At 39.8% G+C, this 144,179-nt stretch overlaps 5 protein-coding genes, 4 long non-coding RNA genes and 1 pseudogene across 9 annotated transcripts in view; 3 read left to right on the forward strand and 7 right to left on the reverse strand.

Annotated features, from left to right (window-relative positions):
* The window catches only part of LOC131252584 (probable LRR receptor-like serine/threonine-protein kinase At3g47570), a 3,204-nt gene extending 2,432 nt beyond the window's left edge, over positions 1-772 (reverse strand). The window contains exon 1 of the mRNA XM_058253200.1: positions 1-772. This exon is cut by the window's left edge and continues 901 nt beyond it. Within this exon, the coding sequence (XP_058109183.1) occupies positions 1-555 (555 nt within the window). The 5' untranslated portion in view covers positions 556-772.
* Positions 773-777: 5 nt separating this feature from the next.
* On the reverse strand, positions 778-1,784 carry LOC131253777 (LRR receptor-like serine/threonine-protein kinase EFR). Its single transcript, XM_058254917.1, has 2 exons — positions 876-1,784; positions 778-816 (listed from the first exon to the last, which is right to left on the reverse strand). The coding sequence occupies exons 1-2, from the start codon at positions 1,782-1,784 to the stop codon at positions 778-780; spliced, it is 948 nt and encodes a 315-aa protein (XP_058110900.1).
* Positions 1,785-30,501: 28,717 nt separating this feature from the next.
* LOC131252585 (uncharacterized) lies at positions 30,502-32,285 on the reverse strand. Its single transcript, XR_009174560.1, has 3 exons — positions 31,715-32,285; positions 31,545-31,617; positions 30,502-30,648 (listed from the first exon to the last, which is right to left on the reverse strand). It is a non-coding gene; the product is annotated as an uncharacterized LOC131252585 (long non-coding RNA).
* Positions 32,286-32,521: 236 nt separating this feature from the next.
* On the forward strand, positions 32,522-34,348 carry LOC131253779 (transcription factor MYB20-like; annotated as a pseudogene).
* An 18,401-nt stretch (positions 34,349-52,749) lies between these two features.
* On the reverse strand, positions 52,750-53,997 carry LOC131252586 (uncharacterized). The gene is made up of 2 exons (XR_009174561.1): positions 53,434-53,997; positions 52,750-52,940 (listed from the first exon to the last, which is right to left on the reverse strand). It is a non-coding gene; the product is annotated as an uncharacterized LOC131252586 (long non-coding RNA).
* A 7,609-nt stretch (positions 53,998-61,606) lies between these two features.
* Positions 61,607-83,547, reverse strand: LOC131253780 (probable LRR receptor-like serine/threonine-protein kinase At3g47570). Its single transcript, XM_058254918.1, has 5 exons — positions 81,109-83,547; positions 73,945-74,355; positions 62,728-63,055; positions 62,603-62,674; positions 61,607-61,667 (listed from the first exon to the last, which is right to left on the reverse strand). Exons 1-5 carry the CDS (start codon positions 82,442-82,444, stop codon positions 61,607-61,609), a joined length of 2,208 nt encoding a protein of 735 aa, XP_058110901.1. The 5' UTR covers positions 82,445-83,547.
* On the reverse strand, positions 82,575-83,790 carry LOC131253781 (LRR receptor-like serine/threonine-protein kinase EFR). The gene is made up of 2 exons (XM_058254919.1): positions 82,689-83,790; positions 82,575-82,579 (listed from the first exon to the last, which is right to left on the reverse strand). The coding sequence occupies exons 1-2, from the start codon at positions 83,788-83,790 to the stop codon at positions 82,575-82,577; spliced, it is 1,107 nt and encodes a 368-aa protein (XP_058110902.1).
* A 7,705-nt stretch (positions 83,791-91,495) lies between these two features.
* Positions 91,496-94,418, forward strand: LOC131252587 (probable LRR receptor-like serine/threonine-protein kinase At3g47570). Its single transcript, XM_058253202.1, has 2 exons — positions 91,496-93,167; positions 93,951-94,418. The coding sequence occupies exons 1-2, from the start codon at positions 91,565-91,567 to the stop codon at positions 94,385-94,387; spliced, it is 2,040 nt and encodes a 679-aa protein (XP_058109185.1). The 5' UTR covers positions 91,496-91,564; the 3' UTR covers positions 94,388-94,418.
* A 760-nt stretch (positions 94,419-95,178) lies between these two features.
* LOC131253831 (uncharacterized) lies at positions 95,179-96,118 on the reverse strand. The gene is made up of 2 exons (XR_009175296.1): positions 96,010-96,118; positions 95,179-95,860 (listed from the first exon to the last, which is right to left on the reverse strand). It is a non-coding gene; the product is annotated as an uncharacterized LOC131253831 (long non-coding RNA).
* A 24,250-nt stretch (positions 96,119-120,368) lies between these two features.
* Positions 120,369-122,500, forward strand: LOC131253832 (uncharacterized). Its single transcript, XR_009175297.1, has 2 exons — positions 120,369-120,633; positions 122,200-122,500. It is a non-coding gene; the product is annotated as an uncharacterized LOC131253832 (long non-coding RNA).
* Positions 122,501-144,179: the final 21,679 nt, after the last annotated feature.

Here is a 144,179-nt window from a genome sequence, read left to right on the forward strand (position 1 = left end):
AAGGTTCTCCAGGTATTGTGGAATCTTTCCAGACAAGTCGTTGCGTGAAAGATCCAGGGATCGAAGGCCTCTTAGAGTACTAAATGCAGAAGGAATTGACCCTTGAAAGAAGTTCCCTTCCAACCCAAGATACTCTAGGCTTAGACAGCTACCTAACCAGCTGGGAATTTCGCCTGACAATTTGTTACTAGAAACATTCAACATCTGGAGAGCTTTCAGGTATCCGGCTTCCAATGGCAGATCGCCACTAAACAAGTTGCCTCCAACATAGATTTCAATTAAAGAGGGAAAGCTGAAAAGTTGTTTTGGTAAGCTACCACTAAGATTATTATCAGCGAGGTTCAAATACTGCATATATGTACAATTTCCAAGACTTGAAGGTACGCTTCCTGTTAGACTATTTAGGTATAAAGAAAGTATATACAACCGGGACATGTTTTGCAAGGAAGATGGAATATTTCCAGATAATTCATTTCTACCGAAGGTAAGTACCTCCATTTTGTTAAGCTTCCCAACACCAATGGGAATGGCACCCGATAAAAAGTTATATTGCATAGCCAACCTTGTTAAGCTGAAAAGGTTTTGAATCCCAGATGGGATGCTTCCGAATATCCTGTTATCTTGAAGTAATAGCCATGTCAGTTGGGTAGAAAGATTAGCTATGGAGTCAGGCAATGCACCGCTGAGACGGTTACCGTCCACGGCCAGTATTTGTAAGCTAGTACAATTGGTCACTGAAACGAGAAAACTCAAGTCATGAGATTTCCCAGTTCCAAGTCATTTCCGCCGAAAGATACCTTGGTGAGACTCTTGGGGCTTCCAAGATTCATAGGCATGTATCCACTAAAACTATTGTCCCCAAATGAAAGAAGTACAAGTCGTGAAGCGTTGGGTAATGAAACTGGTATGGGTCCTGTGAATTGGTTTCCTCCAACATAGAGTCCTTGGAGATTAGGGAGAGCGAGGCCTAAGTTGGGTGGAAGATTTCCATTCAATCTGTTTTCTCCCACGTCCAATATGGCAATGGATGAAAGATTGTATAGAGAGGGAGGAATCTTACCTGACAGGTTATTAAAAGCAATTGCAAGCACATCTAACCTTACCAGCTGGCTAAGCTCACTTGGGATGCTGCCTTCGAGACCGTTATACGAAAGATAAAGGTAAGTGAGAGACGAAAGGTTTCCAAATGAAGGTGGGATCCTTCCAGTAAGACTGTTGCGACCAAGGGTCAGTTTGGTGAGCTTTGACAGAGAGCCAAGATCAGTTGGAATCCTCCCTGACAGCTGATTCCCGTAAAGATCGAGGAATTTGAGTTCTGAACAGTGGGTCAGATTTACTGGAATTTCTCCGGTGAATCCGTTGTTGTACAGATCGAGATACTGCAAGCGGAACAAATGGCCAATCTCTTCAGGAACTGCGCCGCAGAATCTGTTGTCTGTGAAATTGATGATCCTGAGGAAGGTGAGGTTTGCTATGCAAGGAGATATGGGGCCCATCAAGTTTTGGCCACCAAGTTCCAAGGCCGTGACCCTTTGAGGATGTCGGTGACCACCGCAAGTCACTCCTTGCCAGTGGCAGAAGTGGAGAGTATGGTTCCAGGAGCTCAAGGAATGGAGAGGATCGTCAGTTATCAGATGTTTGAAGTGGACCAAAGCAAGATGATCTGTTTCGTTAGAGAAGTTAGCAGCAGATCCCAACAACCATGGAACGTACATGGAAGAGAACATGATGGCATGGAGGAGAAATGACCAAATTACCCTTAGGCTCATTGGCGGGAGCTCCATTATTGGGTTACTGAATGCAGGAAAGCCAAGGTGTGGAGACAAATAGGGAGTGGATTCCCCTCTATATCTACGGAGAAGGGCTACTAAATAACAAATAGTTGGTTGATTTCATGGATTTTTTTCGTGGAAACAGTGAGTAGCAGATTCCACCTTTACTATTAGAACACAATGAAATGTGGGGGAATCGTTTTGTTTTAGGCTGCATTTGGACATCCCAAAAGTCAGATGGAAGATTGCATTTCGAAATCGGATGGACTCGGTAGGCTCTTATCATATTGAGTAAACTCAGTTGGGCCACCTTGTATGGATGTGGTCTACCGACGCCGTCCATCCATTTTTCCATCTAATTTAAGGGTTTGAGCCCAAAATTGAAGTATATCCAAATATCAAGTGGATCATACCACAGTAAACAGTGGGGATAATGATTTCCACCGTTGAAACCTTTCTACGCCCCACAGTGATGTTTATTTGTCATCAAATCTGTTCATAAGATCATACAGACATCATGGATGAAGGGAAAAATAAATATAAGCTCGATCCCAAAACTTTTGTAGCCCCCAAGAAATTTTCAACGGTAACATTCAATTCAACTGTTTCCTATGGTGTGTTCCATTTGAACATTTTATATGCTTCATTTTTTTTTATCAAGCTCTAGAATTATCTGATAAAATTGATGGACACAGCGGATAAAATACATAAATGACCCGACAGAGTTTACTCAGTACGCCGAGCGTAGTGAGACTACACAGTCCGCTTCCTCCCATGTGGGGATTCAGCGCACAGGCTGAGTAACGCGACTCTATGACGTTACCTAGTTATGTGGGTCCCACCATAATGAATGTTTTGTATCCACACCGTACATGCATTTGGAGAGATCATTTTAGGGCATGAGCCAAAGAATGAATCAGATCCAAAACTCGAGTGGACCCCATCACGTAAAAAAGTGAAGAGAGTCACGCCTCCCATTAAAAACTTTTAAGGGTCACAAAAGCTTTCGATCAAGCTGATATTTGTGTTTTCCCTTCTTCATTGACTGTGTTAACTTATGAACAAGTTGGTTCTCAAATAATAACCACAGTGGACCTTAGGAAGGCTTTAATGGTGGACCCTAAAATGATCTCTCCAAATGGATGGACGGTGTGGATACAACACATACATCATGGTGGGCCCCACATAACTTGGTAACGTCACTTCAGTAGCGAGTCGATCAATTTGTGTTTTCCCTTCTTTAATATCTGTGTTAACTTACGAGCAAGTTGGATCTCAAATAAAAACCACAGTGGACCGTAGGAAGGCTTCAACAATAGACCCAATATACAAAATCTACATGATTAGTAAGGAATATTAACTGCTACCTACGAGGAGTGATGTCCGTAGGATCCTCATCGTGGGCCCACCTTGATCTATCCGTTGTATATCTACCCAATCCATCCGTTTTCTCATATTATTTTAGAGAATTGTACAAAAAAATAAAGCAAATACAACTCTCAGGTGGATCACACCACAGGAAACAGTGGTCATTGAATGCCGACCATTGAAAACTTCATTATCCACTGTAATGTTTATTTGCCATCCAATATGTTGTTGATAAGGTCACACAGCCTAGACGAAGGAAAAACACAAATATAAGCTTGATCCAAAACCATTTGTGCCCCACAAAAAGGTTTTAATAATCAATGACTATGGTTTCTTATAGTGTGGTCAACTTGAGAATTGGATATGCTTTACTTTTTGACCTACTCTATAAAATGAGCTCGCAAAATGGATATATGGCATAGATATTCAATGTATACAATTAGATGGGTCCCACTCACATTGGGGTAATGAACGAAGATGAATAAACAAAGCTAGCTATCAAAATGTAGGAAAGCTTGAAGGGTGATCCTCACCTTAGAGTTGAATTATCTCTCAATGTTGTTAGAGTTGGATGTTCACACTTTAAGATCGACATCTCTCCTTCTTCATTTTTCTTCCTTCTTCTTCCAGATTAAAATGCTTTAGCTTAAACAATTCAACAACAACGCTATAAATTCGGCGCCAAAATGGATGATTGAGTTGACTTGGTAGACTAGAAATCCCTTTCATCTTCTCTCCTCTCTTCTTCTCAGTTTTCTTTTCTTTTCTTCTTCTTCCAAACTCCTTGGGCCACATTAGAAGAAGTAATGGTGATAATGACACTCATCTTAGGGTTTCAAATCATTATCACCACTACTTTTTCTAGTGTGGCCCATTTGAGCTTCATAACTACCTAATTTTGGGTTAAAACCCTAAAATGATTTGAAAATATTGAATGGGCGACATGGATAAAACCTATGCATTATGGTGGTCCCAACATATATAACACCTGCCCAGAGGGAATATAGTATATGTGGGGGCAAGATATAATCTTCTTCCTCACAGAGTTTACTTAGCATATTATACTAGTTAGCAATACAACGTCCATGATTTGGAGCCCTAACCTCTATTTATGTGAGGGCAACCTTTAATGTAGACCCTACATTATATATGACACAATTCAACATGAGCCTTAAATCATGTGGGGCCACTGATAATATAGATTGACCATCCATTGCCAATAATTTTTTCTTATTCATTAAACAAAGTGATAGGGTTCATTGGACAAAGTGACGGGATTATTAGATGAAGTGACAGAGTTATACTAAATAAAGTGACGAGGTTGCCCGATAAAGCAACAAGATTCTACTAAACAAAATAATAAGGTTAAATGAGACAAAGCAAATAGGGTTCCATTAGACAAAGTTACAGATTGTTGGAAAAAGTGATGGATTGTTGGACAAAGTGACCCGGTTTCACTAAACAAAGTGACAAGGCTGGAAGAAAAAGTGACTGGGTTCCACTAGACAAAGTAATGCAGTTGCTAGACAAAATGACAAGGCTATTGGACGAAGTGATGAGGTTCATTAGACAAAGTGCTTGGGTTGCTGGACAAGGTGATGTGATGGGGTTCTACTAAACAAAGAGACTATGTAGTAGGACAAAGTGACAAAGTTCTACTATATCAAGTGATGGGGTTTTACTAAACAGAGAGTGACGAGGTTACTAGACAAAGTGACGGGATTTCACTAGATAAAGTGAAATGGGTGCTAGACAAAGTGACAAGGTTCTACTAGATAAAGTCACGTGATTATTAGAAAAAGTAACGGGGTTCCATTAGACAAAGTGACAATGTTCCACTAGATAAAGTGATGGGGTTGCCAGACAGATTAATAGGGTTTCGCTTGATAAAATGACCAGTTTTCGAATAAAGTAACTTAGTTCCACTAGACAAATTGACGATGTTATTCTGTAGAGTGACAGGATTTCACTAGATAAAATGGTGGCTTGTCAAATAAAATGATAGGGTTTCAATAGACAAAGTAATGAGTTCATTTGACAAAGTGATAAAGTTCCATTAGACAAAATAATGGGGTTTCATTAGATAAACTAATGTGTTCATTTTATATAATCATCATGGTGGGTCGTATAAGTTTCAAGGGTGGATGTCTCTCTTTCAAATATTTTCTTTGGTGTGGCTCACATGAATATCATGTTAACCTTTTTTTTTTTGGATTTGGGCCTAAATGATTACACATCTAATTGTCAGAGTGGATTTTGCATACACATCATGGTGGGCCTATATATATATATATATATATATATATATATATATATATATATATATATATATATATATATATTGTATGGGGTGTGACTCTTGATTTTTGTGGGTCCCACTGTGATGTTTATGTAATATCCACTATAACCATTGGATATTAAATCTCATATTGAGCCTAGAGATATGCACTAAAGGAAATAGTTGGGAAAGAGATGTCCACTCTTTATTTTAAAGGGTCAAACATTATACTTACATCAAAATCCACTTCAACAACTAGATTATTAAGAAAAAAAACATTTTCCCCAAAATCATACTGATACATGAATCACTTGGGCCAAACTAATGGAAATAATTTGGAAGGTGAGGATTGTCTATGCACTGTTTACAAACACGCGGTCAACCTAAGTTATAAATATAACCGGTTTTTTTGGCCTGTGACCTAAAATGGGGTGACGCACCTTGTGGTCTAGGTTGATTTTCCAGAAAACATCATAGTATGGCCCACCTGAGCCACTGACTATTTGCTCATACAATTATCTTTGCAAAGGGGACACTAGTAACATATACCACCAATTACAGTACTGTGTTATTGTAAAAGCACTATTGGCTCCACCATGATGTATGTATTTTATCCATGTCGTCCATCCATTTTTACAAATCATTGTAGTTCATGAGCACAAAATCAAGGAAGATCCAAATCTCAGGTGGACCACATCACAAGAAACATGGATGATTATAAGATTAAAAACTTATCGGGGGCTATAAAAGTTTTGGATTAAGCTGATATTTGTATTTCTCTTCATCCATGTCTTTGTGACGTTATCAATTGGTTAGATGGAAAATAAACATTACATTGGGCTCTATGAAGTTTATAGTGGTATGTGTTCAATAACCGCTTTTTCTGTGGTGTGGTCCACTTGAGATATCGATCTATTAGGGCTTAAGAACAAAATTGAAGCATATAAAATGTTCAAATGGACCACACCATAGGAAACAGTTGAATTGAATGTTTACCATTGAAAATTTCTTGGGGGCTACAAAAGTTTTGGATCAAGCTTATAGTTTTGTTTTCCCTTCATCTAGGTCTATGTGACATAATCTACAGGTTGGATAGAAAATAAACATTACTATAGGCCCTAGGGAGGTTTCAATCGTGGGCATCATTGTCTCCGCTGCTTTCTATGGTGTGGTCCACCTGAGATTTGGATCAATCTCATTTTTGGGCTCATGGCCTCAAAATGATCTGAAGAAACGGATGGACGGCCTGGATATAAACACATATATAATGGCGGGGGCCATAGATCACCGATCGGTAGCCACATGGCTACTAGAAAGCAATCTACATCCAAAACAACTCTCTTTTTAAGACTTTTTCTGAAATGTAATTGATTTTAATATATTAAAAAAACTGGTGATGTGGCACTTACAGTGATGTGGACCCATAGTAAAGGTGAAATCAACTACTCACTGTTTCCACTAAATAGAGGATTAGCACTCCTTTTTATTTTCTTCTCTTCTTCTTTTTCTTTTTTAATTTTCCTTTCCATACTGGCCTCTTCGTATGGTCAAATTCTTTAAAGGGATTCGACCGTTCAAATATTTCGAAGGTGGCCTTTTAACAAGCTTTGGAAAATTTTCAAATCAAAATGCCCTTGTCCTTGCATCATTAGTTGTACCGTTTAGAGTACGGAAGAAGTTACGTGTTATTTCAATCGCAGAAAGTGATGTGGACGGAAGCCTTTTAAAGCGTGGGAAAGGCCTAACTTGTGGGGCCCATATTAATGTATGTGTATAATCCATGCCGCCCATCCTTTTGTTGTGTCATCTTAGGGCAAGGGCCCAAATCTCAGCTTGATCCAGAGCTCATGTGGGCCACATAATAAAAAATAATGGTAACAATGACACCCACTGTTGAAACTTTCCAAGTTCACTGTGATGTTTGTTAGAAGTGGACACTGTCCAAGTCAGAACTTTTTGGACCCACGGCGAGTTGGCCGACAAGGTGGATGGAACAGATCACCCCATTGTAGGCCCTAGGCTATGGTACCAATAGTTATCCTTTCATTTGGTAGTAGAGGAAGTGAACATGTGACAACCACGACCCATATGACATGACAACTACGACCCATGATAACCACGACCCATATGGGCCCACATTGATGCATGTTTACAATCCATGTTGCCCATCCTTTTTGCTGTGTCATTTTAGGGCTAGAGTCCAAATATCATCCTGATCCAAAACTCGTATGGGCCATATAATAGAAAATAATGGTGATAGTGCACCCACTGTTGAAACTTTCTGGGCTCATTGTGATGTTTGTTAGAAGTGGACATTGCCCAAATTAGGACTTTTTGGACCCACGGCAAGCTGGTTGATAAGGTGGAGGGAACAGATCACCCCATTGTGAACCTTATGCTATGGTACCAATGGCTAGCCTTTCATTTGGTAGTAAAGGAAGTGATATGTGACAACCATGACCCAAATAACATAACAACCACGACCCATATAACATAACAACTACAACCCATGACAACCAAGACCCCATGTAGACCCACATTGATGCATGTGTATAATCCATGATGCCTATCTTTTTTTCCGTGTCATTTTAGGGCTAGAGCCCAAATATCAGCTTGATCCAGAGCTCGTGTGGGCTGCATAATAGAAAATAATGGTGACAGTGGCACTTACTGTTGAAACTTTCCACGCTCACTGTGATGTTTGTTAGAAGTGGACACTGCCCGAGTTAGAACTTTTTTGGCCCACAATGAGTTGGCCGACAAGGTGGATGAAACAAATCACCCTATTGTGAGCCTCAAGCTATGGTACAAATGGCTAGCCTTTCATTTAGTAATACAAGAAGTGAACTATGAGTGGTGTGTATCATGAGATGGTTTATGAGACAAACATGAGCTGCTATCAATTCAGTGAGCAACATTCTAAGGGCCTGTTTGTTAACACTAAATTTATGCACTTTACGCAGAATTGGGAAAATGTTCCGCGTTTAGTGGTGTTTGTTATTGCATCATTAACGCGGAAGAAGAAAGCGCTAAGTGGTTTTTCACTTAATTCTTTCCGTGATAGCAGTCTGACTTCATGGTGAATGCGGGATGCGCCCTATGAATTTTTCATTAAGCAAAAAGTTTTGCTTCCGAAATTACCCATTTTCAAGTTACTACAACAATATTTTTTCTTTAAATGGTTTGCGCAATACAAAATCAACTTTTAACCTGTGAAACTTCTTTATGCTCCACCATGATGTATGTGTTTCATCCATTCCATTCATCCATTTTTAAAGATCATTTTAGGGCTTGATACCAAAAATGAGAGGAATATAAATCTCAGGTGGACCATACCACAGGAAAACAATAGTGATTGGATATCCACCATTAAAATTCTCCTAAGGCCCAATGTATTATTTATTTGACATCCAATTTGTTGATTAGATCATATAGACCTAGATGAATGGAAAAAACAAAGATCAGCTTGATCCAAAACTTTTATGGCCCCCGAAAAGTTTTTAATGGTTGACGTTCATTCAACACTGTTTTCCTATAATGTGGTCCACTTGAGATTGGAAATACTTCATTTTTGGTCTCATACCATAAAATGATCTAAAAACATAGATGGACGGCGTGGATGAAACATATACATCATGGTGGGGGCCACATAGCACCAACCATCAGCCATTAGCTGGTGGCAGGGGAGTAGCCAGTCTGTTTTTGCGGACGTGGATTGGATACTGACAGGTTGAGTAGCGAGACTCACTACTGAAGTTACGTCACCAAGTTATGTGGGCCTATCATGATTTATGTTTTGTATCCATGTCGTCCATCCATTTGGAAATATAATTTTAGGTAGAGATCCAAAGAATGAGTCAAATCCAAAGCTCCAGTGGACCTCACCACAGAAAATAGTGGGGAGAGTGACGCCCACCATTAAAAACTTAAATAGGCCACAAAAGTTTTTGATCAAGCTGATATTTGTTTTTTCCCTTCTTTCATGTCTGTGTTAACTTGTGAACAAGTTGGATTTCAAATAAAAATCACGGTGAGCCTTAGGAAGGTTTCAACGGTGGGCATCAATCTTGCCACTGCTTTTTGCGGTGGGGTCAACTACATATTTGGATCCCTCATTCTTTAACTCATGCTCTAAAATTAAATCTCCACACAGATGGACGGTGTAGATAAAGCACATACATCATAGTGGGCTATGGAGCTTGATGACGTCACTTCGGTAGCAAAGTTTCTTTATAAGTGGGTGTATATGGGAAGCGGATTGGCTGGTGTACTACACACCAGTTATATAAGCGGTGTACTGACATTAGCAAGTTCTGTGGGTCCCATCATGAGGTATGTGTTATATCCAAACCATCCATCCATTTTGTGAGCTTGTATTAAACTTGAGACGAAAAATAAGCTGCAAAAAGCAATGGGGGATTGAACATCTACCATTGAAACCCTTTTTGGGGTCACAGAAGTTTTAGATCAATATGAATTATTTTTTTCCTCTTCATACGGTTATTTGTGATCTTATGAACACATGGATAGAAAATAAACTTAAATAGGCCACGGAAGTTTTGGATCAATATATTTTCACTTCATCCAATTGGGAATGACCTTAGAAACTGTTTGGATAGCATATAAATATAAGGTGGGCCTTATTTGAAGATTTGGTTACTACTGGTGTTCAATCCTATACAACACAGTGACAATCTTCCCGCTAAGAGGAATTGAGGGCCTTATGATGATATTTTAGTTTTTCTTATTAAATATTTTAGTTTATTTGAATTAAATATAATGAATTTATTTTCATTTAATAAAAAATAATTTCTTTATAATATAAAACATTTTCAAACGAGAGATAGGGGCAAATGTGTTAAATTAACATATTTCACACATTTAAGATGTTTGTTAACAAACAATTTGTTTCAGATTTAGTACTTAATTTTTAGACTTCAGCCAAACAATTTTTTTTTTTACTTCAGATTTCAGATTCAGGCTTTAGATTTCAGATTCGGTCTTTAGACTTCAGATTTAACAAACGGGGCTAGGTCATGGGGAGAAAAACAATCCCATCTACCAAGAATCAGGGCCAATGTGGAAAATTCTATGACAATGGGTGGTCTGTATCATGTTCACGTTCCAAGGGAAATTCAGTTTGTCCAAATGGTTGACCCAGTTGTCAATGAGTCACCACCATTTTTCCGAAGGTTGTTGCGTAACGCTAGGTTTTTGAGTTTGATGTTACATGTAGTCCTTGTCCATAGTGGACACAGCTTATATCAGTGGATCCCTGATGTTACTCACACTGATGAATGTTTCTTATATCCATGCCGTCCATTCATGTAAAGAGATCATTTTAGGTTATAAGTATAAAAACGCAGCCGATTCAAATCTCAAGTCGACCACGCCACAGAAAGCAGTGGTGATTGACCATTAAAAACTTCCTATAAGATCCAAAAAAGTTTTGGACCAAGCTGATATTTGTGTGGTCCTTTCATCCACGTCTTTATGACCTTACCAACCGGTTAGATGGAAAATAAATATTCCAGCGGACCCAATAAGCTTTTAATGGTGGGCGTTCAATCATCAATGTTTCCTGTTGCGTGGTCCACTTGAGATTTGGATTTACAGTAATTTTGAGCTCCTATCATAAAATGATATAAAGAAACAGTTGGATGACGTCGATATAAGAGGTGGACCAATATTAATCCACGTAAGTCATGTCTGACAGTAATGGACTTTAGATGAGCACGCGGTTAGCATGTGACCACCGACCTCCGAGTCCACCGTTATATGGGCAGACCGTATGAATGTTTCAATGGTGGTCAATGAATACCTACTGTTTTCTCTCGTATAGTACACTCAGTTTTGGATCCGCCTCATTTTTGTTCTTATGAATTTTTCACAAACATCACAGTGGGCCTCACCTACTAGCATCCCAGCACAGGAATTTCCTGCATTTTTAAAACTGACATGTGGAGCCTATGTTCGGGTAATCTAGACCATTAATCTGTTGGTCCCCACTATGGAGCTACTATAACCCCAAAAAGCTCCTCTATAAGACAGTAATAACCTTTCGATTTGTGGACTGAATACGGACGGGTATAAGAAAGGAAATACATTTATTGTCCACATCCAACTTAAAATTTCACGAAATTGTCACCAAGATCATTCGGTCTGGGTTTTTTTGGGGGGAATGGTGCATCCATGTTCCGAAAGGAACAGAATTCTCTACAACCCCTCTTAGGAAGTTCTTTCAACGCCCAAGCTTTGTGAAATATACTTCATTCATCTGTTGCGATCCAAAAGAAAAAATAAAATCAGGTTGGGGGGAAAGTTGGAATTAATGGGGATCACCACCGAGTCTTTCTGGGTCCACCCGCATTGTTTCTATGCCATCAAACCAATTCATCGTGTTAGCCCTTCCAGATTGAGGAGATATCCCTAAAATCACCCTAACCCAAAACTCAGGTGGTCTACACAAAGTGAATTTAGATGTTTTAATTATGATTTACACTGTTCTCTTTGTGTGGCCCACCTAAATACTAAATGGAGCGAAAGGTGTAAAATCCTTTGTATTAAGTGGATGGCAGTTAATCAGATTACATGGGTAAACATATTACAGGCTATGGTTCTATATATTGAAATTTTTTGTTGAAATTTTTTAATGCATAGAGAATTCTAAATTCGGCATTCCAACCCTCTCCATAGAGTAAGTTATACTCTATTGAAATATACTTGTCACCACTTTCACAACAAATGTCAAATGCTAATCCTACACTTTCTCTTTTCTACTCTACTTTCACTTATACTTATAAACAACCTATTTATTATAATAAGTAAAATATTAATTATGAGTATATATTTTTCTATAATTTTTTTATATCCTCATGTATATAAAGTTACCTTTTCATATTCCTAAGCCTTTTAAATACATGAGTGGATGTAATTATTTTATTTAAAATTAATTTTCAACATATCTAAACATGGTAAACATATGCAATTTCTAGGTCATTGATTAAGTTCTGCCTACCTTGACCAATCCCTACCTTAAGAATTCCGCAACTTGCAGTTCATTTTTCTCATACTCATCTGCATGGGGCAAGTTCACTCCTTGGACCTATGGTTTTAATATTCTTCTGAGTCAGGTGTAACCCAATGAATCGACTTGAAACTGACAGCACCCGGTGATGCACGGCATAGAATTCTGTAACCTTGCTCCCTAGTGTTCACTCCCCAAGTATAGGGTTGTGATGTAGTAATAAACTCGGTAAGACCGAGGTCGAATCCATAGGGACTGAAACTTGTACGTGATCTGAAACTAGGTAGAAATAGAACTAGCAAAAGATAAAATCGAAATCAAGTAGGATTTAAAGAATAATTGTGAAATAAATTATCTAGAACTTAAGGAATTCAGAAGAAGGAAACTAGGGATTCAGAGGATCCACTTGTAGAGACCAGGGAGATCTTATGCCTGCATCAAAAATCATGAAAATTGAACTGAAGTTCCTCTGATATAATTTTAAGGAGATGAAAAGTATATGAATTAGAATGGATTTCATCACCAAACCATGCCCAGGAGACAAAGTCAACAACAGAATTAAACTAATTACCAACTAATCAGATGATTATGAAGGTTAGGAAGGATACCGCCATCCGACCATGCCCAGGAGACGATGGCGAACAATAGGGCTTCCTGATGTTATAATCAAAATAAAGAAAGAGAAATACTCAAAGCCATTGCAAACCCATTGTAATTTCAGTCACAACAAGCTATTAAAAACTACAAATATTCCCATGGTAAAATCAAATCAAAAATCCCTTCAAACTAAACAAAAGGCACACACATACAATCTCCCATCACTCTACAAGCTTCACCTCTTAGCCCTGGCTAAGAGGTTTAGCTTGACATGATCAAGCAAAAATCTCTAAAAAAATAAACTAAGCATAGATTAAAGAAAAGGAAGAAACACCATAACTGGCTGCCCTTCTCTCTCTCTCGTCTCTATCTTCACGTGTGTCAGATCCTGAATTACCTCCACGGCTGCTCGTTTCCACGTCCAACTCCCGCTCTCTCTCTCCTCCACGTCCAAGCCCTCTTTATAGCAACAGGAAAACGGTGGAGAAGGTAGGGAATTTTCGCACGCACGACAAGCGGTCCGAGATGAAATCGATGAATGGGATCTTTACGCACAAGAGTCGGTCGTGCAGCAACAGCGGAAGATCTTCGCAACTACTTTCGCAGCCGTGTGCGAAAAAAAACAAGAACGACCCTTCTTGGAATGATGGTATCTCAGCAAAACGAAGCTTGCTGCCTGATCAGATCCATTCAGTCAGCTTGGCATCGGTCGATTGTACCTTGGGAGGTGTTTGGACCGCCTAAATGAAGGGATCGATCATCCCCATGATCACCGAACGGCCGTAAAGACCGTAAGTGCTTAAACAGGGCCTGCGGACTGAGCTGCGATGTTGGTGGGGCCCAGTTCTTGGTGTTTCTTGCAAAATCCACCCCGTCCAACGTGTTATTCTCGAAAAACCAGTCAAGGATGGCTAGTTTTGGATTAGATTCTGTGTGGTCCACTGGATTTTTTATTGCACCGCTCGTCCTACTTTTGAAAGGCAGGGAACCCATTCTCGCTGTCCTTTGCAATTCTGTCCTCTAGGCTATGATAAGAAGAAGCGTGGTCTTCTGATGGACGGTCTAGATCAGACCTTTGGAGCATGTTGGTGGCCCACAAGATGTCAGCCGCAACTCTCTGTTCGCGTTCGCAGCGGCAGAAAAACCGAAATTTGATTCCTGTGTTGCCATGCACGTTTAGTGCAAAAAGTGTACTATGTACACTGTATGATGATTATGAGAAATCCACACCATCCATCTTGTTCCCCATTTCATTTGAGCCGTGGGGGCCGAAGTTAAAGCGTATCTGGACAGCGGGTGGGCCCCAAATCAGGGTTTTATGGGCTGATCTATTAGTTCAGCCACTTTCACGAGGATCCAATGGCTGAAATTTGACGTGTACGGTTAGTTTTTGGTCCTCGAGCCATGTATAAAGTTTCGAGCCAAACAGATGATGGAAACCCAGTGATCTTGCATTCTGGCTGACTTTCAGGCCGCTTGAGCTTCAGTTTCTCAATTTTCGCGGATCCCTGGCATGTAATTCCGTTGATCTTGGTCCCCTGGAGTCCGTCCCTTGCCTTGGTGCATTCTGAACGTTAAATCCATACTTTTAGCATCCCGATCCAGTCTCAGCTCGCAATTCCACCTTGCAACACAAACATAATTAAAATGGGCTATTCAACGGTACCATGTTTATAAATCCAAGCAATAACTGGGTCTGATATGCAATATTCGACCCTCAACACAACCCCCAACCAGCATCTTGCTAGTCCCGAGCAAGGTATGCAAAAAATAAATTGAGAATTACAGGACAATTTCTACAAACTCAAGAGATTTATGAAAACAATTCAGATACTCGATTTCTAAGATTCATGAATGTTGGCATTACTTTCTCCTAAAATCAAACTCACGGTAAACTTCATAATCAAGCTCAAGTATTAATTCATTAATTAGAACGATTCTAAATATTGAATTCCGTGGGTGTATCGTCTAATCTCGACTTGTCAACATTAAGATTCACCTCTCTATTTAAGGATATCATTGGTAACTAATAAAAGAATTCACGATAACTCAAACTTGCCTCACACATTATCTTTTTATTCTTTTTAATTTTAATTTTTCCATTAAAAGTAATGCCAAGAAGGGGAATCAAATCCTCACCTAAAGGGAGCAAACCTATGATGAAGACTGTATACAAAATTTTTTTTCACATATCATTCATAGGGAATTAAATCTACACCTAAAGGGAGCAAACCTATGGTGAAGATTATTTGCCCAACCCTTTCCAAAGGCATCCGGTTTTTTCTTCTCCTTTTTTTTTTCCTTATTCTTTGTATTGAACAAGATGGACAATTCCCCAGGTTGGTTCCTTCTATGCTTAATGATCACCAAGTTATAATTCAATATCGAACTGAAACCTTAATGTGCAAGCGAGATGTGACCTGTGAATCCATGACTCAATCAATGTTTACAACTTTTAATAATGGATTAACAATTCAAACTTAGTTGTGAAATTCAATAGATAACTGAATCCAAGAGTCATAAAGTACCAACATCACGCATCTTGAAATTCTAAGTGCCCTAGATGGCCGTCAAAATCACTTCGAATTCATCAGAAATCCTGAAAAATTAAAAAATTTTCACAACTTTTGCTCAAGACCAAGAAAACACTGATTAGGAAACCTAATCTCCCACCCCCAACTAAAAATCTACATTGTCCTCAATGTAAAAGAAATAAACATGCAATACACATGAGACAACGGAAATATAGGAGGAGTGATGGAAAGATAGTACCTGGACGAAAAGAATCAAGAGGCTTTCCAAAGATATCTACGTAAGAGCGGGTCAGCACAAAAGAAAAACCAACAGAAGTAAAATAAAATAATAAAAATAAAATCCTACCTATACCACTTTCGTAGGTGCTCTCGATTACATTTAGCGTATGCAACAAGCCTTTAAACTCCTAGGTTGCCCCTAGTGGACGAGTTGTAGTCTCGTGAGGGTTTGCAGTAATGTTACCCACAAACATTGAACTAACTAATGATAAAAACGAAATGAAATGAAGAGCTGGGTTGCCTCCCAGGAGCGCTAAGTTTACCGTCTTAAAACAGCATAAAGGAAACTACCCTAGTCCTAAGAAAGCAAGGAAAAACTACTGAGTCAAGCCGCAAGGTTCCTCTTTCGGCCAGTATCTTGATAAGTTTCTCAGTAAGTTCCTCAACAGGATCATCCAAAAGCCCTTTTTGCAATAGGCTTGGACGCCTTGGAGCATGACCTTCCATAGAAACTTATGTACCTCATAAGAAATTTTCCGTTGAAGTGCTTGAGGTATCCATAGTATATACGATTCACCCATGACAGAAGAAGTTTCAACGTTAGTATCCCATAGTGAATCAGAAACTCCAGGTAGATAAAGTTTAGAAAACTTCACAAGAAGTAATGTAGTCTCAACACATTCCGAAGTGTCAGACTTCGGTTCAATTTTCAGCTCCTCCTCCCTTAATGGTAAACATTTAGGATCTGTGGAAGAAGGGGCTTCAAAGTAAGGGTTCTCTCGGTTAGTGATGACTACCGAGATGTTGTCTTGCAAGGCATTCACTATGTCTCTTATCATGAGATCATTTGAATCTGTAAGGTGTGCCAAACAATCATCAAAAGAGTTGGGACATTCAGCTGAGGGTGACTCATTTTCCATATTAAAACTTGTGATGATCTGCCTAAGGAATCCATTGTCTTTAAAGGTAAACGGAGGTGTGCTCTCTTGCTCCAGCCCTGTACAGATAGATTGAAAATCAATAGGGGAAGCATCGATGTGATCACTTTGTTCATTGAAACTACTCAATCGAGGTGTTGAATTGTCAAACGTGTACAGCTCAGATGGTGGCCTCAACTTAGTGGTTTCAATTTCCAAGGTCGTAGCGAGCAACTCGTCCTTCTCCCGAATCACATCATCATTTAATTCAGAGGAGTGGTCCAAACATGTTTCACAAGAGTTAGAAGGGTCGATTGTAAGGGGCTCATCCTCCACCTTAAAATCAGACATGTCAGGTGAGGGGAGTGGCTCATTATGACCGACCACTTCATGTACATCTTGATCATTGACCTGGACCAAACTTGAGATTGATTCTAGGGGACTTTGGGCTGTATATTCATGATCATCATCCCAATAAGCATCATTGTCTAATTCCGTGTAGTACACACTTGGGATGGGGTCGCTCTCCTCACATTCTACACCTAAGTTCGGTTGAGGTTTGAAAAAACTAACCTCTACGTCATCATTGAGATCCTGTGTGTCATGTGAGGAAAGTGTGTCATCATCACTGTATTTGAAAGATACCCACGCATCTTGACCATTCCTTTGAACAGTCATCGAGATCAACTCATCGGGAAATTGAACCATATGCTCATTGATAGAATCCAACTCCTCATTTGTAATTCCAGAGTTCTTCCAAAGCGAGTTAGGATCACTTTTCTCGCATTGTATTTCTGGAATGAATTGTGGTTGAGATAACCGAGCCTCCTCTATCTTATCAAGGCGCGAATTAAGCGCTTCCAACGATTTTCTCATTTCCGTGAGATAGGCCAGGCTACGCTGAGCTGAATCCTCTTGGATTGTTTCTGGTTGGATATCAATGGTAGGGTATCCAAGAGGATAATCATTATAACATATAGTTGGTTCATCTCCCAAATTTTGATATTTCCCCTAGTAATAGATCATACATGGGAGGATATGATGGTTGATAATAATCCTCATTTCCATAATTACGATCGTATACGACCCTATTAACCGATGGAACATAACGTTCTAGTCGGTTCTCAATGTCTGTTCTCGATGGAGAAAAATCTTGAGGTATACGTTGAATTCCACAACCCTCAGGCATTCCCCAATATCTCTTATCCATCTCGGCATATGCACGTACCCACGCTTCCATGGTAGAACCCTAACTCTGAGTCTAATTCTAAGAAAAATAGAAGAAAAGGTCCTACAGAAGTATGGAAAGTAAGAGGAGGAGAAGTTAGAAAGAAGGTACCAAATGAGAAGTTCCTATGTTAAGATCCTGTAAAAGAAAACAATAGAAAGTTAGTTTCTAAAAAGGAAAGTTCCCTAAACCTAGAAGCTAAGTTAGTTTCTAAAATTAGAAAGAATTTCTAAAAAGGGAAATAATTAACCTAGTTTCTAAAAACAAAAGATGAAAGTTTAAAAATAAACTAGTTCCTAAAAATAGAAAAATACTAGAAAATAGAAAATTTTCAAAACTCAAATCCTAATTCTAAAAATAGAAAAAGTAGAGGAATTAGAAAGGGATTACCAGTTTAGAAGTTATTTCAGGATCCTACAAAACAGGAAAACAGGTTAGTTTCTAAAAATAAAATAAAATAAAAACCTTTAACCTAAAGTTAGTAAAATCCTAATCCTAACCTAATTCTAAAACTAATTAATTTCAGAAAAACGTAACCGTCAGTCCCCGGCAACGGCGCCAAAAACTTGTTCACTCCCCAAGTATAGGGTTGTGATGTAGTAATAAACTCGGTAAGACCGAGGTCGAATCCACAGGGACTGAAACTTGTACGTGATCTGAAACTAGGTAGAAATAGAACAGGCAAAAGATAAAATCTAAATCAAGTAGGATTTAAAGAATAATTGTGAAATAAATTATCTAGAACTTAAGGAATTCAGAAGAAGGAAACTAGGGATTCAGAGGATCCACTTGTAGAGATCAGGGGGATCTTATGCCTGCTTCAGAAATCATGGAAACTAAACTGAACTTCCTCTGATATAATTTTAAAGAGATGAAAAGTATATGAATTAGAATGGATTCCATCACCAAACCATGCCCAGGAGACAAAGTCAACAACAGAATTAAACTAATTACCAACTAATCAGATGATTATGAAGGTTAGGAAGGATACCGCCATCCGACTATGCCCAGGAGACGATGGCGAACAACAGGGCTTCCTGACGTTATAATCAAAATAAAGAAAGAGAAATACTCAAAGCCATTGCAAACCCATTGTAATTTCAGTCACAACAGGCCATTAAAAACTACAAATATTCCCATGGTAAAATCAAATCAAAAATCCCTTCAAACTAAACAAAAGGCACACACATACAATCTCCCATCACTCTACAAGCTTCACCTCTTAGCCCTGGCTAAGAGGTTTAGCTTGACATGATCAAGCAAAAATCTCTAAAAAAATAAACTAAGCATAGATTAAAGAAAAGGAAGAAACACCATAACTGGCTGCCCTTCTCTCTCTCTCGTCTCTATCTTCACGTGTGTTAGATCCTGAATTACCTCCACGGCTGCTCGTTTCCACGTCCAACTCCCTCTCTCTCTGCTCCACGTTCAAGCCCTCCTCCATCTCTCTCTTCTATCTCCTCTTTATAGCAACAGGAAAACGGTGGAGAAGGTAGGGAATTTTCGCACACACGACAAGCGGTCCGAGATGAAATCGATGAATGGGATCTTTACGCACAAGAGTCGGTCGTGCAGCAACAGCGGAAGATCTCCGCAACTACTTTCGCAGCCGTGTGCGAAAAAAAACAAGAACGACCCTTCTTGGAATGATGGTATCTCAGCAAAACGAAGCTTGCTGCCTGATCAGATCCATTTAGTCAGCTTGGCATCGGTCGATTGTACCTTGGGAGGTGTTTGGACCGCCCAAATGAAGGGATCGATCATCCCCATGATCACCGAACGGCCGTAAAGACCGTGAGTGGGTAAACAGGGCCTGCGGACTGAGCTGCGATGTTGGTGGGGCCCAGTTCTTGGTGTTTCTTGCAAAATCCACCCCGTCCAACGTGTTATTCTCGAAAAACCAGTCAGGGATGGCTGGTTTTGGATTAGATTCTGTGTGGTCCACTGGATTTCTTATTGCACCGCTCGTCCTACTTTTGAAAGGCAGGGAACCCATTCTCGCTGTCTTTTGCAATTCTGTCCTCTAGGCTATGATAAGAGGAAGCGTGGTCTTCTGATGGACGGTCTAGATCAGACCTTTGGAGTATGTTGGTGGCCCACAAGATCCCACCCGCAAGCTCTCTGTTCGCGTTCGCAGCGGCAGAAAAACCGAAATTTGATTCCTGTGTTGCCATGCATGTTTAGTGCAAAAAGTGTACTATGTATACTGTATGATGATTATGAGAAATCCACACCATCCATCTTGTTCCCCATTTCATTTGAGCTGTGGGGGCCGAAGTTAAAGCGTATCTGGACAACGGGTGGGCCCCAAATCAGGGTTTTATGGGCTGATCTATTAGTTCAGCCACTTTCACGAGGATCCAATGGCTAAATTTTGACATGTACGGTTAGTTTTTGGTCCTCGAGCCATGTATAAAGTTTCGAGCCAAACAGATGATGGAAACCCAGTGATCTTGCATTCTGGCTGACTTTCAGGCCGCTTGAGCTTCAGTTTCTCAATTTTCGCGGATCCCTGGCATGTAATTCCATTGATCCGGGCCTTTTTTGATCCATCTTAGTCATGCAACTGTCCTCGACCCGCTCTACATCACTCATCTACACAGGCAAGTTCACTCCTTGGACCTATGGTTTTAATATTCTTCTGAGGCAGGTGCAACCCAATGAATCGACTTGAAACTGATAGCACCCGGTGATGCACGGCATAGAATTCTGTAACCATGCTCCGTAGCAGACACGTTAATGTTGGGAATGGGCCCGTTTAAGAGATAAACATGAGCTGCCATCAATTAAGTGAGCAAGGATTCTAAGTCATGGGGAGAAAAACAATCCCATATATCAAGAATCAGGGCCAATGTGGAAAATTCATTCCCCAGTCCGTCCAATTGGTTGACCCAATTGTCAATGAGTCACCACCATTTTACCAAAGGTGTTTGCGTAACACATGGTTTTTAAATCTAATGGTGCATGTAGTCCTTGTCAACAATGGAGATGGCTTATATAGGTGGATCCCTGAATATGACTCACTGTGATGTATGTTTCTTATATCCACATCGTCCATTCATATAGAGAGATCATTTTAGGGTATTAACTTAAAAACACATCAGATTCAAATATCAGGTGGACCACGCCACAAGACGAGCCAAACAGATCCGGTGAACTTGTCCCGGGATATGAGCAATCCCATGGATCTTAAGACAATCCACTGACATCACCATCATTACCTTAAAATTGATCCTATCCCTTGGTTGGATGGATTGGAAGGTAAAATCCCGAGATATGCAGGGCGTGCCAAACAGACCCAGTGAACTTGTCCGGGATATAAGCAATCCCATGGATCTTAAGACAATCCACTGACACCACCATCATTACCTTAAAATTGATCCCATCCCTCCTAATACCATGGGATCTGCCCGGCCAAACAGGCCCTAAAAGTCAAACTGATGAAGTAATCTCAGGTGGACCACGCCACAAGAAACAGTGGTTATTGACCATTAAAAACTTCCTAGGGCCCACAAAAGTTTTGGATCAAGCTGATATTTGTGTGGTCCTTTCATCCGCGTCTTTGTGACTTTATCAACTGGTTAGATAGAAAATAAATATTCCATTGGACCCAAGAAGGTTTTAATGGTGGGCATTCAATCATCATTGTTTCCTGTGGTGTGGTCCACTTGAGATTCGGATTTATTGTATTTTTGGGCTCCTAGTATAAAATGATCTAAAGAAACAAATTGGACAACGTTGATATAAGAGATGGACCCATAATATGGGATCCACGAAAGCCATGTCTGACAGTAATGGACTTTATGGTGACGCAGGGATCAACGTGATGAGGTTGATCACTGTCTTCCTTAAGGATAAGTACTTTGGATCCATGGAGCATATGTGGGCTCCTTACATGATTTCTCGAATCCACGAGGAAAAAAAGAAGCAAAATAGAAATAAATTCTATAAAATATTTAATTTGATTGATGACTGAAATAACTGAGTTTACAACCCTTTAAATAGAGATACTAAGTCATAAGAGAAGTTTCATAATCAAATTAAAACTAAAATTCTTAGAAATCGTGACTTACTATAAATAGTAAACTTACTATTTATAGACGGTCGTGATGTCTATCAATTGCGCATGATTTTTGGCCAAAAACAGTAAGTGTCCTATTTGGTCGAAACATGACATTCTCCTAAGTTTTAAGCATTTTTCATGTTGGGCGCAACTCATACAACCCAACGGATGAGGAGTTATACTCAAACTAAAACTTACTATAAATAGTAAAAACAAAAATAAAATGGGATTTCGACCGTTGATCTGGTGGTATTTCGTAAATTGGGCAACCCGGCATTGTGGGGTTGGGTGGCTAAAGTAGCTCGTCCTACCTTAAAATCATATATGGTACACCCGATAGCTCATTCTGGTTTGCGAGATACGTCTGTTTTAAGTCCTAACAGTCCGGATCACTTCCGCTTCTGATCGGGCCATTTCTGATCCATCTTGGCCATGAAACTGTCCGTGACCCTCTACATCAAATGGGCATGCGGTTAGCCTGGGACCACCAACCTCCGTGTTGGCCAGATACTCGAGTCCACCGTGGTGGATGTGTTTTATCCACACTCTCTATCCTTTTGCCAAACCCTTCTAAGGGTCCACAGCAATGTTTATGACTCATCCAACTTGTTCATAAAGTGACGCTGACCTGAATTGAAAACACAAATACCAGCTTACCCAAACCTTCGGTGGCTTCGCATAAGCCTGCCACCATGAAGGTCGGTGGTGTTGGGTGACCACACAATTGGTGTCCATGAAAAACTTGAAAACAATGAAGGCATGTAGATTAACGGTCACAGATGGAGTCACCACATATGAGGTGGGATCTGATAGAGACACTACATGAAAGTGGGGGCATTTTGGTCATAAAAAAAATATTTAGATAATCTTTGAAAGAGTTAGGATTCCTTTGTGGCCGATCTTGATGTATGTGTCTTATATCAACGTCACGTATCCATTTCTCCTAATAATTTAGTATTAGCCCAGGAACACAAAAGATAAAAATCTTAGGTGTACCACACTGAAGCCGTTGTGATTAAGCAACTACTATTAAAATTTTCTTGGGAGCCATAAATTTTTTCTTTATCAAGCTGATATTTGTGTGGTCCCTTCAATAAGTTCGATGGTAAATAAACATTCTTGTAGCCCTTAAGAAGTTTTTAACGGTGGACGTTCAATCATCACTATTTCCTGTGTTGTGTTTTGCCTGACATTTGAATCTGCTAAATTTTTGGCCGGTTCATTTTATTAATGATTTGGAAAAACAGATGGACAGTGTGGGTTTAATACAAATACACCAACATGGCCCCACAGTCTGGGATATGCCGTCGTAGGTGGCGGATCCAGATATCCACCGAAGCCTTATAATATCATGCAGAGTACATGAGACAATTGTATACACTATAATTGGTTTGATTTATACACATGAAATCTAAGTATGTCAAGTGGATCGTGTACTACCCCTCCCGTCTCTAACCAGGAACGGACAGATCTGTGTGGGGCCTACCGTAATGTATTTGTTTATCCACGCTATCCACCCCTTTTCTCATATATATATATATATATATATATACAGGTTTGGGCCCAAAAATAAGTAGATCCAATGCCCAAGTAAACCACACCAAATAGTAATCTTGGGTTGCATTAAATGCAAATCATATTTGGTTCCATTAAATGCAAGAGTCATATGTGGTTCACTTGGGTGTTTGATCTATCTATTTTTGTGCTCATAATTTAAAATGATCTTAAAAAAGGGATGAACAACATGGATAAACAAATACATCACAGTAGGCCCCACACAAATCTCAGCGTTCTTGGCTAGAGACGGGTGGATGGGAAGCGATCCACTTCCTATCAATCCAACAAAAAAAAAAAAAAAACCAATGAAATGACCAGTCCAAGAACAATTGAGTCATATATGTAAAATAGACATGACCTTAAAGGTGGTCCGCACTTGCTGAATGTACACTTCAGCTTTTAAAGGGTTTAAATTTTTTGAATGCATAGTAAAATCTCAATACAAGGGATTTAACCCCATGGTTGAACGGGATGCTGCACAAAAGTATGTAGGCTCAGCTAAGCGTAATTTGAATATTGTGGACTCATCGGGTATCACTTTTGCAAATGATGCAGGGAGGACATGATGAAGTCGATCACTGTCTTCCTCAATCGATAAATATCTTCGATCCACAAAGCACTCTTAAATTCATAAAAAGTTTCTAATATTTATAAGAGAAAATATAAATTTTCTAAGAAGTTTATTGATTGAATAATTGATTGTCTTAAAAAAAAATGAGTTTATGACATAGGGATGAATGTGATGAGGATAACATGCTTAAATATTCATAAACAAACTCTAAAACATAATGTTTATTTAAAATTTTAAAAAAAAAAAAAACATAACCAAATAAGAAAACAAATTTTAAAAAACATGTAAATTTCTGTCAAATGTCGACAAGTTGTTGACCGGTCAAGTAGATCGGTCGAACAGGCTCAACAATGTCTAAAGACTTAAATTTTATTTATTTATTTATTTTTATTTTTTTTTTTGTGAATTTCGACATGTCAACATGATCTTTCGACCTGTTGAAACTAGCGGAAATTATCCAACAACCAATCAGGAATTTCTGGTGGAATTTCAACATGTTGATTAGATCTATCGATCAATTGAACTATGCTAATTTTTGTCCATTTCTCTTTAAGCTTCTTTCGGTCCATGTGTGTTATGAATGTGACTGATCCACGTCCTACATTAACAAAGAATTTGAGTGCTTTGGAAAACATATTATGACCTTTGTCAGTTCACGACTTATAATATAAAGGGTTAATGACAGGTTGCTCTCCAACCCTTATCATACAACTCGTGCTGGAAGCAGTTCGCGTATTGAATAAACTCTGTGAGGTTCACCATGATTTATCGTATTTTATCTCTTCCATTCGTCTATTTTACCAGATAATTTTAGTACTTGGATCTAAAATGAAGCATATCCAAAGCTTAAATGGACCACACCACATGAAGCAATGTGAATTGAGCATCTACAGTAGAAAAATTCTTGGGGGCCATGGAAGTTTTAGATCAAGTTTACATTTGTGTTTTCCCTTCGTTCATATCTTTATAATCTTATAAACAAATTGGATGACAAATAAACATCACTTTGGGGCCACAATGGTTTCAACTGTGGAAATCATTATTCCCACTGTTTTCTATGGTATGATCCACTTTAGCTTTGGATATGACTAAAGTATACCACAACAAATAATAAGCCTGGTTGCGGCCAAATGCACAAGTTGCATTAAATGCAAGAGTCATCTATGGTGTGGTCTACCTGAGCGTTGAATCTGCCTCATTTTTGTCCTCATAAGTTAAAATGAACTGAGAAGAGAGATGGATGACATGGATAAACAGATACATCAAGGTGAGCCTGCCCGCAGAATTGCCCGTTCGTGGCTATACACAGGGTAGGACGCAAAAGACTCGCATCCAAAAGTCACTCACATCTCCATTCATGCACATGGCACACATGAATGGATCCACAATTTTCTTCAACCGAGGGCCTCGTTGGAGAAGAATTTTCTCATTGGATGTTGACTAAATGGCTAGACTTCTGTTTCTTAGTTGCTCCCCTTTTTCATCCAATGTGAAAACCATGCCTTATCTCCTCCGGCCACTGAAAAATTAAGTCCAGAGAGAAATTCTGGATCCACCTATTGTTTCGGATGTTTCCGGGATGGGGATCGTAACTCTCCGACTGCGGACATACAAAAAATTGGTGTGGGCTACTCTTACCGAGAAAATAAAATGACAAAAGTCTATCCACAGCTATTTTATTCTGGTTTGAAATTTCTCACTGACTAATAATAGTGTAAGACTGTTCAAACAGTATAGATGATAATGGGAGGGGCAGAAAGCCTTTCACAGTAAGTTCATGTGTTGGGAAGCTAGGTGGGCCTACCATGATGTTTTTGATAAATTCACCCGGTCCATCCATTTTTCCATCTCATTTTAAGAGATCATACAAAAAAATAAGGTGAACCCATGACTCAAAGTGGCCCACGAGAAGGAAAAGTGGGAATCAAATGCCTATTGTTGAAACCATTATGAGGTCCACATTATAAGGTCATTCTCGCTGGGATGAACTGAAAACCAAAAAACTTAGCCTGACACAAAATCACTGTGGATATTTGATTGGGTCAATGGTAGTCGTTCAATCCTCACTACTTCCTCTTATAATGTGGCCCAATTGAGTTTTGGATCCACCTAATTTTTTGTCACATGTTCAAAAATGAGCCGTTAAAATGGATGTATGGGGTAGATTTCTCACAAATACTGGAGAGGGCCATAACTAGCTTTCCATAACAGAAACTTCATGCGAAAAACTTTTGCCGGAAATCCGAGCATACTGTGGATATCCTCAGTCAAGTCACGGATCTCATAAGTCTTATTTTCAAGTCCTATCACCAACGCGCTTTTGACCAAATATGTCACCTCCCTTTGATTTGTCGCTCAGAGCTTTTCTCTGAGAGACCACAATCAAAAGGGCAAGATGGTAATTTAATGTCTGCAATACTATCTAAAGAGATTTCCTGAACCAACAAGCCAACCAAAACCCAAAAGAAAGTGTGGGACCTTCATGTGGAGTCCACATTCTCATTTTCCAACCATAGCTTGCCATGTAAGCTCTTCGAGATCGAATTTGTGTTGTTTGAAGAACGTAGATTCTCCCTGTCTCCTTGCCCAACCATATTAGAAAGTTCATGGAAGTAAGAATTAATAATGGTGGACAAGAAGTGACCAAAATGCTATTAGGCTTGTAGGTGGGAGTTCCATTAGAAATATTGAGTGGATCCTCTATATTTACAAACAAGGGTCCATTTCTCAACCTATGATGAGTTGGGAAAGGCTACTAATAACAGAAACATAATCTTGTGGCTCCTTTAGATTGTGTCTGAACCCGGTGTTGAATCTGCTTCATTTTTGGGCTTGTTTCTTAAAATGATTAGAGAAAATGGATGCATAGGGTGGATGATGTAGGACGTGGCAACGATATATTTCTTTCCATGAAACTTCGCGATCCAACCACTACCATTAACGATCCACCCATTAATATACTATTAAAAGTGTGATTCTTATTATTATATGGAAAACGCATGTCAGGGTGATGAATTAAATGGATCCATATATTCTGGCAGCAGAATCGGTTGGCTCAGATTTTAAATATAAAATTCATAAGACAATCCTATCTATTATTTTATTTTTTCTGTAGAGTGTATCTACTAATTAATAACATAAACATAATTTTGTTGCTCCTTTATTTAGATAATCAAATAAGCAATTTTTATTTTTTTTCTTTTTGAGTTCATGATACATCCAAACTATAAATCTGATATTTAGATAATCAAATAAGCCATTTTATTTTTATTTTTTATGTTTTTTTTTTTTTTTGTTCATGATACATCCAAACTCTAATACCCAATTTGGGTAATTAATTTGTATTACTTATAAGTTAACCATCAAATATCTAAGTAATTTACAAGTCCCAGCGAGTCATCCTTCACACTCTGCCAGGAATGAAAGTTTTTATCTTTATTTTCTAACTCATGGAAGTGACCGGTGCTATTTGTGTGGATGACATTGGCCACCTAACGTACATCTTAAATAATTGACGTAGCCAATCTGGTGGGCCCATGAAAACCCCTTTTTACAAAAAGCGTCCCACCCGGATGATGCTAACCTTATCGTCAATGGATTTCAATGGAAGCCCATTGGATGAAAGATGCTCAAGTTTTTTATTCCATGAAACGGACAGTTTATTGTCAAGATGCGTTTCTGATCCATTGTCATTGGCCTCCTTACACGCAGCTTTCTGAACTAATTGATGCAGTTAATATGGTCGGCCTATCCATGAAAGCCCATAAAGAGAGTAACCATACCGTCTATTCATTTCAGAGAGATCATTTTAGGGCATGAGCCAAAGAATGAGGCGGATCCAAAGTTTGAGTTGACCCATCACAGAAAACAGTGAAAATTGAATGTCTACCATTAAAAAATTCTATGGGACACATGAAGCTGATATTTCTGTTTTTCCCTTGTTCTTGTCTGTGTTAACTTATGAACTAGTTGGATCTCAAATAAACATCATGGTGGATCCCAGAAAGTTTCAACGGTGGGCGTCGCTCTCTCCACTGTTTTCCGTGGTGGGGTCCACTTAGCTTCCTCATTCTTTGATTCATGTCTTAAAATGATCTCTTAAAATGGAAGGATTGAATGGATACATGCAACACATACATAATGGCGGGACCCGCATAACTTAGTGCGTCACTTCAGTAGCGAGTCTCGCTGGCCATCCTATCAGTAGCTAATCCGCGTCGTTAAAGAGAGGACACGGATTAGCCTTGTGGTCAATGGACTTTATGGAAGTCCAGATTGTTGGATAGCTACAATTCCACGTCTAGTATATGTTTTCCAAGTCCCGTTGAATGAGTGGCTACAATTCCCCAGCTATGATCTGTCCATAACGATCCACCCATTAATATACTATTAAAAGTGTGATTCTTATTATTATATGGAAGACGCATGTCACGGTGATGAATTAAATGGGAATCAGACCCAAAACTCAAAGAAGTCACGCGAGAAGGAAAAATGGGAATCAAATGCCTATTTGTGAAACCTTTAGGCGTTCCAGGTTAATGTTATATGCCATCCAAACCGTTTTTGAGGTCATTCTCACTGGGATGAGCTGAAAACCTAAAAACTTAGCCTGGTACAAAACCACTGTGGCCATATGAATGGGTCAATGGCAGTTATCAATCCTCACTGTTTCCTCTTGTGTGGCCCAATTGAGTTTTGGATCTACTGAATTTTTTGTCACATGTTAAAAAATGAGCCGTTAAAATGGATGCACGGAGTAGATTTCTCACAAACACTGGAGAGGGGCCTAACTAGCTTCCCAGCACAGAAACTTCTTCCGAAAGACTTTTGCACGAAATCTTATCGTCAGTCAGTCAAGGATCTCATAATTCCTATTTTAAAGTCCTATCACCAACGCGCCTTTGAACAAAGATGTCACCTCCCTTTGATTTGTCGCGTAGATTTTTTTTCTCCCATAGAGAACACGATCAAAACGGCAATATGGTAATTTAATGTCTGCAGTACTGTCTAAGGAAATTTTCTGAACCAACTAGCCAACCAAAACCCAAAAGAAATGGGAGGAATTGAAGCGGTTGGCGTGTGGGACCTTCATGTGGAGTCCGCATTCTCATTTTCCAACCATAGCTTTCTATATAAGCTCTTCAAGATGGAATTCGTGTTGTTTGAAGAACGTAGCTAGATTCTCCCTGTCTCCTCACCCAACCATATTAGAAAGTTCATGGAAGAGAGAATAATGGTGGACAAGAAGTGACCAAAATGTTATTAGGCTTGTAGGTGGGAGTTCCATTAGAAATATTGAGTGGATCCTCTATATTTACAAACAAGGGTCCATTTCTCAACCTAACCCATCTCACTACGCCAAAATCATTGATTTGCGACGGACCAAATCCGTCGTAAAACCGAATAAACGACGGACTTCGTCCGTCGCTTGGTCCGTCGCTGTTTACTGGGTCGTTTTTTATTTTCGACGGATAAAATCCGTCGTTTAATCAGCGACGGATAAGGTCCGTCGCATCATCGCGATGGATAGAATCCGTCGTAAAAAATAAAAAAATCCGTCGGTAAAATTCGAAAAATTAGTCGTCACTTAAAACATTAGCGACAGATAAGGTCCGTCGCTAATATGACTTAAAGCGACGGACCTCAAATACATCGTTGATTGTCAACGGTCAAAAATCCGTCGCTAATATGAGAATTCGTTTTCAATGTTCAAAAATTAGCGACAGATTTGGTCCGTCGCTAAAATATCTGTGAATAAAAAAAATATTGATAAATTATTATTATTATTTTTTTTAATCTTGCACCTAATAGTCATTCAAAAAATAATTCACACTATTATTTGATAAGAATCCTATTCACAAAATTGGTAACAGCTCACATGGTTAGAATCATTGAACCAAAGCGCTACTTCGGAATCATAAACAGTACAAAGTGAGATCTATATAATAGATGTTTCAAGTGATGACTGGACCTATTTTGTTTTACAAAATATTGACGGTCCATTTTCCGCACTATTGATCAGATGTTTACGATCATCTTGGTGTGACTTTTGAACTATGGCTTGCCCCAAGTTTTGTGAATGAAAAGACAGTTCAAATCAATGATAGGCATCCCACATAGGATAAAGAAGGTTTATGATTCCAAAACTTTTTAATCCTATGCCTTCAATTTTTTGGTAGAGTCTTGGAGGTTCTGATCTTCTAGTCATGTATCCTAGTTCAATTCTTTCAAGTAGTGCTACATCATTGGATGATGCCTTGCAGACCAGGCTGGGCTCAAGCCTGGATCCTTGGCTCTTGAGTTGGGCACGTCTCTTTTCCAACCAACAACGAAAGCTACAATTCATCTTTGCATATAATAATAACAGAAACAAGGATGCAAACTATAAACAGGCAGTCAAAAACTTACTTAAGCATGGAATTCCATCTAGCCTTGTAAACTGCAGCCAATGATGTAATCATTTGCTCTTTCTCTTGCCACTGAGGACCACTAACAGCAAACTCCAACTTCACAATGCCTAGAGAGAAGTTCTCAAATGAAATTTATCATAGGGAATCTACTAACAGAGAAGAATCATAAGTTTTGCAGCAGGAAGGAAAATGAAAGTTGTAACATAGCAACTTGATCAACAAAGAACAACAAAAATTGCAGAGGAGATTGGCAAAAACTCAAACGATAAAATTAAGGATAAACAAGCTCCAAATAAAAGCAATACAAAGTATAGTTGGGAAAACAATACGGACAAAAGGAAACAGGTTTTATGGAGTTTGGCTCCAATCTCCAAGGGAACAAACAAGTACCAATGGATCTTTCTTTTTCTGACTTGAACAAGAGGAGGAGAAAACCAGTTTGAAATGGATCTCAATGTTCTCTGTCACGAGAAAAGCTTCCTTTCCAGCAGATTGAAATGGAAACATACTATTTTGGTACTAAAGAGGGACGCATCTTTGATTTTTGATAGTGTGAAGGGAATCCAGAGTAAGGTTTGCAAACATGAAGGTGTATGGTTGCTGTGACAGCTCTGGGAGCAGTAGGATGTTTTTAGATAAATCACAGCTTCAATTAGCATACAAGTATTCCCTTCACATTACCCAATACAGTGGTAAAATCAAGTCCATTTTCCCAATTCCAAAGCATATCTTAAGCTAATAATTAAAATTTGAACCAGACAACCATAATAAACAATTTAAAAAATAAAAAATAAAAAAAAGATTCGGAGGATCAATACAGCTTGAATAAAATCTTAAATGAGTGATTCAGAGAACGGTATGACAGAAGGTCAATGAATGCAAAAGTTGCCAGCTTTTCAAAAAAATAAATCCAATAGTTGCCGATACATGTCCAGCTGTGGTGTGGAATGGACACCAAATGAGAAAGTAACAAAGCGAACAATAAATTTGGAGGTGCACCGACCTGAAGTACCATGTTCATTGACTCTCACTACATCAGTTGGTCGTAGACGAAGTTTAACCAGAGCAGTTTCAACCTGAAACACCATATTTGACACCACGAAATAATAAGCTCCAACTATATAAGATAAAGAAGACTAAAAAATCTCAACCGCATATAATCATGAAACCTACGCTATCACTTTGCTGACACTCAATATGAATGAGATTATCAGTTGCCCATTCTAAATTAGCAGATCCGCTGCTTTCACATTCATTCAAATCCTCAAGCTTGATGTGATCGGTAAAGAAAGTTAATTGAGACCGAGTTAATAGACTATCCCCATATGAAAGATAATCAGGGAAAATAACAACCTCCTGCCAAAAATATTAAAGAACAGCAGTGAATGCCAATATGGCTACAGGAAGCAGAACATCAAAATGAAAGAAACAATCGATCGTATTCAAATATCCGAAGTGCAAAAAGTGAACAACATTAACATGGCAACTGATAAAGTGAAGAGTTTTTTGTTTGTGATGTTAAAATAAAATGAGACTGAGATTTATGCGTGGCAATGGGTCAAATCTGTTAGTGGTTGAGCTGGTCCAACCCACTTCTTAGAAAAGTTTGAGCCACACTTAATGGACCGTTGGTCAGGTTCGGCCATAAAATGAGTTCTGTTAAGTAGATAGGTAGGAGTTTGCTCTGTCCCCAATTGGGCCCACTTTTAAGAAGCTTATAAATAGTAATAGATAGCTTTAATCCCAAACCTAGATAGGTCAAGTTGAGTCGGACTTGAGCCTAATAATTTGTTTCAAGTTGGGCCTCAGGCTTAAATTCTAGACTATATAGTAAGTCTGCTTGGGTTGCAGTTCAAGGGTTCTAGGCTCTAGTTTGAATCTCAGCCTATTTAGTAAATGGGCTGTGCATGGGTTTGACTTGTTGCTACTTTGAACCACCCGAATTTATGGTTCTACGCCTTTATTGTTGATTAATTTGTAATGCAAATTTATACTTACAATGCAGAGATTTTGTACTTTGCTTTATTCGGTAGCATGCATATAATATAATGCTATACATGCTGCGTTTATAATAATAGCATTAATGATTTCACATATAAACTGCAAAAGATGTTTTGGACATCCAAAGAAAAACGGTCAATCATACAAGGAAACTTGATGGTAGAATGATGATGCACAAAAAACTAGTCACGAGGAATGTTTATGTTTAAAAGCCTTGTAAGGTTTCGAGAACTTACATCCACCTCACTCTTATTGCCAAGTAGTCCTGATGAAAATGCATCCACACTACGAGAAGGGGGGAAAAAAAAAATTTGTGGCTGCACCGATACGGTCTAGTATGAACGACTGCCTACGTACCCAATGTTGGAAGATTGGGATCAAGCCACTACGTAGTTCTTAATATTTAAATCAGAACATTTTACGCATAAGCAAAGAAAAAATCAAAACAAATCATAATAGAAATATGTGTACCTTCTGTCACGCATAAGAAGATGAAAAGCTGAAACAAATCACTAGATTAGTCAAGCAAAACTACTAAATAATTCAAGATAAAGATTTAGTCAAATAAGAAGATGAAAAGCTAGCTTAGGTGTTTTGCATTTTTTTTGCATTCCTTTTATTTTATTTTACTTATTTATTTAGTTTTTGAATTTTTGCTTGTGGGTGTTGTTGCAGGATTGCTAAGGTGTGGGAAAAGCTGCAGATTAAGGTGGACCAACTACCTCAGGCCTGATTTGAAGAGAGGCCTCTTATCAGAATCTGAAGAGAAGATGGTCATTGATCTCCATGCCAGTCTTGGCAATAGGTACTCTTCCCATCATCTCAACCCTTTTTCTTTTTTTTTTTTATCTTTTTTTTTTTTTTTTTTTTTTTTTTTTTTTTTTTTTTTTTCAACACATTTGGGCCCCATCTTAGATTCCCATTTTATTTTTTTTCAATTTGGACCACATTTTTTTAGCACATTAGTATATATATTCTACCTATATTCATTGTGTCTCATCTCCTGTATTTGTTTTTTTCTTGCAGGTGGTCTAAAATAGCTGCGCATTTTCCTGGCAGAACTGACAATGAAATAAAGAACCATTGGAACACCCACATTAAAAAGAAGTTAAAGAAGATGGGCATTGACCCCATCACACATAAACCATTCTCTCCTTCAATTGAAGAACCACAACAACAACAACCATCACAAAAACAATAGCCACAGCAACAACCACAACAAGAGCAATACAATACTCTACTTTCAAAAGAAGAAAATGGCGTTACAAGTGCATTGAATTCTATAGAAGCTGATGCTTTCCTCAGCAATTCCCATCTTTTGTACTGATGAGGTCCCTTTGATTCAACCCAATTAAATCCTAGTCTCATCTGCCTCTTCTTCATCTTGTTGTGATTCAAGCTCTTCCACCTTGCCTGGAGAACTTGACTTTTCTAGTTTGGATTGGGCAGACCCTATGTACTTGTGGGGGATGGATGATTTCAATGGATGGGATTTGATTTGTGATGATGGTGACAGGAAACTAGCAGTTGATCCTTTCAATCAGTATGATTCGTGGAAGTTGGAGCTGATGTGATTGAATTTCTCATTTAGGTCTATTTGGAATTAGAAGATTTAGAGAATAATCCGGCAATTGAGAAACCCCATCATGATTTTTGCCATTTTATTCTCTGTAGAGTGGAGTTTTATGGGTCATTTTCTGTAATATCTTTCTCTTTGAAAGTAAGAGAGAGGGAGAGAGAGGTATGAGAATTTGAAATTTCTATAAATTATTATAGCTGCAGTTTGCAGATTGTAAATGTGGAAAAAAGGAGCATTTTAATGCAAATAAAGAAAATCTTAAACGTAACTTGGTTATCTCTTTTAATGTTGACCTTTCAGTTCAGTGCACACTCTTTCTTCACATTTATGCTTTGGTTGTGTGAATTGAGCTTGTCTCTTATCATGCGAACATGTTACTAGATCTTGTTCTTCTTGTTTCCTTCTAAATCTCCCTTGGTTCATAGATAATTTTTGAGATCATGATTCAGTTCAGGAATAGTCTAGTTGACCCTTTTAGTAGCCTGAAAGAATGATGGGCTAAAAAGAGTTGGGTTTTGCAACCAACGATATTTCCAATTACCTTAAACTAAGTACCATCACAGCTATTTAAGGATGAACTATTTCATAATAAACTAGGGGTGAAAAAGTCAAGACATCTAGCTCTTGAGAGACAACCAAGTCCATTTCTATTGTCATAATGGAATATCATATGAGTTTTAAGGTTTCAAATGCAACAGACTGAAACTAGACTGCTGAAGCATTAACAGATACAAAGCCAAGATCAGAAACTTCAATGCAAAGTGAAATAATGAAGACCAACTCAGATAAATGCATAGCCAATGCATGTTGATGTCTAGATGAGTATTCTGAAGTTGGCAGTGGTCAGTGTACAAGGTAACTTTCTTTGTATGAATAAAGCAGAGGATGGCTTAGACTTCAGATGCGATGGTAAAATGTATACGAATCACAAACGAGTAATGGCATATTATCTTTCAAGAAAAGAAATCTTAGCAAGTTTCAGTGATTAATGTTGAAACATTTTTATTTTTATTTTTTGCAAAAATGGTGGCAATTTTAGCCATGCTCTATTCCACAATTTGGGTGGGTCCACGATTGGCACCAATATGCACAATGTCAGCACATAACAAAATGCAAAGAGACTCATTTCCACACACACACAAGCTATGTCATGTCCTCTTCATCTTTCAGTTTCTAACAAGTCAGTTGTTAGAATGTAGAGAAGATATTGCAGATTTGGTTTGATTACGGCACCAGATTAATGTTGAAACATACTCCGAAATAAATAAATAAACAAACATAATCACGCAAGCCTATACTCCGAAAACCAAAACAGTCTCGATCTTCTCAAAATGTATACACCATTGAAAAACCTCTCAACCATCTAATGTTTTCCAACAAAAAATAAAAATAAAAACCCGAGCCAAAAGAAACTCCAGTTAGATGAATATTAGACTATCGCCATACCCATTTCTCCTCTAGGATGAAACTGACATATCCAAAAAAGGAATGAAATAAGCCAAGAACTGAAGAACGCATTACATGAAAGAACCCTTGACTATCAGCAGTTCCAAACAGCCAAGCTTCAAAGGAGAAAACCTAAACCCAAAACCCGATTTGCAAAAATCCAACATCCAGATATTACCAACCACTGCAAAGAGTAATAAGCTAACATACCAAAAACCCAATTACAGAAAAACCCAAATTCCAGGTAAAAGAAACTCACATCTGAAAACTACTGGTTTCACAAAAAAAAAAAAAAAAAAAAAAAAAAAACCAAACAAACAGCGATAACCAAACATCAAACACCTGTTCCCTGGAAAAAAAAGTGTAGAAAAACCCAATTCCAGAAAGCAACATATCCAAAAAGAAAAACCCATTTCAATAAAAATAAAGCAAACAATCAAATATCAGAAATATATATATCCAGCAAACCCAAATCCAGAAATCCGTAAATCCGACACTCCAAAAAACCCAGATATCAGAATCCAATAACAAACGCAATCGTATTTCAAACGAGAATAGAAAGATGGAAGGGAGCTAAAACTAGGTTTTGGGGATCTAAATTAGATAAATGAGTACATACCTAGATTGAAGACCTCAGCTTGAAAAAGGCGAAAGGGAGGCCGTTTCCGACGAAGAACAGAACAGAAATGGAATTCAACAGAGGGGGAAATGGAATTCGAAAGAGGGTTTTAGAAATCCCTCTTCGAAAATGAAATTTGCATTCAAATTCACACAATGTGTGTTTTACATCATTTAAATCATATCATATGTTATCATCCGTACATTTAACGGACCACCTAATGGTTGTTTATAATTTTATTATATGGTAAAATTATCAATATTAACAATCTACAAGTGTAACCACTATTTGGATGGTCTGGATAACCCTAAATCATTGCCACAAGTGATATGAACAAATCACCACCATTTTACATTATATCCACAACTACGAACGACACCATTACGGACGGGTTTGGCCAATGATGCTGGTAGGTGCTCTGTGGGCCCCACTATGATGTATGTGTTATATCCACACCGTACATCCATTTTGAGATATCATGTTAAGTCATGAGCCAAAGAATGAGGCAGATAAAAATCTGTAGTGGACCCCACCACAGAAAACAGCGGGAGAGTAATTCCCACTGTTGAAACCATCCTAAGGCCCATCATAATGTTTATTTGAAATCCAACCTGTTCAAAAGTTAAAAAAGACATGAAATAAGGGAAAACACAAATATCAGCTTGATCTAACACTTTTGTGGCCTTTAAAAGTTTCTAACGGTGGGCTTCCCTGTCCCACTGTTTTCTGTGTTAGGGTCCTCTGGAGCAGTGGATTTAACTCATTCTTTGGATATTGCAAATGGATGGAAGGTGTAGATACAAAACATGCATCATGGTGGGGCCCACGGAACTTGCCAACGTCACTTCAGTAGATAGTCTCGCTGCTCCCCCTGAGACCAGCCCGGGGGCTGATGGTCGGTGCTCCGTGGGCTCCACCATAATATATGTATTTCATCCATTATGTTCATCCACTTTTAAAGATAATTTTAGGGATTTATTCCTAAAATGAGACATATATAAATCTCAGGTGGACCACACCACATGAAAATAATAGTGATTGGATATCCATCATTAAAATCCTCTTAAGACCGACTGTACTGTTTATTTGACATCCAGTATGTTTATTAGGTCATACATGCCTAGATGAAGGGGAAAAATGTTTTTAATGGTTGACGCTCATTCAACACTGTTTCTTGTAATGTGGTCCATTTCAGATTGGGATATACCTCATTTTTGGTCTCATAGCATAAGATGATCTTTAAAAATAGATGGACGGCATGGATGAAACACATACATCATGGTGGGGCCCATAGAGCACCGACCACTAGCCATTAGCCGGTGTCAGGGGGAGTAGCCAATTTGTTCCCTTTATTTGTGGTGTGGTTCATTTAATCTTTGGATATGATTCATTTTTTGGATAATTCTCTAAAATGATCTCGAAAAATGGATGAACGGTGTAGGTTGATCCCAAATTTTCGGTAAATCCAAAACTCAAATGGACAATGCCACACGAAACAGTGTGGAATAATATTTCCACCATTGATACCTTCCTTAAGCCCACAATAATGTTTATTTGCCATCCAACCTGTTCATAATGTCAAAAAGATATGAATGAAGAGAAAACACAAATATCAACTTGATCCAAAACTTCTATGGCCTCCAAGAATTTTTCAATGGTAGGTTCAATCACACAATTTCCTGTGGTGTGGTCCACTTGAGCTTTGGATATGCTTCCTTTTTGTTTTTTAGACCTCAAATTATATGTTAACATGGATGAACAGAGTGGATAAAATAAATAAATAACGGTGGACCCCACAAAGTTTACTTTGGTAAAGGTAATGACTAACTCACCTAAATGAAGAGGGGTTTTCTTAAAACGTTCATAATCATATATTGGGCTTGTCTTAATATGATTCACATATCCAACCCACTCATTATGTGTGTCCCACTTGGATGAGGGGTCAAACCAAGTTTTAGCCGCATCCAAAACTCATGTGGGCCCCACCAAGTGCTTTTATATTTTTTAAGATGTCTTGACATGGTTTTAGATGGTATGGTCCACCTGAGTTTCATTTAAGGATGATTTTTGAGATATCTCAGAACCTAAAGGAGACACATTAAATGCATGGTGTTGATGTTCGACACACATCATGATGGGGCCCACAAAACTTATTAACATCAGTTCGTAGGTTCTTCGGAGGTCAATAAGTTCGGTCACAATTTTGGCAATAATATTTAGCCCATTTTATATGTATAGTCTATTCACTCTATTTTATTGATCAATACCCTCAATATGACTAGTTACTCGCCCCAATCAGGTTAGGTATATGTGAGAAAGGTATTGGGAATACAAAATTGATCAACAGTTCGGGTAAAATTTGATTTAAACATATGAAGTTATTTACTCTTCAATCTGGATTAATTCGATTGTCCAAAAACGGTTAAATGTTCAATTAGTAGATGTGCCAAATAATTTATTAAAAAATATTTTTTTTCATAGATAAATATCAATTTCCATTTAAAAATTACATTTTTTTTTTCAAAATGTATTTTCTTTTACTCTTAATTTTTCTTTGAAGACTTTTAACAAAATATCATTTTTATTATAAAATATTTCAAAAAATAAATTAAAATACAAATTCTGAATTTTTATTTTCAAAATATCTTAAATTTTCACAATTTTTTATTTTTTATCCCAAAAATTCCAAAATGCCGATTTTTTTCTTCAAAAGCATCATGTTGTTTTCAACTTTTCAATTTTTTTAAAAAATTATATATATTTTTTCAAAATCTTAGTGTTTTTATAAATAACTTTTTCTTTTAATTTCGAATTTTGAACATTTTCAATTATTTTTCAAAATCACAAAATTTTTCAACTTATTTATTTTTCGTTTCAAAATGTTTGTTTTTTGATAAAGTATCAATTTTTTAATATTGTTTTATTTTAAAAAAATTCAATTCTTTTTCACTTCTCCATTTTTTTAAAAGCATTTTATTTGAACTTGTCAATTTTTATTGAACTTCACAATATATTTTTTTTTTCAAATTTCATACTCCCATTTTCTTTTTTAAAATATTTTCATTTTTCAACATTGTGAAAATTTTAACATTTTTTAAAATATTTTTAATTTTCTTTTTCAGGATATTATTTTTTCTCAAAATCAAATGCTTTTTTTTTTCAAATTTATTTATTAAATATTCTTTTTTGTTCCCACAAAATAGATTTTTATTAAATCACGATTTTTATTTTTTCAAAATCTAATTTTTTTTTCTCAAACATTGTTAAATTTTTTAAACTTCTCAATATTCTTTTTCATGTGATATTACAAATTATTTCAATATTAGTTTAAAATTAAAAAATAAAAATAAAAATTCCAATCATTTGATATAAAAACAAAATAAATTTTCTTTTTGCATTCAATCAATTGTTGAAAAATAATCTTAGATACAAATATGTAAAATTAAACCACTGAAATTCTATTAAAAACAATTATTAGACTACAAAAAAACTTAATTTTCCACCATATTATAAAAAAAAATGAAAAAAAAATAATGTTAAGGCAAAAGTCCTTTTACAACAGACCATAATCCGTCGCAAAAGCAACTGAAAAGCAGGTCATTCGGTATTTTGGGCGGGAATTTGCAACTTTTCATTTTCTGTCGCCAAATCAAAATTTGCGACGGATTTTGTCTGTCGCCTAGTTACGACGGACAAAAATCCGTCGAAAATCAGATTTTAGCTAGATTCTCCGTCTCCTCACCCAACCATATTAGAAAGTTCATGGAAGAGAAAATAATGGTGGACAAGAAGTGGCCAAAATGCTATTAGGCTCATAGGTGGGAGTTCCATTAGAAATATTGAGTGGATCCCCTATATTTACAGACAAGGGTCCATTTCTCAACCTATGATGAGTTGGGAAAGGCTACTAATAACTTAAACATAATCTCGTGGCTCCTCTAGATTGTGTCTGAACCTGGTGTTGGATCTTCTTCATTTTTGGGCTTGCATCTTAAAATGATTAGAGAAAATGGATGGACAGGGTGGATGATGTAGGACGTGGCACGGATATATTTCTTTCCGTGAAACTTCGCAATCCAACCACTACCATTAACGATCCACCCATTAATATACTATTAAAAGTGTGATTCTTATTATTATATGGAAGACGCATGTCAGGGTGATGAATTAAATGGATCCATCTATTCTGGCAACAGAATCGGATGGCTCAGATTTTAAATATAAAATTCATAAGACAATCCTATCTATTATTTTATTTTTTTTTCTGTAGAGTGCATCCCACTCTATATTTGACCATGCACTATTGTTTCCAGTCTGTATAGAGGCCATAGATCAAACACGTGATTGTCTAACAGACATGATTTCTGTTAAGTTAACAATCCATACTAGGGTAGGTGACACAGGCCTGAACATGATGAGGTCGAAAACCTTCGTCTGCCGGATAACTACTCCAAATCCATAGAGACTTTTCGAAACCGCGAGAAAAAATAAAGAAGATAGAAATAAATTTTAGAAAATTCGTAAATTGATTGATAGATGCAAATAAACGATATTACAACCCTTTAAATAAACGATATTATAATCCGTAGCCATAGGTCTTTAGCTACGGCATTTGGCCCTTTTTCTAGTATTTGATAGTGCCACTGTGGATAAGAAAAAGTTCCACAGTGCCAATACAAGGGTATTTTTGTCTGCAAATAGTGTCCTTGTTCATGCATGCATCGCTCGTGCCATTTACTACAAAATCTGTGATATTATCTGAAGGTAGTTTTAATGCCCATGGCATATATATATATATATATATATATATATATATATATATGGGAAAAGGTACTATGCGCTCGAGCTAGCAAGACCGTCCCATGAGGTCGAGCTATGTGGGCCCCACCGTGATTCTTTTCGAACATCTACCCCATCAGTCAGATGCACCATTCCATCGTGGGCCTAGGTCACAAAAATCAAGTCAATCCGTGACTTGCGTGGGCCACACCACATACAGAAGTGGAGAGGGGCCGTGCACCATTAAAACATTCATAACCATTTTTGGGCCCACCGACACGTGGTTTGCAAATCCAACCCATCCATTATCGTGTCCCACTTGGATGAGGGGTAAGACCAAGTTTCAGATGCATGAAAATTTTAGGCGGGCCCCACCAAGTGCTTTTATATGTTTTAGTAATGCCTTCACATGATTTTAGATGGTATAGCCCACCGGAGTTCCGTATACGGCTGATTTTTGGGATATCCCATAATTTAAAGGGGACCCATCAAATGCACAGTGTTGATGTTTGACACACATCACGGTGGGGCCCACACAACTCAACCTCATGGGATGGTCTTGTGAGGTCGAGCGCATGGTACCTTTTCCATATATATATATATATATATATATATATATATATATATATATATATATATATATATATATATATATATATATATGGAAATGGTATTATGTGGTCGACTTAAAGGGAGTTTCCCCATGAGGTCGAGCTTTGTGGGCCTCACTAAATAAAACATTCCATGGTGGGCCTCATGCTTAAAAATCAAGTCAATTCAAGACTTGGGTGGGACACACCGCATACAAAAGTTGAAAGGGGTTATCCTCCCATTAAAACATTCATAATCATTTATTGGGCCCATTGAGATGTGGTTCACAAATCGAGCCCATCCAATGTGTGTGTCCCACTTGGATGAGGGTTCGGACCAAGTTCCAAGTGCATCCAAAACTCAGTTGGGTCCCACCAAGTGCTTTTATATATTTTGTGCATGTCTTCACATGGTTTTAGATGGTATAACCCACCTGAGTTCCATGTACTATTGATTTTTAGAATATCCCATAACCTAAAGGGGACCCACCGTGTTGATGTTCGACATCATTGTGGGGCCCACACAGCTCGACCTCACTTCCCATGAGGTCAACATCATAGTACCATTTCCTATATATATATATATATATATATATATATATATATATATATATATATATATATATATGGAAAAGGTAGCGCTTGACCTCACAAGACCGTCCCATGAGGTCGAGCTATGTGGGCCCCACCGTGATGTGTTTCAAACATCTACCCCATCAGTCAGATGCACCATTCCATCGTGGGCCTAGGTCTCAAAAGGGCCACACCACATACAGAAGTGGGGAGGGGCCGTGCACCATTAAAACATTCATAATCAGTTTTTTGGGCCCACCGAGATGTGGTTTGCAAATCCAGCCCATCCATTATGTGTGTCACACTTGCATGAGGGTTCAGACCAAGTTTCAACAGCATTCAAAACTCAAGTCGGCCCCACCAAGTGCTTTTATATGTTTTAACGGTGTTTCGCATGATTTTAGATGGTATGGCCCACCTGAGTTCCGTATATGGCTGATTTTTGGGATATCCCATAATTTAGAGGGTACCCATCAAATGCACGGTGTTGATGGTCGACACGCATCACGGTGGGGCCCACACAGCTCGACCTCACGGGAGCTCATCGCGGGGTTGAATACATAGAACCTTTTCCCACACACACACACACACACACATATATATATAAGATTTAGAGAAATAGTAGTGCTTTGCAGCGTACATATTAGGTTGTGTGGCTTATTGGGCACTTTTTGGTACATTGTCCAGGGAAGTGGTTTGGCTACTGACCCAACGCCAACCATCTGGTTGGTGTTAAAGCACTGTGGCCCCACCATGATGTATGTGTTTTTATCATACGCTATTGATTATGCCCGCTCATTTTAGGTCATGAAACCGACATCACTAGCCATGAATGGGCATGCAGCTCTCTGGGTGGGCCCACCACGAGGTATCTGTTTATCCATGCCGTCCATCCCTTCTCCTATATCATTTTAAGGTATGTGCACAAAAATGAGGTAGATCCAACGCTCAAGTAGACCACAGCAAATAATAAGCCTGGGTTGCATCAAATGCACAAGTTGCATTAAATGCAAGAGTCATCTATGGTGTGGTCCACTTGAGTGTTGGATCTGCCTCATTATTGTACTCATACCTTAAAATGATCTGAAAAATGGGATGGACTGCATGGATAAACAGAAACATGGCGGTGATCCGACACACAGATTTATTCGTTCGTGGCTAGAGACGGGGGTAGGACGCAATCGGCATCCAAAAGTCACTCCCATCTCCATCCAACGCAAAAGACTCGCGTCGAAAAGTCAATTCCATCTCCATCCAACGCAAAAGGCGGCATGCGAGTATACTGAGAAAGCTGATGAGCCATACCACCATGCACATGGCACATATGAATGGATCCACAATTTTCTTCAACTGACAGCCCTATTAGAGAAGAATTTTCTCATTGGATGTTGGCTAAATGGCTAGCCTTCTGTTTCTTAGTTTCTCCCCGTTTTCATCCAATGTTAAAACCGATGCCTTGTCTCCTCCTGCCACTGAAAAATTAAGTCCTGAGAGAACTTCTGGATCCACCTATTGTTTCGGATTGCGTGCCACTTGGAAGGCCAATCTGACAGTTCATTACCATCCGTTTTGCCAGATCATTTTATGGCATGATTCAAAAATCAAGCAGATCTTCAAGTGGACCACATCAAAGGAAGCAGTTATGCTTACTGTTGAAACCTTACTAAGGTCCATTGTAATGCTTATTTGATATCCAACCTCCCCATAAGGCCACATATCTGAACGAGGGGAAAACACAATATCAGCTTGATCTAAAACTTTTGTGGACCCTAAGAAGTTGGGAGTTTAATCCCCATTGTTTCACGTGGTTTCATTCCCTGAGCTTTGAATTTGCTTCATTTTTGGGCTCATGCCCTAACATGGGATGGCAAAATAGATGAACAGCATAGAAATAAAACACATAAATCATGATGGACCCCACAGCACCTGCCACTATGGATATTGTCATCAAGTGATCCATTTACCGACAGCAAGAGTCACACCAATACAAAGCGTGCATAAGCTAGGAACCGGCCTTTAACATCACAAGCAGTCTCGATTGGGCAACAACCTGCCATGCATCATAGGGAATATTGCAGAACCAAAATTAAACTTCAGGTCACTTGTCACCGCACCGAGTTTCAATCCAATCAATAGTTTAAATAGCTGACAATGGATCCACAATGAGCAAGCTTGGGGTTGGCTCAGGCCTATACAAAATATTGATTTTGCTTCGGCCAGGTTTGGCCCATTGCCAGCCTTAATCACTTCATAGATTCAACACCAATATTTACATTTTACTAATTAAAATATTCAACTAATTTATTTCAACAAATTGTTGGGCCACAAATTGTACAATTAGATTGATGTAGAGCAGCCCATAGACATTTTAATGTTCAAGATGGATAGAGAAGAGCCGATTGGAGGCGGAAGTCATCAAGATCGTCAAAACCTTAAAACAAGCATATCTCGTAAATTGGAATGAGTTATGAACTTGATGTACCATATATGATTTTGGGGTAGGACGAGCTACTTTAGCCAACCAACCCGGCTAAGCCGGGTTGCCCATGCCGAATTTGTGAGATTCCATCATATCGATGGTCGATTTCCATGTTTATTTCCGTTTTTACTATTTTTAATAAGTTTAAGTTTGATTATAACTCATCATCCATTGGGCTTTAGGAGTTGTGTCTAACATGAAAAGTGTTTAGAAAAATTACGAAAATAATGTGCCTTAACTATAAATAGAAATTTACTATTTATAGTAAGTTACGAATTTTAGAGAGTTTTAGTTATATATAGTTTAATTCCTAAACTTCTTCCATATCTTGGTATTCCTATTTAAAGGGTTGTAGACTTATTTATCAATCACTCAACAAGTTTCTTTTATATATTTTAGAATTATTTCTATTTTTCCTCGTGGATTCGAGAAGTCTCTGTGAGGAGTACAGAAAAACTCCGTGGATTTGTAGTAGTTATCCTTGAGGAATATGGTGATCGACCTCATCACGTTCATCCCTGCATCATGGATGGCCAGATCATTATCTTTACAGTGAGACACAATAGACTGGATCAAAAAGTTGAAACAAGGAAATAGATGGCGTGCTTACAACCACACACTCAAGAGGATGAGCCTCTTCCATCTCAGATTAGTTGGCAAAGTTGGTGGCCAATCATACCTTTATCAATCCAGTTGCACACAGTGGACTACGCCTCAAATCTCTTCTTCCTCTATCTCCACATCAATTTAGTCATTCCATCTTCATCTAATATGGAAAGAAGTCTATAGGAAAAAAAAAAACAGGGGGGTTGGGAGAACATGTCATATCTTAACCCAACAATTCTTCTTCTTCTTTTTTTCTCCACACTACTAAATAATAAGGCAACGCCGATGGATTTTTCCCAATAGCTTTTAGCCGTCAAAATGGCCATCATAAAAGGTGGCAATGGCGTTAACAAGTAATAGTTTAAAGCCGTCGACAATGCCAATAGCCATAACCATGAGGGAAGGGGTTAGGCACCCTCAACCATCCACTCTTGCACATAATCTCTACTTTATAATATCTAGATTTTTTTCCTCAGAATTTTTGAGATTTTAGAAAATCTTATATTAATAGACTAGTCAAATTATTGACAGAGTTACAAATCAGCTAATGAGCTGTAACTCTTTCAAATCACCACCAAGGATATCACATTGTCTCAACTTAAGGTATATTTGGAATGAATAGTAGGTATGAAGAAGGAAAAGAAATGCAAATACAATTGATGTAGAGCGGGTCGCGGATAGTTTCATGGCAAAGATGGACTAGAAGAAGCCCGATTGGAGACGAAGATGGAGATGATCCGGACCATCAGAACTTAAAACGGATGTATTTCGCAAACCGGAATGAGCTATCGGACACAATATTTGATTTTGGGTAGGACGAGCTACTTTATCTACCCAACCCCACTATGCGAGGTTGTACAAGCCGAATTTATGAAATACCATCAGATCAACGGTCATTTCCCTGTTTTATGTTCATTTTTACTATAAATAGTAAGTTTTAGTCTAACTGTAACTCTTCGTGAGTTGGGCTTCATGAGTTGTGTCCAACACGAAAAGTGCTTAGAAAAGTTTGGGGAACTTCATGGGGCGGCCAAATCGGACACTTACTATTTTTGGCTAAAAACCAGTAGACATCACGACCTTTTATAAATAGTAAGTTTACTATTTATAGTAAGTCTCGATTTCTAGGAGTTTTAGTTGTAGTTTGATTCTAAAACTTCTTCCATAGCTTAGCATCCTTATTTAAAGAGGTGTAAACTCGTTTATTTCATCTATCAATCAAATTACGAATTTCTTTAGAATTATTCCTATTTCTCTTGTTTTTCCTCATGGATTCGAGAAGTCTGTGAGGAGTCCAGAGAAGCTTCGTGGATTCGAAGTAGTTATCCTTGAGGAAGACGGTGCTCGACCTTTACACGTCCTCCCCTACGTCAACAATGCATAGATGATGCTATATATATATATATATATATATATATATATATATATATATATATATATATATATATATATATATATATATATATATATTAAGAAAGTGGAAAGATTCCACTGATTTCATTAATCACAACAATTTACGATGATTGTTACTAGGGAGATCACAATGTCTAAGCCTGAGGTGAACTTAAGGAGATGATTATTACTAGCAAGGATAAGCAAATGCGATATGTGGATGATCAAAGGAAAAAAAAGATAGTTCAAGTAAACTTGGCTTCTAATGCACCATGATCTAAAAACTCAACAAGGTGTAGAGCATACAACCAAAGATCATCCAAACTATGAGAGAGGGGTATGAGTGAAGTAATATACAAAATATAAAAAATAAATAAAAATAAAAAAATAAAAATTAGAGGGGATAACTAGATTGCCACCGATGCACATAGAGATGTGAGAAAAAGGAAAAGAGAGATAAAGCACTCCTCCTAGAAGAGATGACCATTGATCTTAGCTCTTGAACTTACTCCACTAGCCTTAGATGGTTGAGATGGCTTGGATGTAAGTTTGGCTTTAGATCGATGGATGGGATGGTAGTGGACCTCTCTAAGCTACACTCTTACTAATGTAGGGCTAAACGTGATAAGGTCGATCACCGTCTTCCTCAAGGATAACTACTCCGAATCCATGGAGCTTCTCTAGACTCCTCACAGAGACCTCTCGAATCCACGAGGAAAAATAGAAATAATTCTAAGATATATGAAAGAAACTTGTTGAATAATTGATTGATAGCTGAAATAAACGAGTTTACAACCCTTTAAATAGGGATACCAAGACTAAGAAGAAATTTAAGAATTAAACTATAACTAAAACTCCCTAAGATTCGTAACATACTATAAATAGTAAATTTTTTATTTATAGTAAGTTTCCTATGTGGCTTAACCAGGTTATTCTCCTAATTTTTCTAAACGCTTTTCATGTACCGCAACTCCTAAAGCCCAATAGATAAAGAGTTATACTTAAACTAAAACTTATTATTTATAGTAAAAATGGAATTAAACATGGAATTTGACCGTCAATAGGATGGATTCTCGCAAATTCGGCATGGGTAACCCGGCAAAGTTGGGTTGGTTGGCTAAAGTAGCTCGTCCTACCCCAAAATCATATATAGTGTGTCGAGTAACTCATTCCGGTTTGCGAGATATGCCTGTTTTAAGGCTCTGACGGTCTTGACGACTTCTACCTCTGATCGGGCTTTCTCTAATCCATCTTGGACATAAAAATGTCTATGACCTACTCTACATCAGTCCCCTCTACTTCAAAAGAACTCATCCTCGAGTTCTCGTGCTGCTTCGATTCTTGATACTCGATCTAGTGTGCTGTTACGATACCCGAATTAAAAGTTATGATCAATTTATAGTCCACCTTCTTTTGGTCCAACCATGCTAGGAATGTATCTATGACACGTTCTACATCACTTACTCAAACAATTGCTTTAATCACTCTCTACACTCATTAATCACTCTCTACTTCTAAAGCATAGCAAGTTCAAGTATACCCTATATGCTCTCAAGTGTTCCTAGTTATCTCAAATGAAAGGGGTGGGCCTCTATTTACAGAGGTTGGCCTTGATAATTCAGTAAATTGTACTAACTTGGAGGGCAAACATTGCCGCATGGTGTTATATGAATGATTGGAGGCCATGTCACATCATAGATTCACTTTGATAAAAGGTAAAACATATAATTTCATCCAGTGAAAGTTTCAAATAGTCATTTTGCCTTGGGGTTGGCAACTTCAATTACATCGTTGCCCATTCATAGGTTTTACACTTTTGGTCATAATGACTTTTAGGGCCCTGTTAATTGAATGTTTTTTGCTGAAATGGGCCCGGTTGATGGCCCTATTGGCACCCACACCTGTTGTAAATCCCCGATGGGCGATTATCTATTGTAGATGGCCTAGGGGTGACATAGGCCGTCCTAGTCAATGGTTTATACTGCTTACTTATAAATCCTATAGGCCCAGTAGAGCCCATGGGCCTTATTATAATTTCGATTAGTTTAGCTGTATTCCTGAGAGGTTCCTAAGCTCACAAATCATCTCACATAATTTAATATAAGGCACACCATTGTTGGGGTGGGGTATTCACAGTATTGTATATTCACGTGTCCATCAGTTCTTCTAGCTGAGTATAGGGAATGGTCTCAAAAATGAAGCGGAATCCAATCTAAGTAGGCCACACCATAGAAAACAATAGTCATTAAACACACACCATTAAAACTTTTTAACTCTCATTGTAATGCTTATTTGACATCTAAACTTTTGACAAAGTCAAACAGATTTAGATGAAGGGAAAATATAAATAACAACTTGATCCATAACTTTTGCAGCCCACAAGAAGTTTTTAATGGTCAATTATCACTATTTCATATGATGTGATTCACCTAGGATCTGGATGTACTTCATTTTTGGGACCATGTACTAAAACGAGTTCTTAAAATGAATAGACGGTGTGGATATACAACATATACAAAAAGTTGGGACCCACAGTCATGACTTGACGTCATTAAGGTCAAGGATGCAGATTGGGTGCTACCCCCACTAGCACCTAGCTAAAGTAGGGCAGTCTTGGTAAAGGCTAGAGCTGGGCACAAACCGACCCAATCCAAACTGAATCGAAGGCTTGGATCAGTGCGAATTGAGTAGGATCAGTCAGATCCGAACGTTCATCGGATCGAGTTCGGATCGTGGTCAATCCGGACCGATTCAAACCGAAATCTGAACCGAATAGATCCGATCTGATCCGGATCTATCATTGTTTAAATATTTTTTAAATATTTTTACTCTAAGTATATATAGTTTTTAACTTTTTATTTTTACCCTACCCAGCATTGAGTGCCTGTGTATTAAGGTACATACTCTGCCAGAGCATCAAATAACTCCTTGTTCTCTTGTTTAAACTTTTAAATATTTTCATATATCGCCATAAGCGCGAAATACTTGAAAAGCGAAACCGCCTCAAATGCAGATTTCCTTCGCAAGAAGTTCATGCACTGGGAACCTAGGTGGGGCCACAGTGATGCTTGTGAGAAATCTTTCACGTCTATTCTTTTTATAAGTTCATTTTAGGTTATGAGGCCAAAAATTAACCATATCCAATGCTCAAGTGGGCTGAAAACGTTGTAATTGAACATCCACAGTTGAAATATTCGTGGGGCCATAAAAGTTTTGAATTATGCTAATATTTGTTTTTTCAATTCATCCTAATCCTAATGATGTTATTAACGGTATGGATGGCATGTAAACATCACTGTCGAACCTAGGGAGGTTTCCATGGTTAAAATTTCCCTAAACACCTATTCCTTTAGCACGGCCCACTTGAGTCTTGGATCCTGCTCACTTTCAGTATCATCTCCTAAAATTAGCTCAAAAAATGGATGGACGTAGTGGATTCCTGAAAAACATCGCAGTGGGCCCCACCTAAGTTTTAAGCGCAAGAACTTCCTGTGAAAGCCGCATCCCTTTCACTCCCCACGTCTCTTACTCCTTAGCCATAAATCTAATCCCTCTCTTTCTCCACCTGAATGAGTAGCGCTGTATGGACCCACCCATCTCGATCCGGCCACAAGCAGCCCCGCACCCATTGGCCATCATCACCGTTCATCTCGATCAGGTAGGTACCGTAGTCCGTAGGTTTCATTAAAAAAAAAAAAAACAGAAGGACCTATCCGAACCATACCCAATCCGATCCGACTCGATTTCCCTGATCGAGTCGGATTCGGTTCGGATCAGGCTAGCCGTGCACCAGATCGGATCGAGTCAGATAACCTGAACTCGGTCCCAGATGGGATCGAGTTCGGGTGAGTCCATGGAAATTTCAGACCGAGTTGAGTTGGACCAATCCGGTCCGACTCGGCTCGATGCCCAGCTCTAGCAAGGCTTTGTGGAGCCCACCTTGACATATATATTTTATCCATGCCATTTATCTATTTTAATAAATCATTTTAGGGCATGAACTAAAAAGGAGGCAGATCTAAGGCTTAAGTGGACCAGGACAAAGGAAATAGACGGTCGGGTTGCTGCCCATGTACGTGGAGAAAAGAATAGCTAAGACACTCCTCATAAAAGGAGATGATCAAAGATACCAATTTCTAACCCTACTTCATCGATCCCAAACTGTAAAGATGGCTTGGACGCTAGAATGGACTAGGTTGGAGGGTTTGGATGGATGTTGCTCACTTTCACTCTTTTCTTTGCTATACTCTTACTCTACCCTCACTTTAACTCTAACTCTCTTATGTCTTGTTGTGATTCTTCTCATGTTGTTGTTGTTGTATCTCTTTCTGAGAAAGGTGAGACTCTATTTATAGAAGTTTGCTTGATTTTCTGATAATTAGTCGTAATTTGGAGAGCAAATACGCCATGTGAAATGATATGCTGGGGGACACATGTCATCATGATTTTGCTTTCATAAGTGGTAAAACAATTAATTTCACCTTTTAAGGAGGTAAATAGTCGTTTTACCCTTGGATAACAATATTATTACACCACTGACTTCTCTTTCCAACCATACTGGGAGATCTTGGGAGAGATCCTGGGATCTTCTCATATTTGCAAATATTTGGGTGGTAATATTATTGTTTCCTTAACACAATTTTTACATTTTTGAGCTCAATAACTCTTAAGTGACCCGGTGTACACTTAGGCTTGTTGAAATGGCTTCGGGCGGCAATATCATTGCCACCAATATGTACTTTTGCCTATGTAGCGACTTACATCAATCTCGTGATCATATGTAGTGTCCTCAAGTTGTCAAATAGCCATGGGTGGCAATATCTTTATACCACCAGGTGGGATTTACCTCCTAATTTTTTTACATGGAATTCAGTGGCTTTGTGGGACCTGGGCCTTATTACATATTTGGGTTTTATGTTGATTGGATAGGCCTTTTAAGGGTTCTAAGCTCTCGAGTCTTATATTCAACTTTAAGATAGGCGCATGTACAGTTTACTGGGGTGAGATGTCTATAGAACAACACCATGGTAAGCAGTAGTAATAATGATGCACACCATTGAAACCTTCTTAGGGCCCATCGTGATGCTTATCTGCCATCCAGCATGTTCAAGGGATCACATAAGCATGATGAAGGGAAAAAACAAAATCAACTCTATCAAAACTTCTGTGACTCCCAAAAAGTATTTAATGTTCTCACTGTGTGATCTACTTAAACCTTGGATATGCCTCATTTTTAGGCTCATACTCTAAATTGATTTGAAAAAACAAATGGATAGACAACATGGAAAAAAAAAAAAAAAAAACCCTTATATTACAGTGATCTGTGTGATTCCGTAGGTCAAAATCCCAACATGCATGCAATCCAATCAAGTCATCGAGTGACATACTTTGGTCAATAATATGGTGAATGAATGTAATCAAGTCCTTCTGCTCCCCTTTTTCCTCTCCAATTTTGCAATTCACTTCCCATGGCCACATAGACATGAGTAATGTTAGGACATCGATTGCATGGTGTACCCTAACACCACCCAACAACGTGATGGTAGTACTCTGTGGGGCGCACCATGATCTCTATCTTTATACACATTGTCTATCCATTTTGCTAGCTCATTTTATGGTATGAGCCTAATAATATTTAAGTCCATTCAAAGATCAAGTGGACTATACCACCGGAAAAAGTAAGGATTGAATGCCCATGGTTCAAAACTTCTAAGAACCACGAAAGTTTTGAATTAAGCTGATATTTATGTTTTCACCAAAGTCTTTGTGACCTGCCTAATAATATTTAAGTCCATTAAGATCTAGTGGACTGTACCACCGGAAAAAGTAGGGATTGAATGCCCATGGTTCTAAACTTCTAAGAACCACGAAAGTTTTGAATTAAGCTGATATTTATGTTTTCACCAAAGTCTTTGTGACCTGCCTAATAATATTTAAGTCTGTCCAAGCGCCGGTAAAATCACTGTTCATAAACACTTTTTCACAAAAAAGCGCTGATAAAAGTCTACCCAAGTGTTGGTAAAAATCTTTGTATAGATTTGAAAGGCCCCAGTAGGCCAATAATATTTTTTTATTATATATAATTCAATTGAAAAACCTCCATTTTTTTTTTAATATTTGAAACATAAAAATGATGCAATACAATTAAAACTGAATATTAAATAAATTTTATATTACTTCATAATAAAAAAATATAATATTTATTACAATAAATTAAAAATGGTCTTCAATAAATAAATAAAAACAAATCCTCTATATGGTCTACTCGTAGCACGAGTGGCGTAAAAAAGCTGAAGTGCTTGTAGGCCTAAATTCAGGCACAATTGATTAAAATCCTGCACACAAGAAAAAAAAAAAGAGTCAAAAAGTAGCATTAAACAAATTGATGCATGGAAAATAATCAATCATTTGATCCTATCCTTAAAAAGTCAAAAACTATCAAGGCAACAAATGTTGTAACTTGAATTCCATTACATCTATTGGCCCTACATTGATGCATGTGTTTTATCCACGCCCGTCCATCCATATGCACCCTTCACATGTGACATTCAAGTATACACATGACCAATATCAGTGGTGAATCTGGTTCATTAGTTACAATTCTATGATCTGCTTTAGGTGACATGGATGAAACTGGATGGTATCTAAGATGTGTTGAGAATCTAAGCAAGAATCTTCTACATAATGATCACAATAATAGTAGTAAAGGAACAGATTTAGAAAGTTGAGAATCTATTAGCATCTACAACAACTCTCAATTTAATTACACTCTAATATTAAAAAAAGAAAAAAATCAAAGAAAACCATTCCAAAATATCAAAGCATTACCTCATATATTGTTGGGATAAATGAAAACCCACGCCTTATTTCTCTGCATAGATAAAGAAACAAGGTTCAAAAACTGAATCTCCAGACAAACCAATGAAAAAGTGAAAAATTGAGTTGATAAAAACTTGCCTATAATCAAAGGAAGACATGGCCCTAAGCTCATGTTCCAACTGCTGCATGGCAGCAAGGTTCTGCCTGATCCTTGCATCAAGTCTACAAATCTGCAGGAATTTCAGTTTACTACAACTAAATATCAGAAAAATGAAATGAAGAATGTAGAGAAAGTTTCTTCTTCTTCTTCTTCTTCTTTTCTTTTGCATTGAAGGAATTTTAGTTTAAGCCATGCTTGAATCCAAGGTTACTTCAAACATGAGGAATTTGAATTCACAAAAATATTGTTTAATTTTCTGTATACCTTTTTAAACTCTAGAAATTCAGTTAGTTTTACTTATTTTTAGCTGGTGAATCTCTGATTTCAATTTTTCCAAAAACCCATTTTAGGATTCTTTTCCTTATGCTTGGGTGATCAACTGGATTCCATGTTTTAATCCAATCAAAATTGCATGGCACACAACTGGAGTTTGAAGGTTACCAATCAGATAAAACAGGGCATGATTTTAGAAATCTACAAAATCTGCATTTAAAAAAGGAGGAGCCAAGCTAGCATTGTAAGGCCCAGCACATTTTCACATTTTTTTTTTACTGAAATTTCTATCCAAGCTATCCCTAAATCATGTGGTTGGAAAAACTTTTAGGAAACAAATCATCCATGGGCCTTAGAATAGGAACAATTCATAAAGAACTCACATTCAACAAAAAAAGCTAAAAAAGAAAAGCCTATAAAAGAGTGGCATGGCTCTGGATCATTTGGTTTTTATGATTTCGAACATATGGATCATTTGGTTTTTATGATTTCGAACATGAATTCTCAATAGATGACTCAAAAGAGAAGAAACTCATGAGCATAATACAAATCCTAAAAATGAGTATCAACCTAACAGAAATATCAACCATAGTAAACGTTGTTACTAATTCTCAAACAACTAAAAAACAATAAATAAGAAAACTTACTTTAAAGATACCTGCTTTATTTCAGGTCCACTTTGAATGGCCAATTCTACTAAGCTATAAACTGTAAATTAATCAAATTTGCATGAATGCATAAGAGACAAAAACAGATAAAACTCCTTGAGATTGTGAGTATCCACCATTGCTGCTGACTTTACATCACGGTCCAGGAAAGCTTTGACGGCTTCAGCTGGTTGTGGAAGTACCCCTTGCATTTTGAATTTGCAAACAACAGTTAAGGTAGATCCCAAATTAGAAAAGGTGACAGCAAAAGTGAGATACAGGCATTTGAATGAAAGATATAGAATACAAGCTACCATATTATGATATGCTACATTTTGAAAGGTACTGTTTGCAGGCAAGTACAATCCAATACAAAATACACATTAATATACTCATAATCCACAACTCAGGTGGGCCACACCATAGGAAAGAATGGAGATGGGATGTCAACCAAGGGTTTTGCTTCTTGGGCCACCATGATTTACATAGATTGTGGATTATTTTTCACTTAAAAATTTGTCATTACCAAAGGCCACAAATGGAAGGTCAACATTGTCCCACAGTAGATTTTTGCTAGTTACGCTGTTTGTCGAAGATCCTGAAATTTGATATGGGTTACAGGAATTTGACTGAGCTGGATATACAGGAGAATGGGGTTGATGATCTTGGGGGCAGCTGGCTAAATTGCTTCTAAATAGATTCGATGTCTAAAGGCATGTGGCTCTTGCGGCCAGGGTTTGTTACTGTCTAAATGGATTCGATGCATGGGCAATTTGGTCTGCGATAGATTGTGAGGCTATCTCTGGTTATTCTTTGAGTGGCTTCTTGATTTTCTAATGAGATATGGAGTCTGTTTGTCTGATGTCTTGATGGCCAACATGATGCTGTCTTGCCCTTGGTATCTAACAGGACTTTTCCAACAAATCATTTAATTTTCTTCTTTCCACTTGCAATCATGGCACTTCTCAAATATATTGATTATGGAGTTCTGATTCATTGCCTACAGCCCTGGCTTCCATCTGGATGGCATTGAAAGAAAAGATCCTCACTTGTACTCAATTTGTCAAACATGATATTTCACTTATTGTGACACTTCCTATCCTTTCATCATCATCAGCATCATCTAAGCCTCTCGATTAATTGGTGTTGGCTACATGAATCATGTTCCGCCATTCCACTCTATCAGGGGCCATAGCTTCATCTAAGCCCTTGATACAATTTTTATGTTGTGACATTTACAAAAAAAAAAACTCTGATTTCTAGAGTCTGCAACATGCAAAGCTGTCTTGTATTCTAAGTCAAAACAAGAATTAAATTTTAACCCAACCTTGACCTTGTTCTAAGATTGCACATGCTAGTCTGGTTGATTCTAGACGACAGTTAGTTCCTCTATACATGTGAAATGTTCTCCATCTCTTTCTTTCTAAGGAATCTTGGAAAAGCTATTATGCAGGTAAGCTTGCATTAGTAATTTGTTTATAACTGGTATTATGTTCTACTTAATGTACATACCTTGGAGAAAAAAAACTATTCTGCAGAAAGCTTGGAATTGGTAATTTGTTTGCAACTTGCAAGAAATTGGAAACGTGCATATGTTGCAGCGCAATATCTTGTGGAATATCTTAATTCTGAGGAAACCTCAGCTACCTGCAGCAAGGTTGTGGAAATTTGTAAGTAAAAGATTGTGCAAAGGAATGCATAATCTACCATATAACTGTCTGTTTGAGCAGATTATCAATTTTGACTCATCACCATCTTCATAATAGCCTTGTCCGAGCTATTATGAGGTTTGGGTATCTATTTTGGCTAAAGAGTAATTGTGAATATATGGGTAGAAGGAATGGGTACCTTTTTCTATTTGGGCAGTTGGGGATCTATTTTGAACCCATCACCGTAGCCTTGTCCCAACTATTTTGGGTTGGCTTGGATATCTATTTCGACTTAGAGTTTCTATGAACACAGGCAGTAGGAGTGGATCATGTGATTTCAGAACTTGTCGGGGTAGTTGCCAGGGAAAGAGCACTTATTGAAGAATGCAGAGATCTATCGTCCAAGGTGCATATAATGCAGGTATGTCTTCCTTGTGCGTGTCTTCACTTGTACGAGCTGTATGAGTAAAGACGAGAAGAGGTAGGAATCAGCACCACAAATCATTGAGAAAGAATTGTGAACATCAATTTGCAGTGCTCTTGGATTGCAAAATTGCATGTATAACAGGGGATTTTTTATGATTTAGCTGTATGAACATGGGATGTGATTTGGTTTTCATAAGCGTTTTTCATGTCCTTTTTTACTACAAGCTTTCAGTTTGAGTGGTGAAATAATACTGGAGTTGTATTGAGTTAATGCAAATATGCATTAGACTTATATTTCTACCTGGAAGCTTTGGAGACATTTCTTCATTTTTGGTTAATTCTTATAGAGAAAAATACAATTAAGAGGGTAATTATTGTCTTGGTTTTGCATATGTATATGAAACATCCTCAAACTCCACACACAGCCCATGGCTGTGTATAGCAGAGAATATACAGCAGGACCTACACACTTCTTTATAAGAGAACTCAAGAGTCAAGACAGGGGCAAGGCCCCAAATGCAGAAAGCAGGCTCTTGAGAAACAAGAATCAGCCAGATTGGAAGATCCTGAACCTCTGACAAATGGCCTTTGAATGGATTGTGAAGCAGAGAGTACAGCAACAGTCCACATCCAACAGAAAACATTACAACGGTTAAAAGGTTAGGATCTTCCAATCCAGGAGCTTTCTAGGCATCCCCATCCAAGAGTGGGGCCCATCGGATAAATAGCATGGATCACCGAGCTGGATCCACTACTACCGAAAACCATTCAGTTGCAAACGCAGGTTTATTGAAAAATCAGATCAAGGGAAGAGAATTGCAGGAATCTGGAAAGCGAAACCAAAATCCAAAGTAACATCGTCGAATCTCATTAGGAAGTCGGGATATTGGAAGAATTTTGGAGAAATAGGAGTAGAAATCTAGGGTTTTCAAACGAGTGAGTGAGTTGGAAAAGGGCAGTACCTTAAATTGGAGATGGAAGAGCGTGGAATGAGATCCGGATCTGTCTTTTTACTCTCTCAGCTCACGAGAGGAGAAAGTCCTGAAAAATACACAAGAAATCCACAGATGAAAAATGGAAAAAGAAAAAGCATCTTCTCACTTGAATTTTCTGAAATCCAAACCCTAGTTCTAGATCTAGTAAATCCCCACCATAACCAGTAAAAAAAACCTTGCAAAGTGCAGAAAATAGATAAAACCCTAGGAAACAAGAGAGTAGCAGATCTAGATACTACGGTGAGATCCCAAAGCAGGTTGCTGCAACGGGAGAGATCCCAAAGCAGCCGTGAGAGAGAAAGAGGAGAGAGAGAGAAGGAGAGTCGTGGAGTTGCAGAGAGAGAGAGATTCACGGGTAGGAAATAGAAGAGAGTCGTGCTGGCCAGTAGGTTTTTTTTTTTTTTTTTTATGGTAAAATATCCGTCAGATGGTCTTACATAGTGCCAATGAAAGAGTAGCGCAAATGCCATTTATACCTTTTTGTTGTAGTGATATTTAAGTCCATTCAAAGATCAAGTGGCCTATACCACTGGAAAAGGTAGGGATTGAATGCCCATGGTTCAAAACTTCTAAGAACCACGAAAGTTTTGAATTAAGCTGATATTTATGTTTTCACCAAAGTCTTTGTGACCTGCCTAATAATATTTAAGTCCATTCAAAGATCAAGTGGCCTATACCACTGGAAAAGGTAGGGATTGAATGCCCATGGTTCTAAACTTCTAAGAACCACGAAAGTTTTGAATTAAGCTGATATTTATGTTTTCACCAAAGTCTTTGTGACCTCATGAATACGGTAGATTACAAATAAACATAACTGTTTGTTAATTTCTTGTGGTGTCATTCACCTGACCTTTGGATATGCTTCAACTTTGAACTCTGTCCTAAACTGTTCTGGCAAAATGGATGGCAACCCGAATAAAACATATATATCAGGATGGGCCTCACAGAGTCCTGACATCATGTAGCCCCTTGTTGTTGGGATCACCACGCAATCAGCAATGTTATGGTGATTCGGATGGAAAGTTGCTGGTGAGCACATCTGGTGAAATGACGTGGTGAGATTTGACCGTGGGGGCGCTCATTGATCACACATGAACTTTCTTGCACCCCTTTGCATGCAAATTAATTAATACTCTAGCAAAGAACGATGGTTGATGCACGGGCACGTAAAATGAGGTCTAATAGTATGGCAATTCACCCTTAGTAGAGATATATATGCAACAACAAGCTCTGTGAGGCTAATATTGATGTGTGCGCGTGCCATCTGCTGATCTGTCCATCTACCCCGTATCAGGACACTGAGTAAAAGAAAAAAAAACTAGGCTAATACAAAACTCAAGTGGGCCACAACAGAGGAGTAATGGAAATGGGACCCGCAACATTAAAACCTTTGTGTGGCCCATATGATGCTTATATGACATCCAACCGTTCATTAAGGCAAGTACATCTAGGATGTCGGAAAAAAAAAATAATAATAAAATCAAATATCAACTGGTCCAAAACTTTTGCGGGTCCAGGTAAGTTTTAAGTGTGCACCCCATCCCCCGTTTCATGTGGTGTGGCCCACTTGAGTTATGATTATCAGACTCAATTCTTAAGGGGAGCTGCGCAAATAAAAGGCACATGTGTCAGTCAAATTTAGCGTGGCCTGTTGGGCCACATTTTTGTTCAAGTAAAATGTTGGCTTCATTGTTCAGCCCAACATGCCTCTGACTAAGACTAACCATCTAGGCCCATTCTCTAAATCATGCCTGCTGGTCTTCCTAACCATCTAGGCCCATGTCTGTAGGGCTTATGTTCTAACCATACAGGTCCATGCCTGTACCAACTTATTATCCAATATCCAGATCTGGGTCATTTACCTTACTTTGTACATATCAAGGCGTACCCTGGCCCATTCAGATGTTAGGCCTAGATCTTGTGTTCAGGCCTCAGTCACAACCTTAAGGCCAAAACTCAAAAACTCAACTCGATCTTCAATCGACTTGATTCGATATTTTCACAATTAAATTTCTCGTATTTAGTTCATTTAACATGGTTATAACCTAAAATAATTAAAACAGAAATCAAATAATTGTTTGTGATTTCCATAGTTCAAAAAACTCAAAGTCAACTCCAACTATACCTGGGTCGGGTCAACTCAAAGACCCAACTGAGTCTTTAATCAACTTGCTTTGATATTTTCATAATTAAATTTCTAGTATTTAACACAGTTAAAATGGTTAGAACCTAAAGTAAATAAAATAGCAATAAAATAATTGGTTGTGATTTCCTTCGTTCCAAAACCCAAAAAAGTCGACTCCCCGATCAACTCAAAGACTCAACCAAGTCTTTAATCAACTTGATTTGATGTTTTTCATAATTATTTTTCTAGTATTTAGTGCATTAAAATGGTAAGAACCTAAAGCAATTAAAATAGCAATAAAATACTTGGTTGTGCTTTACATAGTTCAAAAACTCAAAAACTCAACTCAATCTCTATCTAGGTTGGGTCAACTCGAAGACTCGACCGAAGATTCAATATTTTTATAATTAAATTTCTAGTATTTTATACATGTAAAGTGGTAAAGCTGACGTAGTTAAAATCACGAAAATAACATGCAACCTTGTGGTGTAGTACACTTGCAGCACCTTCTTGCCTAGATAAGCAAGGTCGCCTGTTTGATTCAAGTCTCCTGCCATTTTACTTTTCGAACGAGTGACTCAGTCGAGTCAAGCCAAGTTGAATCAAGTTAGCTGAGTTTTTTAGCTGACTTGATAGGTCGTGTCAAGTTCCGATTGAGTAATGCCACTCAGTGAGTTTCCATGAGACTCAGTTCGAAATCTGGCCGAGTCGAGTTGGACTTGGTTGAGTTTTGAGTCGAACTACCAAGTTTTTGAACTATCATGATTTGTAGCAAGCCACAAGGTAAGACCAAGGCTCAAACATCAATGTTAATGCATGTTTACTCTTAACCATGTGAAATGCCAATTACAACCCAAATTTAGGATATACACCCTTTTTTCAAAACCTTCTGAATGTGTATAGAGTTTTCTCCTAAGTATGTTTAGCCAAAGAGGAATTATGTGATTAGCAGATTAGCAGTCCATGTCTTCGCATAGTACAAGCACTTTTTCAATTCAGACAATCGGGTTGCATGGTCCAGTAGTCCAGACCATTGGACAGCTAAGTTCCATCATGGATGGACTATGCTCCAAATGTCTCCAATATAGGAAGATCTTAACCTTTTGCAGCCTATAGATAGAGCAGCTAAGAATGAAATCCAACAAAGGTGCAGATTCGGCTCAAAAAAGTCCGAAGATTGGTTGCTTTAATATTTAAATCTAGGAAATTTTTTTTGGTGTGGTCCATCCATGGGGATGGAACAGGCCAATGATCTGGATTACGAGACCATATGCACCACTCAGAATTGAAAAACTACATATAGCATGCATAGATGCAGGTTGTGTATCATATGATTCCTCCTATGGAAATTTATTGAATTCCCAAGAATCTTTTAGAAGTTTGACACAGAGCTTCATCCCCTAGAAAAGTCATCTCGACGAGTTTTCAACCATTTTCTGTCTGTATCGCTTAACAAACAAGTAAATTGGAAAAGATCATAAAGGTCCCTCTAAAAATTTACAGAGCCAAAAGCCAGGAAAATAAGGGCCTTTAGGAAGACAACTGAAAATGAGTTCATCTCATTTTAGTTAATCATAATTATGTATTAAAGACCACGATCTCTAATACATGATTATGATTAAAAAATTGAGGTGAAGACATTTCAGATTTCTAAGGCATGATTATGGTTTAAAAAAATGAGTTGAAGCCATTTTCAGGTGTCTACCGAACAGGGTGTGAGATTTCTTTTCAGAATGTGATCTGCAAAGATAAAATAAGGGCGTGAAACAAACAGGTACAAGAGTGCAAGGTTTTTGAATTTCTTGCAAACTCATGAGATGACCCTGGGTGTCTAGTGACTATAGAATGCTAAAGATACATTTAACACTTTTCCTTTTGACAAAGAGAGCAGATCTATTGAAAGAGAACTAAAATGAAAGCAGAGAGCAGATGGCACAAGGCCTGAAAACATAAGAGAGGTAATATAAACTGCCACAAGAAAGTAAGAGAAAATCAATGAACTTGCACATATCGTATCATCGTAGTAGCCTACTGTAGAGAGGAAAAAAAAAAACCAGAAGAAAAAAAGAAAATCACTAGCATACAATCCCAACTAAAGCAATGACCAATTCAGCAATAAGATATTGACATTTTCAATTTTGATCATGCTATCAGAAGTGCTCTCGTTCTTGTGCAGACAAAAAAGCTAGTTTTAAGGAATATGTCTAGAAGTATATAAACCAATAGGAATTATATGATGTTGAAACACTGATGTAAGCAATATACTCGGGCATTCAGTGTGTACTTTGTAACATTTTGGGGCACATGTTACCATAATCTAAAACTGTGTTGTAAAGTGATCATGTGTGGATGGACCATGACATAAAAATGTCCCAAATTGGTAGATCCAAGGCACCAATCTTGGGCACTTCTTTTTAGTGCTGACTATGGACCATTGTTGTATTTCCCTTTGAAACCATCCATTTGCAGGCCACGAGCTGAAAGATTAGAGATGTCCTATCGAGGAGATAGTCGAAGCATTATCGATGTACAGTGGGGCCGAACAGATGAACAGTCTGAATTTCTGAACCATGGGCCCCACTCCAACAAACCGAAAGCCCTAGCATATCATTCATATCCTTGGGTTGAGGATCATAAAATTCTACATAAACAAGCAGCTTACTGAGTCAATAAGAACCAATACATGTACTTCACGAAAGCACCAATGTGCCATACAATTCCTTGCTTTAAAGTGCCAATTCTTCTATCAGAATATGCCCAAAAATAATTCACTCAAATCAGAATATGCCCTAGGGCAACTAATGGAACACCTCAAGCTAGGCCCTTTAACCATTAGGGATTGTGACACACCACCACACTCCACAACCAACATCAATTGTAGCCCACTCTATGGCGACACTCACCTGGCCTCTGACAAGGTAGCACCCTCCACCTTATGGTGGCTCTCAATCAGGTCCAGGTTAGCCTTGCCCATTCTACGAAACAAACACAGAACATGGTGTTAGCTCTGATACAAGATATTTGTTACCTTACTAGTATACCAACAGCCCTGTGATTGATACAAGATTCCGCAGAACACAACACACTGATTCTCACCATTGAAATTAAGCATTCAAGCATTCTATTTCTTGTATTGATGTGACTTCCACTGCCTTGAGTAACTTTAGATTCTTCTAAGAGAAATGGATCTACAATCTCCATTACCCATTCAGGCAACGCCAACTTAGCAAAATGATGAAGGCTTAGATTGTCTTTAAACAGGTCATCAGTTGGCCCCTTTCCAGTCATCATCTCCAAAAGGATTCCATAGCTGTAAACATCTCCTTGTGTAGATGCTTTATCACCCATCAGATACTCTGTAATTTATACATATCATATTTGTAAGTATGCAACTATTTTCATGGCCACCCAAGGCGACAGCCCTTGAAAGTCTTCATCCTCATCACTGCCCCATAGATATGTAAGCTTGATTATGGGTGATCCACTATATCGAATGAAATGTGTAGACAGACGAGTATGCTTCATGTTGAGCAATCTATGAAGGGACGTGCTTCCTCCTTTCATCAGATCTAGTAAACTGCTTCTTTTGTCGGATGAAGAGAATGAAGAACATGAGGCAGCAGGGCTAGAGAAAGAAGACAAGCAGCAAGAGAAACACAGAGATTTCTAGTAGTTGATTATTTGCCTGATACTCTCGTTCTGAATCTCAGGATCAATTTTGCTAAGTGTTTCATCAACATCTTCTTCAGTTATCTTTGATAGATTCTGAATGACTTTCATCATGTAAAAAATTTCTAATTCATGCAAGATACGGGAATATGTTCATCACAAGCCCAAGAAAAGGATAATAAAAGGAAGAAACAAAAACAGTGACAATGCAAAGGAATCCGGAAAACAACCAGGTCTCCTAATAAAAAAATGATCAACCCGGCAATGAGGAATTTCCTAGACCCATCTGTTGCTTGATGGGAAGTCACTCTCAATGGATGGAAATGCAGGCAAATTAAAAATCCAAGTGACTGTTCTCATGTTTCAAACATAGAATATATGATATCTATTGATTTCCGTAGTTCAAAACTCGAAAATTCGACTCTATCACTACCTGGTCGGTCAACTCAAAGACTCGCCTGATTCTTTAATTCACTTTATTCGATATTTTCATAATTAAATTTCTAGTATTTAGTGCATTCGAAATGGTAATAACCTAAAGTAATTAAAATAACCATCAAATAATTGGTTATGATTTCCATAGTTCAAAAAGAGATTTCTCCTAAATCTGTTCAGCCAAAGAGGAAATACATGATTAGCAGCCCATGTCTTTGCACAGTATTTCCCTTTGTAACTATCTATTTGCAGGCCATAAACTAAATGATTAGAGATGTCCTATTGAGGAGATAGTAGAAGCATTATCGATCCATAGTGGGGACAACGAGGCAAACAGTCTGGATTTCTGAACCATGGGCCCCACTCTAACAAACCAAAGACCCCATACATATCCTTGGGTTGAGGATAATAAAATTCTATATAAATAAGCATCTTACTGATTGAATAAGAACCAATACATGTATTTCAGGAAAGCACCAATGTGCCATACAATTTCTTGCATTAAAGTGCCATTCTTGTCTTCCATCCAGATAATTTGGAAAGGTATTATATAACCATTATTGACATTTAGTAGCCCAAATACAACTTGTTGAAATTGGATGCCTGATGAAAACTGATGGAACACGTCAAGCTAGGCCCTTAAATCATTAGGGATTGTAACAAACCACCACACTCCACAACCGAGTGTCAGTTGTAACCCACTTTGTGGCAGCACTCACCTGGCACCTGACCTCTATCAAGGTTGCACCTTCCGCCTCATGGGTAGCCTATAAATTGTTTAAGTCCTGTAAAGGGAGAGCCAATCTTTGAAAATATAGATGTTGGGCTGTAAATGGAGAGCCTGTAAATGTAATCACAGGTTTTTGCCTATAAATCAAATGGGGCTGAATCCTGTAAATGATTACAGCCTGTAAAAATGATTTACAGGCATTTTTTAGCATCCAAACCCAAACTGTAAATCATTTATAGTTAGCCCCATTTACAGGCATACAAATGACCCCTAATCACAATTTTCTCAATTCATTCTATTGAACTGGTTATTTCAATTCAATTCAGAAGTGCATCCAAATGCAGCCGAAATCAGCCAATGAAAGAACGAGTATAGAATTGCCATAAAGATCAATTGGCTTTTATAAAGCCAAAAAACCCCTTAGCATGGAATCGGGATTTCATAATTTCCTGAGAGAGAGAGAGAGAGAGAGAGAGAGAGCAGAAAAATGATTTCCATCCACTGGAAATGGCATTAAAGCATGAAAGTCCAATTGGCACTATGGAAACCACATAATATCAGCCATTCACCAAACAATTCAAAGAAGTAATAGTCACTCATTTGGAATTTTAGAAGCTAGGGAATGTATCATCACAAGAAGCTGAGTAGTGTAACAAAGAAATCAAAGCCAGTCACTTGTAACTAAGTAAACAGAGACTCATCTGTTTTAAAGTGGGCCCCACAGAGGAAGATCCTCTTCCCTTCTTCTTCCCGTAGTGAGGCCTCGCCTGATCTAAGGGTGTGTTTGGTTGCACCAATTTCGTGATATTTGATTAAACCAAACGCACCCTTTAGAAATAATTATATATATTAAAAAAAAAAAGAAAATTGTATTCCAAGATTACAGAGTGAGGAAACCAACAGTGGTTGACGAAGCAAGCGCACTGACTCTTCTTTTATCAAGGCTGCTCATCCGGTGGGGCCAAAACGAATAGGCCATGCCCTGGAATAAGAAATAAGTCGATTTTCTTCCCATAGAGTGTGGAGTGTTGACCCTACCGTCCAATCGCATGCGACCAGTGGGTAGCATAAAATAAGTAGTCGGCAGAGGAGAATCCCAAAGCATTGCCAATCTAAAGTGGGTTGCAGCGTATGAACGGGCGAGATCGCCGAACTTTGGCTCATACACATCGAGTAGATAGCCTAACCAAATGCAGATGTTTTGTTCCACCAAGCATCCCGGAATAAAAGAAATGAGAAAGATAGAGAGAGGGGTAGGTCAAGGAAGGAGGTATTGTTGGCCAAAAAAGAACGACCCAAAGAAATAGGGTGCTGTGGGTGCACTCAAACATGCAAGGGAGCGGATTAGCTGTTACCTAATAGTTTAGTTACGGTTGTCAATGGGCCGGGCTCGAGCCTACCAAAATCTAAATTTTGAATAGGCTAGCCAACGGCCCAGCCCTTAACAGTTCAAATTCTGAGCCGAGGTAAACCCAATACCACCTAATACGCAACCTCACCCTTTTGGGCAGGAGTTGATTCATGCTGGACGCGGATTGCATGTGACACCCTGAGAGGAAGTTTCTATAGTCAGAAGCTAAAGGGGGCCCACCATCATGTTTGTGAGAATTCCACCCTGTTCATCCATTTCGCTGAATCATGCCGGGACATGAGCTCCACAATGAGGGAAATCCAAAACTCAAGTGGGTCACACGTTAGGAAACAATGGGGATTGAATGTCCACCATTGAAACATTGATGGAGCTACAAAAGCCCAGATTTGAGATACACACACACACACACTCGTACATACTACGAACCTTTTTGAGAACCCATCATACGTGATGTGAATCTAAAATCTGAACCGTTCATGTGAAGTAGCACCTCGTGAAATCCCCCGGGCCCAAGTTTTACTTTGATCTAAAACTTTGATGGGCCATGAAAAATGAAAACAGTTTCCTCCCTTGATTTGCATTTCTCTTTGCTATGGCCCACTAGAATTTTAGATCGGGGTGAAAATTTGTCACATGGGGTTTCATGGGATTTCGCATCACATGGACCGTTCAGATTAGACACCCATGGCACATGTACAAAGGTGCGCACGTGCGTAGGTGCGCAGGGGAGCATGACTCTCTCTCTCTCTCTCTCTCTCTCTCTCTCTCTCTCTCTCTCTCTCTCTCTCTCTCTCTATATATATATATATATATATATATATATATATATATATATATATATATATATATATATATATATATATTTCAGTTCATCTTAGTAGGAATGACCTTATGAACTGATTGGATGGCATATCAACTTCACGATGGACCCCATGGAGGTTTCAATAGTAGGCATTTTCCTACCCACTTTTTTCTCTCTTGTGGCCTACCTGACTTTTGGATCAGTCTCATTTTGGGGCTCATGTCCTAACATGAGTTGGAAAAAATGGATGTACGGGGTGGATTTCTCTCAAACATCACAATGGGCACCACTTAGCTTCTTACCACAGGAACTTCCAATAGCCCATTGATATTTGGCACAGTATGATGGTTCATGCATGGGCATGGAAGGGGATTGCGCCCCCTGTATGGACTTAAATCCAGTTAAGGGTTCTCGGTGGCCTAGTGTATTACATGGGTTTTAACCATGTTGCCTATCCATTTTTTCATGTCATTTTAGGTATGAACTCAGAAATGAGGTGGATTCAAGGCTCAAGTGAATCTATGATGCCATCCCGTAGCTGGGCGCGTGCACTTCCAAAAATGTATCTCACATATTCCGTGACTTGATTTTGGATAGGTATGGTACTGTTGATTCATAATGGTGCATTTAAAAGACTTAAAAGTTGCCAATAGCCTAGAATTTATGGTCCACTAGACCCATAGACTCACCTTAAGTTGGGGAATTACCTAGATACTCTAAACTAAGATGACTCTTAGATAAAATCTATGATCAAGGATTCTAGGTAAGGACCTCGTTGATTGAGAAAGAAGGGGTTAGGCACCATTTTGCCCGTATTTGCATACAATCTCTACTTTACACAATTAAGTTTTTATTTTTTATTTTTAAAAATTTTGAGGTTCCAAAAGGTGTTATATTAACTTACTGGCTAGTTGTTAACAATGTCAAAAATCAACAGTAAGCCAATCCTCACCTAAACTAATATAAAAGGAGATCATGGTATCTAACCGAGTTAGATTCGAGAATATAGTGGCTACAAAAGAGAAGCAAATAAGAACAAATACGATATGTTAATGATCAAATAAAATTAAAATAAGAATATTTAGACAAAGACTTGACTTCTAAGACACCACGACTTGAAAGTTCGACAAAGTATAGAGCCTACAATTGAGAGTTATGCAAACTACTATAAGCAAATAGTGTATGAGAGGGATGATATGCAAATGTAAAGATATGAAATAAAATAAATGGTCGGATTGCCGACCATGTACGTGGAGATGTGAGAGGAGAAAAGAAGAGATACGACACTCCTCATAAAAGGGAGATGATCAGAGATACCAAATTCCGACCCTACTCCGTCAATCCTAAACTATAAAGATGGCTTGGATGCTAGAATAGACTAGGTTGGAGGGTTTGGATGGATGTTGCTCAGTTTCACTCTTTTTTCTATTATACTCTTGCTCTACCCTCACTTTCACTCTAACTCTCTAATATCTTCTTGTAATTCTCCTCGTGTTGTTGTTGTTGTATATCTCTTTCAACAACAGGTGAGCCTCTATTTATAGAGGTTTGCTTGATTTTCTGATAATTAGCAGTAATACAGAGAACAAATATACCATGTGAAATGATCTAATCGGCCAGGAGACATGTCATCATGAATTTGCTTTGATAAGTGGTAAAATAATTAATTTCACCTCTTAAGGGAGGTAGCAACAATATTATTACTACTTCACCACTGATTTCTCTTTACAACCATCTTGGGAGGTCTTGGGAGAGATCCTGGGATTTTCTCAGATTTGCAAAGGTTTGGGTGGCAATATTATTGCCGCGCTTCCACACAGTTTTTATATTTTTGAGCTCAACAACTCTTTAGGTGTCCCTATGTACACTTAGGCTTGTTGAAATGGCCTTGGGCGGAAATATCATTGCCGCTAATGCATACTTTTGCCCACGCAGTGGCTTAACGCCAATCCCGTGATGATTTGTAGTGTCCTCGAGTTGTCAAATAGCCTTTGGTGGCAATATCTTCACCCCCAGGTGGGATTTACCTCCCAAATTTTTACATGGAATTCAGTGGCTAGCTCATTTTATCCAGGTCATCCATCTATTTTGCTAGCTAGCTCATTTTAAGGTATGAGCATAATATTGAAGTGCATCCAAAGCTCAAGTAGCCTATACCACTGGAAAATGTAAGGATTGAATGCCCACCGTTCAAAACTTCTAAGAGCCACGGAAGTTTTTGAATTAAGCTTATGTGTTTTCACCAAGGTCTTTGTGACCTTATGAACACATTGGATTACAAATAAACATAACTGTCCTAAGAAGGTATCAGCAGTAGACCTTATAGCTTATTATCCTCATTGTTTCTTGCGGTGTAGTCCACCTAAGCTTTGGACTCGTATCCTAAACTGAGCTGGCAAAATGGATGGCAACCCCGATAAAACATATATATTTTGATGGGCCTCACGGACTCCTGATACCATGTAGTCCCTTATCGTTGGGGTCACCACGCGATCAGCAATGTCATGATATTCGGATGGAAAGTGGGTGGTGAGCTCATCTGGTGAAATGATGGGGTGAGATTTGACTGTGGGGGCACTCAATGATCACACATTAACTTTCTTGCACCCCTTTGCATGCAAATTAATTAATACTCTGGCAAAGAACGATGGTTGATGCACAGGCACATAAAAATAAGGTGTAATAGTATGGCGATTCGCCCTTAGTAAGGACATGCAACAAGAAGCTCCGTGAGGCCAATATTGATGTGTGCGCATGCCATCTGCTCAGTCCATCTAGCTCATAACAAGACACGAGTAGAAAACCAGGTTCATACAAAATTCAAGTGGGCCACAGCGGAGGAATAATGGAAATGGGGACTCGCACCATTAAAAACTCCGTGTGGCCCATATCATTAAGGTAAGTACATCTAGGATGACCGAAGAAAAAAAAATTCGAATAACGAATATCAACTGGTCCAAAACTTTGGTGGGCGCAGGTAGGTTTTAAGTGTGCACCCCATCCCCCGTTTCATGTGGTGTGGCCCACTTGAGTTATGATTTTCAGACTCACTTCCTAAGGGGAGGTGCGCAAATAAAAGGCACATATGTTTCAGTTACATTTAGAGTAGGGCTGTTGGGCTACGTTTTGTCTTCGTCTCTCAGTCCAAGGTGTCTTTGACTAAATAATGCCTGTTGCGCTTCCTAACCATCTACGGCTATGTCTGTAGGGCTCATGTTCTAACCATTCAGGTCCATGCCTGTACCATGCCCGCTACCCAATATTACCTTGACTTTAAATGTATCAAGGCATACCTAGCCCTTTCAGATGTAGGCCCATTCAGATGTTGGGCCTACATCTTCTGTTCAGGCCTTAGTCACAACCTTAAGGTCAAGCTCGGCCCAAAGATGCATGGGATAGGCCCACCTTAAAATGGACGGATCAGAAAAGGCCAAAGCAGAGGTGATCCAGACTGTCAGAACTTAAAACAGACGTATCTCGCAAACTGAAATGAGCTATCGAAAGTACCATATATAATTTTGGAGTGGGACGAGCTACTTTATCCGCCCAACCCAGTACTGAATATGCGAAATACCATCAGATGGACGGTCGAAATATCATCACATGGGATAGGACCCTACGTGAACATGTATACGGGGCTCCACTGGATTCCAGTTGTTGGTGCTCCACCCAATCATCTCTCAGTTGGAGAGGATTTTTCTCATTGGACACTAGATGTTGGCTGGACTTTTGCATATGAGTCTCCCAGTCTTCATCCAATGTGAAGGGAAGTTAAAAGTCTATTCCCAGCCTCCTTCATGAAATTGGCTGTTTCTGGAGGTTGGAAGATCACTGTTTGACTGGACTTTTGCTTCCTAGAAGACGGTCTTCATCCAACGTTTGAAAAAAGAAAAACAAACAAACAAATAAAAAAGAAGAAAACGTGGGATGTGAGGGACGCGGTTTGGCTGGTCCAGGTGGCTAGTGGTCGGTGTGTGGGCCCATCATGATGTGTGTTTTATCCACACCGTCCATTCATTTTCTCAGATCATTTTAGAGCTTGATCCCAAAAATGAGGGCCCACTGTACTTTTTATATGACATACGACCTGTTGATTAGGTCATAAAGACTTAGATAAAGCGAAAAAAACAAATATAGCTTGATTCAAAACTTTTGTGGCCCTCAAGAAACTTTTAATGGTGGGAGTTCAATCAACACTATTTTCTATAATGCGGTCAACTTGAGATTTGGATTTACCTCAGTTTGGGGCTTATTTCATAAAATGATCTAAAAAAAAATTGTTGGATGACATGGATGAAACACATACATCATGATGGGATCAACAGAGCACTGACCATTAACCATTGGCTAGTGACAAGGTCGGTAGCCAATCCACACCGGATGGAAGTTGCGTGCGAGGATGTTCCTGTTGGCCAAAGGCATGTGAGGCAACCATGATGTTTGTGAGAAATTTATCCTGTCCATATGTTTGGCAGCTATGCTAATAGATAAGCCTGAAAATCAGATAGATCCAAAAGTCAAAGTGTGTTGCATGATGGGAAACAGTGAGGATTGAACACCCACCACATTGAAACATCCGTGGAGCCCAAAATTTTGAATCAGGATAATGTTTTTGTGTTTTCAGTTTATCGCAGGAGTATTGACCTTCTTTTCTTTTCTTTTTTTTCCAAATAGATCATGTCCATTTTTCAAGCACATGCTTTCACAGCTGCATGCTGTAGCACAACAAACGTGGGACCAGCTGATAATATCCAACCTATTAAACGGCATGTGATATCTAACCCTTCAGTTCGTCCCGCCGTGAAGATTATCAAATACAAAAATCACCCGTCTACTTATCAGGTGGGCCAAACTATATAAAAAATCTAGTCATTAATAAATGGAAAAAAGGTGATCATCATATTAAGGCCACCATATTAAACGCACGGATTGAATTTCAAAACAGATGAAAGATTGGAAGTCATTGGCTAAGTGGACCATAATTTATTTATTTTTATTAAAGAAAATGAGGTATATATATATTCAACAGAACATGGGGCGCGAGCAGCATACAACTCAAGATTCGGGGTGGGCCGATAGCAAAAAGAAAAACGGCCCCCCTATCACGGAGGATCTTAGACCTTATGAACCGATTGCATGGCATATAAACATCACGAGGGATCTTAGAAAGGCTTCAACAGTGAGTATTTTCCCCACTCTTTCCTGTTGTGTGGCCCATCTCTTCTTCTAAATTTTTCGTTGTCAACTCAATTTAATCATTTTTAGGGCTAATTTGCTAAACTTTAAGCTGGAGCAGTCATGTGGAAGGGTAATATATCAATTGAGACCATCCAACTAGTTTATCCTACATCAAACATTGCTCCAAAATAAACTTCTATTGGATGGTCCCACTTGCCCAATCAATGTCTGAAATTTAGGATATCGTTTGGTGGGACTGGCTAATATTTATCAACTTCAGAAATAGGCCATCTATGAGTGGGCCCACCAGTTGGATAGCCTTGATGCATACATAATACTAGAGCTAGGCACCGGACAACTCGACTCATCCAACTCGTTCAAACCCGACTCGATCCGAACCGAATGGGTGAGTCAGTCCGAACCAAGTAGGCTTCACTCAATCTGACCTCAAACTGAGTCAAGTTCGAGTTACCCATTAAATCGACCTGACTCGACTCGAAATTAAACTTGAACCGGTTAGACCCGGATCGATCTGAAATTGACTCGACTTGGATTTGGGTAAAAAAAAAAAAACCTTAATTTCTAAGTATTTCTAACCCTATACACCAACCCCGAACCCACCCTGATCTGATCCCAATCTCTCTCCCTCCCTCATCCTCCTCTTCCAAGCATGGCAACCACCCTCCTCCTCCTCCTCCTCCTCTCTCTCTCTCTCTCTCTCTCTCTCTCTCTCTCTCTCTCTCTCTCTCTCTCCCTCATCTCTCGATCCAAATCGGTGCCAACTCGATCCAACTTGGTATTTTTTACCAGGTTGAACTCGGTCTGAAATAGTCCATGCTAGATCCGGACTTAGATCGGTTCAGGCATGCTAGACTCGGTCCCGAGTCGAGTCGAGTTCGAGTCATGCCTATTTCAAAATTGGATTGAGTCGGGTCAACCCTAACTCGGTCCGACTCGACTGGATGCCCTGCTCTACATAATACCTCCACTCATACATATTGGATGTATATTTGCAATATGAAACATGGGGACAACAGCTATTCGATATGGGTCATGTTCAGTAATCCACCCATATGCGTGATGGGCCTTACACCGGATAGGGACACCAATAATGAAACTCTCATGTTGCATTATTTTACTGGTTTGCTCATATAACTCTTTTACTTGGAAGAGAAATGATCTAGCGAGCTATGTGTAAGTAATTCTTCTTCTTCTTCTTCTTCTTCTTTTTTTTTTTCTTTTTTTTTTTTTTTTAATCTTTGCAATTGGAAAACATGTCTAAGTAAATCTTCCCATGCACATAGTTGCATATGGAAGTTTTATCATTCTCATCACCTATCTGGTCCGTCCATTAGGTCTAATCAATTTTCATTCAGTACTATGCAAAAACTACAATAATCAGGTGGTCCTAAACATCTGTAGCTGGACTTGTCTTTATTTAACAATTACATGTCACATAACATAGAGATGAGAAAAATCCTTATTTTACTGATTTGGCAGCCTGAATTAGGACCAGAACAACACGCTTGCGGTTCTCACAACGAAATCTTCACATGAACATCGTTGCATTTGCATTTGCCAGCTTTCGCCTAGTCTATCTGGACATGCATTTAGGTCATTCGGCAGGACATTACAATGTTTGGATGATTCTAACACTTTTGTTGGTGGTATATCAATGGACATTTGCAAAAAGAAATTATTCACATTCATCAGGCAAATGATCTTAATCCATAATGGGACTTTGCTAGATTATAATAGCATTTTCAAAAGGGTTTATAAAATGTTCAGCGATTAGACACCTTAGAAACCCAATAGTTTTCTTATTATAAGTAGATAATATTTGTATCTTATTACATTCATGATACAATCTTCCTTTGCCTAACACGGGACAAAATAAAGGAAAAGAAAAAAACCTTCCCACATATAAAGCATCAGTACAAGCTCAGTCATAAGCCAAGATTATATATATCTAAAGCTTGTTCAACAAACTTGCTGTATTTTGAAATCTTTCTTAACAAACTTGCAATAATATCTCAGTAATGATTGAGGTAAGACTTACCTTCACCCCACAGTGGTGATCTAACTTGCATCCCTGTGAATTCTGACCTCAGATATAAGTCCCTGATTGCATGCATTTCCATGACAACATTTTTCATCTCCATTCGTTCTCTCAAAGATTCTAAAGAACACAACACACCAATTCTAACCATCGAAATCAAGCAATCACGCATTTCATTCCTTGCATTGATATGATTTCCACTGCCTTGAGTAATTTTCGCTTCTTCAAAGAGATATAGATCTACAATCTCCATTACTCGTTCAGGCAACGCCAACTTGGCAAAATGATGAAGGCTTAGATTGTCTTTAAACATGTCATTAGTTGGCCCCTTTCCAGTTATCATCTCCAAGAGAAGGATTTCATAGCTATAAACATCTCCTTGTGTGGAAGCTTTACTGCCCATCGCATACTCTGTAATTTGTACATCTCATATTTAAATGTAAGCAAATATTCCATTTAAACAAGTAATTATCATTTCTATTTATCCTATGTTGGGAATTTCTAACATCAGCATAGAAAGAAAGCACCAAATGTGAAAGTTCGGCCTGATCCAATGGTGGTATATGAAAATTTCTCCTGAGGATATATATTGAGTACGTTCACTGATATTTATGCTAATTGAAATTTTATGAGTTTGCTAAGTATTTAGCTGCCCATGGAAGTTCTTGTGGGCCCAAGTTATGTGGGTCAACATGAGAAATATAATTCATCCTTCCATCAATTTCAAAAGCTCGTAATAGTACAGCAACTTGATCAATATTAAGATCCAAAACTCAAGTAGGCCACACAATACCTAACAATGAGAATGAAAATGCCGAATGTCGAGGCCTTCCTGGAGCCCACCACGATGTTTATATGCCATCCAAACCGTTCATCTGGTCATTCCCACTGGCATGAACTGAGACCATAAATATTAGCGTAATGCGAAACTTGGCCCAATGAAAGTTTCAATGTTGAGCCTTTAACACTCAATGATTCCTACCTGGTGGCCCACTTGAATCTTGGATCTCTGTCCTATTGTGAGCTTCCGCAATTGATGGATAGATTGGATTTCTCAAAGACATCACCTTGCGCCCCATATAGCCTATGCCCACGGAAGCTTTCCTTGTATCACACAGATACACACATATATATATATATATATATATTAAGAGTGCGGATCGTCTGCCTCCCGGAGGCAGGAACTCCCTGCCTCCAGCGTTCTCATTGGTCAACGTCGCTGCAAGTGCCACCTCATCAACTTTCTAAATATAATAGAAAAAGTAAATTTAATAACAACTATAACGGAGACGTTAAACAGAAGCGGTTTGCGCGCTGAGTACCTCAGTACTGTAAACGTAACGAGTAAAGTCTGTGGAGCCCACCGTTATTCTCATTCGTGCACAACTCCATCCAATTTCTTTTATCATCTAATTTTAGTGTTTCACAACAAAAATTAATCATATCCAAGGATCAAGTGGACCACACCACCTTAAACAGTATGAATTGAATTCTACCATTGAAAAGTTTTTAGGGCCCATGGAAGTTTTATATCAAGATGATATTTGTTTTTTCTCATCCATGTCTTTGTGATCTTATGTACAGTTTGGATGAAAAATAAAAATTATTGGGGGCTTAGAAACACTTCAATGGTGAAAATCAATATTTCCACTGTTTCCTTTGGTATGGTCTACTTGAGCTTTTGATATACTTTAGTTTTGGGCTCAACTCCTAAAATGATCTGAAAATACAAATGGACTGCATGGATAAACCACATGAATTCACAATGGGCTCAATAGAGTTTACTCATTACGATAAGACTCGGTACGCAATCCGGATTTCACATTTTAGGCACGGATTTCCTGCCAAAGCCTTTTGCAATAAGATGCTACGCAAGGATTATAGATGGGCCCACTATGACGTTTGTGATAAATCTAACCCGTTCATCCATTTTTAGAAATCATTTTAGGACATTATACCAAAACTAATGAATATACAAAACTCAAATGGGCCACACGAGAGGAAACAATGGGGATTTAGTGTTTATCGTTGAAATATTTATATGGCCACAAAAGTTTCGGTCTAATATTTTAGCGTTTTCACTTCATCCTGGTAAAAATGACCTTATATACAGTTTGGATGGCATATAAACATCAAGAGGCACAGGAAGGTTTCAACGGTAGGAATTTCTTTCTCCACTGTTTCATCTTGTATGGCCCAGTTGAGTTTTTTATCATCCTAATTTTTTGTTACATGTCTTAAAATGAGCTCTAAAAATGGATGAATGGATTGGAATTCTTATAAACATCACGGTGGACCCCACCATACATCCAGCGCTGGAACTTCATACAAAACGCTTTCCTCGGTGAATCCGCATCCACGGTTTCCACTGGAAACGTATTGACTACTCCCCTGCTACTTGGTGCTATGTGGGCCCACCATGATGTATGTGTTTCATCCATGCCGTCCATTTATTTTTCTAGATCATTTTATGGTCTGAGACCAAAAATGAGGTATAACCCAATCTCAAGCGGATCACATTGCATGAAACAGTGTTGAATGAACGTTAACCATTAAAAACTTTTTGAGGACCATAAAAGTTTTGGATCAAGTTGATCTTTGATTTTTCCCTTCACTTGGGTCTTTATGACCAAACCAACATATTGGATGTCAAATAAATAGTACGGTGGGCCTTATGAGGACTTTAATGATGGATATCCAATCACCATTGTTTTCCTGTGGTATGGTCCATATGAGATTTATATTCCTCTCATTTTTGGGATCAACTCCTAAAATTATATGTAAAAATAGATTAACGGAATGGATGAAACACATACATCATGGTGGGGAAGTGATGTCACCCATTTATATGGGTCCCACTATGATGTATGTTTTGTATCCACACCGTCCATCCATTTGGAGATATCATTTTAGGGCATGAGCCAAAGAATGAATCAAATCCAAAACTCGAGTGGACCCCACCATAGAAAACAGTGGAGAGAGTCACGCCCACCATTTATTACAACTGAATCCAATCCAAACCTCGTCACTTTGTCTACTGAACCCCGTCACTTTGAACCGCAACCCCGTCACTTTGTCTATTGAATCCCGTCACTTTGTACTGCAACCTCGTCACTTTGTCTAGTGAACCCCGTCACTTTGTACTGCAACCCCGTCACTTTGTCTGCTGAACTCCGTCACTTTATACTACAACATCATCACTTTGTCTATTGTACCCCGTCACTTTATACTACAACCTCGTCGCTTTGTCTACTGTACCCTGTCATTTTGTGTTGCAATCTCGTCACTTTGTCTAGTGACCCCGTCACTTTGTCTACTGAACCCCATTACTTTGTACTGCAACCTCGTCACTTTGTTTACTGTACCCCGTCACTTTGTACTGCAACCCCGTCACTTTGTTTAGTGAACCCTGTCACTTTGTCTAGTAAACCTTGTCACTTTGTACTGCAACCCGGTCACTGTCTAGTGAAACCCGTCACTTTGTATTACAACCCCATCACTTTATCTACTGAACCTCATCACTTTGTACTGCAATATCGTCACTTTGTCTTCATCGAACCCCGTCACTTTGCGCTGCAATGTAATCTCGTTACTTTGTCTAGTGAACCCCGTCACTTTGTCGCAACATCGTCACTTTGTCTTCTCTGAACCTTGTCACTTTGTACAACAACCTCGTCAATTTGTCTACTATACCCCCGTCACTTTGTCTCTAAACCCCATCACTTTGTCTACCGAACCCCATCACTTTATACCGCAACCTCATCACTTTGTCTAGTGAACCCCGTCACTTTGTCTCGTAATCCCGTCACTTTGTCTAGTGAACTTCGTTACTTTGTACTACAACCTCGTTACTTTATTTACTGTACCTCATCACTTTGTACTGCAACCCCGTCACTTTGTCTACTGAACCCCGTCACTTTGTCTAGTGAACCTTGTCACTTTGTACTGCAACCCCGTCACTGTCTAGTGAACCCCGTTACTTTGTGTTGCAATCTCGTTACTTTGTCTAGTGAATCCTGTCACTTTGTACTGCAACCTCGTCACTTTATCTACTGAACCCCGTCACTTTGTATTGCAACCTCGTCACTGTCTACTGTACTCCGTCACTTTGTACTGCAACCCCGTCACTTTGTCTATTAAACCCCATCACTTTGTACTGCAACCTCATCACTTTGTCTAGTAAACCCCGTCACTTTGTACTGCAATCCCATCACTTTGTCTAGTGAACCTCGTCACTTTGTCTAGTGAACCCTGTCACTTTGTACTGCAACATCGTTACTTTATCTAATGTACCCCGTCACTTTATGCTACAACCTCGTCACTTTGTCTCTTAACTCACTTTGTACTGTCATCTCGTTACTTTGTCTAGTGAACCTGTCACTTTGCTGCAACCTTGTTACTTTATCTATTGAACCCCATCACTTTTTTCGGCAAACCCCGTTACTTTGCAGCAACCTCGTCACTTCGTCTAGTGAACCCCATCACTTTGTGCTGCAACCTCACTTTGTCTATTGTACCCCGTCACTTTATACGCAACATCGTCACTTTGTTCATCGAACCCATTCACTTTGCAACTCGCTAACTTCGTCATTTTGTCTCATCGCACTACCAGTCACTTTGTGTTGTAATCTCGTCACTTTGTCTACTTTACCTCATCACTTTGTGAAGTACTCGTCACTTTATGATGGGGTTTTACTAGACAGTGATGGGGTTAAGTAGGATTATTGGACAAAGTGATGAGGTTAAGTATAGTTATTGGACAAAGTGACGGGGTATAGTAGACAAAGTGACGAGGGCAGAACAAAATGACTCGGGCATGAGACAAAGTGATGATGTTGCAGTATAAAGTGATGGGGTTCAAGATAAAGTGATGGGGTTGCAGTACAAAGTGACGAGGTTCACTAGGCAAAGTGAGGTTGCAGTACAAAGTGACAGGTTCACTAGACAAAGTGACGAAGTTAAACAAAGTGACGGGTATAGTAGACAAAGTAACGAAATTGCAGTAAATAATATAGTTCAAGAGACAAGCATAAAATTGCAATACAAAGTGACGGGTCACTAGACAAAGTGGCGAGATTACAATACAAAAAGTGAGTGAGACAAAGTGACGAGGTTGTAGAATAAAGTGACGGGGTACAATAGTAATGATGTTGTAGTATAAAGTGACAGAGTTAAGCAGACAAAGTGACGGAGTTGCCAAAATGACAAGATTCATTAGACAAAGTGACGAGGTCATGCATAAAGTGATAGGATTCGAAAACAAAGTGACGCGTTCAAGAGACAAATCGGTTTGGCTCGATTGATTCATAATAAATGGTGGGCGTGACTCTCTCACTGCTTTCTATGTTGGGGTCCACTCGAGTTTTGGATTTGATTCATTCTTTGGCTCATGCCTTAAATGATATCTCCAAATGGATGGACGGTGTGGATACAAAACATACATCATAGTGGGACCCATATAAATGGGTGACATCACTTCCCCACCATGATGTATGTGTTTCATCCATTCCGTTAATCTATTTTTACATATAATTTTAGGAGTTGATCCCAAAAATGAGACGAATATAAATCTCATATGGACCATACCACAGGAAAGCAATGGTGATTGGATATCCATCATTAAAGTCCTCATAAGGCCCATCGTACTGTTTATTTGACATCCAATATGTTGGTTTGGTCACAAAGACCCAAGTGAAGGGAAAAATCAAAGAGCAGCTTGATCTAAAACTTTTATGGTCCTCAAAAAGTTTTTAATGGTTAACGTTCATTCAACACTGTTTCATGCAATGTGATCCACTTGAGATTGGGTTATACCTCATTTTTGGTCTCAGACCATAAAATGATCTAGAAAAATAAATGGACGGCATGGATGAAACACATACATCATGGTGGGCCCACATAGCACCAAGTGGCAGGGGAGTAGCCAATACGTTTCCATTGGAAACCGTGGATGCGGATTCACTGGGGAAAGCGTTTTGCATGAAGTTCCAGCGCTGGATGTATGGTGGGTCTACCGTGTGTTTATAAGAATTCCAATCCATTCATCCATTTTTAGAGCTCATTTTAAGACATGTAACAAAAAATTAGGATGATAAAAAACTCAACTGGGCCATACAAGATGAAACAGTGGAGAAAGAAATTCCTACCGTTGAAACCTTCCTGTGCCTCTTGATGTTTATATGCCATCCAAACTGTATATAAGGTCATTTTTACCAGGATGAAGTGAAAACGCTAAAATATTAGACCGAAACTTTTGTGGCCATATAAATATTTCAACGGTGGACACTAAATCCCCATTGTTTCCTCTCGTGTGGCCCATTTGAGTTTTGTATATTCATTAGTTTTGGTATGATGTCCTAAAATGATTTCTAAAAATGGATGAACGGGTTGGATTTATCACAAATGTCCCAATGGGCCCATCTATAATCCTTGCGTAGCATCTTATTACAAAAGGCTTTGGTAGGAGATCCACGTCTAAAATGTGAAATCAGATTACATACCGAGTCTTATCGTAATGAGTAAACTCTATTGAGCCCATTGTGAATTCATGTGGTTTATCCACGCCGTCCATCCGTATTTTCAAATCATTTTAGGAGTTGAGCCCAAAACTGAAGTATATCAAAAGCTCAAGTGGACCATACCAAAGGAAACAGTGGAAATATTGATTTTCACCATTGAAGTGTTTCTAAGCCCCCAATGATTTTTATTTTTCATCCAAACTGTACATAAGATCATAAAGACATGGATGAATGGCAAAAACAAATATCATCTTGATATAAAACTTCTATAGGCCCAAAAACTTTTCAATGGTAGAATTCAATTCACACTGTTTCAGGTGGTGTGGTCCACTTGATCCTGGGATATGATTAATTTTTATTGTAAAACACTAAAATTAGATGATAAAAGAAATGGATGGAGTTGATACATTGCACGAATGAGAATAACGGTGGGCTCCACAGACTCTACTCATTACGCGCAAACCGCTTCCGTTTAACGTCTCCGTTATAGTTTTTATTAAATTTACTTTTTCTATTATATTTAAAATATTGATGAGGTGGCACTTGCAGTGACGTTGACCAATGAAAACGCTGGAGGCAGGGAGTTCCTGCCTCCGGGAGGCAGAGGATCCGCACTCTCAAATTAAAGAAAATATATGAATCTTACCTGGAGCGATGTACCCGATAGTTCCCTTCACCCCAAGCGATATGGTTTGAGCAACCTCAGATAAAAACCTCGCTAACCCGAAATCACCAACATGAGCAATCATGTCATCATCAAGAAGAATGTTACTCGGTTTTAAATCGCGATGCACGATTGGTGTTTGGCAATGGTGATGTAGATAATCCAGTGCAGAAGCCACATCAAGCGCTATATTTAACCTTTGAATAAAGGTTAAATTCCCCCTCTGCTGGTCATACCCATCTTTGCGTAACCACCTGTCTAGACTTCCATTGTTCATGTACTCAAAAACTAAAGCCTTGAACTCGTTGCCTTTATAATCAATGCTTGAGCAACAGGTTAAGATTTTAATAAGATTCCGATGCCTAATGTTTCTCAAAGCTTCACATTCGGCCATGAAGCTCCTCAGAGCTCCTTGCAGTTGAAGGTTGAGGACTTTCACTGCGAAAACAGTTCCATCTCCATCTTGTGTTCCTTTATATACAGAACCAAAGCTTCCGCTGCCAATCAAATTTGCAGAAGAGAAGCCATCTGTCGCTTTAAGGAGGTCTGCATATGATATGATCATGAAAGGATCCTCCAGGGACGGCGGAACAGAAGGTTTCTTTCTCGACTTTCTTACCCAATACAGAGTGGTAACGAAACATGATAATGAAATAAGACACAAGACAACACCAATTATTGAGAATTTTAATTTTGAAGCAAGAGACATCCTCAATTTCTTGGAAGCTTGGCTAGAGCACGCTGGCAATTTCAATTCTTCAATACCCCCACAAAGCTTACCATTTCCAAGTACCCAAACTTCACTGGCATTTCTAAAGACCCCTTGTTTTGGTAATTCGCCCTCGAAATCATTGAAAGATAGGTTTAGGTATTCCAAAGCAGTAAGGTTCTCCAGGTATTTTGGAATCTTTCCAGACAAGTTGTTGCCTGAAAGATCCAGCGATCGAAGGCCTCTTAGAGTACTAAATGTAGAAGGAATTGACCCTTGAAAGAAGTTCCCATACAACCAGAGATACTCTAGGCTTAGACAGTTACCTAGTGAGCTTGGAATTTGGCCTGACAATTTGTTATTAGAAACATTCAATATCTGGAGTGCTTTCAGGTATCCAGCTTCCAATGGCAGATCACCACTAAACGAGTTGCCTCCAACATATATTGCAATTAAAGTGGGAAAGCTGAAAAGTTGTTTGGGTAAGCTACCACTAAGATTATTATCAGCGAGGTTCAAATACTGCATGTATGTACAATTTCCAAGACTTGAAGGTACGCTCCCTGTTAGACTGTTTTGGTATAAAGAAAGCATATACAACCGAGACATGTTTTGCAGGGAAGAAGGAATTTGTCCAGATAATTCATTTTCGCTAAGGAAATTACCTCCATTTTGTTAAGCTTCCCAACACCAATGGGAATGGCACCCGTTAAGAAGTTATATTGCATAGACAACCTTGTTAAGCTGAAAAGGTTTTGAATCCCAGATGGAATGCTTCCGAATATCCTATTGCGTTCAAGTAATAGCCATGTCATTTGGGTCGAAAGATTAGCTATGGAGTCAGGCAACGCACCGCTGAGACGGTTATTGTCCATGTCCAGTATTTGTAAGCTACTACAATTGGTCAAAGAAACAAGAAAACTCAAGTCATGAGCTTTCCCAGTTCCAAGTCGATTGTAGCTGAAAGATACCTTAGTGAGACCCTTGAGGCTTCCAAGATTCATAGGCACGGATCCACTAAAACTATTGTCCGCAAATGAAATAAGTACAAGTCTCGAAGCATTGATTAATGAAACCGGTATAGGTCCTGTGAATTGGTTTACTGAGACGTAAAGATTTTGGAGATTAGGGAGAGCGAGGCCTAAGTTGGGTGGAAGATTTCCAATCAATCTGTTATCTCCCACGTCCAATATGGTAATGGATGAAAGATTGTATAGCGAGGGAGGAATCCTACCTGACAGGTTATTAGAATCAATTGCAAGCACCTCTAACCTTACCAGCTGGCTGAGCTCACTTGGGATGCTGCCCTCGAGATTATTAATCGAAAGAAAAAGGAATGTGAGAGACGAAAGGTTTCCAAGTGAAGGTGGGATGCTTCCTGTAAGACTGTTGCGACCAATGTCCAATATGGTGAGCCTGGATGGAGAACCTAGCTCAGCTGGAATACTCCCTACAAGCTGGTTCCTGCGAAGACGGAGGACTTCGAGTTCTGGACAGTGGGTCAGATTTACTGGAATTTCTCCGGTGAATGTGTTGTTGAACAGACTGAGATACTGCAAGCGGAACAAATGGCCAATCTCTTCAGGAACCACACCGTAGAAGCTGTTGTCTGTGAAATTGATGATCCTGAGGAAGGTGAGGTTTGCTATGTAGGGAGATATGGGGCCCACCAAGTTTTGGCCAACGAGGTTCAAGGCCGTGACCCTTTGAGGATGTCGTTGACCGCAAGTCACTCCTTGCCAGTGGCAGAAGTGGACAGTATGGTTCCAGGAGCTCAAGGAATGGAGAGGATCGTTAGTTATCAGATTTTTGAAGTGGACCAAAGCAAGCTTATCTGTTTCGTTGGAGAAGTTAGCAGCAGATCCCAACAACCATGGAACGTATATTGAAGAGACAATGATGGCATGGAGGAGAAATGACCAAATTTCCCTTAGGCTCATTGGCGTGCGCTCCATTATTGGGTTCGTGAATGCAGGAAAGCCCAGTTGTGGAGACAAATAGGGAGTGGATTCCCCTCTATATCTACGGAGAAGGGCCCACTGTTCGTCCGTTCATGACTTGATGATGTAGAACGGGTCGCAGACACTTTCATGTCCAAAATGGATCAAAGAAGGCCCGATCAGATGCAGAAGTCATTAAGACCGTCAGAACCTTAAAACAAGCATATCTCGCAAACCGGAATGAGTTACTCGACGTACTATATATGATTTTGGGGTAGGACGAGCTACTTTAGCCCACCAACCTGGCTATGCCGTGACCAACTAGATTTTTCAGCCCTCTATTCAAAACTTCTGCCACCAGGATGAAGAGATTAGGGGAGAGAGGGTCGCCTTGGCATATGCCTCTTGAGGATTTCAAAAAACCTACCGCCTCTCCATTAACTAGCACCAAGAACCAGACATTATCCCAACATCTCTCAATCAGGTTCACCCAAGTAGAGTTGAAACCGAATTTCAAAAGCACTAGCTTCAAGAACCTCCAATCTAGCCTATCATAGGCTTTTTCCATATCCAGTTTAAGGAATACGTTTTCCCCTTGCGTTTTTCTGTTAATCTCCCTGACCAACTCCCGAGCTAGCTCAATGTTCTCCTCCATAGACCGGCCTTGGACAAAGGCGCCTTGCTCTAGGGAGATCAAAGAAGGCAGCACTTCACTCAGCCTAGCAGACAGAATTTTGGAGAAGATCTTATACAAGCAATTGCAGAGGCTTATGGGATGAAAATCAAAAAACTTCTTTGGGGTTGCCGATTTCAGAACCAAGCAAATGAGGGAAGTCGAGATGGCCCTAGGCAGATCCCCTCCTTGAAAGAAGAAAGATGCCGCCTTGAGAAGATCTTGGCCAATGATATCCCAACAGGAAGCATAAAAACTAGCAGGAAAGTCGTCCGGTTCGGGAGCATAGATAGGACTGCCTGATGAACTTCTTGAATAGAAGGAGGGGCTAACAGGCGGGCTTTCACCTCATGGGAAACTAAATGAGGGACGACATCCAGCAGGGCAAGGTCCACGTCCATTCTGTCTGCCTGATAACCTGATTGGAAGTAATCTGACATTGTACGCTTGATCTAAGATACTTCCTCCAGCTTTTGCCTAGAGTCGAGCTCTATACTTCGAATGACTAATTTCCTTTGACGCTTCGTCGTTGAGGACTGATCAAAGTCACTTTTGATTGTGGATAGAGAGGGATAACCATGGTTGTTGTAGGAAGAAGTGATTGTCAGAAGGGACTTGGGGTAAAGAGGAATAGTTGTGGTTGTCATGTGGAAGACAATAAATGAGATAAAATTTGGATGTCATAATGTATTTCCTTGGAAGACAATGAACATATATCATTTGTTAAGGGTCAAGGTTATCATGTGTTAAGGGACTGGGTCAGTGTCATGTAATAAGGGTCAAGATTGTCATGTGTTAAGGGTCCGGTCAGACGGTTACACGTTAATCGCCAGGTCAGTTGCGTGTTACGTCCGAAGCCTTGTTTGTCATGTGTTAATGGTCTAGTTGCGTTGTCACGCCTTATGGGTCGTAGAGTTGTCAAATGGTTAAGGGTCTGTGTTGTGGTTGCTGTTTGCCTATGGGTCGCAGGTTGTCACGTGTAATCTTCTTATGGGCTACAAGAATGTTTATTTACCATCGAACTTATTGAAGGGACCACACAAATTTCAGCTTGATTCAAAAAATTTATAGCTCCCATGAAAATTTTAATAGTGGTTGCTTAATACGGTTTCAGTGTGGTACACCTGAGATTTTTATCTTTTGTGTTCTTGGGCTAATACTAAATTATTAGGAAAAACGGATATATATGACGATTGATATGAGACACGTACATCAAGGTCGGCCACAAGGGAATCCTAACTCTTTCCAGGTTATCTAAATATTTTTTTAAGACCAAAATGCCCCCACTTTCATGTACAGGTGTCTCTATTAGATCCCACCTCATATGTGGTGACTCCATTTGTGACATTTAATCTACATGCCTTCATTTTTTCAAGTTTTTCATGGAGACCGATTGCGTGGTCACCCAACACCACCGACCTTCATGGTTGCAAGCTTCTGCGAAGCCACCGAGGTTTCGGGTAAGCTCGTATTTGTGTTTTCAATTCAGCTCAGTGTCACTTTATGAACAAGTTAGATGCTGTGGACCCTTAGAAGGCTTTGGCAAAAGGATAGACAGCGTGGATAAAACACATCCACCACGGTGGACTTGAGTATCCGGTCAACGTGGAGGTCGGTGTTCATAGGCTAACCACGTGCCTATCTGACATAGAGCAGGTCACGGACAGTTTCATGGCCAAGATGGATCAGAAAAGGCTTGATCAGAAGCGGAAGTGATCCAGACCGTCAGGACTTAAAACGGACGTATCTCGCAAATCGGAATCAGCTATCGGGCGTACTATATATGATTTTAGAGTAGGACAAGCTACTTTAGCCACCCAACCCCATTATGCCGAGTTGCCCACGCTGAATTTGCGAAATACCACCAGATTGATGGTCGAAATTCCATATTATTTTCGTTTTTACTATTTATAGTAAGTTTTAGTTTGAGTATAACTCTTCATCCTTTGGGTTTTATGAGCTGCGCCCAACATGAAAAGTGCTTAAAAGTTAGGAGAATGTCATGTTTTGACCAAATAGGATACTTACTATTTTTGGCCAAAAACCATGTGCACCACTGATAGACATCATAGTAGTCCATAAATAGTAAGTTTACTATTTATAGTAAGTCATGACTTTTAAGAAATTTATTTTTAATTTGATTCTGAAACTCCTCCCATGACTTAGTATCTCTATTTAAAGGGTTGTGAACTCGTTTATTTCATTCATCAATTAAATTAAATATTTTATAGAATTTATTTCTATTTTGCTTCTTTTTTTCCTCGTGGATTCGAGAAGTCTATGTGAGGAGTCCAAAGAAGCTCCATGGATTTGGAGTAGTTATCCTTGAGGAAGACAGTGATTAACCTCATCATGTTCATCCCCGAGTCACAATAAAGTCCATTACTGTCATACATGGCTTCCATGGTTCCAATATTATGGGTCCACCTCTTATATCGATGTCGTCCAATTTGTTTCTTCAGATCATTTTATAGTAGGAGCCCAAAAATACAGTACATCCGAATCTCAAGTGGACCACACCACAGGAAACAATGATAATTGAATGCCCATCATTAAAAACTTCTTGTGTCCACCAGAATATTTATTTTCTATCTAACCGGTTGATAAGGTCACAAAGATGTGGATGAAAGGACCACACAAATATCAGATTGATCCAAAACTTTTGTGGGCCCTAGGAAGTTTTTAATGGTCAATAACCACTGTTTCTTGTGGCGTGGTCCACCTGAGATTTGAATCTGATGCGTTTTTAAGTTAATACCCTAAAATGATCTCTCTATATGAATGGATGGTGTGGATATAAGAAACATACATCACAGTGAGTCATATTCAGGGATCTACCTATATAAGCCATCTCCGTTATTGACAAGGACTACATGCACCATCAGATTTTAACCATGTGTTACGCAACCACCTTTGGAAAAATGGTGGTGACTCATTGACAATTGGGTCAACCATTTGGACGGACTGGGGAATGAATTTTCCACATTGGCCCAGATTCTTGGTATATGGGATTGTTTTTCTCCCCATGACTTAGAATCCTCGATCACTGAATTGATGGCAGCTCATGTTTATCTCTTAAACGGGCCTATTCCCAACATTAACGTGTCTGATAGGGAGCAAGGTTACAGAATTCTATGCCGTGCATCACCGGGTGCTGTCAGTTTCAAGTCGATTCATTGGGTTGCACATGCCTCAGAAGAATATTAAAACTATAGGTCCAAGGAGTGAACTTGCCCATGTAAATGAGTTCGAGAAAAATGAACTACAAGTTGCGGAATTCTTAAGGTAGGGATTGGTCAAGGTAGGCAGAACTTAATCCAATGACCTAGAACTTGCGTATGTTTACCACATTTAGATCTGTTGAAAATTAATTTTAAATAAAATAATTATGTCGACTCATGTATTTAAAAAGCTTAGGAATATGAAAAGATAACTTTATACATGAGGATATAAAAAAATTATAGAAAAATGTATACTCATAATTAATATTTTACTTATTATAATAAATAGGTTGTTTATAAGTATAAGAAAAGAGAGTGTAGGATTAGCATTTGACATTTGTTGTGAAAGTGGTGACAAGTATATTTCAATAAAGTATAACTTGAAGACGTCACTTTATGGAGAGGGTTGGAATGCCGTATTCAGAATTCTCTATGCATTAAGAAATTTCAACAAAAAATTTCAATATATAGAACCATAGCCTGTAATATGTTTACCCATGTAATCTGATTAACTGTCATCCACTTAATACAAAGGATTTTACACCTTCCGCTCCATTTAGTATTTAGATGGGCCACACAAAGAGAACAGTGTAAATCATAATTAAAATATCTAAACTCGCTTTGTGTAGACCACCTGAGTTTTGGGTTAGGGTGATTTTAGGGCTATCTCCTCAATCTGTGAGGGCTAACGTGATGAATTGGTTTGATGGCATAGAAACAATGCGGGTGGACCTAGGAAGAGTCGGTGGTGATCCCCGTTCTAACTTTTCCCCAGGTTGTGGCCAACCTGATTTTATTTTTCCTTTTGGATCGCAACATATAACGAAGTATATTTCACAAAGCTTAAGATTATTACTGTCTTACAGAGGAGCTTTTTGGGGGCATAGTCGTTCCATAGTGGGAAGCAACAGATTAATGGTCTGGACTACCGGAACTAGGCTCCAGTTGTCAGATTTAAAAACGCAGCAAACTCCTGCGTTGGGATGCTAGTAGGTGGGGCCCACCGTGATTTTTGTGAAAAATTCATAAGAACAAAAATGGGGCAAATCCAAAACTGAGTGTGATACGATGAGGAAACAGTGGGGATTCAGTGACCACCATTGAAACATTCATACGGTCTGACCTTATAAACAGTTTGGATTGCATATAAACATCAAGTTAGACCCAAGAAGGTTTCAATGGCAGGAACATGTGGAGCCACGGAAGTTTCGGGTAAGCCGGTATTTGTGTTTTCAATTCAGGTCAGTGTCACTTCATCAACAAGTTGGATGAGTCGTAAACATCACTGTGGACCCTTAGAAGGGTTTGGCGAAAGGATAGCATGGATAAAACACATCCACCACGGTGGACTCGAGTCTCCGGCCAACACGGAGGTCGGTGGTCACATGCTCACCGCGTGCGCATCTAAAGTCCATTATGGTCAGACATGGCTTCTGTGGATCCCATATTATGGGTCCACCTCTTATATGGACGTCATCCATCTGTTTCTTCGTCTCATTTTATGACAGGAGCTCAAAAATACCATAAATCCAAATCTCAAGTGGATCACACCACAGGAAACGTTGATGATTGAAGGCCCACCATTAAAAACTTATTGGGTCCACTGGAATATTTATTTTCCATCTAACCGGTTGGTAAGGTCATAAAGACGTGGATGAAAGGACCACACAAATATCAGCTTGGTCCAAAACTTTTGTGGATCTTATAGGAAGTTTTTAATGGTCAATCACCACTGTTTCCTGTGGCGTGGTCCAATTGATATTTGAATCTGCTGTGTTTTTATACCTATATCCTAAAACGATCTCTCTACATGGTTGGACGGCATGGATATAAGAAACACACATCAGAGTGAGTAACATTGAGGGATCCACTGATATAAGCAGTGTCCACTATGGACGAGGACTACATGTAACATCGGACTCAAAAACCTTGCGTTAGGCGACAACCTTTGGAAAAATGGTGGTGACTCATTAAGATCTGGGTCAACAATTTGGACAAATTGAATTTCCCTTGGAACGTGAACATGATACAGACCACTCATTGTCATAGAATTTTCCACATTGGCTCTGATTCTTGGTAGATGGGATTGTTTGTCTCATAAACCACCTCACGATCCACACCACTCATTGTTCACTTCTTTTACTACTAAATGGAAGGCTAGCCATTTGTATCATAGCTTGAGGCCCACAATAGGGTGATCTGTTCCATCTACCTTGTCGGCTAGCTTGCCGTGGGCCAACAAAGTTCTAACTCAGGTAGTATCCACTTCAACAGCGAGTGCCACTGTCAACATTATTTTCTATTATGTGGCCCACACGAGCTCTGGATCAGGCTGATATTTGGGCTCTAGCCCTAAAATGACATGGCAAAAAGGATGGGCAGCATGGATTATACACATGCATCAATGTGGGCCCATATGGGTCGTGGTTGTCATGGGTAGTAGTTGTCATGTTATATGGGTCGTATTTGTCATGTTATATGGGTCGTAGTTGTTACATGTTCACTTCCTTTACTACCAAATGAAAGGCTAGCCATTGGTATCAGCTCACAATGAGGTGATCCGTTCCCTCCACCTTGTCGACCAGCTCGCCGTGAGTCCAAAAAGTCTTGACTTAGGCAATGTCCACTTCTAACAAATATCACAGTGAGCCTGGAATGTTTCAATAGTGGGTGCACTGTCACCATTATTTTCTATTATGTGGCTCACACGAGTTCTGGATGAGGATGATATTTGAACTCTAGCCCTAAAATGCCAGGGCAAAAAGGATGGGCAGCGTGGATTGTACACATGCATCAATGTGGGCCCATATGGTTCGTGGTTGTCAAGGGTCGTAGTTATCATGTCATATGGGTCGTGGTTGTCACATGTTCACTTCTTTTACTACTAAATGAAACTTAACCATTGGTACCAAAGGCCTACAATGGGGTGATCCGTTTCATCCACCTTGTCGGCCAACTCGCCGTGGGTCCAAAAAGTTCTGACTTGGGCAGTGTCCACTTCTAACAAACATCACAGTGAGCTTGGAAAGTTTTAACAGTAGGTGCTATTGTTACCATTATTTTCTATTATGTGGCCCACATGAGCTTTGGATCAGGTTGAGATTTGGGCCCTTGCTTTAAAATGACACGACAAAAAGGATGGGCAGCATGGATTATACACATACATTAATGTGGGCCCCACGAGTTAGGCCTTGCCCACGCTCTAAAAGGCTTCCGTCCACATCACTTGTGGACGTCCTTCGATTGAAATAACACGTGACTTCTTCTGCAAATCTGACCCACTGTTCTGAACTCAAAGTCCTTTTGGTTTTCCGGAACCGGCTTGCAGGGAGGATTCCAACTGATCTTGGCTCTCTGTCAAAGCTCACCATATTGTACCTTGGTCGCAACAGTCTTACAGGAAGCATCCCACCTTCACTTGGAAACCTTTCGTCTCTCACTTCCCTTTATCTTACGTATAACAGTCAGCATCCCAAGTGAGCTCAGCCAGCTGGTAAGCTTAGAGGTGCTTGCAATTGCTTCTAATAATCTGTCAGGTAGGATTCCTCCCTCCCTATACAATCTTTCATCCATTAACATATTGGACGTGGCAAATAACAGATTGAATGGAAATCTTCCTTCCAACTTAGGCCTCGCTCTCCCTAATCTCCAAAATCTTTACGTCTCAGAAAACCAATTTACAGGACCCATACCGGTTTCATTACCCAACGCTTCAGGACTTGGAACTTATTACATTTGTGGTCAATGGTTTTAGTGGATCCGTGCCTATGAATCTTGGAAGCCCCAAGAGTCTCACCAAGGTATCTTTCGGCGGAAATGACTTGGAACTGGGAAATCTCATGACTTGAGTTTTCTCGTTTCAGTGACCAATTGTACTAGCTTACAAATACTAGACATGAGCGTTAACCGTCTCAGCGGTGCGTTGCCTGACTCCATAGCTAATCTTTCGACCCAAATGACACGGCTATTACTTGGTGATAACAGGATATTCGGAAGCATCCCATCTGGGATTCAAAACCTTTTCAGCTTAACAAAGTTGTCTATGCAATATAACTTTTTAACGGGTGCCATTCCCATTGGTGTTGGGAAGCTTAAAAGAATGGAGTTTCTTTCCTTCGGTAGAAATGAATTATCTGGAAATATTCCATCTTCCTTGCAAAACATGTCCCGGTTGTATATACTTTATTTATACAAAAACAGTCTAACAGGGAACGTACCTTCAAGTCTTGGAAATTGTACATACATGCAGTTCTTGCACCTCTTTGATAATAATCTTAGTGGTAGCTTACCCAAACAACTTTTCAGCTTTCCCTCTTTAATTGAAATCTTTCTTGGAAACAACTCGTTTAGCGGTGATCTGCCATTGGAAGCCGGATACCTGAAAGCTCTCCAGAATTTGAATGTTTCTAATAACAAATTGTCAGGCGAAATTCCAAGCACACTAGGTAACTGTCTAAGCCTAGAGTATCTTGGGTTGGATGGGAACTTCTTTCACGGGTCAATTCCTTCTACATTTAGTACTCTAAGAGGCCTTCGATCCCTGGATCTTTCAGGCAACAACTTGTCTGGAAAGATTCCAAAATACCTGGAGAACCTTTCTGCTTTACAATACCTCAATCTATCTTTCAATGATTTCGAGGGTGAATTACCAAAACAAGGGGTCTTTAGAAATGCCAGTGAAGTTTGGGTACTCGGAAATAGTAAGCTTTGTGGAGGTATCGAAGAATTGAAATTGCCTGCATGCTCTAGCCAAGCTTCCAAGAAATTGGGGATGTCTCTTGCTTCAAAAGTAAAATTCTCAATAATTGGTGTTGTCCTATGTCTTATGTTATTATCATGTTTTGTTACCACTCTGTACTGGGTAAGAAAGTCGAGAAAGAAACCTCCTGTTCCGCCGTCCGTGGAGGATCCGTTCATGATCATATCATATGCAGACCTCTTTAAAGCGACAGATGGCTTCTCTTCTGCAAATTTGATTGGCAGTGGAAGCTTTGGTTCTGTATATAAAGGAACACAAGATCGAGATGGAACTGTTTTCGCAGTGAAAGTCCTCAACCTTCAACAGCAAGGAGCTATGACGAGTTTCATGGCCGAATGTGAAGCTTTGAGAAACATTAGGCATCGGAATCTTATTAAAATCTTAACCTGTTGCTCAAGCATTGATTATAAAGGCAACGAGTTCAAGGCTTTAGTTTTTGAGTACATGAACAATGGAAGTCTAGACAGGTGGTTACCCAAAGATGGGTATGACCAGCAGAGGGGGAATTTAACCTTTATTCAAAGGTTAAATATAGCGCTTGATGTGGCTTCTGCACTGGATTATCTACATCATCATTGCCAAACACCAATCGTGCATCGCGATTTAAAACCGAGCAACATTCTTCTTGATGATGACATGATTGCCCATGTGAGTGACTTCGGGTTAACGAGGTTTTTATCTGAGTTTGCTCAAACCATATCGCTTGGGGTGAAGGGATCTATTGGGTACATCGCTCCAGGTAAGATTCATATATTTTCTTTAATTTTATTCTTTTATGTGTATCTGTGCGATACTTGTGCCCTACTCCTAAGGAAAGCTTCCATGGGTGTAGGCTATATGGGCCCAAGGTGATGTCTTTGAGAAATCCAATCCATCCATCAATTTTAGAAGCTCACAATAGGACAGCAACCCAATAATTATTTAGATCCAAGACTCAAATGGGCCACAAGGCAGGAATCATTGAGTGTTAAAGGATCAACATTGAAACTTTCATTGGGCCATAAAAGTTTCGCATTACGCTAATATTTATGGCTTCAGTTCATGCCAGTGGGAATAACCAGATGAACGGTTTGGATGGCATATAAACATCATGGTGGGCTCTAGGAAGGCCTCAACATTCGGCATTTCCATTCTCATTATTAGGTGTTGTATGGCCTACTTGAGTTTTGGATCTTAATATTTATCAAGTTGCTATACTATTACGAGCTTTTGAAATTGATGGACGGTTGCATTGGATTTCTCATGTTGACCCACATAACTTGGGCCCACAAGAACTTCCATGGGCAGCTAAATACTTAGGAAACCATAAAGTTTCAATTAACATAAATATCAATGAAGGTACTCAATACATATCCAAAGGAGATTTTCACATACAACCATTGGATCCGGCGAACTTTCACATTTGGTGCTTTCTTTCTCTGCTGATGTTAGAAATTCCCAACTTTAGGATAAACGGAAATGATAATTAATTGTTTAAATGTAATATTTGCTTATGTTTAAATATGAGATGTACAAATTACAGAGTATGCAATGGGCGGTAAAGCTTCTACACAAGGAGACGTTTACAGCTATGGAATCCTTCTCTTGGAGATGATAACTGGAAAGGGGCCAACTGATGACATGTTTAAAGACAATCTAAGCCTTCATCATTTTGCCAAGTTGGCGTTGCATGAACGAGTAATGGAGATTGTAGATCCATATCTCTTTGAAGAAGCGGAAGTTACTCAAGGCAGTGGAAATCATATCAATGCAAGGAATAAAATGCGTGATTGCTTGATTTCGATGGTCAGAATTGGTGTGCTGTGTTCTTTGGAATCTCCGAGAGAACGAATGGAGATGAAAAATGTTGTCATGGAAATGCATGCAATCAAGGACTTATATCTGAGGTCAGAATTCACAGAGATACAAGTTAGATCACCACTGTGGGGTGAAGGTACATCTTACCTCAGTCAGTACTGAGATATTACTGCAAGTTTGTTAAGAAAGATTTTGAAATACAATAAGTTTGTTGAACAAGCTTTAGATATATATAATCTTGGCTCATGAGTGAGCTTGTACTGATGCTTTATATGTAGGAAGATTTGTTTATTTTCCTTTATTTTGTCCCATCTTAGGCAAAGGAAGATTGTATCATGAATGTAATAGGATACAGATATTATCTACTTATAATAAGAAAATTATTTTGTTTCTAAGGTGTTTAATTGCTGAACATTTTATAAACCCTTTTCAAAATGCCATTATAATCTAGCAAAGTCCCATTATAGATTAAGATCTTTAGCATGATGACTGTGAATAATTTCTTTTTGCAAATGTCCATTGATATACCACCAACAAAAGTGTTAGAACCATCCAAACATTGTAATGTCCTGCCAAACGACCTAAATGCATGTCCGGATAGACTAGGTGAAAGCTGGCAAATGCAAATGCAGATGTTCATGTGAAGATTTCGTTGTGAGAACTGCATGTGTATTGTTCTGGTCCTAATTCAGGCTGCCAGATCAGTAAAATGAGGATTTTTCTCATCTCTATCTTATGTGATATGTAATTGTTAATTATGATTAAGCTTCATGTTTGAAGTTGGTTTATTTCAACTTGTGCTTGTGCTTGGTTTATTTCAACTTGTGCTTGTGCTAGTGTGAAAGCTGGTACAGAATGAGGAAACATGCAACGGCCTTATAAACTGTTAATGTGGGGCTTTTCTCTATTGCATGATCTAACAATGCCTGTTAAATGTGGATAATTACTTGCAATTGTTCATTTTTTTGTTGAATGGCTATAATCATTTCATTGGGCAAATATTAGGAATGACCATTCATCACTTGGACCACATGTGTATATTGAGGTCGCTTGTGTTTTTCTTTCAAAACAGCCATTTTTCTGTACGGGTTCCTCATTTGAGGAGTGGACTAGCATGATTTGTGAGGTTAAAGTTCTACTCTACCTAATCATTGTTTACAGGAAGTAGGCCTACATTGGGCTTGGCCTTTGTTTTGGGACGGAGGCCTGAATACAATATCTAAGTCCAATATCTCAAAGGGCTGGGGTATGCCTTGATATGCATAATGTCAATGTAAACAACCCAAATGTTGATAATGAATAGGGGGCTGGTACAGGGTCATGGACCTAGATGGTTAGAGCATGAGCCCTAAAAGCATGGTCCTAGATGGTTAGTAGCCCAATAGGGAAGCTTTAGACCATCGGCCTAGATGTTCTAAATACTTGGATAGTGGAAATGGCAGGTTTTTTTTTAATTTTTTCAAACAATATAATTTTATTAACAAGGGATCAACTCTGTACAACAGATTCAGGCTGGGACAGAACCCACGCCTATCATATAATCCATGTTACACCAACCCCAAAGATTAGGTAGAGAAGCAAAGAGCCGCACCTAGGGCTCACATTAATGAGCTTTTCTGATACTCCCTAGCCCTACTTTGTCAAGGAAGATGTCCCTCGGATGTGGGGTGGGACTCACAATTAACCCATCATCATTTTGTGTCTTGCATTAGTGTAGATATACCCAACCTGACTTGGGCTCAGATGTTGGGTGGCAATAGTATCACCGGCTCATCCCAGCCCACATTGGTGGGCTAGACATCACGGAGAACTGGGTCTGGTTTTTTCAGTAGTTGTGCTACTTCTCACAAGTACTAAAACATGATTAAGTAGACAATGGAGTCTATAACCAAGTCTAATTGGCTGATGCCAAGAGGTGAAGAGGCCGATCGACCTCCGTCCCATTGTAGCAACCTCTCATGGTTCATTGCCACCCAGCCATCAGCTCCAGTACACATGGTTGTAGGTTAGTGATCCTTGACCTCTCATCCTGTGGGCCCCAAGTATATAAAACCTTGGTAGAAAAGCAAATGGAGAAAAACCTAATCTTAATTAGCTATTGATTTGTGGCTATGGAATTTGGGGTGAAGAAGAAAAAACTTCAACTATGATCTGAATACAAAAAGGAAAATTCTAATAATAGGATGCTGAAAGTTTTCCATCTAAATGACTTTTACTATGTTCCATCAACCATATGGCCCACCAGTTGGAGGGAATGTATTAAGGGCGCAGTTTTGGTGGGATCCACCACGTTTGGTGAATCCCTAACTGTCGGTCACACTGTGATGCATGTGCCTTACATCCACACCGTCCATCCATTTTGAAAGCTCATTTTAGGACATAATCCCAAAAATATTGCAGATCCGTATCTTAGGTTGACCATACCACAAGAAACAGTAGTGACCGAATCCCCACCATTAAAAAATTCATGGAGGCCACAGGAATGTTTATTTGCCATCCAACCTGTGGATAAGGTCCCAAAGACCTGAATGAAGAGACCACGAAAATATCAGCTTGATCTAAAAAAATTGTGACTCACGTGAAGTTTTTACTTATCAATTACCACTATTTTCTGTATTATGGTTTACCTGAGATTTGGATCTACTTCAATATTTTTGGAATCATGCCCCAAGATGAATTTTTGGATCTGCTTGGCCTTAAGGTTGTGACTGAGGCCTGAACACAAGATCTAGGCCTAACATCTGAACGGGCCAGGGTACGTCTTGATGACCCAGATCTGGATATTGGATGATAGGCTGGTACAGGCATGGACCTATATGGTTAGAACATAAGCCCTACAGACATGAGCCTAGATGATTTAGAGAATGGGCCTAGATGGTTACTCTTAGTCAGAGGCATGTTAGGCTGAGCAATGAAGCCCACATTTTACTTGAACAAAAACGTAGCCGAACAGCCCACTCTAAATTTGACTGACACATGTGCCTTTTATTTGCGCAGCTCCCCTTAGGAATTGAGTCTGATAATCATAACTCAAGTGGCCCACACCACATGAAACGGATGATGGGGTGCACACTTAAAACTTAGCTGGACCCACCAAAGTTTTGGACCAGTTTATAGTTGATTTTTTTTATTTTTTATTTATTTACGACATCCTAGATGTACTTACTTTAATGAACGGTTGGATGTCATATAGGCATCATATGGGCCACACGAAGGTTTTAATGGTGCGGGTCCCATTTCCATTATTCCTCTGCTGTGGCCCACTCGAGTTTTGTATTAACCTGGTTTTTTTCTTTTACTCAAGTGTCCTGATATGGGCTAGATGAACTGATCAGCAGATGGCACGCGCACACATCAATATTGGCCTCACAGAGCTTCTTGTTGCATGTCTCTACTAAGGGCGAATTGCCATACTATTACACCGCATTTTTACGTGCCTGTGCATCAACCATCATTCTTTGCTATAGTATTAATTAATTTGCATGCAAAGGGGATGCAAGAAAGTTCATGTGTGATCATTGAGCACACCCACAGTCAAATCTCACCACGTTATTTCACCAGATGTGCTCACCAGCTACTTTCCATCCGAATCACCATAACATTGCTGATTGCGTGGTGACCCCAACAACAAGGGGCTACATATGGTGTCAGGACTCTGTGAGGCCCATCCTGTTATATATGTTTTATCCGGGTTGCCATCCATTTTGCCGGCACTGTTTAAGACAGAGTCCAAAGTTGAGGCATATCCAAAGCTTAGGTGAATCACACCACAGGAAATTAACAAACAGTTATATTTATTTGTAATCCACCGTATTCATGAAGTCACAAAGACTCTGGTGAAAACATAAATATCAGCTTAATTCAAAACTTTTGTGGCTCTTAGAAGTTTTGAACGATGGGCATTCAATCCCCACTTTTTCCGGTGGTATAGTCCACTTGATCTTTGAATAGACTTTAATATTATTAGGCTCATACCATAAAATGAGCTAGCAAAATGGATAGAAAACGTGTATAAAGATAGAGATCATGGTGGGCTCCATAGAGTACATCCATCATGTTACTGGGTGGTGTTGGGGTACACCATGCAATCGATGTCCTAACATTACTCATGTCTATGTGGCCATGGGAAGTGAATTGCAAAAATGGAGAGGAGAAAGTGGAGCAGAAGGACTTGATTGCATTCATTCACCATATTACTGACCAAAGTATGTCACTCGATGACTTGATTGGATTGCATGCATGTTGGGATTTTGACCTACGGAATCACACAGATCTAGATCTAAGATAGCAATCCAATGGTACCAAGCACATACAAGAGAACACAAAGATTTAACGTGAAAAACCCTTGTGAGAAAAAACTATGGCACAAAGCGACAGAAATCCACTATAAAAGCATAAATTACAAAGAGAGAGATGGCTTACCTGGTTCGAACAAGCTCGAATCTCACCTTTGCCATACCCTTTGATAACTCTAAAACCCTTTTAGGAACTCTTGGAAAACTTTTAGAAAGCCTTAAAATACCTTAGAATAGCTCTAGAAACCTCTATTTATAGTTTGGAAAACTCCACTTACACATCTAGTCTAGAAAAGTCCGGAAACTGCCTCAAATTTACGTAGTCCGCGTAGGATCTATGTAACCTCAACTAGTCGAAGGAAGCCCTCGACTGGTCAAGTAACCCGCTCGACCGGTCAAAACTGACCATCGAGTGGTTGAGCATCACGAACACCCAAAAAACGAGCTCGTTGGACTTTGAGTCGAGCGGGCCTCGATCAGTCGAGTGGACCCTCAACTGGTCGAGCAATGGACTGAAGACTTTTGACAATGATCTCCACCAAGTCTTCAATCTTGAACCATGTAGCTCCTAGACCCATTCTCTTATCTCTGCATCACATCATAGCTTCAATCAACACTTCTCGTGCACGATCCATCCTTCTTTTATGCCATCGCCAAGCCCAGAGAAGTTGCACAGAACTTGAACTTCTCTACAGGAACGATCTACATGAACATGCTTGCCGGATCTGAGTGCACGTGCCCAACCACCTTTGTTCCTGTCTTCTCAAAAGGAAAGACGTAGTCGTCTTACCATCCCATTGCTATCCAATATTGCTTGTCGGGGTACTTGCTTACAAAACTAATAGCCTGTGAAATAACCAGTCCAAAACCATGGCATACATTGCCAACCGCATTCGAATAAGGCTCATGAGATATCTTATTTTTCCTTGTTTGTTTTGGGACATGTCCTGAGGAAAACTTAAGGAGAGACGCGTAGGAAACACTCTCCGGCTTTACCTGGCCCATCACATCCTTGATCAATACATACACACAAGGTATTCCTCCTGTAATTACCAAAGCCTACTCCTCTTTTAGTCTCAACGCCGAGAACCATCTTTGCAGCCCCTCGATCCTTCATCCTAAATGTCCTACTTAACAGAGTCTTCAGTACATTGATTTCAGACATGTCATAATTGACGATCTATATGTTATCAATTCTTGACTCACCATGAAGGAATCAAACCACTACCTAGGTGATAAGTCGAACCACGATCTCCTGCAAAGTTTTTTCTCAGCCCCTTTAACTTCGAAATGCTCTGGTTGTTTCATGTAGATTTGCTATTCACTTTTCCTTGTAGAAGTGCAAACTCCACATCCATCCTTCTAGCTCAATATCACATTGGCCAAATGGTGCCAATCACGGATCTAATAGACACTTGTTATACCATCGACGTGAATATCTCTGAGAAGCCAATCCCTTCTTTCTGAGCATAATCCTTCGCTACCAAGCTCGCCCTTTATCTATGTTGTATCCTCTTGAAGATCCACCTGCATCCAACCGCTCTCCGGCCCATTGAAAGCTCCACCCGCTCCCATATGTCGGTCTAGTACAACGATTCCATTACATTGCCTATAATCACCTTTCACTTCTCAGAACCAGGCTCACCTAAAGTCATCCGAATAGAAGATGAATCCCATGCGATATTGGAGTCGTTCATGTACCTCGCCGATATCCTACGATCATGCCGTGTGATTCTTCTCATAGGTGGCTGCTCCACCTGATCTGTATCCCTGTTCGCGCGTCTTAGCCTTCATGCACTACTCGCTCATGTGGCCATGCCTAGCATGTCACACATGTGCAGAGGTAGAATACGCTACAACCACTGCAACTCCACCTTTTGAAGTGCTCTCAATCAACCTGTACATGTTACCAAGTGGTTGCGCTTTCATGATTACCTGTGCCCCCTTAGATACCTTAAGAGCACCATCAATACCTGTGTACTTTCATCCTTTTGCCTCAAGCATACCAATAGAAATCAGATTCTCCTTCAAATCAGGAACGTGCTTGACATCAGTTAAGATACCCTCCACCCCATCAAATATTTTGATACGCACCGTACCAATAGCCACAACATTACAGACACTTTCATTGTGTGAGACCCGTATCCTAGTCCATATCGTTCTGTATGCCTCCGTGGTCCTCCCAGTCAAATTTCGGTGACCTGCTACCTGTAAATTTCATTTGCACTCGACCCTGAGTCACACCCTTTACACCTAAGTCGGTTCGACCCGAGACCTATGCTATTGGGACCATGTCGTCACTATGATTCTGATGCCACGTCTCGTGCGTCAATCCGACGTCTAGATCCCAAGATATGACCCGTGCACGATCATGGCGGTGGACCGCATGTTGCGGGCCATGGTGTACACATTTTTCCATAATCATAATGAGGATGATGTCATCCCTACAACCTAACCCTATTCTACAACCTAACCTACCCCCCTACCTAGCCTACCCTATAAATGCTCTCATTTTTTTTCCAACCTCATTATTACAAGCTCTTACAACCCATCATTATCAAGCTCTTACAATCCATCATAGCTAGCCTATTACTAGCCATAATGACCTATTCTCCTCTCTCTCTCTCTCTCTCTCTCTCTCTCCCTCTCTCTCTCTCTCTCTCTCTCTCTCTCTCTCTCTCTCCCTCTCTTTCTTCCCATTCCAACAAGGAGAACTCCCAAACGTCCATGACAGCCCTCCCATTTCCATCCACATTCACCTTAGATCGCCTTCAATCCAACCATTAGAAGCCCATCTCCACCATTGAAGGAGCCTCATTGGAGCTTTAGAGCACTACGGAGGAAAAAGAAGGAAGGTGGGTGTTTCTCTCTCTCTCTCTCTCTCTCTCTCTCTCTCTCTCTCTCTCTCTCTCCCTTTTTCATTTCTGTGTGATGTGTGGCCCACTCGAATGGACCCCACCTTGATGTATGTCTTAACCAAACCGTCCAAATCATGTGGACCCTATCTTATGGATGATGAGAAAACACAAATATCAAACCCATCAGGTGGGCCACGTTCATGTGGGACCCACCTTGATGAAACATAGGCCACGTACATGTGGGACCCACCATGATGCTGTGTTTATCCATGCCGTTCAGCGTTCCCTGGACGCTCGATGTGAAGCAAGGTATGGCTAACATGGAGTGTGTGTACTAACAAGCTAACAAAAAAATAAAAATAATATATATATAATTAAAAAAAAACGTCAGTTGGTTTTTAGATTTTTGACTGGGCCACTCATACAGGCCCCACCTTGATGTATGGCTTTAATCCATGCCTTCCATCCTATTTCCCAAGTCATTTTAGGGGTTGAGCCGAAAAATGAAGCCAATCAGATCATTTGGCGGGTTTTAGCATAGCAAACAACGTTTTCACCATTGAAATTCACCCTGACGTTTCTGTACCCCAAAATATATCAAATGTTGGCCTTGATGTGTCTGTCTTGGGCCATAAAAACCAATGGCTGGGTCGGATTCCCCTGATATGGGCCCCACCTAGGAAAAACCTCAAGATTTTATTATTTTTCAAAAAAAAAAAACACAACAGTAGCAGGCGCTGTTGTTGCCGACAACCCAAGGACGCAGTAGCGTCCTGCACTGGCTGTGGGCGGACGGGCAGGGACCATGGGTCCCAGTCGTGGGCCCTACCGTGATGTGTGTGGAAAATCCAAACCGTGCATTTGGTGGCTCCTTAGGGCAGTAGGCCCCACCCCAAAAATCAGCTGTATGAAGGGCTCAGGTGGCCCACATCACAAGAAACAGTGGGATTGAATGTCTGCCATTGAAACCCTTTTGGGTATCACAGAAGTTTTGGATCATTATGAAATTTGTTTTTCTCATTCATCCGGGTCTGTGTGACCTTATCAATAGATCGGATGGCAGATAAACGTCATGGTGGGCCCCACGTGGGACCCACTATGGTGTATGTGTTTTACCCTCACTGTCCACCGTCCCTGGACGGTGGGACCCACCCCACGTGTGGGGTTTCCCTTGATGTATGTGAGTGTCCAGGCCGTCCAGGGCCTGGACGTTGCATGTTTATTAAATATAATATTAATATATTATATTATATTAATATAATATATGATAAGTTATATTATATATTATATTATAATATAATATAATATTATATTTTTGATATAGATGTTGTGGTGGGCCCTACGTGGGACCCACCTCTACCCTCTTAAATGCATAAAAGCTGCATAGCAGCAGCTATGTAGCTACCCTGTGACGTGTAGACTTGCTGCTGTACACGGCGGCAAGTTCCGTGGGTTCCACCTCTTCCATCCATGCCGTCTAGCTATGGGACCCACCATAATTCACGTGTTGTATCCAAACCGTCCAACCATTTGAGATATCATTTTATGGCATGAGTACAAGAATGGGTCAGCTCTAAAGTTCAAGTGGACCCCACCATTTGCAATATTAGTGGACAGTGATATCCACCATTCAAACTTCTAAGGGCCACCATAGTTTTCAATGAAGCTGATATTTGTTTTCATATCATCTATTACTATGTTAACTTATGGATAGGTTGGATCTCAAATACATCACGGAGGGCCACTCCGTGATGTCTCCAGCCATCGATCAGGTGGACCACACCGCAAAAAAATAAAATAAAATAGTGGGTTTGAACATCCACCATTAAAACCCTTGGGCTACAGGGTTTGGACCTATATGATATTTGTTTTCCCCTCTTAATCCAGGTCTTTATGACTTTATGATTAGATTGGTTGGAAATAAACTTTATGGTGGTCCCTGTGAATTGTTTTAACACTGAAAATTATTATCTCCACTGTCACTTAGGGTATAGTCCAAATGATCCTACAATATGACTCATTTTTTTAGGAATTTATAAGGCCCGTTGTTGAGGCCCACCTTGATATACATGAGGGCCATTGGTGCGGCCCGATTTGATATACACGAGGCCCATTGGTGTGGCCTGATTTGATATACATGAAGCCCATTGGTACGACCCATCATGATGTATTTTGGCCCATGGGCGGGGCCCGCCCGTTTGTATTGTTAAGCCCATGTAATGAGGCCCACTCGGTATATGAGGCCTAGTATTGAGGCCCGTGCGATGAGGCTCATATAATATATTTGAGGCCCAGGTGCAAAGCCCCATCTATTGTGTATATGAGGTCCATTGGTACGGCTCATTAATGCTGTCCACTTGATGTATTTGAGGCCCACATGATGTGGCCCATTATAATGTATTTGAGGCTTATTGTGATGTATTCCCGACCCATTTGGTAAGGTCCATTGAGATGTATTAATAGCTCATGTATAGGGCCCACTTGTCATGTATTTAAAGCCCGTGCGATAAGGCCCATTGTGGTGCATTTCCGACCCATAAGATGTGGCCCATTGGGATGTATATAGGCCTAGGTATTTAGCCCATCGTAATGTATTTGTGTCCCATTTGGTGAGACCTGATGTGGTGTATATGTGGCCTTTGAGTGAGGCCGATTGCGATGTATATTAGGCCTTTGTGTGAGGCCGTGGGCCGCTATATGTTTAGCTCCATGTAGGTCACTCCTTGGGAGCAATGTTGGTTGAATGTTCACATTGATGGACGGTGATGGTTAAATATCCACATTGTGACCTTCCTTTAGGCCTGGATAGGCCCATTCTCATCGTTCTTTAGTGGGTTAACCCAAACGCTTGGGCCTCATTGATATTGTTTGATCCATCATCGGCCGTTCATCTATGGACTCCGCCTTGCAACCAGGTCAATTACCGATTATGATTTGTCGAGGCCGATTCCGATTTGTCGAGGCCGATTTCGATTGTCGATGCCGAGGGTTGGGGCCGATTCCAATTCCGATTGTTAAGGCCAATGATCGAGGCCAATTCTAATTCCGACTGTCGAGGCCCACTGTGATGGATATGCGACTTGTATTTGAGGCCCATTGTGATGTGCATTCGGCCCGTGTTTGAGGCCCAATGTGGTGTATATGAGGCCTAAGTGATGAGGCCCATTGTGATGCATTTGAGGGCCAGGCGATGGAGCCCATTGTGATGTATGTTAGGCCTATGTGAAAGTCCTATCATGATGTGTATTAAGCTCTTGAGTGAGGCCCATGGTGTTGTATATTTGGCCCTTGTGTGAGGTCATGGGTCCACCATATGTTAGGGTCTATGTGGGCCATTCCTTGAGGACATTGTTGGTTAAATGTCCACATTGTCGAGGCTGATCGTTGATACCGATTATGAGTATGTGACAGCATAGCATCATGATACATGTCCATACGCATCATCTGCATATTTGTTACGAGATGTGGTTAATCATTGCATATGTCATTGAACATGTTGTTATGAGACTCCCTGATAGACGGAGGTTATCTCACATGAGTGCACGGTATGTGCAAGATTGATGCATGACTAGATTGTATGACTTATGCATCTTGCATTATGATTACTGTACGCCCTAGCGACATCAGAGCCGTAGCCTCCACAGGCATATCGTGGATGGGTAGACGGGACACTGAAAATTTGTTCTAGCAACGGGCTGCCATAGATGGCCCTGAGTGAAAATTCCTAAATTCTTTTGGTACCAGAGGACCCCCCAATGTCGAAACCGAGTGGATACATGAGCGCCCAAGTGCCGAATACCAAGAGGTCGCGTCTCCCACTGTGTCATGGTCGGTTGGGAGGGGGTGTGACCTTACCCTCCTGATGGTAAGGGGTAATACTAGGCTGAGTTTGACCAGCTCGTAAATAGGTCCGCTATCGACGTGTCGGGTAGGTATTGGCAGACTACTGGTCAGGCGGATAGTGATGTTTCTTCCACTTGCATGGTCGTACGTTAGTGGGCAGCGATTTGCATGTAGAGTGTACTAGACCCCGGTGATGATCCCAAAGATGAACTGTATTGATATGTGAACTTATTGAGTAGGAGTTGCATACTCATTCATTCACTATCCATTCGGGCTGGTGGTGCGCAACTATTTGTTACGTGTACCTTTGTAATGGCCAGGATTTCGGTTAGGGCGCACGATTAACCTGAGATCAGGAGTTTACCATATTGAGTCTGACTATCCAAATTAGGTATGAGACTAGTTTGGATAGAAGTCCATTGTGATGGACCCCATAGCCTGCGATACTACGTACTACCATCTCGACTTCATACTCTAGCATGGTCATTCCATTCACACTGCATGTTGCATTACATCCGCAGCATATGGTACAGCTGACGCTGTTTGTGTTACTCATCAGGCATCTTCTGCATATGATATTTGACTCTCTATGACTCCTTTGCATAGTTGATTTGTATTGCGTATTCTAATATTGTATGACTCATGCACTTGTCAGTATTTCCGCTTACTCTGTTATCGTGTGATTTATGACTTTGTCAGTACTTCTGTTCACTCTGATAATCCCTGATCTTGTCAGTATTTCTGTTTACTCTGATAATTCATGATCTTGTCAGTATTTCTGCTTATTCCGACATTGTACGATTTATGGATTACTAGTATTTCCGGTATTGTATGATTATGACATTGTATTGAATACTTGACACTTACCTTGTATACACACTTATACCACCATCTAAGCTTTCTATAAGCTTATGCATGATAGATGCATGCAGGTGATGTTAGGTTACAGTAGTGTTAAACGTGGAGCGTACAGTGGTCTTCTGGAGCTTGATTTTCGATTTATGTATTTTCCTTTCAGAATTGTACTCAAATGATTATATTAGTGGATATGTGATGATGATGTTGCCTTTGTGAATTGGATAATCTTGTGGTTATGCTTATTACGAGTTAAATGCATATTGAAAAAGAAATTTTTTTTTCTCCTTGTAGGATCCTAGGATCGGAATCTGGCATATGGATGCTAGGAGCCGAGAATGGGGTACTACGGAGGCTGTCAGCACCGGATTCGGCAATCGGGATTCCTGCAAATCCGATTTCCGGGTTTGGGGCATGACACATTGCCTATAAATACCTGTCCACCATCGCACTCCCTGTAGCTGTTGAACCAACTCCGATGAGGAGTCATGTAAAAAGATGCCCCTGTGTCTAGCATCCACTCGTCCTTACGATCGTCGTATGGTTGTTTGAGTGAAGACACAGATAAAACATTACCATCACATCTACTCGATACATCTGATGTGGCAGCATTGGCCTCCCTGTACGAAACCTCAGAATTTTCTCTCTTTGATTTAGGATTTTCACAATCCTTCTTCACATGTCATTCCTTCCCACAGTTCTAGCACTTTACCTTTCCCTTGCCCTTGCCTTTGGATTTGGATCTAGAACCTGAAAAACCTGTACCTTGTTCAGAATTCCTACCCCTTGTAACCAGTGCATCAGAAGATATCCCCATGTCGACGTTAAGCTTTCTCATAGCCTTCCCTTGAAGGGCTGAGATAACAGTGTCGACACTTAGAGTTTTATTCGTGGAGCACATTGTGTCCTTGAATGACTCATAAGACGCCGGGAGAGAATTCAACAACATACATGATTGTTCTTCATCTTTCATCACTTCCTCCATATCTAGCAATTTGCAAACCAATTTATTAAAGTTGTGGATGTGAGCCTCCAGATCTCCACCCTCTGCCATCTTGAAGGTATACCACTGCTGCTTCAAGTGCAAGCGATTTTCAGAGGATTTTTTCGCATAGACATCCTCTGACTTCGCCCATAACTTATCCGCAGTTTTCTCCTTCATGACATTGTAGAGAACTTTATCTATGAGACATAAACAGATTGATGATAAAACCTTCTTATCAATAGTATTCCATTCACCATCAGTCATGTAGACTTTCGCACCTCAAGAGCACCATCTTCACCTTACTTGATTAAGGAACTGATCATCTAGATCTTCCATAACTCAAAATTATTTTTCCCTGAGTACTTCTCAATATCATACCTAGTGCTTGCCATTATTACTAATCCCTCAGATTCAGATCCATGCCCCAATGATTGCTTTGATACTACTTGTTCAGATTTTGGCCTGCGGATCACACAGATCTAGATCTAGGATAGCAATCCAATGGCACCAAGCACACACAAGAGAACACAAAGATTTAACGTGGAAAACCCTTGCGGGAAAAAACCACGGCACAAAGCGACAGAAATCCACTATGAAAGCATAAATTACAGAGAGAGAGGACTTACCCGATTCGAACAAGCTCGAATCTCACCTTTGCTACACCCTTTGATAATCCTAAAACCTTTTTAGAAACCATTAGAAAACTTTTAGAAAGCCTTAGAATACCTTAGAATAGTCATAGGGACCCTTATTTATAGTTTTGAAAACTCCACTTATGCACATAGTCTAGAAAAGTCTAGAAACCGCCTCAAATTTACGCAGTCCGCGTAGGATCTGCATAACCTCGACTAGTCGAAGGGTGGCCTCGACTAGTCGAGCAACCCGCTTGATCGGTGAAGCCTAACCCTCAACTGGTCGAGCATCATGGACACCCAAAAAACTGAGCTCGCTGGACTTTGAGTCGAGCCGGCATCGACCGGTCGAGTAGACTTGAAGACTTTTTCTGACAACAATGCATTCATTTACGGACTTTACCACGCTCAATTTCTAGTTTGCCCTGCTCAATTTCATGTTTGCCCCGCTCAATTTCACATTTGCCCCGCTCAATTTCATGTTTGCCCCGCTCAATTTTTATTTTGCCCCACTGAATCTCATGTTTACCCCGCTCAATTTCATGTTTGCTCCGCTCAATTTCCAGTTTGATCGTGAATTAATTGAAATTGACCACGAACTGAATGAAAGAGATTTTCGACCATCGACCCAATGAAATCTTGGAAAATGACTAGGTTGGTTGGCTAAATTAGCTTCTCCTACCCCAAAATCATATGTGGTACGTTTAGTAAATCATTCTAGTTTGGAGATATGCTTGTTAAATAAATAGACAAAGAAATGAAGTGGAAGATAGAAAGTTTATTTTTTTTATTTTTTATTTTTACCGTTGCTTTTGTGGGTCGCATCATGAGGTCTTTGTTATATCCAAACCGTCCATCTATTTGGCGAGCTCATATTAATTCTTGAGACGAAAAATAAGATAGATCTAACTATCAAGTGGACCACAGTGTAAAAGGCAGTAGGGAATTGAACGTCTACCATTGAAAACCTTTTAGGGGTTACAGAAGTTTTGGATCATTATGAAATTTGTTTTTCCTCTTCATCCAGGTCTTTGTGACCCTATGAATGAACTTAGATGGGGAGGATTTCTCACAAACATCACAGTGGGCTCCACCTGAGTTTCTAATGGTTGACGCTCATTCAACACTGTTTCCTGTAATGGGTACACTTGAGATTTGGATATACCTCATTTTTGGTCTCAAACCATAAAATGATCTGAAAAAATATACGAACGGCATGGATGAAAAGCATACATCATGGTGAGGCCCACAGAGCATTGACGATCTGCCATTGGCGGATGGCAGGGGGAGTACCCAGTCCGTTTCCATGAGAAGGAGGGGTATTTTCGTCCTGGAATTTGTCGTCCGTACGAGGAGGTCTAAGTGCGTATATTAAATTTGTACTGTTTCAAGAATATCCAATGGATAAAAGGTGGGGTCCGCAGTCGTAAATTTCTCTATATCAAATAGGGTGGTGATTCAATGGAAATGCCCTCATGTGTAGGGGCATAACACGTGTAGAGATCCTTGCTGGGGGTGCACGTGTCATAGATCGAGGCCATTAGGAAGTGTGCATGGTGGAAATGCCAAGAGGAAAAAAAAAAAATATTGATCTGCTGACGAGGAAGGTCAAATTTTTAATATAAAGATGGGCGGTTAGAAAAAACTACAACCTTTCATGTTTAACTTAATAAATGTATGACTCAGATGATAAGTAATACTACCCTGATTTCAGGTGTGTAGCATGTTCACAGTGCAAACTACCTGATGAGTGGTCGAGATCTGTGCCACGTCTGCCATGAGCTCAGATCTCTGACACGTGTTTCCGCCCGGGCCCTCATTGGATCACGAGATCTACGCCCCCAATCTAAGAACGCTGATTGCAACAGAATGCCAAAAGCTCACACGCGCTTGTATAGTCCGCCACACGTGTCAGGTGGGTCATCCGAGTGGGCCTCACTACATACTAGCCTTAGCCAAAAGCAAAAGAAGTGGGATCCAGCAAGTACACTTCTGGATCGACCCAGAAAAATCTCAGTTGGGTCCCACCTTTTGGTAACCTCGGGGTCCCGCCATAGACAATAAGCCTGGTATCTCCTCCATCAGATGATCCTGGTGCCAAAGCTGATGGTTGGAATCATCTGATGGGGAAATTTTCACCTTCTGAACGGTTCTGATCACCAGAAAGTGGACCGGCATAAGCTGACCATGAACCAAATGGAATTCCAAGAGGTGTGGTTTGATACTTTAGCAGAGCACCAGACTTCATACTCAGCCTTTCAGATTTTTTACACGCATTAACTTAAATCAAACCACCTAAGAAATATCAGAAGATGTTCCGAACCTGAGCGACTACGCGTTGAGCATGGACATGGTCCACCATCTCCAGATCCTTAGACGGGTCCGTGGCCATCTCCAGATCCCTAGACGGGTCCATGGACACTGAAGGACCCGAATTACACTTCCTCATTGCGAAAGGATCCACCATTAACGTGACGAGAGCGGACAACATAACCACGAACGTCGTGAACGGAAACTTCCTCTACAGGTTCTCGGGTAAGCATTTGGATGTCAGGTCTTCAAACGAGTCGGGCATCACGTGCATGTACCCGGTCGCCAGGATTATGCCGGACGCGAACGCCGGAGAACAAGCTCCTATCTGGATGAAAGGCTGGGATTGAGCGTGTTAAGAGTGGCAGGGACACACCTATCATGCCAGTGACCAGGATGGCACATATGGCAATGATCTTCAGGTGTAGTGCGGCCGACTTGTCGTGGCACCCAGTGGTAGGCCCCACCTCGCATTCGGAGGGCGATCCAAAGGTTTGCAGTGATGCGGAGGGCGATCCAGAGGTTTGCGGTGCTGATGAGAGGAGAATGAAGGCGATCAGGAGTGTGGGCCATGTGGGACATAGGTGGGCCATGCTCGTGGTTTTTTTTTTTTTATTCGTCTGTTTGCGTCGTAGGAAGGTCTGTGAAGTCTGTTTGCGTCGTAGGAAGTCTATTTCGTATTTATAAGACGCAATCACGCAAACGAAGGGACGTGGATTGCCTGCGAAAGCCTTTCGCGTGAAGTTACTACGCTGGAACCCAGGTGAGGCCCACCGTGATGTTTGTAAAAAATTCTCCCCGTACACTCATTTTGCGATTTCATTTCAGGACATGTTGCCAAAAATTAACCCCATCGAAAGTGCAAGTGAGCCGAAAATGTGATAATCATACGTCCACAGTTGAAATATTGGTGGGCCACATAAATTTTGATTCATACTAATGTTTTTGTTTTCAATTCATCCTAATAGGAATGGCATCTAAACATCACTGTTGAACCCAGGAAGGTTTTAACAGCAGGAATTTCCCTAACCACATTTTCCTTTATTACGGCTCATATGAGCTTTCGGTACGGTTCATTTTTTGCAATATGTTCTAAAATGAACTTAAAAAATAGATAGACAGGAAGGATTTCTTATAAACATCACAGTGGGCCTGGGTTCCAGCGGAGGAACTTCATGCGAAAGGCGTTCGCAGGAAATCCGCGTCCGCAAAGGATTGATGAATAGAGGAAACGGATTGGCTACTCCCCATGCCACCAGCCCCGTGGCTGATGGTCGGTACTGTGTAGGCCCCACTATGATGTATGTGTTTCATCCATTTCGTTTATCCATTTTTACAGATTATTTTAGAATTTTATACCAAAAATGACAGGGATATAAATCTCAAGTGGACCACACCACAGGAAAACAATAGTGATTGGATATCCACCATTAAAATCCTCCTAAGGCCCACTGCACTGTTTATTTGACATCCAATCTGTTGATTAGGTCATAAAGGACCAGATGAAGGTAAAAACCAAAGATTAGCTTGATCCAAAACTTTTATGGCCTCCAAAAAGTTTTTAACGCGCTTATCCAACACTGTTTCCTGTAATGTGGTCCACTTGAGATTGGGATGTATCTCATTTTTGGTCTTATATCATAAAATTATCTCTAAAAATATATAGACGGCATGGATGAAACACGTACATCATGGTGGGGCCCACAGAGCACCGACCATCAGCCATTGGCTGATGGCAGGGGGAGTAGCCAATCCGTTTCCGTGGTTAGAAAGAAGCCAAAGACGGCAAGGTTATCTTCTCATGCAGGAGATGCCACCGTAGGGACCATCAGATGGAAACCGTGGTGAATCATCCTCTCCACATGTAGAATTCACATACGCAATCCACACTATCGATTGTATTTCAAAAATCATCGTGATCAAACAATCCTAACCATCCAATTATGGCAATCAAATGGATGGTGAAAAGAAAATTAGTGAATTGCCAAAAATTTCAATGGTAAAATCAGATGGCTACTCTTAGTCTTCTCAACGTAATTTTCTGAATTATGCTCCTTCCAAAAGTGGGCCGGGGACATGGACCGTCTTGTTTACCAAACAACTATCGCGTGTATACTGTTGAATAGTTACCACGCCACTATTACTAAGAGGGAAGTAATACACAGAAGTTTAACGTACGACCCTTTCTTTCCCGCCAGATGTAGAATATCCCATCCGTTCAAATGGTGGACCACACCACTATGCTCACTCGATCATGAAAATTACACCAATCCACCGAACGGATTGGCAAAACCAGTACAGTGAGTCAGCGGTCGTCTGTTCATTGATTTTGACATTTTTTCCTACTTGATATTGTATAAGGCTGAAGTTCCAAAAGCAAATCATCATCATGATCTGGTCCACCTTATGCACCGATCGGATATATGTACCACTACAAAGCCACAATGTGATGTGTGGGGCCATGCATGCATTACATACAACCCGTCCATCACGTTCGCCTTCTCATGTTCTCCTTGGAGCCATGAAATCAGGCCGTTCGAAACTCAGGTGGGCCACACAACAGGTAACAGTTGGGATGAGGTCTCCTACCACTAAAAACCTTCCGGATGGAGTGTGGAGCCCATATATTTTTAAGAGGCGCTCACCAGGATCCATTGACACTCCAAAAATGTGGCCGCATAAAAACTTAGGTGGTTCATACCATGTGATTTTAGAACTGTTATTCATAAGTTTAAATGGCGTCACTACAAGAAAATAGGCCTTTAGCCACAATTTTTTAGCCTCAGTTGAAAATATGAAGGCTAGATGTGTCTTTTAGCCTCGGTTGCTAAGGAATTGAGGCTAAAAGTTCATCTTTCGCCTCAGTTGTATAGGAGCCGAGGTGAAAAGTCTACCTTTTAGCCTCAGTTGCATAGAAACCGAGGCAAAAAGTCTACCTTTTAGCCTCAGTTGCATAGGAACCAAGGCGAAAAGTCTACCTTTTAGCCTCAGTTGCATAGGAACCGAGGTGAAAAGTTTACCTTTAGGCCTCAGTTGCATAGGAACCGAGGTGAAAAGTCTACCTTTTAACCTCAGTTGCATATGAACCGAGGCGAAAAGTCTACCTTTAGCCTCGATTGCATATGAACCGAGGCGAAAAGTCTATTTTTAGCCTCCATTGCAGAACCGAGGTGAAAGTCTACCTTTTAGCTTCAGTTGCAAAACCGAGGCGAAAAGTCTATTTTTTAGCCTTAGTGGAACCGAGGCGAAAAGTCTACCTTTTAGCCTCAATTGCAGAGGAACCGAGGTGAAAAGTATATTATTTTAGCCTCAGCACATGAACCGAGGCGAAAAGTCGACCTTTTAGCCTCAGTTGTAAAGGAGCCGAGGCGAAAAGTCTACCTTTTTGCCTCAGTTGCATAGGAACCGAGGCGAAAAATCTATTTTTAGCCTCGGTTGCATAGAACCGAGGTGAAAAATCTACCTTTTAGCCTCGATTGCATAGAACCGAGGCGAAAAGTCTACCTTTTAGCCTCGATTGCATAAGGGAATCGAGGCAAAAGTCTACCTTTTAGCCTCTGAATCGAGGCGAAAAGTCTATTTTTAGCCTATAGGAACCGAGGTGAAAAGTCTATTTTTTAGCCTATGTTACGCAGGTACTTAGAAATTGTATAAATGGCATGCCTGCAATTTGAATTAATTGGTGTATGGTGATATTTGATGATTTGACTAGATCGGTGGACATTTATTGGACGGTTAAAATGAAAAATATCCAATGGTACTACTTCAACAATCAAGTGTCCATGAATACAAACGCACTACACATGCTAACATGATACGTGTGAGAGATCTCATATGTTTATAAAATGGCTTGCACTTTTCACGTGTAGCTTCATGAAATCACGAATGCTCACCGACCGTGAAATCCAAGCCAGTGGATTTCTCAATTTGAGTCATGCCAAAAGTCTACTTTTTAGCGTCAATTGCATAGGAACGAGGTAAAAAGTCCACTTTTTAGTCTCAATTGCCTAGGAACCGAGGCCAAAAGTCTACTTTTTAGCCTCAGTTGCATATGAACTAAGGCTAAAAGTCTACATTTAATAATATTGAAAAAAATTGAGAATCTTGAAAGAATTAATAAATTTTAAAATTTTTGACAATTATGAAAAAATTGAGAATTTTGAAAAAAAATTGAGACAATTGTGAAAAAATTGAGAATTTTGAAAAAAAAAATAAAATTGAGAGTTTTGAAGAGATTTGAATTTTGAAATTTCTAAGAACTAAGAATTTTAAAAAAAAATTGAGAACTTTTAAAAAATTAAGAATTTTTTTTTTTGAAAAATTAAGAATTAAAAAAATGATAATTATGAAAAAGTATGAATTTTTAAAAAAAATTGAGAATTTTTAAAATTTTTGAAATTTTTGAAAAAAAAAAAGAATTTTAAATTTGAGAATCTTGAAAAAAATTGGAAAATTTTAAAAAATAGGAAAATTTTAAAAAATTGAGAAATTTCAAATAATTGAAAATTCTGAAAAAAATTAAGAATTTCTAAAACTATTAAGAATTGATTTTTTTTGATAATTTTGAAAAAACTGAGAATTTTAAATTTTTTTGATAAATTTCAACAAATTGATAATCTTGAAAAAATTTAGAATTAAAAAGAAAATTAAGAATCTTGATGTTTTTTCCTTTTTGAGAAAACTGTTTTCTGTGGTGGGGTCCACTAGAGGTTTGGATCTGACTCATTCTTTGGATCATGCTCTAAAATGATCTCTTCAAATGGATGGACGGTGTGGATATAATACGTGCATCACGGTGGGGCCCGCAAAAGTTGGTGACGTCGCTACTCGACCTGTCAGTAGCTAATCCGCGGCTACCCCATCCTATATATCTGAAATCCCCAATTCCATTTGTCAGCTTCGATCGAATTCTACAGCTCTCTCTCTCACTTCGTGAAACTCCATCTCTGCTAGCTTTTCTCACTCGACCTCAATTCATCCCCACCGAATCGTCTCTCTTCCTAATATCTTTACCTTCCGTTCGGAACATCTCTCTCGATCGAGGTAAGTATCGTTAAAATCGGTGATCCGACGCTCCGAATCGAGGATATGGAGAAATCGGAGGCCGAATTGCGGATCTGTGTCGAGAAGCTACGGCAGAACGTTGAGGAGCGGGATGAGATGATCCGGTTCATGTCGAGAAGCTGCGGCAGAACGCTGAGGAGCGGGATGAGATGATCCGGTTCATGTCAAGGAAGGCGGATGATGAGGAGGATGTGAAGGAAACAGAGATCCGTGGGCACGGATCGAAGAGCAGGGCCACGTTTGGTAGGAATGTGGAAGAAGGCGGCGATTTAGGGGAGTATTGCATGGATTTTTCGAGGATTGGGAGAATTAGGGTTTCGCAAGGGTTAGATCCGGTCCTTGAGGCTTGTTTCATGGAGAGGATTATGGAATGGAATGCTGCTGAAGTGGACGGGATGACAGTTCTTTACAAGCAAAGGAATGACTTTGGGAGGGATTTCTTGCCATCAACTTTTATTGCTTGGATGGAACGGTCGAGTGAATGGCAGCAGGTTTGTGCTTCTTCTTCTTTCTCTTTCTCAGTTTCAGGAGCGTGTATAACACACACACACACACACACACACACACACACAGAGAGATTCAAACTGAAATTAGAGAAGGGAAATCCTGTTGTAGAAACAATAGAGAAGAAGAAAACAGATTGTGTGGTCAGTTGAAGTAGCTCAAGATTCCAGATTGTGTATTTGTTGTTACTGGTTCTTAGATCATATGGGGCTTGAAGACAATTAGAATATATGTGTAACAGTAGACTTAAGCCTAACTAGGATTTGACTTAGTAGATTCACTATTTTGAGTTATGGTATTTCATCCAATGATGTTATTATGCAAAATCTATAAAACGTGCGTGCCTTTTCCTATTTCACTGTTGTGACACCAATGGATGTACAAGACAAGGCTGCTGTTACTGCTCTCAACAGCAGAGTTTTCAGATTTTCTTAAAGCAAAAGAAGCCTGGGCCTAACACCTGATTAATGTGATGTAGAGAGAACCCTGAAGCCTGGTCTTAAAGCTTGACTGGTGTGATGTAGAGATAAAAGCCTGATTGGTATGACATAGAGAGAATGGCTTTATAGCCTTATAAAAGTTCATGAAGTCTCCTTAAAAGCAAAGAAGCCCAATCTTAAGGCCTATGCTCTTACTTAGATATATAATTTCCTAAACTCGCTCAACTTGCAATGAAGAAAACATCTGAATTAGGCAAGTAAAGATTTTCTAGCAGTCACCATGTCATGGGAATATTGTAATACTGGTCTGTTATTAAAAATTTAGTTGCTTGCATTTTTTTTACCACTTGGCCATACTTTTTTTTTTTTTTGTTCATATATGTCTCTCCCTTTTCTTTCTCAATATTATAATTCCAAAAGTCCTTTAGCATTGATGTTTGGGTCACAAGAGAATTTGTCCTCCCATAGGAGATTGAATAGATTCAACCTTCCAATATCAGAAGTTGTATTTTGATTTTTGTTGTCTGACATGCACTAAATCAGATGTATTCAGATTTGAAGTCTCACACTTGATTCCACCAATGTGTCCTTTTTTCATGCAATCTTAGTGTCAATATTTCCCATGTCCTGATCAATTAGATTTCTTTTATATAACTGTCTGGTGGTGAATGGCGGTAGACCCACACCCAGCAATAGGTGTGACAAGATTTTGAAATTGTTTGGGATCACTTTTGGGTAGGAATAAGTTCATATTGTGGCTGTTTTCTTCTTCTTATTTACTGCTTAGTACTTTGAAGTGGAGAATGCAAGCCATTACATTACCCCTTTCTCATTCATAGATTACTTTCTTCAGAAGATCAATGCATTTGAATTGACTAATTGATTTGTCCTAGTCTTGCCAACAAGAAGCATCAAAACTGAGCCTGCAAATCGGGATGTAGAGAAGGCATTGTGGTATTAAAGAGGGCAAGTTTAGTTGCTATGGGTTAAATGATTCTTAGGTGTTAATAGCAGGACACGCCTGTCTTTGTTACCTTTATAGCTATGTATTGTTGTTCTACTTGACTGAATGGTCATCCATCTTGTTGCCATTGTCATGATTCTTTGTAGTCATCATTTTACTTACCTATATCTCCCTACATAATGTGGATGCTTCATTTTGACTCTTTTTTTCACATCATGGTTCATTTCTATCTTGTGTTTATTATTATTGATTTTCTGTTCTCAGAAGGCATGCATATGAATGCCTTCCACCACTGGGGAGCTTCTAATAATATGTTTTCGTTTTATTCTCCAAGCATTGCACTTGCACTGTAGTTATTCTTACTTGCATTTCTTCCATGTTCTCTGCTCAGGATATGTCCCAACATCTCCTTTGGCAGGAATTGGTAGCTACAGATTTGCATGGAAATCAATGGCATTTTTGTCACATTTTTTGAGGTTGGTTGTTGTCTTTGCATTGGGAATGTCTTTCACAAGCTCTTGTTATTTAAATGCTAGCCATGATCTAAAACTGAGTGCCCTCTCTGCCGTAAGACATTACACGTGTAGTGTAAAGGGTGCATATGAATGTCTTTGCATCAATTCTCAGAACCCGCTCTGCCGTAAGACATTACGGTGCATGATGGTTCCTAGTAGGTTAAGTTGCAAATTATTATAAAGAGTTGGTTGGATATCTTTTATTTTTTATAAATGTTGTTAATAGTTGGTTGGTGTGTGTGTGTGTGTGTGTGTGTGTGTGCGCGTGCGTGCGTGCGTGTTATCAATGGAGGATACCTTGTAGCTTATGGTATCTACTAGGTCCTATATTTTTTGTATGTGGCTAAATTTTTTATCTCAACTCCTCTACGCAGATTCTGTCCCACTTCCTGTGCTCTCATTGCTGGGCCCAACCTGGATAAAAGAGGGTTGCATTAGGTTGGCAGCCGGTGTTGAACTTATGCCAAAACTATCTGAAGATATTGGGCATACAAGAGAAATGGCCATTCAATTATAGATTTAAGAATAGCCGGCTGACAACCAGTGTGAATATAACTCATACGTTATGGTAGGGCTCATAAAATTCTGATAAAATAATAATAATAATAAATCTGATAAATTAATATATAATTTACATTCCTCAAGTGGGCCCTACCATGATGTTCAAGTGAAATCCACTTGACAACCAAGTGCTGATAGGTTGTCTAATTGATGAGGACTCAATTGAGGAATATGAAAAGGTGGCAAAGGAAAAGAGGAAGGAGAAATTGGAGCAACAGGAAGGAGTGGAGTTAAATTTTCTCAGCAAACTTGGTCATGTCCAAAAGATTGAGATTCTGAATGGCATTGCTGACATGAAGAATGAGCTCAGGTCCTTCATGGTATGGGTTCTATGTTCTGAATTTCCTGTTTTTATATATGATTCTGTCTGTAATTCTGAATTCTTATTTTAAAGGGGCTACTATAGGGGAGGGCCACAAATTTCATTTTCTTTCATCTGAAATTTCTTTTTTATCAGTTTGTGGTTTAGAGTGCATTTGGTTGCATCAAATATCATCAAATTTCATGATTAGGTGCAATCAAATGCACAGCTAGTGAGAAAAGGGAAGTGCCATTTTTAGGTCTTCCATTTAATTAGTATTGACAGTTTGCGGAGTTTTAGATCACAAGGATTTGAAATCAGTGTTAATATTATTTCAGATTACAGGTAATGCACTTACATCTTTTTGAAATTTTTATATCTGGTGTTATTTACCTTGACAAGTGGGAATATGCCACAAGGATACAAATTTACATGCAGGCATATTGATTTTTAGCCTGAAAAGTGACGAAAATGCATCAAGGAAATGCATTTAGCTTCTCTTACATGATTTTTATCTTGAAAAGATGTGACATTTTCATCAAGGATGGGCACTTAGGTTCCCTTACGTAAATTTTTTATCCTGAACAGTGGGTTCAATGCCTCAAGGTTATGACATTATGATGAAATTTAAAAAAATTAAATAAAAATCGAATTTTCTATGGTTTTTCCTTTTTTGGAAGAAATTGTGGTGAATTACTGCAAGAAACTCGATTTTAAGCTCATGATTATAAGCTAAAAATAATAATTTAGTTCCATTTTCTTGTTTTATGGTAGGCATCATTGCAAGTTATGTAAGAAACTCTTTTTTTCTTTTTCTTTTTTTAATCCTTTTTTTTTTTTGAGGAACGAAATGTATCTGTATGACTTTAATTTCCTCTGATTTCTTGATTCTGGAAAGCTCACAGGGAAATTAGATTAGTCGCTTGAGTTTACACTAGATTTCCCAAGGAAGCTGCAGTAATCTTTTACATGAATTAGGGTGGTGATTTTGCATGAAGTCATCTCTATTTTTATTTTCCTGTTATTTGAGATTGTGATGATGACCTTGAAAAAGAAATTTGAACTTGCTTTGGTTTTTCCCATATTGAATCAGATCATGGCAAATAAACACAAGAAACTCGATTTTGTCATCAGTTTCTAAGTTTTAGAGGAATAAGTAGCACTCATACATGTCTTTGGTAAGCTTTTGATTTCCTCTTAATTGAGTTGTGAGGATACAGTTGAAAGGAGTGAATGCTTTAATTGATGCTAAATTTTTTTCTTCTCATCTTTGAAAGCGATCGAGAATATTTTAGGAAGCCCAATTTTGCCTGAAATTCCAGGGTTTGGAGGAATTAGGTGTGACTTTTAGATGAATTCATCTTTAAGTCACTTTCTTTTCCTATACTATGAGAAATTTTTGATAAATTTGCTAGCATAGAAAAATAATAATATTTCATTTTCTATAAAAATTCACAAAAAACCAATTCAAATTTTGTTCAAGACAAGTTGCACTCAGGTATTTCGCTTTTGAAGTTTGGTATTATGGAGAGTTTCCACTATGCATGAACTATTATAATTAATTTTTGTAAATAAATTGTGCAGGATGAGAATGATGTCTGGTATAAAAAATAAACAAAAAGAAATGTCATCCTACATTAATTAGATCCAATTTTTTCATGTGTATGCGTGCATGTTTGGGTCTTGCAAGCCTGTGGAATTCATAGCAGTCCACTGGCTTTTAAATTAATCAAGAATTTTTGCCAAATTTAAGAAAATATTAGATGCATATATCTGGATTGATGAGTATAATCTTTGCTACCATCTCTGTTGCTGCTGCCAAAATTTCTAGATCCTTCTTGAGTTGCTATTTCTTCACATCTTTAGCAACACTTCTTTTTCTTCTTGACTAATCATGTGCACATTGTAAATTTAGAGATTTGGTTCTCAAGAACTCATTGAAGAGGATTTCTTGCTTGGCGCCTGTTACTTACACGCGAGAAGATACTCATTGAAGAGGATTTCCGTGTGGACCGATTCTATCAGAACAAAGATTGTTCTCTTTTCTTGAACAATCCTCTATTTAAGAGTGTAATGTTGGATACAATGTATTGTATTGTCAATTATTTCAGTGCAAATTGGAAAATTCTTTAGCTACATTATCATAGAAACTAAAATTGATTTGATTTAACTCAACCTTTCATGGGTTTTGTTCTATTATACTAAACAGGGTTGTGCTAGGAATCCTACTCATGCATTCATGGGGCTTGTCAGCAAGGGTCTTGAGCTATGGATATATTAGGTATGAAAACTGCACTTTCTAAAAACTGATTCTTTTCTGATATTCTAGCAAAATATTGCAAAAACTGGTGCAGAACTTAAGGTACCTGTCATCCTTGATCCCTACTCTGATTGATTGTCTGTTTGCTGAGTTTGGAGTTCCCAAAGCACCAATTCGCACGGGGAACAATGTAGTAAACAGTTCTATTGAAATTCTTGTTCCATGCATATTCTGTTTTTAGGCTGTTTGCACAGAGGGAAGTGTCACCCATATGCTAGCAATAGTCCACTATGTCAGAAGATCAAAAACCTTCAACTGGAGTATGGCAAACATATTTTCCAGTTCAGGACTGAAAATTAGGCAATGTGTTTCTTGAACAGAAGATCCACCACGTTTGAAGCTCAGGTACATAGCTTACTATGAGCAGTCCTAATAACAGGGTAGCATAGTAAGCATAGCATCCAATGTTTGTATGTGATCGTTCCTCATTAATTAGAGAGAATTTTCTTATGATTAAAAGCAGGAATCGGGTCATGGGTTGGGCTATTGCGTCACCATCATCAACATATGGCTGATTTAATGGCCATGTAGCCACATTTCCAACATGGGATATTTATTGGAAAGTTAAAAAGTGAAAAATCCAATGTTCCTGTTTTAACAAAAAAGATGCCCACTAATTCATATGTTAGGACTGTTCAAACAATATGATGTTTGGAATGTGTCTTAGAAGTGTAGCAGTGTTGCCTATTTTCATCCATCATTTTCGTATGGGCCCACCATCTTGTATGCAAGCATTTTGTAACATATCTGCTATCACATTGTAGCAGCCAGTTTGAATGGTTGCATGGCAACTGTAACCAACCTGAAAAATCCGGTGAACAAATGGTGTTATGGTGTTGCTCCTATTACGGTGGGATATCCATTCCTTTTTAAAATTAGAATCTAAACTGTCATTAGTTATGATTGCTGCAGCCAAATTTTATTCATTGTTTCCTGTTCTGAACTTGGCAGCACAATAAACTTCATGTGATATTGAAATCAGTTTCTTCTTGCACTAGAAAAAGACTCGAGCAGGGTCTTTTTGGTTTTTCGTGTTATCATCAACATATGGCTGATTGAATTAAAGCATCCTATATATGGTTCATAATTTAGAAAACTTGGAATACAAATACAGTCATGGTTGTATTTTCAAGCTTGTGGAAATGGACAGATGAGAGTGGGAGGAATAGTATAATGCCAACTTAGAAATTGTGATGATTTTTTCTATATGCTGTAGGCACAAGTTGATTTGCTCTCATTCAATTAGTCAAGAAAACCTCATAAGTCAAAGCTTCTCAAGGATTTGATTGTTCAGGTAGTTTTTCTATTTGTATTCTGATTTTAAGAAGTTCTGAGCATGATCATTATTGCCATTTTTATATATACTTTAGGTATATCGACATGATGATAATAACATGGAAAACATGAGAATTCATGGATTGTTGGCTCCATTAAAGACTTTTGGGTAAGTAGTTTCAGACCTTTTCTGTGCTGTTTTCTTGCTCATGTTTGAAAAAATGAAATAAATCATCAGGTTTCCTTATTCAGATACATTGTAGAAGCCCTGGAGATGCTATTGATGTCCATGGCAAAAGATGGTACTGAGGCTCTTGGGCTCAATGGGAAATGATGCTCCTTTGGCTGTGATGTCCAACAGAGAGAAACTTACATTTGAGTATTTCAAGCAGATGTTTGCTCAGGTAACAAACCCACCGATTGATCTGATTCGAGAGAAAATAGTCACGTGGAAGGGGACCTTACTGAAACAGTTCATGTGGAAGGCTATGTGGCAGTTTGTTTGTTTTGAAAACTTTCAATAGACCATTAATAGTTTTGTTGGTATTGTGCTGATTGTTGTCTTGATGGATGTTAAATGGGTGAAACATGCACAGGTTCAATGATTGGTTGATTATAATATTGTTAGCTTTTGTTGATAGAAACTAGATTTAGCCTCGATTATTGATAAATGAGGTTAAAAATTGAATTTGACCTCACTTGATGCTAACAAAGGCTAAATCTATCTTTAGTCTCAGTTTTGCCTCAATTACCTAAACTGAGACTACAACTCCCGTGGTTAAAGGCTTTAGCCTCGGTTGTTGAGAACCGAGGTTAAAAATAGATTTAGCTTCAATTGGAGACAACTGAGGTTAAAATTTACATTTAGCCTCATTTTGAGAAAACTAAAGCTAAAAAGATTCTTTTAGCCTCACTTGAAGAACTGAGACTATAAAAGTCATTTTAGCCTCGGTTGCTAAAACTGAGGCCAAAGCCTTTAGCCACGGGGATTTCAACCTCGGTTTGGATAAATAAGGCAAAGTTGAGGCTAAAGGCTTTAGCCTCAGTTCTTAACCTTTTTAGCCACAGTTTTGAACCGAGGCTAATGCCCCCTTTTCTTGTAGTGCATGACCCACCTCAGTTTCTAAAGAGAATTGTGCATGCAATAGACGGATTGGATTTCATGCACGTACCATTGTGGCCCCACAATCAACTTGGAGAATAAGGGAGGCGGATTAGCTACGGAACCCACTCGCTAATGAAGTGACGTCACCACGTTACGTGGGAATCACCGTAACGTATGTGTTGTATCGACGACGTCCATCCATTTGGAAATACCATTTTAATGCATGAGCAAAAGAATAACGTAGATTCAAAGCTCAAGTGGACCCGAGCATACAAAACAGTGCGGACGGTGACGCCACCGTTATTGAAACCTTTTTATGGCCCGCCATCATGGTGGGGCTCACAGAGCACCGACCACCAGCTCCGGGGCTGGGGGCAGGGGGAGTAGCCAATCCGTTTCCCACTCGCTGCAGACACGTGGCACTGATGCTGCCATGTCATGCCACGTGGGTTTAATAGGGTGACTTGTGACGTATGAATTCCAACCAGAAAATGATTACATATATCCAATGCATCGTAATATGGTGCAACTAAATCTCCCCTCTACGCGAATGAACTCATCAGAGATTTAGACCGTCCAAATAGTAGGCCTCAACTAAATCTCCCCCGGCACGAATTGCTTATATAGACAATCCAGACCATCTGATCGATCATCTCACGTATGTGTCCCATTGCTCACCCCTCTTGAATGGATGGTTAAAAAAGCTCCATTCTAGCAACTTTTTGGTGCCGTACGCAGTCCAATCTGGACCACTTAGCCCGATAGATATTGATTGCGTGTGGCCCACATGTCGTCTAAGATGGCCATCCTAAGTTTCAATGTGGTGCGTACGATTAGTAGTGGGCCATTCATCTTTGCATTATTTATTTCTCAGCGATAAAATCTCCTTAAAAGATAAATTAATATTTTAAATTTTCTCTACAGGGGTTATTTGATAAACTTAACTAACGGGAGAGTGCAGGTGCATCCATGAGTCCAACGGTGTATACTCGTGTTTGGCACACGCGTGAAATTACCGGAGTGTGGTTAGTGCGTGCTAGGAACGTACAGGGACTCTCAAGGGGCCATTGTGATGTATGGGTTTTATCCACACCGTCCATCTATTTTTCCATATCATTTTAGCATGTGAGCCCAAAAATGAGGCAGATCTAAGGCTGAAATGAACCACACGGTGGAATTAAACACTTACCGTTGAAAGCTTCAATGGTCCTCATGGTTTTGTAATCATTCTGATTATGTGGATGGACCATGCCCCAAAAGCCTCGTCAATAGAATGATCATAACCTTTCGATTTCTAGGCTACATCTAAACGGTTGAGAACAGATAAACAGCAACCGTCCATGTTCAACTGAAAAGTATCTTAATATCAGCAACTCTCTGCTTCTTGTAAACATCAACACATTGCTTGCAATATCTGGAATAAAATAAAGAATCAAAGAAAACCCAAATCTTCAAATATCTATCCAACGAAAACCCACCAAAAATAAAAGCAGATAAAAAAAACACACACAAACAGTTAGAAAATTCAGCTAAAACCCCACAAAACAGCATCAAACAGGCATGAAAATCGAAGAAAAGAAATACCCAACAGCCGATTCTTTCTACTTTAAACGATTACAAAAAAAATGCAATAAAATCTCACCCTTCTACTTCAAGAAGAAGAGCGAGTTCCTGCGACGGAATGGAATCTGCTTCGCCAGCCGATGCATTGAAAGCGATGATAGATCGAGAGAGTCGTGGATTTCTGCTGGGAGAGATGGGATTCCGAAGAGAGGAAGAAGAGGAGGAGGAGAGTTAAAACTAAGGAAATAGAGTTTGTAGAGGAGGAAGAGAGAGAGAGAGAGAGAGAGAGAGAGAGAGAGAGAGAGAGAGAGAGAGAGTATACACACTTTAATAAGGAGAATGTGGAAGAGAATGACATGGAAGTGAGGGGTATTTTGGTAATTTCTGGAATTGCAGTTCTGGAAATGGGAAGAGTGTGGAGGAGAGAGATAGAGGTGTCTCCATTGTGCTGCTGCTGACAGTTCTGGAAATGGGAAGAGTGTGGAGGAGAGAGAGAAGGTCTCTTGATACGCAGGCACTCAGAAATGTACACGTGGCAGATATTAACTCAAATCAAATCGACCATCTATGGAATCCACTGACTCTAAGTCAGTCCCAGATCAGATTGGTTAAGCAATCCTGACCCATGATTCGTGGACACTGGTTTGTTGAAATAGGACCGTTGGATGTTTTTCAACATATACTGTCCGACAAATGGTGTACCACGGCAAAACCGCGATCGGATTCGGTGAGACCCCGGATCCATCGAGGTGGGTAGGACCCCTGACTGTGGGGCCCACTGTGATGTATGTGACTACATCCGTGCCGTCCATCCGTATTGAAAGCTCATTTTAGGTCGTGATCCAAAAAATGAAGCAGTTCTATATCCCAGATGGACCATGGTATAGGAAACAGTGGTGATTGACCGTTAAAAACTTTTTGTGGACTACAAAAGTTTTGGATCAAGATGATATTTGTGTGGTCTCTTCATCTGGGTTTTTGCGACCTTATCAATAGTTGGATGGCAAGTAAACATTCCGGTTGATTCCTTGAAGTTTTTAATGGTGGGGATTTAATCATACTTTTTCCTGTGGTGTGGTCCACGTAAGAATTGAGTCAGCTTCGTTTTTTGGATCATGCACTAAAACGAGCTTTTTATGGCCCATTTACATAATGAGCACACTTCTTTTTACCTTTCAAAAATAAGTCCCATACGTACGGACGGCTTCCCAAAAGTCGATAATGCCCCTGCTTTTCCTTCCGCGAGAGGATCGGCCGCTGACGCTCCTCGAACTCCAAGTTGTACGAACGGTTTAAAAGATATCAAAGTTACATTGCCCACAGTTATGTATTTATTATATCCACAACGTTCATCCATATTTCGAGATCATTTCGGAGCATTATTAAAAAATAAGACAATCATACCCAAAGATCAATTGGACCACACCACAAAGAGCAGCGTGAAAATTGATTTTCACCGTTAAAAATTTTGTAGGGCCACCATAACATTTATTTTCCATTCAATCTATTCATAAGGTCACAGAGACCTGGATGGAGAGAAAAAACAAAAATTTCATAATGATCCAAAACTTCTGTGACCCTTAAAAGGGTTTTAACGGTGACGTTCAATCCTCCAAAGCCTCTTACAGTGTGGTCCACTTGATAGCTAGATCCATTTTTTTGGTCTCAAGCCTTAATACGAGTTTGCCAAAACTGATGGATATAACACATACCTTGTGATAGGACCCACAAAATGGTGGGGATCACAATGAAAAAAAATAAAATAAAATAAAATAATAATTAAAAAAGGAACTTATGGCTACGGAGTTTTCTATAGCTACCGATTATAACCGTAACCATATCCGCACCATTTCAATATGCCCTTTTATATGTATTGAAGGTCTTTCTATTAATCGAAAAAGGTCAGGAGCTGTCAGTTTGCCTCAAAATCCTAGAATTATCGAGGTGATTTCACCATTGCTACTGATTATAACCATAGCCATAGGTGCCGTATGTACTAGTCTATGAATTTTTATTTTTATTTTTTTACATGGAGAAATTTGTTCTACCTACAATTTTCTCTAATACATATATATATAAATATGTATATATAAGCATATAAAAATAAATTTCTCTCTTTTTTTTTTTCATTTCTTTCTTTATTCATTTACCAAGAATATCTTCTAAACCAAAATTAGTTACTTGACGTATCCTATATGATTTTGGGGTAGGAGAAGCTAATTTAGCCAACCAACCTAGTTATTTTTCAAGATTCCATCGAGTCAATGGTCGAAAATCCATTTTATTCACTTCGCAGTCAATTTTAATTAGTTCGCGGTCAATTTCAATTAGTTCATTTACTTGCGATCAATTCTATGCATTTCACAATAATCCCGGTGATTCCGTTTTGATTCACGGTCATTTCGATGCATTTCAGATCGATTCCCTTCACTTCACTCGGTCATTTCCATGCATTTCATGGTCAATTCGCTTCATTTCAAGGTCATTTTCATGCATTTCACTGTTAATCCGGAAAATTCGTTTTGATTCACGGTCATTTCGATGGGTCATTTCCATGCATTTCACAATCAATTCACATCACTTTACGATCATTTCCATGCATTTCATGGTCGGTCGCTTCACTTCACGGTCATTTTCATGCATTTCACGGTCGATCTCGGCGATTCTGTTTTGATTCACGACCATTTCCATGCATTTCACGGTCAATTCCTTCACTTCACCGTCATTTCCATGCATTTCACGGTCAATTCGCTTCACTTTGCGGTCATTTTCATGCATTCCACGGTCATTTCCGGTGATTCCATTTTGATTCACAGTCATTTCCACGCATTTCACGATGGATTCGCTTCACTTCGCGGTCATTTCCATGCATTTCACGGTCGATTCACTTCACGGTCATTTCCACGCATTTCACGGTCATTCCTTTCATTTCACAGTCAATTCCATGCATTTCACGGTCAATTCCCTTCACTTCACGGTCATTTCCATGCATTTCACAGTCAATTCGCTTCACTTCATGGTCATTTTCATGCATTTCACGGTCAATTCCAGTGATTCCGTTTTGATTCACGGTCATTTCGATGCATTTCATGGTCAATTCCCTTTACTTCACGGTCATTTTCATGCGTTTCACGGTCAACTCGCTTCATTTCATGGTCATTTTCATGCATTTCACGGTCAATCCCGGCGATTCCGTTTTGATTCACGGTCATTTCCATGCATTTCACGGTCAATTCCCTTCACTTCACGGTCATTTCCATGCATTTCACGGTCAATTCGCTTCACTTCACGGTCATTTTCATGCATTTTACGGTCAATCCCGGCGATTCCGTTTTGATTCACAATCATTACCATGCATTTAACGGTTAAATCGCTTGATCGTGAAATGCTTGGAAATGACCGTGAATCAAAACTGAATCGCCGATTGACCGTAAAATGCATGAAAATAACCGTGAAATGAAGAGTGTCGTGAAATGCATGGAAATGACCGTAAAGTGAAGGGAATTAACGATGAAATGCATCGAAATGACCGTGAATCAAGACGGAATCGCGGGGACCGTGAAATGCATGAATGACCGTGAAGTGAAGCGAAACCGTGAAATGCATGAAATCACCGTGAAGTGAAAGGAATTTGATCGTGAAATGCATTGAAAATAACCGTGAATCAAAACGAATCGCCGGAATTGGCCGTGAAATGCATTAAAATAATCTGTGAAGTGAAGAGAATTGACCGTAAAATGCATCGAAATGACCGTAAAGTAAATGGAATTGGCCGTGAAATGCATGGAAATGATCGTGAAGTGAAGGAATTGATGTGAATGCATGGAAATGACCGAAATGAAGGCATGGCAAGTAAAATGCGAAATGAATAAGTAAATTTTAATAAGCGGGAATGGCCGTGATATGCATGAAAATGACAATGAAGTGAAGCAAATTACCGCAAAATGTGCGGAAATGACCGTGAAGTGAAGGGGCATGGCAGTGAAATGCGACGAAATGACCATGAATCAACACGGAATAGGCGGGATGACCGTGATATGCATGAAAATGAGCGTGAAGTGAAGTGATTGGATCGCGAAATGCATGGAAATGACCGTGAAGTGAAGGGGCATACGTTAAATGCGTCGAAATGACCGTGAATCAACACTTAATAGGCGGTAATGACCGTGATATGCATGAAAATGAGCGTGAAGTGAAACGATTGGACCGTGAAAGCTCGTGAAAATGGCCGTGAAGTGAAGGGGCATAATCGTGAAATGCGTAGAAATGACCGTAAATTAACACAGAATAGGCGGGAATGACCGTGATATGCATGGAAATGACCGTAAAGTGAGGCGATTGGACCGTGAAATGCGCGGAAATGACCGTGAAGTGAAGGGGCATGACCGTGAAATGCGCCGAAATGATCGTGAATCAACACGGAATAGGCGAGAATGACCGTGATATGCATGGATATGACCGTGAAGTGAGGCGATTGTACCATGAAATGCGCGGAAATGACCGTGAAGTGAAGGGGCATGACTGTGAAATGCGTCGAAAGGACCGTGAATCAACACGAAATAGGTGGGAATGACCGTGATATGCATGGAAATAACCGTGAAGTGAGGCGATTGGACCATGAAATGCACGAAAATGTCCGTGAAGTGAAGAGGCATGATAGTGAAATGCGCCGAAATGACCGTGAATCAACACGGAATAGGCGGGAATGACCTTGATATGTATGAAAATGACCGTGAAGTGAGGCAATTGTACAGCAAAATGCGCGGAAATGACCATGAAGTGAAGGGGCATGACCGTGAAATGCACCGAAATGACCGTGAATTAACACGGAACAGGCGAGAATGATCGTGATATGCATGAAAATGACCGTGACGTGAAGCGATTGGACCGCGAAATGCGCGAACATGACTGTGAAGTGAAGGGGCATGACCGTGAAATGCGCCAAAATGACCGTGAATCAACATGGAATCGGCGAAAATGATAGTGATATGCATGGAAATGAGCGTGAAGTGAGGCGTATGGATTGTGAAATGCATGGAAATGACCGTGAAGTGAAGGGGCATGACCGTGAAATGCGTCGAAATGACCATGAATCAACACGGAATAGGTGGGAATGACCGTGATATGCATGGAAATGACCGTGAAGTGAAACCGTAAGACCCGTATCCTAGCCTGTACCATTCCATAAACTTCCGCGGTCCTCCCAGTCGAATTTCGACGACCCGCGACGCGTAGATAACATTGGCGCATGCTCTTGAGTCACATCCTGTAAACCCAAGCCGACTCAAAACGAGACCTATGTCATTGCGACCACGGCATCGCCGCGGTTTCGACGACGCGTCTCGTGCGTCAATGCGATGCTCAGATTATGAGATCCGGCCCGTGCATTATCTAGGTCGTTGATCGCTTGATCGTGGGACCCACCTACCCCTATTGTTGTACTTCCCTAGAAAAAAATAATTACTATGATGTCACCCTAGGGGTGACATCACCCTACCCTACCACCTTACCTTCCCTTTTCCCCATAAGTCAAACTCATTAATTCCCATTACCTCACCATCCCTCTCTCCCATCACTCCCTTACATCATTTCTCTCTTTCACTTCTCTCCATTCCAAGCAATCCCTCCATGGAGCAACCCACTTCCATGGCTCCCATGAGAGAGCTAGTGTGGCCCACCTCCCTATCTCCCATCTCCACCATCCAATGATCATCTCCACCATTGAAATTGTTTCTTTGGGGCTCTATCATGCATTGGCGGAAGAAGGAAGAAGAGATCTCGAGGTGAGTGCTTCTCTCTCACTCTCTCTCTCTCTCTCTCTTTCTCTTTCATTTTTGTGTGATGCGTGGCCCACTTGGATGGACCTTACCTTAATGTAGGTTTTATCCAAATTGTCCAAGTCATGTGGACCCTACCTTATCATGATAAGAAAACACTATTAGACCCATTAGGTGGGCCACATTCATTTGAGACCCACTTAGATAAAGCGTGGCCAGGTACACGTGGGACCCACCATGATATTTTATTTATCCATGCCGTCCAGCGTCCCTGGACGCTGGACGTGTTGATGGCTAAAATGGAGTGCGTGTACTGAAATGGGTGTGTAGCTAACAAAACAAAATAATATTTAGCCTTTTTAAAGTTTCAGGGTGGACCACTCATGTAGGCTCCACCTTGATGTATGGAACTAATCCACACCGTTCATCCCATTTCTTAGCCCATTTTAGGCGTTGAGCCGAAAAATTATGCCAATCCGAATATTTGATGAGCCACATCTTGAAAAATAGCGGTTTTGGTGATATAGACTATTGGGGGCCGCGGTGATGTTTATATGCATCAAATACACTTAAGATCGAGTTTGTTAGGTCTGTCTCGAGCCCGGGGACCCAACCGACGGGGTGGATCCTACTGATGTGGGTCCCACTTATGATAACCTGAAAAAAAAAAAAGGGGTGGTTGACGCTGCTGCTGTCAGCGTCCAGAGGACTCTGCAGCAAGCAGTGTCCCTTTTTGCTTGGAACGATAGGGTAGGTCCCACATCAGGCCCCACCATGATGCCTATTGATCATCACCACCGTCCAGTTGATGGCCCCTTTAATTATGGGGCTATAAAAAAAAATTCAACCGTCCATGGGAACTCAAGTGGCCCACATCACAGCAAACAGTGAGGTATTAAACGTCTACCATTGGAGTTTTTTTCTGGTCACAGAAGTTTTGGAACGTTATGAAATTGGTTTTTTCTATTCATCTGGGTCCATGTGACCTTATCAACGGATTGGATGGCATATAAACGTTTTGGTAGGCTCCACGTGGGACCAACTTGCTAGAAATGGATTGAATGTTGTACCTCACACCTGCTATATACCTGCTGAATTAACGTCAGCCAGTTCCGTGGCCTGAACATGAGGTACATGTTATATCCTTACCGTCCACCCATTGGACGTGGACCCCACCATGACAGCGTGTGGGGCCCACTTGATTTCATGTGTCCTGGTCCACACCGTCCGTACATCAACGTGACCCATTTGATGGACGTGTGTATCCACACCGTCCATCCATTGAACTGATTCAGATCTCAGGTGAAAACCACCTTATATACACAGTCCACCTGGTGGACGCTGGTGGACAGCTGTCCAGCAGCCATGGGACCATAGCATATGTGTTATATCACACCGTCCATCCATGTGCGGCCAACCCTGCACGTGTCACCCGTACAGGCGGCGGGACCACCTTGATGCATGTGTTTTCTATACACGCCATCTGTAGCCCACCATGATACATGTATTTCATCCCTGTTGTCCAGGGGCTCCACATGGCGCTTGACCTTCATCCTCGCCGTCCATTCTATGCACCTGGAGGCTGGATATTTATAAAATATTTTATTTTAATATAATATTGTGGTGGGCCTTGATGTATGTGGGACCCACCTTGGAGAGCTGATTGGCTGATGTGTCTCACATCAGCTACGTAATGCTGTTTTGACAACAGTGAGTTTTGTGTGTCTTCAATGAGGTATGTGTTACACCGTCCACCGGTTCGGCTCGTGTGGGGCCCACCCCACACATGCTGCACATGTGGAATGGGCCCACCATGATGAATGTATTCTCTATCCCTATCGTCCATTCGATTTGGGACGGTGGGATGGCACTGCGATGTATGTGCTGTATCTGCACACCGTCCATTTGGGCGGTGTTGTGTGGGCCCACATGATGCATGTGTTGTACATGCACACCGTTCATTTGGATGATGCTGCGTGGGCCACCCTTGATGTGTTTTGTGGCCCATCCATGAGGCCCACCCTGATATATTTGAGGCCCATCTTGCAGGTCCACCCGTTGTATATTGAGGCCCATGGGTTGCGACCCATTGTGATGCATTTGACGCCCATGGGCAAGGCCCATTGTGATATATATTAGGCCCATGATGCATGGCCCATTTGATGTATTCAAGGCCTAGATACATGGCCCATTTAATGCATATGAGACCCATGTGTAGGGCCCACATGTCATATATTTGAGGCCCATGAGCAGGACCCACCTGTTGTGTGTATGTGGCCCTTGAGTAAGGCTCATTGCTATGTATATTAGGCCTTTGAGAGAGGCCTTGGGCCCACTTTATGTTTAGCTCTATGTGAGCCACTGCTTGGGAGCGATGTTGGTTAAATGTCCACATTGATGGGCAATGATGGTTTAATGTCCACATTTTGTCCTTGCATTAGGCTTTGATAGGCCCATTCTCATCATTCCCTTAGTGGGTTAACCCAAATAAGTGGGCCCCATTCGCCGTAGACGGACGGCTCCATGCTATCGGATTTGATATAACCACGGCCGAGTGTTGATCTTTATACTATGGTCGATCGACTGATCATTTATGAACCCCGCTTTGTTTATCTGTTGATTATCGGTGCCATTGCCGTGACTGATTTGCCGATTCCGATTATTGACCGATTACTGATTAGTGATCGAGGCCGTTTATCATGACCGATTGCCGATTAGCGATCGAGGCCGCTTATCTTGACCGATTGCTGATTAGCGATCGAGGCCGCTTATCTTGACCGATTGCCGATTAGCGATCGAGGCCGCTTATCTTGACCGATTGCCAATTAGTGATCGAGGCCGTTTATCATGACCGATTGCCGATTAGCGATCGAGGCCGCTTATCTTGACCAATTACCAAGTAGCAATCGAGGCCATTTATCTTGACCGATTGCTGATTAGCGATCGAGGCCGTTTATCATGACCGATTGCCGATTAGCGATCGAGGCCGCTTATCTTGACCGATTACCAAGTAGCAATCGAGGCCGTTTATCTTAACCGATTTGCCGATTTTGATTATCGATCGATCTCGATTGTCATGACTGATTGCCAATTTCGATTGACGTGACCGATTACCGATTCTGATTTATCGTGGTCGATTGTTCATTATCGATCGAGACCGATTACCGATTCTGATTTATCGTAGCCGATTGTCCATTATCAATCGAGGCCGATTACCGATTCTGATTTGTCTTGGCCGATGCTGAATATCGATCGAGGTCGATCACCAATTCTGATTTGTCGTGACCGATTGTTGATTATCGATCGAGGCCGATTACCGATTTTGATTGCCAAGGCCGATTGTCGAGACCTATATGATGTATATGTGATCCATAGTTGAGGCCCATTGTGATGCATTAGAGGGTCAGGCGATGGAGTCCATTGTGATGTATATGAGGCCCATGTGAGAGGCCCATCGTGATATGTATTAAGCTCTTGAGTAAGGCCCATGGTATTGTATATTTGGTCCTTGTGTGAGGCCATGGGTCCACTATATGTTAGGCTTTATGTAGGCCATTCCTTGGGGGCAATGTTGGTTAAATGTCCACATTGCTGAGGTCAATTGTCGATGCCGGTTGTTGATACCAATTATGAGTATGTGATAGCATAGCATCACGATACATGCCCATACGCATCATCTGCATGTTTGTTATGAGATGTGGTTGATCATTGCATATGTCATTGAGCATGTTGTTATGAGACTCCCTGATAGGTGGAGGTTATCTCACATGAGCGCACGGTATGCGCAGGATTGATGCATGACTGGATTGTATGACTCATGCATCTTGCATTATGATTACTGTACGCCCTAGCGACATCAGGGTCGTAGCCTCCACAGGCATATCGTGGATGGCCAAATGGGACACCGGAAATGTTTGGTTCTAGCATACGGGCGCCATAGATGTCCCTGGGTGAAAATCCCTAAACCTCCGTGGCCAGGAGACGCCCCAACGTCGAGACCGAGTGGATACATGAGCGCCCGAGTGCCGAATACCAGGAGGCCGCGTCTCCCACTATGTCGTGGTCGGTTGGGAGGGGGTGTGGCCTTACCCGCCCGAGGGTAGGGGGCAATACTAGGCTGAGTTTGACCAGCTCGTGAATGGGTCCGCTATCGACATGCCGGATAGGTATTGGCAGACTATTGGCCAGGCGGATAGTGAGGTTTCTTACGCTCACTTGGACTGTGCGGCTGGGAGAGCGGCAGTGCCATTTGGAGTGTACTAAACCCCGGTGATGATCCCAGAGATGAACCGTACTGATATGTGGACTTAGTGAGTAGGAGTTGCATACTCATTCATTCATTCATCATTCACTATCCACTCGGGCTGGTGGTGCGCAACTATTTGTTACGTGTACCTTCGCAATGGCCAGGATTTCGGTTGGGGCGCGCGACTAACCTGAGATCAGGAGTTTACCACATTGAGTCTGACTATCCAAATTTAGGTATGGGACTGGTTTGGATAGAAGTCCCTTGTGATGAACCCCATAGCCTGCGATACTACGTACTACCATCCCGACTTCACACTCCAGCATGGTCATTCCATTCGCACCGCATATTGCATTACATCCGCGGCATACGACATCTTGGGTTACTGTGCTTCTGCATTTATATGGTCTAGATATGACTGACGTATTTGTGAACACATAAGGAATTATATACCCCATTGCATTCTCGACATTTGATATTTGGCTCTTTAGGACTCCTCGTTTGCATAGCTGTTATATATTGTGTATTCTGGTATTGATTGGCTCATGGACTTGTTCGTATTTTCGCTTACTTTGTTATCGGATGATCTATGATCTTGTGAGTATTTTTGTTTACTCTGATAATTCTTGCTCTTGTCAGTATTTCTGCTTACTTAGATAATTCATGATCTTGCTAGTATCTTTGCTTATTCCGATATTGTACGATTTATAGATTACCAGTATTTCCAGTTTGTATGATAATGGCATTGTATTGAATACTTGGCACTTACCTTGTGCACACACTTACACCACCCTCTAAGCTTTCTATAAGCTTATGCACGATAGATGCGTGCAGGAGATGTTAGGATTGTATTGTCAAGAGTTGCTATGGGATTTTACAGTTCTAGATTTGTTATAATTTTTTTTGTTTACATGTATGTAACAACCCGATCTTTTCAATACCCGAGTATTGAAAGTCCTCGAGTGTTACCATGAAGTTTAACTTGATACATGCATGTGTACGATACCAACTTAGTTATCCTATACCTACATCCATTCCCCAACAAAAATTGAACCATTGGAAATGATCTTCTTTCATAGATCAAGCCATCTGACCGTAAACTTCAAAGTAAGACTCTCTGTCATGAGATCTAACGTACGTGTCTTCCCTTAAAGGAATTAACAAATAACTCCCTATCCATAACAATTTAGATATACGTTCTTTTGTAAGAATTTCTTAGTAACGTACTTAGAACTATGTGGAGCCATTAGACTTCACAAAACTCTTAGATCAGCAATAATTACGAAAATGCCATCAACCTATATCCTAAATTCCAACTCACAAGGTTCTCATGATCTGTTTCGTGTGAAACTTTATACCATGCCTAATTACCAAAAATTAACCGTACACGTCGAATTTCAAGCCTTAGATCACAGTAAATCAATTACTTGACCTCTACATCCGTTCGTACACTTATCAGATCAAGATTCTGATCCGTCCATCTTATTCACACCATATGAAAATGCTTATCCCACCATTAGAATCAGAATCTGAGAAACTTTCATGTATAAGAAAGTCACTCGAATCTAACGTTATATAAGTCTTACCCCTAATCACTCTGGAAACCCACTTTGTGTTTACCTATTCACAAAACTGACCATACATCCACCCATATGCATGGTTAGAGTGCTAACCATAAAGCTTCCTTATTTTTAACAAGTCACCTGACCGTCCATCAGGTTTGGATCCGCCAAATGGACCATCCGAATATCAAGATGAATCGGTCATTGTGAAGATCTTCGGGTTTAAGTCTCAACTACCTGGTAACTTGTCAATCGGAGGTATATAAATGTCATTTTGAATTACGGAATGTATAGGCCACTAAAGAAGCATCTTAGACACCCTTGGGAGATCGGGGCCCAAACTAGACCAAGAGAAAGAGCACGAAAAATGAAGAATGCTTGCCAAAATTCAAGAAATTCGGGCGGCGCACTTCAACGTAATAGACGTCGGAAGCTGGTTAAGTAATGAATGGCAACATCGTAAATATTTTTGAATGCCATTATATAATCCGTTGAAGCTAAAACATACCGTGCGGCCCACCCGATCAACAAATCTGCCCCATTTTTGGACCTTAATCCTAGCGGGGCATGTTAAACATAATGAATAGAGTGGATCGTACAACTATAAGTAGTAAAGTGGACTTTTCGAAAAATATCAATTCATTCAAATTTTCTACGTGCATGTGATTTCACGGTAAATAACATTTAATGCATTATCAGATCATGTGGTCCACCTAAAGTTTGGATCTATTTCAAATTTTGGACCATGGGTTAGCACGGTGTGCCAAAGACGGTGAATGGAGTTGATCTTTCAGAAGATCATCACAGGTGGACCCCCATCTATTTTGAACAACAAGAAAGAAAAGAAACCATTGCATGCTGTAAAAGCGGACGAAAAAGGAAGGTGACGGAATTATCACCACATGTTGACTAGTGGTGTGGCCCATCCAAAACTCGGATCTACCCTATATTTTGGCCCATGGCCTAACATTATCATACAAAGTAAATGAAGGGAGAGGATTTGCCTAAGCGACATCAAGAGGGACCCTACACGATGCCACAGCCAATCATGAGAGTGGTTCCAAAGGCAATTAGACGTTGGGCAACATCTGCTGTTCAAATATGTTGTGTCCCACTAAAATGCTTAGATCCTTTCCATATTTGAACCCATAAGACTACATGATCTGGCCAAGACGATGAACGGCGTGGATTAGTCACAAACACCCCGGTGAGCCCCCTATATTTCTATGCACGTACACCATGGTGTAGTGCACCTGGTGTGCATCAGACGTGCCAAGCAAGCCAACCAACGCTGACCCGCGCCCTCTCTCGAACTGATCTCTCTCCCTCCGGTTTTCAACAGTGGACGGACAACTGTCTGTGTCTATGATCATGGCCCATGAGGGTGGACCCGATTCCATGATCCAATCCGTTCATCTTGTAGAGGGTGAGATTTTGACCACAACCCTGTTGGTCACTCACCTTGAAGCTCCCATACAGGGTTGCAATTTCCAGTGCAAGAGAGCCATTTGTGTTTCTTTCTTTCCCAAAAAAATGGAAAGCCCGGTTTTCTTCCACACTGGCGATCCATGTGAGGGCCTCTCCTCCAATACATGCCCTTGTTTCGGATGTACCCAAACCATTCACGCGCTAATCACGTGCTAGGTTTTCTATGCAAAACCAACGCGTATCCCTCCCACGGTTTTGAGAAAACCAAACGGCTGTATTCAATCCGGGCCATCCAGTTCTCATCCAATGGCCCTAGAGAGCTAGGGTTTTTCCATAAATGAAGAGGATCGAGTAGCCGCAGCTGCTCTCCACCTCTTACTGTAGCTCGAGCGGAAAATGACCATTTCCCTTCCACCAGCGAACCCACCACCCAAATCATCCTAAAGCTTCAAATGAGCTTATCCATAAGCTCCCTAGGGTTCATATGAACTATCCCATGCTGTCAGATCGGAGGAAGAAGCCTCCATTCGAGATCCGCCATTAATGGCGTCATCTTCTTCCTCACCGATCCACCGCACCCGGCAACCCAAACCGAGTCGAATCTGGCCGGATTGGCGTCCTCAATGGGACATTTCTGACTGGAAAAGAGAGAGAGAGAAGATGGAAGAAAGGAGAAAGAGGAAGATGGAGTGGTGCGGTTGTTGCACCGCACCAACACAACCAACTCAAACTGGGCCGAATCTGGACCGACTCCAGATTGAGTCACACGTGAGACTGATTCAGTCCAGGCACCACTGGTCCTTTGCACGTCTAGGAGGAGGAAGGAAAAGGAGAAGTCAGTGAGAGAGGAGCAGAGAAAGAAGAAAAAAAAAAAGGGAAAGAATAGGTGCGGCTGCACCATCACCAAGCTACTGCACTAGCTCGACTCGAGCTGAGTCTTGCGTCTGGCCCAGTCCAGACGTTTCTGATTTCCAGCTTATTGAAAACAGAGAAAGAAGAGGAGAGAGTTAGGGAGAGAAGAAGACAAGTTGAGAGAGTGAGTTGTGTAGCTGGCGAGTCGACTCGACTCACCTGAGTTGAGTTGGCCCATCCTTGAGTCGAGTCCAGCCACCTCTGGACTTCCCAGAAGCAGAAATGAAGAAGGAGAGAGAATGGAGGGAAAGAGGGAGTGGAAGAAGAGAAAAGAAGGAAGTGAAGGAGAGCGAGTGGTGATGAGTCAAGTTGACTCAAACCGAGTCGACTAAGGTGAGTTCACCTTCTCCTTCCTGAATGAAATTCTTTCGATTAAAATTTATCATTATTACTATTTCCATCATTATTAGAATCATGAGTATTATAAATGAATGGCAGTTGATAAACTATCTATATTGATGTTAGTTATTACATATAAGAACTATCATTATTAAATATTAGTGTCTTATTTTGTTATTACTAGACATTATCATTGATGTTAGGACATACTATGCATTTTCACCAAAATAATTGTTAGCATCACTTTAGCTAATATAAATTATAACACTAATGCTAACAATATTTTTTAATTATTAAAATTTAGTGCTCACCACCTAGAGTTCAAACCCTAAAAACCTAGCCTAAACTTACGTAATCTGGACCGTAAGTTATGATCCTAGTCGTTAGTAAATTATCCATACAAATATTAGTTAATACATATAAAAGTTATGATTGTTAAAATATTAATATTTTACCTTGTCATTCTTAAGATATCACTATTAACGTTAGAACATACTACTCATTTTCATCAAAATGATCATTAATGTCACGTTAACTAACATTAGGGATATTGTTAATACTAATAATCATTTTAGAATTATTAGTATTATTGTTTGTGGTGGGTTCTTGTTAGGAAATTTAATATAATAGTGGCCATTGTTAATATTCCTAAATTTAATAACCAATTTATCTAATTAATTTTATTCATTTATTATTCCAGTTGATAATATCATTAATGACCACACAAAATAGAGTTCGAATTCCATAACTGAAACCGGGAATCTAAGCCTAAAACTAAACCCTAGGTAGTAGGTAGAACTTGGATCTAATTGTACGAGTTCCTGATTTATGGTAGGATTTGATTTTAAGGGCACGCGCTTCCTAGCAGCCTTAGTTGGCATTGGCAATTCGACTAGTCAGGTGATGATTCTTCCCCTTGAGCTTTCCATCTTCTCATTAGCTTAAGTTATAGTTTTTATATAAATTTATATTTGATATCTCTCTCTTACAATCACATGTGCTGGTGGAAATTGAATTGCTATATTGCCTGCTTAATGTTCATCTTATATGATTGTTCATGGATTATTTGTGGATTGCTTATGGAACTTGAATTGGTACACCAGTGGGAAACCCCCACCTATATGTGTACACCCATACTTGGGATGTAACCCGACTGGTTGTGATAGTAATGGACCTTCGGCTCAGTGGTTATTGAATGGTGGTTTAAATTAACCAGTGATGTGGGCCTACCATCCAGGGTTGTTGTGTCCAACGGTTTTCAAGGATGGTCTTTTATCGCATGATTTTGATACTCGCCCTATGTGGCTTATTTTGATATTTGTCTTGCTTTGATATCGCCGTATGTGTCCTTGTCCTGGTATTTTTCCTATATGGGCTCGATGTTTTTATACTGTGCAACCATGCGATGGCAAGCCCCATATGTTATAATATGATTGACCACTAGTCGACGGTTTTCCATTAAACATCCTAAGATGGTAGTCTCATGGGCCGGGGATGGTGGTAATGGGACACTATGCCCGAGCCGTCGGCCTACGCTGGGCCATGTGCTCCCCGTAGTGACCGTGAGCGTATTTAAATTGGCTGATTGTAACTGGTCTAATAACGGTTTGGCTAATCATGCATCCATAGCATGTTGGCGATGACGGGTGGCTAATTCTGGATGCTGTAGCACGTGCCCTTAGGATCTTTGGGTTATCGTTTCGCTAGCTCCCAGACCACCGACTATCGACCCCTGTCCGACTGGATGATTTTCCCAGGTCGATGATTTGCATGGGTGACGAGCCCAAGTCCGGCTGGATGTGCATCCCCAGGCCGATGTGCATTCATGCATTCATACATTTAAAAAGATTGCATCATGTATTGTTTTGATTGCCTTGTTGTTTTATAATTATGCTTACCTAATGCGGCGGTGTGTAATCTTGAGGGGAATTCACACTGAGCTGGCCACTCAAGTATACAACCGTACAGGTAGTGCAGGTGGCCCCGTATATTGGTGAGGAGCAGGCTATGGTTGACAAGGGTGCATGATTCTATTTGCTAAGGGTTGCTACATGATTTTACAATTCAAGATTGTTGCAGTTTACCTTGTTTCACATGTAATATTATGTCAATTTTGTATTTGTAAGAATGGGGACATTGGTTTGTATAAGTCATTATGGGCAACCACTTGTATATTCTAAATGAAAATTTAAACTTTCCTTTTAGCTTACTTGTCCATTCTACGCTCATCTGCTTACTCTGATAAGGAGAAAAAAAAATACGTGAATTTGACCATCCTTTAAGATTAACAACGGTCTTCTTGAGCTTGATTTTTTATTGATGTATTTTCCTTTCAGCATTGTACTCAAATGATTATATTAGTGGATATATGATGGTGATGTTGCCTTTGTGAATTGGGTAATCTTATGGTTATGCTTATTACAAGTTAAACGTATATTGTATATAAAAAAAATCCTCCTTATAAGATCCCAGGATCGGAATCTGGCGTATGAACGCTAGGAGCCGAGAATGGGGTACTGTGGAGGCTGTCGGCACCAGATTCGGCAATCGGGATTCCTGTGAATCCGATTTTCGGGTTTGGGGCGTGTGAAGCGAATTGACCGTGAAATGCACGGAAATGACCGTGAAGTGAAGGGTCATAACCGTGAAATGCGTCGAAATGACCGTGAATCAACACGGAATAAGCTGGGATTGATTGTGAAATGCATGAAAATGACCATGAAGTGAAGCAAATTGACCATGAAATGCATGGAAATGACCGTGAAGTGAAGCGAGTTAACCGTGAATCGCCGGGCCGCGATTGACCGTGAAATGATTCAACACGTAATCGTCGGGAATGACCGTAAAATGCATGGAAATGACCGTGAAGTGAAGGGAATTGACTGTGAAATGCATGAAAATGACCGTGAATCAAAACAGAATCGTTGGAATTGACCGTGAAATGCATGGAATTGATCACGAAGTAAATGAAATGAATGAAATTGACCGCGAATTGATTGAAATTGACCGCGAAGTGAATGAAATGGATTTTCGACCATAGATCTGATGGAATCTTGAAAAATAACCAGGTTGGTTGGCTAAAGTAGCTTCTCCTACCCCAAAATCATATAGGGTACGTCAAGTAACTAATTTTGGTTTAGAAGATATTCTTGTTAAATGAATAAAGAAATAAATGAAAAAAAGAGAGAAATTTTTTTTATATGCTTATATATACATATTTATATAAATATGTATTAGAGAAAATTGTAGGTAGAATAAAGTTCTCCATGTAAAAAATAAATAAAAAAAAAATAAATAAAAAAAAATTTGCATAGACTTTTACAAACTACAGTTATGGCTACGACTATAATCTGTAGTTATATCTTTGATACATATTGAATACACTTCGATTAATCGAAAATTGCAAGATTTTTTATGCAAAGTTGCTAGACAGTTCTGAACCTTTTTCGATTAATCGAAAAACATTCGATATATCGAAGTACATATCGAAAGACCTTCAATGCATAGTAAAGGACATATCGAAAAAGCATGGGCTGCGGTTCTGGACCTTTTTCGATTAATCGAAAGACCTTCGATACATATTGAAAGACATATCGAAAGACCTTCGATACATATAAAAGGACATATCGAAATGGCAGGGGCTACGGCTATGGCTACGGTTATAATCCGTATCTATAGAAAACACTGTAGCTATAAGTTCCTTGTTTATTTATTTATTATTATTTTATTTTTTTACTGTTGTAATCCCCACCGCTTTTTGTGGGTCCTATTATGAGGTATGTGTTATATCCAAACCGTCCATCTATTTGGCGAACTCGTATTAAGGCTTGAGACGAAAAATAAGACAGATCTAGCTATCAAGTGGACCACACTGTAAAAGGCAGTGGAGGATTGAACGTCTACTAAAAACTTCTTTAAGGGTTACAAAAGTTTTGGATCATTATGAAATTTGTTTTTCCTCTTCATCCAGGTCTTTGTGACCTTATGAATAGATTGGATGGAAAATAAATGTTATGGTGGGCCCTACAAAATTTTTAATGGTGAAAATCAATTTTCCCGCTGCTCTTTGTGGTGTGGTCCAGTTGATCTTTGGATATGATTTTTTTTTTTTTTTTTGATAATGCTCCGAAATGATCTCGAAATATGGATGAACGTTGTGGATATAATAAATACGTAATCGCGGCCATGTAACTTTGATATCTTTTCAACCGTTTACAACTTGGAGTTTGAGGAGCGTCGGCGATATATGGACCACGATTAGAGGTGGGCATTTTTGAACCGATCCGGTGGATCCGACCCGATCAGACCCGATCCGACCTGCTCCGAAGCAACCGGCTACCTGGATCGGGTAGGATCGGGTAAGATCATTTAGATCCGACTAGTTTTCGGATCGAGATCGGATAGTGGTTAATCCGGACTGTTCCGATCCGAAAACCCGATCCGAATAGATCCGGACCATTCCGATCCGGCCAGATCCGGAGTAAAAAATAATATTTTTACTTTTTCTTATGGTGTGGTCCACTTGAGCTTTGAATATTCGTCAATTTTGGGTTCAACAGCTAAAATAATCTGAGAAAACAAATGGACGGCATGGATACACCACATGCATTCATGGTGGGCCCCAGCAGAGTTCACTCAGATATGAGAATGGGTTACTTGCACGGCACGTCAACAGCGGGCAATAACTGTTTACTTGCTTTACAAGTTAATACGGTAGGTTGTGGGAGTATGTATTAAAGTGGCTTAACCAAGTTACTTGGGCCCCACCATGATGTATGTTATGTATCCAACCTTCCATCCATTTGGAGAGATCATTTCAGGGCAATATCCAAAGAATGAATGAAATCCAAAGCCCCAGCGGACCCCAATATAAAAAGTTTTCTGGACAGTGATGCCCACCATTAAAAACTTTTAAAGGCTACAAAAGTTTTAGATTAACGTGGTATTTGTGTTTTCCCTTATTTCTTTATTTTTCAACTTTTGAATAGGTTGGATTTCAAATAAACATTACGGTGGGCCTTAGAATAGTTTCAACGATGGAAATCATTCTCCCCACTTTTTTCTGTGATGTGGTCTACTACAAATTTTTATCTACATCATTATTTGGCTCATGCCCTAAAATGATATCTCAAAATTGATCGACGGTGTGGATGTAACACATACAGCATAGTGGGGCCCACAGAACTTGGTGACGTTACGTCAGTAGCCTTGAGAGTTGAGGCAGGTGACGTTACTTCAGTAGCCTGCCCGATGGGACAACACATGCAGCAGACATTAATATAAAATTTTTATAGTCATGT

Source organism: Magnolia sinica, chromosome 8, assembly GCF_029962835.1.
Source record: "Magnolia sinica isolate HGM2019 chromosome 8, MsV1, whole genome shotgun sequence".
In the NCBI taxonomy this organism is placed as follows: Eukaryota; Viridiplantae; Streptophyta; class Magnoliopsida; order Magnoliales; family Magnoliaceae; genus Magnolia; species Magnolia sinica.

Bases quoted from the DNA above. Each gene is read 5' to 3' on its own strand.
- LOC131253777 (XM_058254917.1), bottom strand. From the start codon at position 1,784: ATGGAGCTCCCGCCAATGAGCCTAAGGGTAATTTGGTCATTTCTCCTC. The intron at 817-875 runs GTACTTCTTTCA...GAATCTTGGAAG, and splicing joins TACCCAACGCTTCACGACTT to CCCCAAGAGTCTCACCAAGG.
- LOC131253780 (XM_058254918.1), bottom strand. From the start codon at position 82,444: ATGTCTCGGTTGTATATGCTTTCTTTATACCAAAACAGTCTAACAGGG. The intron at 62,675-62,727 runs GTAACAAATATC...TTTGTTTCGTAG, and splicing joins GCTGTTGGTATACTAGTAAG to AATGGGCAAGGCTAACCTGG. The intron at 61,668-62,602 runs GTGAGTGTCGCC...TTCTTGTGGCAG, and splicing joins GCTACCTTGTCAGAGGCCAG to TTTATATTACCTCTCTTATG.
- LOC131253781 (XM_058254919.1), bottom strand. From the start codon at position 83,790: ATGGAGCGCACGCCAATGAGCCTAAGGGAAATTTGGTCATTTCTCCTC.
- LOC131252587 (XM_058253202.1), top strand. From the start codon at position 91,565: ATGAGCGTTAACCGTCTCAGCGGTGCGTTGCCTGACTCCATAGCTAAT. The intron at 93,168-93,950 runs GTAAGATTCATA...TACAAATTACAG, and splicing joins TATTGGGTACATCGCTCCAG to AGTATGCAATGGGCGGTAAA.